The sequence below is a fragment of the Eublepharis macularius genome, chromosome 9 (genome assembly GCF_028583425.1).
Source record: "Eublepharis macularius isolate TG4126 chromosome 9, MPM_Emac_v1.0, whole genome shotgun sequence".
Lineage (NCBI taxonomy): Eukaryota > Metazoa > Chordata > Lepidosauria > Squamata > Eublepharidae > Eublepharis > Eublepharis macularius.
The window spans coordinates 93,257,576-93,401,754 of NC_072798.1; the positions used below are offsets into that span (position 1 = coordinate 93,257,576).

Below are 144,179 nucleotides of genomic sequence, written 5' to 3' on the forward strand. Positions count from 1 at the left end.
CATATGAATATGCTACATAACACTTAAAATCATAATGCTTTATCAGATCAACTAAGGGAAATCATCAGTTATTAAGTATGTTCAAGGAAGTGTGCCTTTTCATATTACAGGATACGTTAACATGTACTCAATGGGGTTGCATCCAGACTACATTTTATGTTGATGGGAAGGGATGGAGTAATTTTACCAGTTCCTTCTTCCTGCTGCAGACCCCCAATATGTCTCTCATGCTGTTTCTTGAGGGTCCCCCATTCCTCAAAAGCCGCGTTTGAGATTAGTGGGCTGTAGTGGGCTGAAGAAGAAGGAATGTTCTGCTCCATTGACAGAAGTGCCTCGTGTGGGCAGAAAATTTAGTCTGGATCCAATCCAACCCCCTACAATGAAGTATTTCAGTTGACACATTAGAAAACAGCCTTTTTAAATTCAATGGCAGTACAAATGAGAAATGAGAATACTTAAATGAGCATGACAGGTAATCTATGGTAACTCCTTTGGGAATCTGCTAGAGAACAAGCAATAAAGACCGGACATCTTGCTGAAGATTTCTAATTTCCTTAAACAACAGAGGAATGTTTTCCTTAGTGGTCCCCATCTCTATGGTCTCTTTTCTTAACATCTTTGCAATTGAGAGGTTTATTCTAAAAAGCTATCATACCCGAGACATTCCAATAAACGGAATACCTCTTACTTTGATTTGGTATTTGTAACATGCATGGGTAACCTGAAGACCAGTTAGCTATTCTGAATAAAAATGGATTTGCCTTCATTGAAATGGTTATGATAATATTCAGAAAATCAATTTCCAGCCTGAGGTAATTTTAAGTTCCTTTAATATGTTTAAAAATGGAAGATTCTGTATTACACAGGAGTATATACCATTGATGCCATTATATATGCTTTTCCAGGGGAAAAAAATCTTTTCATGCTTAAAAAAATGCACCTTAGTTTAATTCTGTACAGTATAACATATAAAGAACGTAGTAAACAGGTTATGTGCCAAAGAAGAGAGCTACACATTACAAGGCAATTACAATTTTGACACAAAATAAAATACGTCTTCCAGTATCTGAAGGCAGTTCACAATCATTTCCAAGATATTTGTGAGATTTAAGGCCATTTGTTCTAATTAAAAGTTTTGACACAAATACTCACAAAACTGTGAATTTCTTGTAAAAACTGTACATGCAGAAACATTTGATAATTAAGATAAGGAACAGGCATATCATAAAATACTTGAGTAGTTCCATACACAAAGTTGTGCACGAAGCAACACAGCTGTGCAATTGTAATCCATAATATTAACAGAATATTACCTGTGTGTCCTACATAACACTGTGCCAACAGCCAACTCAAAATGAGTCAGCATCCCTTTGAATGAACAATCTAGACAGCCTCATGGCAACTGGCAATTTGTTTAGGATCTTTGTATTACTCACAGTAAAATATTCACCTGCAGAAAGCAATAGAATGCCAAAGCTCTACTGTTGTTATGCAAGGTGCTCTGCAGATTTCATACATTACATGAACTGAACTATAAGACTGAAAATGTTATTGACTGCAGCCATTTCATAGAATCATGTTATGTATGTTGTTCAAATTCATTATGCCAGCATAATCATTCTTAAAAAATGTAAACACAAGTTATTTCAGAAACTGGAATATCTTGCAAAAATACATATTCTTACAGTATTCACATTTTGGAAGCTTATTTTCAATTATGCTATTTTGAAAAGTGTATCAGGTTAATTTACTACTAAGCACTTGAGTGAGGTGTTTCCATTATTGAGACCTGTAAATGTCTTTGTCCCTCCTAGCTTTCCCTTTAGTCTTGCATTTATATATGTCTGGACAATCATTCAAAGAGATATTGCTTCTCTTGAGGATTTTACTATTGCAACTTAGAAGACAATTCAATATTCCAAATTTGTAAGATTAAGAATAATTATAAAAAAGTAGTTAGTTTTAAAAAGTAGTAACATGTAAACATAGATACAGAAGAGTTGCATTCTTGCACATCTGTATGTACATATTAAGTCAGGCAGGACATTGACTTCTGAGTTGACTTGTGCTGTTTCTGAAAAACATGTGACACTAGTTTTTCTTTTCCTGTCATAAATATACATCAAATTTTGCTCCCTGTACATAAAAGCTTTTTCAGTTGCACATGCAACCAGATTGGCATTTTGGTATTATGAAGGTAACTTATTTTGCTCAAAAGCCCACCAGAAGCTTCTACTGCATACAAAGAGGGACACTCGGCCTCAGCTCATTGGCTCTTTCAAGCGCATCACAGTACTGGACTGAGCACTTTTTTTTTTAGCAGAGCTCTACGGTCTGTGAAAAGTGTTTGGAGTACTCATATCTGAGTCTGCAATACATGAATAGGAGGTGTATATGGAGGAGGTGCAGGAGATGGTTTGATTCCTCGGACTCTCATGTAGGAGAGGAACTGGTCTGGTATCTCGGCTAAGACATCTTTAGCAAGTCTGGCCATACTCAGTATGTGGTTTCCAGTTCTGTCAATGTAATCCCGAAATGGCACAAACTGAAAGAAAATTAAAAAAATATAAGAAATTGTTCATCATGGCTAATGTTTCATATTACTGAAAACAATGACATTGATTTGATATGGTGCCTTATCTTCTGTACTGTGGGAGCACTAAAAACGATGTCCACTTGTTGCATATATCCCACCACTTATAAATTAGGCTCCATGCACTGACATTCTGTCTCGGCCTTTTGGCTTGATACTGGGCACGGGGGATGTGACAGAATTTCAACAGATGCACCTTCCTCAAACAATTGGCGCACACATGCATGCACATGCACTCACTCTATCCATTTCTGTTTGATACACTCATAAAAGGTAACTGGTTCTCCAACAATACAACTGCTGTAGTGAATGCCTGGGCATAAATGTTACAGATGCAGCTTCCATAACATCTCAGTACATATACACACATGGAATATGTTTGCTTCTTTTCAATCACCGAAGATAAAGCATGACTTAACCTTTAACTTAAGATGAGAGTTAAGATTCTCATAAGTTTTACCTGTGCTCTAAAAAGCATGGTAACTAGAATGATGTCCATACCAGATTTATCCCATTTTTCCACCAAGGATGAATTTGTCCATTATAAATTTCTTTCCTTTTTCTCGTCTGCCTTGTATATAGCTAAGCAGTACTACTACATTTACATGATCCATTCCAGTTCTAGAAATCCATAGTGCCTCTACAATTTTGATGGCCTAATGAGATTTGCCCCATTGCGTCTTTCATTGCATCTTTCTTCTTTGCTTTATGCTCGACTTGCCTTCTCTTTCAGTGGTAAAATTGAAACTAACAGCTCCCATCTTGTTACCATTCCTTCTCACAATACTGTTCATCTTCAACATACTGCAGGTCATGGCTTTTTGGGGGGGGAAAAGAGGTGGCGGAACTCAGTGGGTTGCCCTCAGAGAAAATGGTCACATGGCTGGTGGCCCCGCCCTCTGATCTCCAGACAGAGGGGAGTTTAGATTGCCCTCCGCACCACTGAGCAGCGCGTAGGGCAATCTAAATTCCCCTCTGTTTGGAGATCAGGGGACGGGGCCACCAGCCATGTGACCATTTTCAAGAGGTTCCGGAACTCCGTTCCCCCGTGTTCCCCCTGAAAAAAAGCCCTGCTGCTGCAGGTGCATTATAGCAATAAAACAATTCAAAAATACTTTAAAACACAATCTTCATTATACCAAAGAATAAAGGAAATGGAGGGAGCTTTCAAATATCAACAAGCATTGGGACAGCTCTCTAGGAATGTATAGAATTTTTGAGGGAGAGATGGGGGAGGGGGATGGAGTGAAATTCCCAAATGTACACTGTCAATAATTACTCATAGGCCCAGCTTCTACTTTACTATGTGCAAAATACAGGGTTGGGACTGTAACTTGGTGGTAGAGTATCTGATGCACATACAGAAGGTCCCAGGTTCAATTCCCAGAAACTCTAATTGAAAGGATCAGCTAGGTCGTGATGTGAAAGACTTGTTTCTGAGATCCTGGAGAACTGCTGGCCAGAGAATCCAACACTGACTTGAATAGAGCACCTATAATCTGACACAGTATAAAGCAGATTCATGTGTTCAGAATCAAACCTCTGCAAGCACATATGGGAAGGAGTATGCCTCTAGATGTTTATTATTTACTTGTTGTTGCCCAAATCTCTTACACAAGGAAATGGCCACTCAGCTATGCTTGGAAAAGCCCTTAGTGCTTTCATTGAAGCAGAGAAGCCTTTTATAACAGATTAACATCCGATGCTGCCATTTTCTAATGTACTATGCAGTATAAGTAGTTGAATTACCAAAAGTCAGTCAGAAATGAAGATGTTAAATAATTTACAACATTTGGCAAGCTTGACTAAACAGCCAAATGTGCTTTTTCTTAATTTCAAATTAAAACCATGCCATTATCCACTATAGCAGAAGAAATCTGAAATTGACATTATTTTTTTATAGAACTTAATGAAACTAAATATATATGGTTGACAGAACAGGCTCCAGCTCCACCCCTCCTGAGAAACAACCAATGAGAAGGGGTGAAATGCTGGGCCAATGAAGGTTGGGGACCACTGGGGAGAGAGAGAGGAAGAAAAGTAGGGACACTGCTAAAGGAGGCAGCAGAAAGATAGATGAGTGCTAATCTGTTCTGTCACATAATCATGCCCTGTTTACCACAATTTATTTATGAGTTTTAAAATCTTTCACTCCAGTATTTTATTTTGTAAATAAAGGTTCTTTTTTGTTTTTGATTTAAGGCTGGCTGGCTTGAAATTGTTGGTTGTGGGAAAATATCACATATGAACCTCAAACACTCTGGTCATGATCAATAGGCCAATATATCTAAAGTAAACGGTGGCAGCATATATAAGGAAAAGTAAACACCAAATTCCCTTTCCCCAATAGCTCTGGGCTGTAACTGGGTGAGGGGGAGTAAATAAAGGGAACAGGCTGCCTGTCTAGTGGCGCCTCTGAGTGAGGATAGAGGGGGTCCTGTGAGGATTTGGGACAGAGCTCTCTGGTTAAAAACTTAGAGGTTAGACAGGTGGCATGTTGTGATTAGACATGGGCATGAACCAAAAAATAATCCCAATTTAGCTAATCGTGATTCTGCGGCGCCGCCGAACCCAGGTACCTGAACCTCACAGATCAAGTCCCGTTTCCGATACAGAATCGGGAATTGGGAAGGCCGACGCGGGAGGGCACCCTGCGGTTTCCAGCGCTAAAGGAATGGTGGGTGAGGAGGATGGTGGCCGCCGGGCCCGGCAGGCCCATGGAGGCGGTGGCGAGCCACCTCCCCTCAGGGGGCGGGGGGGTCTGTCCCCACGGGAGTGTGCCGAAACCAGAGGAGATAGCTCCCTATTCCCTAATTCCCTACCCGCTGAAGCCCAAAGCTAAAGCTCCCTCCCTCTCTCTCTTGCGCTTTCTCTCTCCAAAAGCGGCAAGCAAGAGCTCGCCTCTGTCCCACTCCACCCGTGAGCGGAAAGTGAAACTTTGTTGCGCAGCACATGGCTATTTATAAAGCCTGGGTCTGCTACGCAGGAGGGCTGTGTTTGGCCGTAAGAGCTGCCTCTCAGGCTTTGCAGGGATGAGATTCGAGTGCCCATGGCTACAGAAGAACACCCCCTTCCCCCGCCCTCCCCTCTTTTCTCCCAAATGGACGAGATGGGCGCGCGCTTTTCTGGCTGCTCTGTGGTTGGAAGGAAGCCCTGCTGATCAAGGAAAGCTGGGCTTCCATTCGTGTTTCCAGGGCGACAGAACGAGGGCAAACAGCTCCGGCATTCCCCAGGCTCCGTTTCCACGGGGCTCCGTTCCCTCGGGAAAACAGAGTTGCGCTTACCGTAACTACTGTTCATTGACGTCTTCTGTGCAGACACAAATGGGACTGCGCCTGCGCAGGTCTGCCGACCGGATTTTTCTTTTCTAGCTAACGTCCACTAGGGGGCGCATGTCCGATCCAATGCGCATGCGCGGCCGTTTCCCGCCCAAGCGACATTGGGCGACGTCGCCCCCTTCCCCTCAGTTTCTCCTTTGCCGCCGAATGCCTTCACATTATCTGGAAGAACACAGCGGGGTAGGAGGGAGGGTTGTGTGTCTGCACAGAAGACGTCAATGAACAGTAGTTACGGTAAGCGCAACTCTGTTTTCACTGTCCATCTTCTGTGCAGCCCCACATGGGAGACTCACAAGCCACTTACCCAGGAGGCGGGCATGTGTTCTCACTGAAAAAGAGACTGAAGCACTGCTTGACCAACAGCAGCCTCTTTCCTTTCCCGCACATCTAGTGCATAATGCTTAGCAAATGTGTCAGAAGACGACCACGTTGCAGCCCTGCAGATGTCTTGCAAGGGCACGCCCCTAAGGAAGGCCGCAGAGGCAGCTTGCGCTCTGGTGGAATGAGCTTTTACTTCCAAAGGGCAAGGTAACTTAGCATGCGAGTAGCAGGCCCTAACAGTCTGAGTAACCCAGCGAGAAATTGATTGAGCTGTAGCAGCTTTTCCCTTCTTGGGCCCATAATAGCACACAAACAGTTGTTTGGCACATCTAAACTGTGAAGTACGTTGAAGGTAAAATAAAATAGCCCTTCTCACATCCAAGGAATGTAATGCCCTTTCAGAGTTATCAGAAGGGTCAGGAAAAAAGATAGGCAGGACAATGTCTTGCAAGGTATGAAATTGAGTGGAGACTTTGGGTCTAAAACGAAGGTCAGGTCTCAGAACTACTTTATTTTGACGGACCTTCAAAAAGGGAGGATCCCACCTGAGGACCGCCAACTCGCTAACTCTGCGGGCAGATGTAATGGCGATCAAGAAAGCCACTTTCCAAAACAACCATTTTAATTCACAAGTAGCCAGCGGTTCGAAGGGTGATTTCATAAGCCCCGCCAATACTACTTGCAGTGACCATTGGGGAACAATTTCCTTGACTTGTGGAAACATGTTATACAACCCTTTAAAAAAAGATTTTGACAAACTGTGGGAGAAAACTGTTTTCCCATCTATCTTAGGGTGGAAGGCTGAAATATCCGCCAAATAAACTTTAATAGAGGAATTAGAGAGTCCCCCATCCTTTAGAGACAGAAGGTTCGGGCTGTTGGTAAGGCGAGACATGCCTGGGAGAGCCATAGTGGGAGAACTCACTCCGAGTGTCACCCCAATACTCTCTGCCAAACGATGGAGAGCTTGCATACAGGGAGCCCTCTCTGTCATATCCACCCCAAGGAACGTGATAAGGTAGGTCCTCTCTACCTGCGTAGTCACCAGCATGCCACTTCTGAGCCACCCGAGGTAGAGCATCGGGCAGGTCACTATCATCATCAGTGGAGTGGTATAATGGAGGTGACAGGTGCGGTGATGGAGTAGAGGGCTTCTCCCAGAGCACCTCATCCGTTTGGACCAAAGCCGACTGCCTGTGCTTCTATTTCTTTTTTGCCTTCTTCTCGCCCTTTGCGGCTGAAGTCTGATCGGCGCTTTGGTTCCGGTCCATCGGAACCGGTGATGTCAAGGTGGGCAACGGATCCGACGCCTTCGGATCCGACCGGGCACTCGTCTTCGGAACGAGGCTAGCACGCGCCGATTCTGTAAGCTTTGGAGCCGACAACATCGACTCCGATATCGGATCCGACGGCTTGGGAACCAATCCAGCCGGAATGTTCGGATCCAACGAAGTCCTCGGCAACTTCGGCTCTGGTGTGGCAGGCAGTTCCGACCTCATCGGAGACCTGGAACGGTGTTGCTTCCGAGTCGGATCCGACTTCGGGGCCAAATGTTTGCAACCCGACGTGGAGCTCGCAGCGTCCTTCAGATCCGAGGTCGGAGTTGGGGCTTGTCGGGGCCGATCAGGCGAGCGAGAACGCGAGGTGGAAGCGGTGCTCCGGACAGATCCCATCATCGAAGGGGTTTCGGCCGTACCACTAGCCGGTGGTGGCCCCCCCGGGGTATCAGGGGCTCCCGACACCCGCATAGCCCTTCTCCACAATAGGGCATTCAATCTGTTTGCCCTCTCAGCTCTGGCCTTCAGGGTGAACTGTTGGCAATGCTCACATCTTTCGACAATGTGTCCTTCACCCAAGCACTCGAGGCAAACGGAGTGACCATCCGTCCTTGTCATCTTCGTCGAACAAGTCGAACAGCGCTTAAACAACAACTTCTCCGACATCTTGGACAGAAGGTATAGAAGATAGAACGATCTCTCTCACAAAAAAGTTTCCTCTCACAGCGGACAGCTAGATCTTTACCGGTCGGCGGCAAAGAAGAAACTGAGGGGAAGGGGGCAACGTCGCCCAATGTCGCTCGGGTGGGAAACGGCCGCGCATGCGCATTGGATCGGACGTGCACCCCCTAGTGGACGTTAGCTAGAAAAGAAAAATCCGGTCGGCAGGCCTGCGCAGGCGCAGTCCCATGTGGGGCTGCACAGAAGACGGACAGTGAACAGATGGCTGACGCCAGACTGTCTGCAGACTGCAATCCCGAACGTAAACCGATTGATCCGATCGAGACCCGATAGAGCGCCCCACCTGAGCGCTGAACCGGGAGCCATGGACGGAACCGATCAGCCCGGTCCCGATGGTGCAAACGCCAAAATCGGGGCAATTTTCAGTCTGTAATTCCGATCATGCCTGTTCCCTTTACGGCCTGGAAAGGGAGGTTTAGGGTGGGAGGCGGTATGTAAAATTGGTCTCCATAATATGCATTACTAGAATTTCTACTACACCATATATATATTGTCTAAATTATAAACTATCTATTACATCTTCATCCCACCCTACCTCCAAAGAGTTTGGGCACCATAGGTTGTTATCCCCCCTTCCACATTACCTTCACAATAATCCTGTGAGGCAGGATAGGCTGACAATGAGCAAACCAGCTATGGAGGTTTGTAGCTGAATGAGGAATTAAACCCAGGCTTCCACAACCCTAATCTGAAATAACTGGCCCTCATAACTATACTATGAAATTGTTCAGTTTTCAAACTCAGAATTGTACAATATGGGGAAATATTTTGGCACTGGATAGTTTTCTTATTCTAATTTGTCCTTTTATACTTCATCATTTCACTCTGTCCTACATAAACTCCACTTCTCTGGAATTACACTTTATCTAAAATAATTGTTTAAATTCATTCCAGAAGCGAGGCATGCTCATTTGCCAGTTTTTGGTTCCTTCAGTTCATCCCTCCCCTCCGCAGCTGTTACTGATATGCAAGCGTGTATGATAAAAGACAACCTTCATGTGATTTTACACAGGAGTGCTTCAAGATTCTTTTGGAATAGTGTTCTACCAATGCCCACACCTGCAAAAAGAATCTTGATCCACCTGTACATATAACGTATCAAGATTGTTCAGTACTGTTACCAAAGCGCAACTAGTACATTAGGCATTCTCTCTTGCTCCACTGTTTCCTGATGCCCAGACAGAGTTTGCTACAGTTTAGTTTGCCTCTTCTTTACTCTGCAATTATGATAACACAGTTTGGAAGTTCAAACTCTAGGGAGACACTTGGATGAGGAGAATTTCTGAAGCATCCCTATTTGCCAAGAACATTGACAAGAACATTTTGTACTCTGTAAGATACTCAATTACTTCTGAAACCACTGAAAAGCTATACATATTGGTGATGACTATACCATCCAAACTGCCGAACATGTTTTATGACAGCACTACATCAGGGCCAGATCGATGGGTGGGGGGGCAGGGGGGGCAGTCTGCCCCGAGCCGTCAAAGAGGGGGAGCCGGGGGCAGCTGCCAGCCGCTGGGAGTACACGGGCGGCTGAGCAGAGGGCTGGGAGCCCGCCCACACCATTTGCCTGCCCTGAGGACAGGGGGCACGCGGCAAACCTGCTGCCCTGTCAGCGCACCGCCCACGTGGCAAACCGGCTGCCCCGGTGCTGTGGAGCTGGCAGGGGCAGCGCGGGTGGCTGGGAGGCTGCCCACGTCATTCGTCTGTCCTGCTGAGGGGTGGCCGGCTTGCCACACGCCCCCTGTCCTGCAGGGCAGGCGAATGGCACGGGCGGCCTCCTAGCCACCCACGCTGCCGCCGCCAGCTCCGCAGCACCGGGGCAGCCGGCTTGCCATGCGGGTAGCACGCTCCACCCGTGTGATGACGTCACAGAAATTACGTCATCACGCAGCACCGGAAGCACACGTGCGCGGCAACCCTAGATTCAGCCCTGTACTACATTACCAAGTTTGGAAAGATGTCAGAGCCATAAGATGACATGTTACATCAAAGTATAGCAAAAACATTACTCCAAGGCATACCCAGTAGCCTTTCTATCTAGATAAAGGATGGTTTGAACTGATAGGTAGTTCTACAGTTTTGTCCTCTGCTTTTATCAGAGTCCTGGCATCATGGTCTAATGCAGCCATTAGAGCTTCCTTCTCTCAGAATTGCCCTTAATTTGCTTTCATAAGCCTTTTTGCCACACTTCATGTGGCACTTAGAGATGTGTGCTTGATTTCCTCATCTGAGCAGGTAGGAACCAGTTGTGCTCATCTCTTTGCACTGACAACACCTTTAAAATCATCAACTTGTGCTAGGTTATGAAACTCTCCCAGAAGAAGTGGGAACTGAAGTCACTGAAATACCCCCACAGAAAAGGAAATGCAATTAAACTCTACCTGAAATATCCTCTTGTATCAAAACATAATAAAATAAACTACCATACAGCCTAAATGACAACGACTTGGTAATTCTAAAACTATAGACAGGACTTTGAACAACATTAATGCCAGACTTGGTCTTGAGGAAGTGTTCATAGCTCTCAATTCATCCATAGCTCTCCAGAATTTTCCAGACTTCTTTCCTACACAGGTGCCTTTTCAAACGTGTGACTGCATGAGAGCTATAAAAAGAACATATACATGGGCACTGAACATTTAAAAGATTTGCTGGCAGAAAGACTTTTCATCTTACCTGTACGATATCCCTTTCTGCATATTTTCCTCTTGAGGAAAGTCTGACTACGTCACCGTCCAGTTCTTCCATAGCTTAAAAAGAATGGAAAGAGGTATTTTTCACTCCAGTTGAATTTCAGCTGCTCAGCAAACCTCATATGGAAAGCAGTATTTCTGTTGTTGTTATTTGTTTTTATAGTACTTTTACCACCTGATCCTGGGATCAGATGAACTCACAGCAAACAAATTAAGATTGCTTGTTCCTGCAACACCAGACAGTTCACCTGTGTTCCTGGAAAAGATGACCCACTGTCTCAGTCATTCTAGCAAATATGTGGCTTTGATTCCCATTTTATATGCTGGCTACTGAAGCTTGCACAGCCAAGGACTAGGCATTTGATGTTCATTTTAGTCCATCACATTGCCATATGGTTATTGTTTAAATGTAACACAGCTATAACTACCAAAAACAATGATCCAGCTTGAGCATTGGAACTGACAAATACAGCAACCTGATCAGTCATAAAATGAATGTCCCAGGGATCAAGCATTCAAGGGTTTTTTGGTCAAAGGCAAATGATTAATTTTAGCAAATCATATCATAGCATAGATGCAATGCTGACACATTTTAAACACATGGAAGCCACAAGAACAGCCTTGCTTGAGGTGGCAGCAGTCTTTACCTCCTTATCAATACTGCCATGGGCATTGTTTTGAACTGAGCATCTATAGAGGCTGTTTTCAGCTTAGCTGATTGCAACATTAATGTTATTTGCATTTTGTTCTGACTGAGATGCAATACTTAGCTAAGCATCACAGTGTTGTATGAAATAGATCTTAAATTACTGAGGACATTGAAATGCATTTGTGAATAAGTCAGTCAAGTAATTATTTTAATTATGCTATCAAACATGTTTGCTTGAAAGTTCCTTTCCAAAAAAATTCTGAATTAAGAATTCTGGCACTTATTAGAAAGCACCATTGCTTCTTGCAAAATTCGAATGCTTTCACTGTTAAAATGATTCAAGAGATCACGCATTCTAAATGATTAAAATAAATATTGTGAAAAGAAACTGAAGTAGCACAACAATATTGAGGCTTTACCTCTAAAGACTGGAGTACGGTTATGATTGTCAACACTGTAAAAACAGTGTTTCTTACCTGTAACTGTTGTTCATCTAGGTCTTCCGTGCAGGCACACATGGGACTGCGCAAGCGCAGGCCTGCCGACTTCGGAGATTTTTAAAGCTCAAAACCACTAGGGGGCGCCCTCGCCTCTCAATGCACATGCGCAGCCGTCTTTCCCACCTAAAATGGCTCCTAAGAGGCGGCGGCGTGGAGAGGCCGAAGGGAAGCACCTTATAACTGAACACCCTTCGCTGGTAGACGAAGCTCAGGTATTTCCTGTGTTCCTCTCGTATCCCCACATGAAAATAAGCGTCCTTCAAATCGAGGACAGCAAACCAATCCCCTTTCCTTAGCAAGGTGATTACTGCTGACAGCGTGATCATTTTGAACTTAGTCACCCTTAGAAAGGCATTAAGGCTCCTTAAATCTAGAATGGGGTGTAAACCCCCATCCTTCTTGGGGATTAAGAAGAACCGAGAGAAGAAGCCTCTCTCAGACCCGTCATAGGCCACCTCTTCCACAGCACCCTTGGCCAAGAGCGACACTATTTCCGCATCCAGCTCTGCCATAGTATTGTTAACAGCTGTTAGAGGTGAGCTACACCTAGGCAGTTCTAAGAATTCCAGCCCGTATCCTTTATCAACGATTGTTAAGACCCATGAGTCAGATGTTATTGACTCCCAGTCAAACAGGAAAGGCTTCAGCCTGTCTGAAAAGTTCAAGGATGTGGCTGGATCGCCTCGTCAGTACTGCCTCCCAGGCCCCTGCTGATCTCTCTGCTGGGCCGGGGGTTGAGGCGTGCGGGGCTTGAAGGGCTTACGCCTCCTGGGCTGTTGTGCAGGGGTGTAGTGGCGCTGAGAGTAGGCAGGGTACTGCTGGTAATAGGGCCGCTGGTATCTGCCCTGATGGTGGTACGGAGTGTACCTTGCAGCGTATCGAGGCCTGGAAGCAGGCTTGTCTGCCGGGGCCAGTCCTAACAACCGGGCAGTCTGCCTGTCCTCTTTCTTTTTCTTCAGCGCCTCATCAGTGGTCGTGGAGAACAAAGAGTCCCCTTCAAAAGGAAGGCCCTCGATCCTTGATCTCACTTCCTGTGAGAGAGCCGTCGACCTGAGCCAAGAGTGGCGTCTGAGGACCACCGCTGAAGCCATTCCACGTGCAGCAGTGTCAGCAGCGTGGCTCCCAGCATTCATCTGCTGCTTGGACAAACGGATGGCCTCTGTCTGCAGCAAGGACACCACCGCCTTCTTGTCAGCAGGCAAATCCCCGACGTAGGCAGCCAGCTTCAACCAGAGATATAATTGATAGCCAGCCATGATGGTCTGGTAGTTGGCTATCTGAAGGCCCAAGGAGGAGATTGAATACTGGCGCCTGCCCATGGCATCGATCTTCCTGCCCTCTTTGTCTGGGGGTACGGAAGAGGGACCCGACCGATGAGGCTGGATCTCCTCAGCAACCAATGAGGAGGGTGGAGGGTGTTTCACCAACGACTGCCAGGTGCCCTGTTTGATTTTATACATCTGCTCAATCCTTTTAGACGTAGCAGGTTGGTCACAGGGCACCTCCCACACCTTCTCCACTATCTCCTCTACACCCTCCAGCATGGGGAAACCAACCGTAGCAGGGTTGTCTCCGTGGATCCGACGCAGAAGCTTGTCTTTGGTCTGTGGCGTGGCCGAGGAAATATCCATTTCAAGAGCCTTTGCCATGCGAGCCATCTGATCTGCGTAGATCCGAAGATCCTCATAGGGGGAGCTGGTACTTGGCGCCACGTTGTCATCTGGGGACGGTTCCGACCACGACTCCGACCTGTAGTCCCCGACACTCTCAGCCTCCTCCTCCTCGGAACCAAGTATTGACTCTTCTCCTTGGAAGGGTAGAGGCAGCCAACCTTGCCTCGAGGTGGATGGCCTCGGTTCCGAGTAGTCGAACCCAACAGGGGCCCCCTTCCACTGGCTGGAGGGGATGTATGAGGCTGGAGGGATGTATGAGGCCTGTCGGTGCCGAGACTCCAGGGAGTGCCTGGAACCGACGCTCCCCACTTCAGAACGGCGCCGACTCTGAACGGAATACGCCGGAGAAGGAAGAGTAGCTGGAACTGGCGACGGTCGGCTCCGACGGTGTGCAGCCGGGCTCGGATCCGTGACAGGGGAACGATCGCTATGGATCACAATGAAGGCCCCCGGATCCGGCACCTCTTCCGGAGCTGGCGAGCCCAGGTGAGGGGAAGGCGTGTGAGGAACCACCGGCACAGCTTCTTCAGTTGAAGCCCGACGTGGTGACCGAGAACGTTGACGCTTAGCCTTCTTCGGTTTCTTGGGAGGAGGCTCAGAAGAGGCCCTCGTAACCGAAGCCCTCTCGGTAGTTGGCCTTTTGCTCGACTTAGACCTCGGATCCGATACCTTCCTGGGGGTCGACTTCCCGGCGACGAGCTGATGTTTCGGTGCCTCAACAGTTGTCGGTTCCGCAGACGGCCTCGGTTCCGCGCTCTTCGGTTCCGACTCCGACGCCCTCGGATCCGTTCGAGCTGACGAAACGCTTTGGGGCGGTCTCACCGACTCCTGCGCTGGAGAGGCCGCTCTCGACGCCGCAGCACTCGTCGGCCGAGATTTCAACGCCAACTTCACAGATGCCGCTGAGCCTGCTCGGGAATGCCGTTCAGCAGAGGAGCTAGGGCCGGCCTTGGGGGAGGGCAACGGAGTACCCTCGGACATCACTTTCCGCCACAAGGAGGAATTCAAATGGGCTTGACGCTCCTGCCGGGCCTTGTGGGTAAATTTCTGGCAGATCTTACATGCCGAAACGTTGTGGGTCTCCCCCAGGCAAAACAAACACAGATCATGGCCATCGTTCTGGGCCATTTTTGTGTGGCACTGAATACAGTGCTTAAACAATGCCTTAGAAGCCATCATAGGGTCAGGCAAAAGGCGTCGTCAAACAGTCCGAGTTTATATTTACCGAGTCCAACAAGATCCAAATCAGTCCGAAGAAGAATAGTCAAGTCCGAAGTCCGAAGTCAAAGCCAAAGAACCAGATCAAGCACTCAATCAATCACCAGAAAACACGGAGCTGCGAAGCAGACGTTCTCTCCAAGCGGCGGCAAGAAGAGAACTGAGGGAAGGGGCCGTTGGTCGCTGGAAGGACATGTGACCGTTTGGGCGGGTAACGGTCGCTGAGGCACGCGACAAACGGCCCCTTCGGAGCTATAGAAGCGTTAAAGAATTTTCCGGCGGCTGGCCTGCGCCTGCGCAGTCCCCATGTGTGGAGGCACAGAAGAATGAAGATAAAAACAGGGTTAACATACCTGTAACTTATGTTAATCGAGGGAGGGTATGTGTGCCTGCACGGAAGACCTAGATGAACAACAGTTACAGGTAAGAAACACTGTTTTCAATCTACAGTCTTCCTGTGCAGTCCCACATGGGAGATTATAAAGCTTAAATACCTGGGTGGAGGTGATAGATAGCTGTCACAGGAAGATTGATTGTAGGACTGCAGTGCCCACTGTCATTTCCTTCCTGTCTAGGATGTCCAGGGCGTAGTGCCTGACAAACGTGTCAGCGGAGGCCCATGTTGCTGCTCTACAGATGTCCTGTAGTGGGACGCCTCTCAGGAGGGCTGCCGATGTTGCTTGAGACCTGGTGGAATGAGCATGCACCTCCAAAGGACAAATTAAGTTCATGACTTTGTAACATAACAAAACAGTTTGAACAACCCAACGAGCTAACGTCTGAGAACTAGCTTTATGGCCCTTTTTCAGGCCCGCAAAACATAAAAACAAATTGGAATCTATCCTAAATGCCTTAACATGGTCTAGATAGAAAAGCAGAGCCCTATGCACATCTAGAGTGTGAAGGGCCCTGTCTGCCTCAGAAGTGTGCTCCTTAAAAAACACCGGTAGTGAACTTTCCTGAGACATATGAAACTTCGACACTACTTTAGTTAAGAAGTCTACTTTAGTTCTGAGTACCACTTTTTCCGAGTGGATCTTCAAATGAGGGGGCTCAGAGGATAAAGCTGCCAGCTCCCCAACCCTCTTAGCTGAGGTGACTGCCACCAAAAAAAACACCTTGAAAGACAGGAAGCGTAGAGGACACGTGGCCAAGGGTTCGAAAGGCTTAGACATGAACCTGGTCAAGACCAGGGGCAGTGACCACTGAGGAACCACTGCCCTCACCAGAGGGAATAAATTGTTCAACCCTTTCAAAAATAACTTAGACGTGAAGTGAGAGAAAACAGTTTTCCTATCAACAGGAGGGTGAAAAGCAGATATAGCTGCCAAGTAAACCTTAAGGGAGGAATTAGACAGCCCCTTCTGCTTGAGTTCCCAAAGGAAGTCCAAAACTCCAGAAAGTGGAGAGTCAAACGGGTCCAAGTCCCGTTCTTGACACCACAAAGAAAACCTGTTCCACTTCAATGTATATGACTGCTGAGTGGACAAACGCCGAGCGTTTTCTAGGACATGCATCACTCCTTCAGAAAATCCCTGTTCGGGAGGATCAACCAAGCTGTCAGTCTGAGTTTGTCCACTCTGTGGTGGAACACACCCTTCCACGACAACAGATTTGGCTGAGGCAGGAACTGATACCTCCTCGTGTGCAGTCTCATGAGCGTATGAAACCAAGGCTGTCTCGGCCAAAATGGGGCTACCAGAATGGCTGCTGTTTTGTCCATCAGAATCTTGCAGATGACTCTGGCTAACAGAGGGAACAGATAGTAGAAATGGTCGGACCACTTAAGCTGGAAGGCATCCCCAAGAGACTCGAGGCCGACTCCTCCTCTTGAACAATAACGGGGAGTCTTGTGGTTCTCTTCTGACGCAAAAAGGTCTAAGTCGGGGAACCCCCAGTCTGAAAAGACAGGACTTAAATACACATCTTGAAGGGACCATTCATGATTATTACCCTGCAATCTGCTAAGGTGGTCAGCAACTGTGTTATCCACCCCTGGGATATAGACCGCCAAAAGCCATACAGAATGGTCAACTGCCCAGTCCCAGATCCTCATAGCTTCTGTACATAAACGAACAGAAGACGTACCCCCTTGTTTATTCACATAGAACATAGTGGTGGTGTTATCTGTCAGGATCTGGACTGTCTTATTTTGAACAATGTCTGAGAAAGAGACTAACGCATAGAAAACCGCCCTCAGTTCCAAGAGATTAATGTGTTCTGCACACTCTGAGTCATCCCACATCTCGTGGGCATAGGACCCATTACAATGGGCGCCCCACCTGAGAGTGGAGGCATCCATAGTAATCGACACCTCAGGCTGTCTGTATCCAAATTTAACACCCCCAAATAGGCTAGAGTCTACTAACCACCAGTCCAGTGACAGGAGAACCTTACGTGGGATACTAAACTTTCTGTTCTGGGAGTCCCTTTCTGGACAGAAAACAGAAACAAACCAAATTTGTAGAGGGGGCATTTTGAGTCTCGCCAATGGAATCACAGCGGTTGTTGATGCCATATACCCCAGTAACACCTGGACAAGTCTAGCAGGTTGAAACCTACATCTTTTAAACTTCCCAACCAAAAGTTTAATCTTAATGGCTCTATCCTGGGGCAGGAACCCAGAGTCCTTTATGCCATCAATAACAGCTCCTATGAATTGAGTGACCCTAGAAGAAGACAGTTTAGATTTCTTTTGATTGACAAACAACCCCAGACGTAGACGAGTGGAAAAGGTAATGGAAATCTGCCTTTCCACATCAGCAGCTGAGTGTCCAACTATGAGCCAATCATCAAGGTATGGGAAAATACTACAACCCTGCATTCTCAAGAAAGCAATGACTATGGCCACGCACTTGGTGAATACCCTAGGGGTCATAACCCAAAGGGAAGGACCCTGTACTGAAAAATGCGAGAACCATACATAAAACGAAGGAATTTCTTATGGTCTGGGAAGATAGATACATGAAAGTAAGCATCTTTCAAGTCTAAAACACCAAACCAAGATTGAGAAGGTATCAAAGCCAAGACCGTTTGTAAAGTGGTCATCTTAAATTTGCGGGTCCGAATAAATGCGTTTAAACCACGAAGGTCCAGAATAGGACGGAGGCCTCCATCCTTTTTCTCTACAACAAACAGGTTAGAATAAAAACCTAGGAGGGAGGAGTCATCTGACACCTCCTCAATTGCGCCCTTATCCAAAAGAGCTGCTAACTCAGACACCACCCTGGGTTGAGTACTCTGGGGGAGAAATTAGGCAGTCGGAGACCAGGCCACTGTAAAAATTCAACTTTATAACCATTTTTAACGATTTGCTAAAGAATCAGAACAAATGCGGCACCATTCAGAAAAAAAGGAAGCTAGCCTGACTCCAAACAAGGGGTCAGGTCCCTGTAATAGTCAGAACTGCTTCTGAGAATGAGCCGGTTCTTTAGCCTGCTGTTGATGGGCTCCCTGTTTGTTCTTTTGGCCCAATCTCCTCTGAGAAAAGGACGTTTGAGGGCTCTGATAACGCCATTGAGGCTAGTAGCCATACCCGTGGTAGGGGTGAAAAGGCTGAGAGCGGCCTCTATTAAAGGGCCTATATTGTGATCTGCTAGAAGCTTGGTGCTGAGGCAGTACTCCATACGAACATGCTGTGAGTCTATCCTTGCGTTTTTTGGATAGATACTCATCAGTCTTGTCCAAGAAGAGTGTATGTCCTTCAAAGGGAAGGTCCTCCACTCTGTTCCTGGTCTCTACCGGTAAGGCGGTCGATCTTAGCCAAGCAAATCTGTGGATGATAAGCGCTGACAGCAAGGATCTTGCTGAGGTATCGGCCATGTTTCTAGCCACGTTAATCTGATGGCGGGATAAACGAACCGCCTCCTCCTGGATTACCCGAAGGAAAATCCTCTGATCTTCTTGCAGGTGCGGGGCAAACGTGGCCACTTTGTTCCATAAAAGCACCTGATAGGTAGCCATCATCGCTGCATAATTTGCAATTTTAATGGCAAAGGCTGAGGATGTATAAACCTTTCTGCCCATAAAGTCAATCTTCCTGCTTTCCTTGTCTGATGGAACCGAAAGCGAGCCTTGTTTTGGCCTGGCCTGCATATCCTCTGTCACCAGAGATGATGGAGGAGGATGTAAAGACAGAAAAGGGCATAAATCATCTTTGACTCTATACAAGTTCTCCACCCTCTTATTAGTTGCAGACGTGGAAGCTGGTTTAAGATTCAGTCCTGTGAGGAGCTCAACAAAGCCCTCAATTATTGGGAAGGCAAGCGCTGGTGTCAAACCAGAGTAGATATGCCTCAGGATCTTGTCATTAGAGCGTGGTTCCGTATAAGCCACTTCCAGCTCGAGTGCCTTTGTCATCCTTAGAAGAAGTTCGTTGTAGGCACGAAAATCATCCGTCAGAGACGCTTCCTCCGATGGCCCGATAGCACCATCTGGAGATTCAGATGGAGGGGAATCATAGGGTCAGTCAAAATGGACACCGTCATCTAGTTCTGAGTCAGATTGCCTAGGGGTCCTCCTGGAACCGGGGTAGGAGTAAGCCCGTACGGAGGGGGACTTCGAACGGTCTCTAGCCGCACGTTGGGAATAATATGAGTCCTCCCTATAATGTCGACGTGGTGGAGATCTCAAGTAGGGCTCAAAAGAAGGGCTTCCTTGCTCCTCTTGGCGAGAGCCTCTCCTCTCCCTCGAACGGCCTCTCTCCCCTCGAGAGGAACGGGAGGACCATGACTCCTGGAAGGGTGATTTGGATCTCCCTGATGGCGTGGGGGGCTTTTCAATCACAGATACTTCCTCCTCAGTAGGAGCCTTAGAACGGGGAGTGCTTGCTCGAGAACGACGATCCCCGGAACCACAACGTTTCTTTCTCGGCGGTTCAGTGTCCCGTTCAGCCTGACTTTCTGCTGGCTGCTGCAGAGATATCATGCTCTCTAGGACCTGTTTGTCACGTTTAGAAGAGTGATGCTTTTTCTTTTTTTTACTCAGGTTGATTCCAGACGATGTGGATGGCCTTGCTGGATCTGAAGATTCCAGAACTACAGGCTCACTACATTGGCTCCGTTGGTCCGAGCTCTTTCCGCTCCGGGGGGTCCTCGGTTCCGAAGTCCTCGGAGTCAGGGATCCATCTCATCTAAGGTGAGAGTGTGAGACCGCAGACGGTTCTGAAGGGGCTCTGGGCCTTGATTCCGAAAGGGTCGTATCCGATGTCGATGCAGTCGGTTCTGACGCACTGTGAACCGATGTTGTCGGGTCCGAAGGTTGGGTTTGCTTCTCAGCTCCCGACGGGTCTGTCGGTTTGGACAGTTCCGACGCAGTCGAGGATTTAGGTGGGACCGGGTCGGTTGCTGCCATGGCACATTGCCCCAAAGAGGCTTGTAGTCTACCTGCATGCTCGGCTCTGGCCTTCGGAGTGAACATGCGACAATGTCTACAAGCCTGTGTATTGTGGGTTTCCCCCAAACAATACAGGCAGTTGGAATGCCCGTCAGATTTAGTCATTTTTCTGACGTATGATATACATTTCTTAAATAAAGCTTTATCCGACATTCTTACAGCCTAGAAGAAATCTCGCTGGAATAACGGACGAGCTTGAACCTCTCAAGTCGGCAGCAAAAGAGGAAGTGAGGGTACGTCGGGGACGCCCCGCCTCTTAGGAGCCGTTTTAAGGCAGGAAAGACGGCTGTGCATGCGCATTGAGAGGCGAGGGCGTCCCCTAGTGGTTTTGAGCTTTAAAAATCTCCGAAGTCGGCAGGCCTGCGCGTGCGCTGTCCCATGTGGGACTGCACAGGAAGACCGTAGATGAACACAGAGTTTCCATGGGCATGCTTGCTGCACATTTTATGTAAAAATAAGGTGTTTCATTTGAGAAAGCATGCATAGCTTCTGAACAGAGCTCAGCCTACAGAGTTCACCACAAGTCTGGCAGTGCGTTGCCATTTTAAAAAGTCACTAAAACATTGTGATGGTTCTATTAAGATCAAAGATTTCTTGTGAAACCATGTGAACACCTTTCAGTCTGCAATTTGGATTAGACCCCTGGACAGTGGGACTTTCTGTACAAGCAAGACAAGACCATAATGAAACCAGGAAGCTCACCATCAAATTCTGCTGGCCCAACTCCTACTATTATTATTGACATTGGAAGCCTTGAAGCCTTCAAAAGAGCGAGAAACACAGAGATTATAATTATCCAATTTGCAAACATTACATTTAAACAATTTTTTTTAAAAGGAACACTTTCATATGTTTGGAGATTCTAAAAGAGCTGCACAATATGTTTTTGAAATAAACTATTCACCCCTACTACATAACTTCTGCATAAATTGAATTAATTGGGTAAATATACACAAATGATTATTTCAGGCCTTTGCTAGTACATGATGTATTTAGCATCCCTTCTTTCACTTGCCTCTGGGCTAAACTTGATGGTCACTTTTAAGTGTTGGGTCCATTGCACAGAATGGGCACTTGAAAATAAAGCAGAGCAGGCTTGGGCTTGGAACTTTGGACACAGGAGGAAGAAGTGCTCCTGCCCCCACCCTGCCACAGTTGTCTGTACTGAAACAGTGCAGGGGCAGAGTAGTTCTCTGTTTTGCTGGGGCAGAGTAATTCCCTGTTTTGCTGTTTCACAGGCACAGCAAAAAAGCAGAAATAACTCCCCCCACCAGCACTGTTTTAGCATGGAAAAATGTATGAGGGGGATGGAGCTCTTCTTTACCCACGGAGAAATTCTGATCCCAAATAGGCTCTGCTTTATTTTTAAACAGTCATTCCCTGCAGCTGCTGTATGGCTGTGGGAAACCTGGACCCAAATCTTGAAAAAAGAAAATGTCTAGCTTGACCCTTGGAGGATGTTCTAAACGCTGTTTGGTGGATAGAGCTACTGTTGTAAAGCCACATTTTTGGTCCAGGATATAGTCTAAGGGCTAATGATGCAGCCACCTTATGAAGCTACGTCAATCTGAATCTGGGTCAGTATCTGGATAGGAAACCTTCATATATTGCATTAAATTCCATGATAAAAGAAAGACAATATAATAAATAAATATTTGAAAACTCAGCTGCACAAACACTTTTCTTGCACATTTCATCCTGATTTGGAGCAACATTTTGGATCTTTTATATTTGCTGTACTACTCATATAACTGCCTGTCATAATCCAGTCAATGTTATTTTAGATCCCTTTGATCTCAGTGAAAGAGAACTGAGCATGTGCTTAGCTGTTAGTTTACCTGTATTTGCAGCTGATACTCCCCTGCTCACTCTTATCCGGTAGCACTAATAGTAATCTGTGCTGCTACAATCCAAGGACTGTGAAAGTGCATAAGGATACATTTGCAAACATGTGGCTCTGTTCTGACCCATTTGTCTCAAACCAGAATTAAGGAGAAAGCAGTGGTGAATGTGAAGCTCCAATTAGTTTTCATGTATCTCAAAAACTGTATGTTCTGCTGGCTAGGTCTGCTCTGGATGCTGTTATAGCACAAAGCAACAAACAATCTGCAGGAAGCGTTCCTGATTCATTTCAAAGTCGTCCTGCTCGTTTGGCCTTTTGGAGGAAGTTCAAGTCTCTCTTGCTCCCTTTTGTTATCTGAATGTTGTTGAGGATTCTGTTTGCTGCTGTTATCTTTTTGCCTTTTTGCAATGTGTGTACACAGGCACGCAAGTACACATATGACAGGTTATTGGATTTTGGCTTTATTGTTTTTAATTTATGTTGTAAGCTGCTCAGAGCTTTGGCAAGGCAGTTATAAAAAGTACAGATGTATCTTTCATCACCTACAAAATTCCAATGCAAAATTTGCGCCATAAAGGCAGTGCTGAGCAGAAGTTGTATGGTGGACAAGCACGAACTGATAGAATATTCAGATATGAAGAGAGTGTGAAAATATGTATTAGCTAATTGATAGAGGATAGAGAGTTGAAAGTTACAGTTCTTTATGACTTGTGAATGATCTGTACAACCCAAACATTCAATCTCCAATGTTTTACAAAGCCAACCTAAATCATTAGTTATTTTGTTTTAAAATACATTGCTTTCATTCAAGGCCAAATTTAAATACTGCTTACATTCACTATAGATTCCTTTGTTTGAGCCATGTCAGAAATTACCCCATCTGTAATAATGAGAAGAACAAAATACTGGGAGCCGTCTTTTACTGAGGCAGCATATCTAGAAAACACACAGAAAACCAGTTTTAACATCATTGAATAAAATGTTACTGTCTTTAAATCTATACCTATGCACTCCTGAAATGAAATAATAAACCATATACAACATTTCAAAAAAGTAAGCATAAAACTTATCATGAACTGTAGCATGTTCATTAACTATGAAATTGAAGACTCTTATGGTCCCCACAGGATGCAGTAGAAATCTTGGATCGCTGCATGACAGCGGTGGTCAAATGGCTGAAAACTAACAAATTGCAATTGAACCCAGACAAGAAGGAAGTGATGCTTTTGGAAAAGGCAGAGATCTTGAAGGACATTGTACTCCCCACTTTTTGTTTGTCTAACCCCTGCAGACCCAGTTAAGAGCCTAGGGGTTATACTGGATCCAGCTCTACTACTAGAAAAGCAAGTTAAGGCAGCCACAAAAATGCTTTCTACAACCTCACTCTAGCCTGGAAAATGGTTTCCTACCTCGACTTGGCCACCTGGATGCATGCTACGGTAACATCAAGACTTGACTATTGTAATGCACTATACATAGGTCTCCCATCTAAGTTAACTAAGAGACTGTTATCAGGAGCAAGCAGGAGCATGAATATCACTCCCATTCTGCAGTCATTCCATTGGCTTCCTATCAGTTACCATGCTCAGTTCAAGGTATTGGCTGTCACATACAAAGCTCTTCATGGCCTTGATCCACCAGCATACCTACGGGACCACTTTCCCCCTACATTCCTCCATGGCTGCTTCACTCATCTGAATAGGGTCTCCTGCAGGTGCCAACCTACACATGGATGAAATCAACAGCTGCCCATACACATGCATTTTCTGTGGTGGCCTCTACCTTGCGGAACGGCCTGCCTGAGGAGGTTAGGAGAGCCCCAAATCTCCTGGCTTTCCACAAATAATGCAAAACCAAATTATTCAAAAAGACTTTTGTATTGAAGGGAGGGGACTTAGATGCTCCGCTAATTAGTTAGGGACCACAGACTTCACCCAATTTTTAAAGACATCTGCATGAATAATGTGAAACGCTACATTGTTATATTGTGCTATTGGCAGTTAAAATAATTCAGAAAGGTTTTCCCATTCTTGTAAACTTCTTTGTCAACCATGTAAACCTGTTTCCTATGTAAGGCATTTTCCCATAGAAACAAAACTACCAGTCACCCAAGAGGAGACAGCTACTAAGACGGAAAAACCTAGTAATAATTATGTAAACCAACCCATGTATAATTATGTTAATTTTTAATTGCTGGCCAGCTTCTAGCATTCTCAGCAGATCTATATATGGTTAACAAGAACATACAATTACATGTGATATTACAGTTCCTATCATAGGACCATCTTATGGCTGCACACCAGTGAGAAAATTTGGCTGTTATAAGCCTGGTCTCTAAGCTCTTCTAAAAGTTTGAACCTGAAATTGATGATCTAAATGATTGACAGTAGACTAACAAGGGTGTTACTCTGCTTAAGATTGCACTGTGAAATATATTTTATGATGCTCCACTGTTGTAAATTCTAAAGTCAAAATCATACCTAGACTGAGGAAACGTCAATTGCAGTTTTAACTCCCAAACTGTTAACCCACTGCAAAGGACAGGGCGAAGACAATCGTTTTTTCAGTATCTGCCAATCCCTTTGCACCCTTGTGTTCTGGAAAGAAAGCCAGCAATGGCCAATCAGGGCACACAGAAACTACAGTGGGAGAAGGGAGGGGGCACAGAAGGGGGGGAAAGCTGCTAAAGGGGCTGTTAGTGTCAGAGAGGGAAGTTTTGGAGGTTCCTTAGGCAGGGGAGGGTCTTCCTCAGTCTCCTGTCACTTCAGGTGAAAGGGAGCTGTTTAGTGTGGTGGTTTACTAGGGCACACTCTGGTTGATGGTTCTCACTCAGAGTCATTTAAGGTTATTAGGAAACTGCAGGGCAGACAGAGGTCTGTGGTTTAAAATGGCTCTCATTTAATTTAAAAGATTAGGAAACCGGGGGTAAAACTAGACAGCTTTTAAAGTCCAAGGTAGTCTGGTAGTTATTGGTGTTTTTTCCACTCTGACACCATATATGTTCTATCTTCATCTCTCTTTCTCAGTAAGCTACATTTGTATAAAGTTGGTCCTGAATGTCAGGATCTAACTTGTTCTTTAGTCAGAGTTACGCCATGTTTAATACTGTAGTTGTTAGCCTTTCCCTCCCTCCAGGTCCAGGTGTTATTTTGACCGCGCTTTCCATGGGAGAGAATATTCTTATCTGTTTCTACAGCCAGAGACCTTGACGAGACGAGCCTTCCCACAGCGAAGTTCTCATCGCCATGGAAGATGGGGGGAGGCTGGGAATGAAGGGTTTGATGTATCACATGTTGTGCTTTCTTTTCCCATTCTCGACAATGACTGTGTTCAGCCAAGATCCTTTCTAGGCCTTGGAATATGGATACTTGCGTCAGAGCCTAGTCTTTCAATAAACCTTTTGAAATCAAGAATTTGTGCTTCTTGCAGAAGGGGGGAGACGAACTCTAGATAACAGGGATTCCATAGTCTGACATTTTGTCGAGAATCTTACTTTTACTCCCCCGACCCCTCACCCAGGGAGGATGGATACCAGCGGGAACCTGACTGATCCGTCTGTGCCTGGACAGGAGGGTGCCGGGACTACTAAACTGCCTGCCGGTGGTACCGGGCAGGACCAAGCAACTCTTGAGGGAGCTCGACCTAGAACGAGCGGGATTCGTGAATGTGAACAGCTGCTGTCGTTGCCAACTCTTCGGCAGTGGGGCTCCAGTCCCCGGGATCCAGGGAGAGGCAAGCTGGCACCATGTTCTCCCACTCGATGATTGATCTAAGTCGGACCATCGGGTTGACGGAGCAGGGAGCAACGGGAGGACCCGTTTGGGAAACGGGTTGCCTATCCACACCCTCGGCAGGCACTACTCGGACCAGCCCCCAACAGTGGTTTAGATGGGATGCGCAGGCCGGGCGCCTGGTGGAGGATGTCCAACAGGGGGAGGCCAGTGGGCCTCAGAACTGGGAGACTGCGCGCAATGAACTCTTAAGTTGGGATTACACAGATGTGGGCTCAAGTGGAACTTGGGATGCTGGCGCAGGAGCCCCAGCTGCAGACCCACGTTGAAACCAATTACAAAATCAAGCTCATGTGGTACAGTATGGAATACTGGCCGTTATGGGAATGGCAAAGGGCTGGACGGCTAGTGCTGCAAAAGGGCAGAAACGCCCAAGGGAAACCTCGGAGGTGACCTCGACCGGTGAAGATTGGGTTCAGGGGGTTTCAGGTGATGCTGCGGAAGAAGCGGATAGACAGCAGCGCGACTGGGAAGAGACCCTGCTTGGGCCAGATCAGACCGGGCCTGGCGAGGGGGAGGAGGTGGATTACGGCACTCCTGCCCATTACCGGCGGCTAGAAGGCTGGCTGGATGCGATGGAAGGAGACCTGGCCCAAGCTGTCTATCTAATAGGCCTGCTGGTGCAGGGTGAGGGCTCCACCTTGCTGGTTTCTCAAGCCCGGGAGGCAGGAGGGGTGCACGCTCGAGCTCAGCTGCCCCCTGCGCTGCCTGCTCCAGGACCCCAGTCACCAGTTCAAGCCCAACCTGGGCCTCAACAACCGGTGCCGCCACCAGCTACTCAAGTTCTGCAACCACAACAACCGCCACCGCCACCTCTGGCCCCGGTCCTGCAACAGCTGCCGCCGCCGCCGGTGCAACCTGTGCCAGCCCCTCAACCTTTGCCGCCGCCGCCACCGCCGCAACCCGCGCCAGCCCTGCTACCTGTGCCGCCGCCGAGGCGCAACCCATACCAGTCCCGCAGCCGCTGCCACCGGTGCAACCCATGCCAGCCCCGCTACCTGTGCCGCCGCCGCTGGTGCAACCCATGCCAGCCCCGCAGCCTCTGCCGCTGCCACAGTTACCTGCCCCGAGACCGCTACCACAACCGCCAGCAGGGCAAGTGGGGCCTCCAAGGAGACCAGCTAGACCAGGTGGACAGGCACTGGGGGGACCAGCGGGACCAGCGCCTAGACCTCAGCAGATCCCGGGTCGAGTGCCGGCTCCCCTCCGACTACAGCCGCAACAGCCATCGCAATTTGGCCCTCTGCCGCTAGCCCAGGGACGGCAAGGTGGAGCGGAGTTACCTATGGGGTGGATTAAATTGGAGGCAACATTTGACGGAGATACCCACAAACTGGGATTTTTCGTAGTACAAGCCCTCCAGTTTTTCAATCGGTGGGGCTATTTGTTCCCGGACGAGGAGAGCCGGGTCACCCATTTAGTGTCCAGACTAGAAGGCAGAGCAGCAGAATGGTATGTGACTCTATATTACTCAGGGGCTCCGGAACTGGACACTTTACAGGACTTTATTGCTGCACTTAGAGCCCAATATGAAGATTCTTTAGAGGAAGAGAGAGCACATACTGAGCTACAGACCCTCAGATAAGGATCTCAACCTGTGACAGAGTATGCAGCCAAGTTTCGTCAACTTGCAGCCAAGTGCCCCCATCGTGAGGAAGGGACGAAAATAGTGATGTTCCGCAATGGAATGAATCCCAGATTGCTCGATCGAGCTTTAATGCAAGATGATCCCCCGACTCTGATGGGATGGATACAACTGGCATGTGAGGTGGAAAACCGTACCCAAGTAGTCTGCCTTGTGGAGCAGCAGCAGACAATGGGATATAGAAGACCATCGCCCGTAGTGAGAGGGGCTCGTGGAGCACCACTGGCTAGGGGAGCTCGAAAAACCCGATGGAGGCAGGGCCTTTGTTTGCAGTGTGGGAACAGCGGGCATTTCGCGGCCCAGTGCCCTCTTCGAGCGCGAGCCCAACCACCTCCCTCAACCACTCGCCCAGTTCCGGCCCCGAGAACAAGTCGAGGTAGAGGAATGCCAAGACGGGGCCACCTAGACAAAGGGCTAGAAACCGAAGAAGTGCAGATGGAACTTGATGTCCATTTGGCAGAGGCGGATACGCCCAGCCCGCAATCGGGAAATGAGATGGATCTGTCGTGAGGAGGCCCCAACAGCAGATCGCAAAGGAGTCCACCCCAGCAGAGGTGAGAGAGAGAGGGGCCATTTTATTCGTTCCAGTAATGTTAACTAATCCAAGGAGGGTAACTCATATCCAGGTGCAAGCTTTAATCGATTCGGGTTGCTCAAGAGACATTATTGCACCTGTCCTAATAAATGGCTTGGGACTAGAAACCCGGGAACTTAAAAGTCCAATTATATTTGAACAAATGGACGGTTCAAATATGAACCCAGCTGTCTGAGAAACGGAGCTGGTACCCACTTGAATGGGCAAACATTGAGAGAGCCGGTCCTATATCGTTAGCCAAGTGGCAAATATATCCCCTCATCCTAGGCAGTCGGTGGCTGTGGGACCATAACCCTTACATTAACTGGGCCAAAGGTATGATTGTGTTCGATCCGGAATATTGCAGAAGTCATCATTGGCAAAAGAACTGGGAGGAAGAGTCCTCGTTGAACTTAGAAGTAGCGTTGCTCTCAGCGGAAGAACTCAACCTGATTCCGGTGGAATACAGTGACTTGGCACAAGCTTTTAGTCAGGAAGAGGCGGACAGCTTACCACCGCACCAAAAAACGGATTGTGCAATTGAACTGATCCCAGGGGAATGTCTGCCAAAAGGGAAGCTTTATTCCATGAGCCCAGCTGAGAGAGAGGAGCTCCGAAAGTTCATAGATAAAAACCTGGAAAGAGGTTTCATCCGCCCGGCCAGCTCCCCCCATGCCGCACCGGTGCTATTCATAAAGAAAAAGGATGAGGGGTTGAGGCTTTGCACGGATTTCAGAGGCATCAATGCAGTCTCCATGACCAATGCCTACCCAATTCCCCTGATTTGGGACCTACTAAGTGTGGTGGCGCAGGGTAAGATCTTTTCAAAGTTGGACTTAAAAGATGCTTATTTCCATGTTAGAATCAGGGAAGGGGATGAATGGAAAACCGCGTTCAATATGCCATTAGGCCAATATGAATACCTTGTCATGCCTTTTGGCTTATCTGGAGCACCTGCTGTTTACATGTCCATGATCAATGAGGTGCTACATAAGTTTTTATATAAGGCAGTGGTCGTTTACTTGGATGATGTGTTAATTTTTACAGAAACCAGAGAGGAACATATTAAGTTGGTCAGAGAAGTTTTGACCACCCTGATACAGCATAAACTCCCTATCAAATTGTCCAAATGTGAATTTCATAAGACTGACTTGGACTACCTGGGCTATCGCATTTCAGGACAAGGTTTAAAAATGGATCCGGCTAAAATCAAAGCCGTGCAGGAATGGCAAGCCCCTACTACCCGAAAGCAACTACAATCTTTCTTGGGCTTTGCCAACTTTTACAGACAATTCATTAAAGGGTTTGCCCAGATTGCCCTCCCATTAAAAGATCTACTAAAGACAAAAGGGAGGGGAGAGCAAACGGCTAAACCCACAAGCAAGCTTAGCTGGGGGCCAGAATGCCAGGTGGAATTTGAGAAACTGAAGGACCAATTTACTTCCGAACCGGTCCTCCAGCACCCAGATGAAAACCAAACCTTTATAGTGCAAGTGGATGCAAGCGATGCGGCTGTAGGAGTTCTCTTGCAGAGAGGGGAGGACGGAAAAGTACGGCCCTGTGCATACTTGTCTAGAAAATTCACTGAGGCTGAGCGTAATTGGAATGTCTGGGAGAAGGAAGCTTTTGCAGTCAAGGTAGCCCTTTCTACGTGGCGGCACTGGCTGGAGGGGGCACATCATCAGTTCGAGGTGTGGACGGACCACAAAAACTTAGAAGCTTTGCGCACCCCCCTTCGGTGGGCCGAATTCTTCTCAAAGTTTGATTTCACCCTAAAGTTTCTTCCAGGCAAATCCAACTTCTTAGTGGATGCTCTCTCGCGCATGCCCCAATTGCAAAGCAGATGGGAGGAGACTATTGATACTGTCTTCTCTCCCCGTCAGTTGGGAGGTGTGGTCACCACTTGTAGCCAAGCAACCAAACAGCAGAGTGAGCCAAGTGGGTGGAGAGCTAAAGTGAAAAGCGAAGTGGAAAAAGAGGGGGAGCGAGCGCCCACAGGAAAAATGTCTCAAACGGCAGCGGGAGACTGGATTAAAGAAAACAAACTTTATATTCCCGCTAGCCTCAGGAAAGATGTGTTACAGCAATGTCATGATGCCCGCACCGCAGGCCATTTCGGTTATTTAAAGACTTTACATTTGGTTCAAAGGCAATTTTGGTGGCCAGGAATGAGAAGGGATGTGTCACAATATGTGTCTTCCTGTCCTACTTGCATTATGGCCAAGCCTAGAAGGGGGAAGCCTCCTGGACTGCTACAGCCCCTGGAAGCTCCCAACCGGCCTTGGGAGGTGATCTCTATGGACTTTATCACTGATCTACCCCCCTCAAAAGGTTGTACTTGTATTCTAGTAGTAGTGGATTTGTTTTCCAAACAAGCTCATTTTATTCCGTGCACCACCGTGCCTACAGCTAGAAAGCTGGCCAGTTTGTTCATGAAACATATTGTAAAACTGCACTCTTTTCCTGCCAAGGTGATTTCAGATTGCGGTGCACAATTCGTTGCCAACTTTTGGCGGGAGCTTTTACAATTGGCGGGCATTGAACAAGGGTTAAGCTCCGCTTACCATCCCGAGAGCGATGGGCAGTCTGAAAGGCTAAATCAAGTGTTAAAACAATTCCTCAGGTGTTACATTAATTTTCAGCAGGATAACTGGACCGACCTGATCCATTTAGCAGAATATTCGTATAACAGTTCGGTCCACAGTTCCACGGGAGAAACACCTTTTAAAATTGTGCATGGCTATGAAGGAGTTGTGTTTCCGTTTGACTTACAACCAGAAAGCAAGCAAGACGGGGACTTGGGAGATTGGTGGACCTCCATCTCCAAGCAATGGACATTAATTCAAAAGACTTTGGCCAAAGTGAAAGCGGATTATAAAAAGTATGCTGATTGCCATCGTGTGGAGCAGTGGGAATTGCAACCTGGGGAAAAAGTCTACATCTCCACCAAAAACTTTAAAACAGAGCAAACCAGCAAAAAATTAGGATTAAAATATTTGGAACCTTTTGAAATTAAAAAAGTCATAAACGGGGTGACTGCAGAACTTGAACTCCCAAAGAATCTACGCCATATACACCCCACGTTTCACATCAGCCTACTGAAAAAGGCACCACCCCCAGATGAATGGCATCCTGAACAACCGATACCCCATCCAACTCTTATTGATGGCCAAGTACACTATGAAATAAAAGAAATTTTGGACTCAAAATGCAAACATAATAAACTCTTTTACTTAGTTAGGTGGAAAGACTTTGAGGAGGGGTACAGAGAGTGGGTGGAAGCTTCACAGGTCAGAGCCCCAAGGCTCTTTGCTAAGTTCCATTCTAGGTACCCTGAAAAAGTGGGACCAGAAGGGTGAGAGGAGGGGTCTTAAGGGGGGCAGAATGTCAGGATCTATCATGTTCTTTAGTCAGAGCTACGCCATGTTTAATACTGTAGTTGTTAGCCTTTCCCTCCCTCCAGGTCCAGGTGTTATTTTGACCGCGCTTTCCATGGGAGAGAATATTCTTATCTATGTATTGTCTAAGGCTTTCACGGCCGGAGAACGATGGTTGTTGTGGGTTTTCCGGGCTGTATTGCCGTGGTCTTGGAACGTCAGAAACTACAATGCCAAGACCATGGCAATACAGCCAGGAAAACCCACAACAACCATCAATATTCTTATCTGTTTCTACAGCCAGAGACCTTGATGAGATGAGCCTTCCCACAGCGAAGTTCTCATCACCATGGAAAATGGGGGGAGGCTGGGAATGAAGGGTTTGATGTATCACATGTTGTGCTTTCTTTTCCCATTCTCGACAATGACTGTGTTCAGCCAAGATCCTTTCTAGGCCTTGGAATATGGATACTTGCGTCAGAGCCTAGTCTTTCAATAAACCTTTTGAAATCAAGAATTTGTGCTTCTTGCAGAAGGGGGAGACGAACTCTAGATAACAGGGATTCCATAGTCTGACACTGAACAGAACATCCAAAGTTTACTTTTCCTTCACTATAAAATAAAACTTTCATCTTGTTGTAGACAGAATTGTAGGATTGTCAGGTCCCCAGGTCATGAAAGCGGGGGATGATGTGTGTGTGGGCTAGGGGCCTGATCCAGAGACTTGCCTCACACGCACACACTGTGCACGCACGCTCCTGAGCACTTCTGCGTCACACTGGGAGTGACATAATTTGCTGTGTGACACGGAACTGGCGGGTTGCGCCAGGGGCCTACTGGGTAAAAATTGGCCCCCAATCTAGTGTTTGGGCTCAACTGGGGCAAATTTTTCCTCAGTTGGCCCCTGGTGTGACCTGTTGCTTCCATGTTGTGCTGGGAATGAAGTGGAAGTGTTCTGGAGCACACAGGAGCACACTTCAGGGGGGGGGGTTCTTGCCCCATTTCCATGCCTTTTCCCTTGCTGACCAGGTGAGACGTGGAGGAGGCGGAGGCTGGGACTGGGGGATCCCCACTGAGGGAACAGGTTCCATAAGACAGATATGCTGACAACTGCCCTCATCTCCTGGGGCAAGGGCTTTGACAGAATTATCATTGCTATCATTTAAATATTTTCCCAGAACATTCCAAAATCCAACTGTCTCTGGGGACAGACTACACTAACTGAACTTCCACTCTTGTGGAGAAGAATGGTCAAATTCAAACATTCCTTAAGTAGACAACAATTTGATTACGGCAATGGCTTAAACCATATTTTGCCAAGTACTAGTTCACCAATTTATTGCACAGAAATTGCAGGAAAGCAATATTTCATGCTCTATGATTACCATGAAATCCACAGCTAAACCAGAAAAGAGTAAGCTGTCATGGCTATTGTAGTGTCTATTAACTGCATAAATCTGGGGACCTCCAACACTAGGCTAGAGATAACATCCATCTATGCAGCCAGGGATTCTGCTAAACTGCTAGGTTAATGGTAAATAAACAAATGCCAACCTGTCCCTAGAAACAAACGCACAGAATATACAACCAATGCCAGTGACGACCTGCACTGAGTATTATGTGGGTTTTTTAACACGTGAAGCTTCAAATCATTAATACAATTCAAGTAGTTTGTATTGTGAATTTCAAAGAATGTCAAGGAAATACTGGCCGCAATGCTCATTAGCTATACAAATTCTTTTCTTTTACATAAATATAAAGGCAATAGAAGCCTTGTGTGGGAAAATGCTTAAGCTAGAACACAAACACATGAGTGAGAGAACAGATACAGCTTTGCCTTCCTGGTCATCAGTGAACATCTTTAAGACTTCAGTATAATTATATGGACAATAAAGGTCAATGTACTAAATTTTCTCTGAACAGCTGTCATAATCATTACCTTGCTACATGGTTAATAACAGGAGCAAAGTTCGTTGGTCCATAAAGCTGTACAGATTTTAGACTCCTGTAGTATGCCTCCATTACACCATCTATTCCATGGCAGTAAGGATTTTGAGGGTTTCCGTTCTGTAAGTGAAAGAAGAAGGGTAAGAAACTAATAGCTAACTGTTGTGATTGTTGCTAAAAAAATGCTGTACATGAGAGTCCAAGACTGACATTGAATTCTCAATGCAGGAAAGAACCCCAAACTACAGGTTAGTCATCTCCCTGCTTTTACATATTAGGAAGTAAGAAATATCCAAATTATTCTTTTTTCCCTTTTTGATAAAAAATGTATCATCAAAGAATGCTACAGATATTAGTATAAACTTTTGGCAAAATGAAAATCCAGTACTCAAAAATTTGGATAGTTCATGCTTCTACCACAGAAAGGTTGTGGTACTTACTTTTCTCCACTGACCTTCTCTCAAATAAAATTGACTTGTAATCATAATCAATATATCTAATTTTCTACTGTGGCCCCATCAGTAGATACTTAAATCCACAGACTGGGGCTATGTGGAATGAAAACATGCATTTCAACAGACTTGGCCAGACACTCAGGTTTGCAGAAAAATTCTAAAACTAAGAAGGGGATTTATAACCTCCCCACCAAAAACAGAAATAGTTGACTGTGCAAGTGCAGAGAACTGTTCTGCAGGCAGGAGGAGGGCAGGGGAAAGGAAAGGAAGCTGAAGCCCATGTCCCTGCTCTCATCAGCTGCTGAGGGCACACCAATGGAAGAGGAACAGGAGGCAGACAAGAGAAGGAGAGGAAGCAGCCGCTTCCCCCAAGCTGCAGAGGAAGTGGCACTGGAGGTGAGTGGGAAAGAGATGCAGGATCCAGAGCCCAACCCTGGCTGCCCCCTCAGACCCTAAGGCAGCATCTGTGCTGAAGGCAGGCAAGGGAACAGCTAGAGCTGTGCTGCCCTCTGGCCTCCAATGCTGCACTGTTCAAGATGGGCAGTGGAGGGGGCACAAGGCTCACCACCCATATCCAGCCACCAAGATGGCAGCGCTGGAGATAAGTGGAAGGATGAGGAACTGCCTCCTCCAGCAGTGACATGACAGAACTGCAGACAAGCGAGGTAGTAGGAGCTGCTGCTACCACCACTCCACACTGCCTGAGGCACACAGCTGGGGGAGCAACTATAGGAAGGAGACAAGGAGACAGATGGCAACACTTCAACTAGGTAGGCAACTAAGGATAGGATTTCTCTCTCTCTCTCTCTCTCTCTCTCTCTCTCTCTCTCTCACACACACACACACACACACACACACACACACACACAAGTATTGCAGATCCTCACTTGTTTTTACATAGTCTTTGGTGATGGTGAAAGAGACAAATAATTGTGAAGCATCACAAATAATAAGGCATAAGAACTATGTGAAAAGCACAAAGACAAGAAACCAGCAGTCTTGGTAAGAGCCATCTCTCACAACCATTTTTTGATACTTGTTTCCATCCTTGGTGATTTTAGAAACTCTAAATAAAAATTCAGCTCATGCCATAAGAACAAAAGAATGATCCTACTGGATCAGACCAGGAGTCATCATCAAGCTCAGCATCCAGCCAGAGTTTTCCAGGAAGTCCACAAGCAGGACGTAAAACCTCTTCCTCATTGCAGCTAAAGTGCAAAGGCATACTTGCCGCTGAAAACAGGCAACCTGCAACTGTTATTCATCAAGTTGTCTTCTGTGCAGGCACACATGGGAACTGCGCATGTGCAGGCCAGCCAGGGACATTCCAAAACTCCTAAAGGCACAAGAAGCTTGCTTAGCCTTTTCACGCGCTTTCCCCCCAGGCATGGATATAAAAGGCAGAGGTGAGTGGCTCCCTCCCTCAATTCTCTAAGCCACCGGTGCAGAAGGTAAGAAAAAGAACTCATGGCAGGTCAAAAGGGAGGGATGTGTGCCTGCACGGGAGACCACTCGATGAAAAATAGTTACAGGTAAGTGCAACCCTGTTTTCATCTTCATGAGATCTGTGCAGTCTCACATTCAGAGAGTAGCAAGCTCACTTACGCAGGAGGGGGGCATGAAGCTGTTTTAACAGAAAAGATTCTTCAGGACCAGTATGAAAGGATCTTGTTTAGAGTGAGGAATAGAAAAGGCAAGGGCTTGGGAGGAGTCTAGGACTGCCCCCCACAAATACTACCTCCTGCTGGGAAACCAAGGATTATTTTTCAAGATTGACCCTCAGGCCCAACAGGTCAAGGATGGCAAGAACCAGAGATACATGCTGGGACAGAGATTCTCTGGCCTGGACTACTAGCAGCCAATTGTCGAGATAGGGAAAAAAATGGTACACTCTTTTCATGAGATGCCTCACCAAAACTGCCATGACCTTCATAAAATGCAAGGGGTGAAGGAGAGGCCAAAAGGAACTTTCTGAACATGTATTGGAACATGGAAATATGCATCCTTTAAATCTACAGCAGCGAACTAAACTTGACCTCTTAACAGGGGTAAAACATCTTTTAACAATAACATTTGAAATTTTTTGGAATATAAACTTGTTTGGGGAACAAAGGTCTAAAATGGGGCAGAAGCCCCCTGACTTTTTGTTCACAATGAAATAACGGGGAAAGACTCCATTACAAATGGGTGGAACCGGTTCTATGCCCTGTTTTCCCAGCAATGACTGCAATTCCTCTATGAATAAGGTGTGAAGAGGTGGGATGTTTGGAAGGATTGTCTTGAACAACAGGCAGCAGTCTTAGTTGACTATGAACAACATCCAAGACTCCTGGGTGATCGACTCCCAAGCCTGCAGAGGAAGTGAGTGGCTGTCTGACATGGCACAAAAAGGACTGGTGTCAAAGATGTTATTTAATGGAGCCAGACAGATCCTTTGGGGATCAAGAACTGTCCTTTGATTTGGTTCAGAAGTATCTCCTCCTAGGCTGAACAGGGACTGAGGAGGAAGGCTGTTGAGAACAATGGTTTGTACCACAATGGGAACACTATTTGAAGAAGGCCTTCAACGCCATGGAACTGAAGGCCCTAACTTGCATATAGAGTGATGGAACCGAGGGGGAGAGAAAACACATGTCCTTCTTCAGCAGCAGCAAAAGAAGAACGGAGGGAGGGAGCTGCGTGCATTGGTTGAGAATGGAACAATTATTCATTACTAGCAACAAAGCCCGTTGTGGGAAAAAATACAATGGGCTCTAGAAAGGGGTGGACGGGCAGGCGGACATTCCCTCTGCCTCCATCACTGATCACGGGTGGATGAAGGTGGGGGGGGCGGCTGGCATAGCCACCTCCTCTGCACCTGATCCCTGCTGAGTGAATGCCTGCCACATGCTCTGTGCCTGATCCTGATTGGGTGAAGGGGGGGAGGATTGCCTCCTGCTCTGCACCTGATCCTGGCTGGGTGCAGGAGAGTGGACATTACCAACTACTCCGCTTTGGATCCCGGCTGGGTGAAGGGGTGTGGGCATTGCCACCTGCTCCTCTCCTGATACCAGCTGAGTGAAGTATTGCCACCTAATCCACAACTTATCCCAGCTGAGTGAGGGCAGCGGGTGGGAATTGCCACCTGCTCCACTCCTGTACGGATGTTGGAACGTCTTTCAAGGATCAGGAACAGGGTCTTAGAAGCACCTTTGGTGCAGCACTGCATAGAGTGTGATCATGAGAGCAACTCTCTTCGGGTTGCCGTTTTGGAAGTAGTACAAAGGGACCAGGTAGCTCTTTTACGCAGGGAGGCTTTTTGGATCACTCGCTTGCACACCGTGAAACCTCAAGGGTTAAACAATGAGCTGGTGTTGAATTGCTTTCTTTAGTTTCAGTTTAGCAGCAGGAAGCGGTGGTTACTTTAAAGTTTAGGGTGAGAGCTGAGTGGGTGGTCTTTAAGAGCATTGGCTTGGATTTACACGGGGCGCGCCTGAGAAGATACGGCCGCCGTACGTTACCAGTGGGAAGTGTAAGATTCACCGCGATTGGGAATACTAAGAGGTGCACGCATAAGTGAGTAAGTTAATTTTCATACTGAAGTCATGGAATGTGAGTAGAAGGTTTGGCTACATGAAGGTATTTGTGTTTACAGATGTTTAAAACGCATGCTGTAAGAATAGAACACCAAGGAGACTGACGCTCCTGATGAGGCATTGATGAAATCTGAGCTTCAGCTGGCCCCAGATTGGGCGTGTCTCTTTCTTTTTTCCGTTTAGGACAAGTAGCTTGCGTCGGAACAAGTTTGGAGGGACAATTTATCCCCGCAGTCATTTTATTGTGACATCACATTTCAACTGACTACAAAGAGGACATTGGTTCTTGTGCGACCTTTAAGAAGATACGTCACTGGGACACTGGTTAATTTACTTTGCAGGTTCATTCTGGATACTTTGAATGTTGTTTTGAATATTGTGAGAGTGAAAGTGTAAATATACATTGAACGTTGTAACTTTGGTCATTTGTAAATGCTAAACAGTGATTAAATTATTTTTTGAGAGTTTACATGGTGTACTGTATATAGTACTGACTATAACCCCCATGGAGTTTCCTTTATTTTGCAAGTTACGGTGGGGGCAGCCTTTTTTGTATTGTTAACTGCTTCTGATCCTGGCTGGGTGAAGTGGGGGGGCATTGTCACCTGCACCACGCCTGATTCTGGCAGGTTGAACAGGGGCATGTATTGCCTCCTGCTCCACTCCTGTTCCTGGCTGGGTGAAGGGGAAGGCATTGTCACCTTCTCCTCACCTGATCCCGGCTGGTTGAAGGGGTGGGGGCATTGCCACCTGCTCGGCTTCTAATCCTGGCTGGGTGAAGAGGGGGGCATTGCTACCTGCTCCGATGCTGAGGGTGGGTATCGCCACCAGCTCCACACCTGATCCTATATGGGTGAATGGGGGGGCATTGCCACCTGCTCTGCTACTCATCCCAGCTGGGTGAAAGCAGGGGGTGGGGATTGTCACCTTCTCCACTCCTGATCCCACCTGGATGATGGCAGGGTACGGACATTGCTACCTGCTCCACTACTGATCTTGGCTGGATGAAGGAGAGCATGGGCACTGCCACCTGCTTTGCTCCTGATCTCGGCTGGGTGAAGATGGGATGGGCATTTCCATCTGTTCCGCTCCTGATCCCAGCTAGGTGATGGCAGTGGGGTGGGCATTTCCACCTGCTCCACTCCTGATCACGGCTGGGTGAAGATGGGGGTGGGGTGGGCAGTGCCACCTGCTCCACTCCTGATCCCAGCTAGGTGCAGGCAGGGGGTGGTGGTATTGCCAACTGCTCTGATCCTGATCCAAGCTGGATGAATGGGGGGGCAGGTATTGCCAAGTGTTCCGCTCCTGACCCCAGCGGGCTGAAGGCAGGGGCAGGCACTGCCATCTGCTCTGCTCCTGATCCCAGTTGAGTGAAGGCAGGGATGGGCATTGCCACCTGTTCCGTTCCTGATCCCAGCTGGTTGAAGGCGGGGGCAGGCATTTTCATCTGCTCTGCTCCTGATCCCAACTGAACGAAGGCAGGGACAGGCATTGCTGCCTACTCCACACCTGATCCCGTCCTGGGTTTCACACCGTGGCACGCTCTCTGGAGTTCTGGCTGCCTCATCTGGACTTCCCTCCATAGCAGTGCCCTCTTGGGGTGCACCAGGGTAGAAGTGAGTTGTCTTGAATACACTTAGCCTTTTATATAGTAGGATTATATGGTGGATATGACCTTGGGAGATATCTCAGTCTGAATGGATTTGGGTAAAGAGGTGTGATACTCAATGATCTCACTGTCATCTTATCATTCTTAATCTTTTTTAGTACCTTGTCCATAATGAACAAAAATAGTCTGCAGCTTCAATGGGAAGGTCTCCCTCTCTCATTCTATGGTTGGGGGGGGAAGTGCTGTGGTTCTGAGCCAAGCATGCTTCCATATAACAATAGCGGAGGCCATAGCTCTCAAAGGGCAATATCCAATATGTCTGGCTGTTTTAATCTGCTGTTTGGAGAGCCTTAGAATTTCTCCTTGCAAAATTTTTATATAAGAATTTTTATTGGATGGGTCATTATATCAATTCACACATACAACACATTATTTTATCTACCCCATATAATAATATCCACCCTTCCCCCCCTTTTCCATTGACTTCCGAGTTTTCCATTCCCTTCATCTAATTAACTTTACTACCTCTTAATATATAATCCTTAACCATCCTAAATCCTATATAGCATAGTTATCCAATAACATATAATACATTCTAACAATTTCTCCTTGCAAAATTTTTGTAAGCCTTTGCTTGTCATCAGGAATTAGGTTCAAATATGGGCGTATCTTTTCCCATAAGAAAAACAGGCCATGATGGCCTCATAAATACTGATTCTAAAAGTTAAAGCAGCAGAAGCATAAACCTTTCAATCCAGTATGCCGAGTTTCTTGCCCTCTTTATCGATTGGAACCGAACGGCCCGTACTTTTTGAAGGTCTTTACCTTGGAGGGACTTAGTAACAATAGAATTAGCAGGGGGGTAAGTAAAGAGACAACCTGACCCTTCTTGTTTGGTCTTATACGTATTGTCCAGCTTTTTTTGATGTCGAAAATGGTCTGGTCCATACATCTTTGGTCATGTCAAGCATCCCTTGCATGACTGGAAATGCCACTGGTCCGGCTGCTTTCGAGTGCAAGACCCTGGAGACCAGATCCAAAGAGGTTGGAGCACAGCAAGTCACCTCAAAGTCCAAGGACCTCACCATCCTAACTTACTGCTTGGTGTATAATCAGAGATCCTCACTCAGGGACACAGCAGAATCCTCAGTAAGGAATTCTGGTGGAGGTTCTGATGCAAAATCCAAGCTGACATCGGAGTCATCATCAGACTGTGTACTGTGGTTAATGTTGGTTCTGGAGCAGCGTTATCTTCTGGAACCATGGCTGGAACCAATGTAGGTTTAGTTTTATTTCTTGGTTCCGAGTGAACCAAAACCTAAGGGTCTTTGTCATGGAAGAAGTAATGAGGGAGCATGTACATACCCAATGAGCCTTCAAATCTGTAAGCATAGCAATGGTAGGGGGAGCCATAAGGAGAGTAATGGAACTGATGGTGTCTATGATGAGGAGCTAGTTCCAAGTGATTGTCATTTTCAGATGGAATCAAGGAACTCCTTTGCCTTTTCACAGGCCATATTGGTGACAACGGCAGTGGAGAAATGGCTGTAGACGGCTCTATGACTTCAGGAATCTTACTCCGTGAGAGAGATGGAACTGAAGTGGAATGACGTCTGGGAGTTGCGGATAGAATTCTCAAAAACTTGGTTGGGCTCGGTGCAAGCAAAGTGGTTAGATCTGAAGAAGAGGATTTCTTCCTCTTGTGTGGCTTAGAGGTCAATGGCTTAGTGACATGTTTTGATTTGAGCTTAGCCTTTTTTAGAAGGTGGCTCTGACTGGCACTGAGGTGGAACTGACTTGTCTTTCTGAGCCATGAGAGGTGTCAAACATGTTGGTGGAACCAAGGAGGCCTGTTCCAGGCACTGTGGTTCTTTTTCTTCGGCATGAAGATCGGAGTCAGTGGAGCCCTTGACAGCTGACTCCCAAAGAGCCACTTTAAGTCGTGACACCTTTTCATGGTGCCCTTTCAGTATGAATTGCTTACAGACCGAATAGTGCAAGGCATCATGGCCTTTACCCAGACCAAGAAGGCATTTGTCGTGCCCACCTGATTGGGCCATCTTTGTACCACAATGGGAACACTATTTGAAGAAGGCCCTAACTTGCATATAGAGTGATGGAACCGAGGAGGAGAGAAAACATATGTCCTTCTTCAGCAGCAGCAGAAGAAGAATGGAGGGAGGGAGCTGCTTGCCCCATCTTTTATAGCCATGGCTGGGGGAAAAGCATGCAAAAAGGCTAGGCGAGCGCCTCACACCTCTAGGAGCTTTGGAATATCTGTGGCTGGCCTGCACATGCACAGTTCCCGTGAGTGTCTGCACAGAAGACAAGACGATGAACCGTCTCTCTTATAGTGGCTGATAGCCTTATAAACTATGAAAATGTCAAGAGAGCTTGGTTTCCTTGCTTGTCGTGATTTAATAAGTAAAACTTTCCACAATAAAAGGGCAGAATTTCATACTGTACTCAAAAAACACTACTGCATTACTCAAATGAACTTCAGCCCACATGGATCCATGAATACAAGAAGCATGGAGTATAAACATACAGATAAAAATAAAATGATATGTCTATTTCTTACCAAAGCAAACTCATGAGATACTCTTCCATCTGGAGGCAGTTTTGCACCAAAACCTAGAGCTGGAAACATTTTGTCACTATCATAGTCCTGAATGATTTCACCTACTGCCCTTAAGGCCATTCCATATGCATTCAGCTGGTATGGATTCATATAGTGGAGGGAGGTTGGCTGTGCAGGATTGCCTATTGAAACAAAAAGGCATATTTGCAATGGCTTTATCCAACAAGTTTTGCATAGAAGTATGAAAAACCAGATATTGAAGTGGCACAGTTTTAATTAGTTGTTTGGGTATGAAATAGCAAGCTTATAAAGATAAATTTGGTATTTTTCCTCCAAATAATTTTTCAAAATAATTTAACAAATAGTGCTAAGATTTATAGAATACACCCATGAAAGTCCTCACAGCAAAGTGCCACATCACATATGGATTCAAGGTTTGCTCTTATTGTAACCTGTTTGGCTAAGTAGGAATTTAACAAATAAAAGTGTTAAGTACACACAATAAAATAAATGGAAAATTGTGGTTTCTTAATTCTAGCCTAAAATACTCACCATTTGAAGCTGTGAAATCAATAGCCACAGTGAAATTGATTTGAGTCCTGTGAAATAAATATGAACAATGAATAATGCTTAAGAGGGAAAGAAACAATGAAATCAATTAATATACCACATAAATAAAATATGCAAGTTACAATGCATGGAATTCTGGTCACAGTTCATCCACCCCATATTGAAATTATACTCATGCTGACATTGTGTTGCCCCATTAAAAGAAGAAGCATCTGTTACTAAAATACTACTTGAAAGAGTAATTTCTCTAACACAACAGCTTGGATATTGCAGAATTTCTGCAGGTACAGAGGTGTGTGACTTTTGCCATTTCTCTCCCCCCTCCCCACACACAGAAGACCTCTAATCCCACCCAATCTATTCCAGAGTCTCCCATCCCCAAGAGCAGCTTTTCAAGCTACCATGGGGAAGATTGCTTAAACCGATCTATCCTCCTTGTGCCAGTGAAAATTCTAGAGGATCACAGCCAATGTGCTCACCTGGCTGAAAATCACATACCATAAAGCAGTCATATAAACTTCAGGAGCAGACCAATTAGTGTAATTAACTTAAAGAGCTATTGACCCTTATGCCAAAGAAACAGGACTTCAAATTTAATAATAAAGCTATCTAAATACTACTTATTGAATAAGGGTGTGCAGCAAAAAACCAAAAACAACCTAATTCAGATCTGGATAGAAGGAATGCTATAAATATTCAGTACTCCTGATATCCGGCTCAGATTCTCTAATCAGATTCTGTTTTCTTAGAGAACACCAAATATATTTGGCCATTATTCCCTATGAGGGAAACTATCCAGGGGGCTGCAGGGGCATTTTTCAAGAAAACCCCATCCAATTTGCAGAGACCCTAGTCCCTCCTGTCCACTATAGACCCTCCCCTCAAGTTCCCTGAAGATTGGACCCAGGATCCAATTCTATGGGCCCTTGAGCAAGCCGCCCCCAGCCACTCTCCATGGTTTCCTATAGGGGGGAACATTCCAAGGCTTTCCGGGGCAAAGAAACTTTAAGAAAGGGGGCAACCCTTGGCGAAAAGCCAGTCCCAATGCATGTTGAACCAACAAAGCCTCACAGAATCAAACTGAAGCAAGGGAATTTGATTGGAACCAAACTGGAGAAAAGGAACCAACATCAAACCAGAGGTAAGGAAGAACAGAACCAAGAGGCCTATGCCACTCATTTCTCACATCTATACTAATCTTAGTATATATAGTAGAGAACTAAACTAATGCAAGGGAATGTTAAAAGTCAAAATAGAGAATCCTACCAGAACCAAACTGAAGCAAGGGACACTGTAACAAGTAAATAAACTGCTTAAGCAACAAGAACAACTCTTAATCTATATAAGTAAAGAAACACTAGCAAGCAGTAAGGCAAGCAACTCTTGTCTTTAAGCTAACACAAGCAGGGGGGAAAAGCTCTCTTCCCACAATGCACGTCCAGTGGCCACTCACTCATTCCCCTGAAACAAAGTAACAAAAACAGCCTGGAGAAGCAGCCAGACAGCGTTCACATTTAAACTGGATGCGCTGAATTTGCTGGATAAAACTGAATATATATTTGGAATATATATTTGGTATCCTGATTTTATTTGGGATTCTCTAATTTGATTTGATATACTCAAATAATGCTGCTTTAGCCATTATCCAGGTATATATTCAGTATATCAGTAACGGACCACACACCCCTACTTACAATTATTTCCAACTAAACAGATCTGATTAGACTTTGTAATCTTAGCTACGATCCTGCTATCATCCTAGTTATCATCCTATAACAGGGATGGAAGTGAGGAGCAAAAGTGCCCTGTTGTGCACAGATCCCATGCCAGCAGCAGCCCACATGTGCACGTGAGGCAAAGCATAAGCAGGACTTCATTGCAGCAAGCAGAGGAAGGCATGTTCACAGGACCCACACGGGCCCTGACAACAGGTGCTGCCCAGGCACCCTTCCATCTCTGGGATGAGTGTCAGTGGCACATTCCATTAAAACCCACGCGATGCAGAGAAATATTACCTGAATATGCATCTGACTGCACATGGTACCAATTAATACTACATTGCTTTCAATTTGGACACACACGAGAACCCTTTAGTTTAGTGACATTCATCTGTCCAGCTGTTCCATACTTGGGTTTACTAACCAGCCTAGGCAAGGTCATCATGCCGACATTATGGAACCCACTCTCCCAAGACTTTTGGTCCCATCTCTTGCCTCCTTCCAGGGGAAGGTAAGGGCAGGTGCTCTGACACCAAGTATTTAATATCAGATAAGATCTGTAATGTGCAATTTCTGCTTATCTTTTATGCTGCTGTTCCTTAATTTTATCATGATTCTATCATTGTTTCAGTATGTTTTATTAATAATATAAATTGCTGTGAGTTGTCTTGAAAGCTTTGCTATACAGGGGTGTACAGATTCCACAATATAAATAAATAATTAGCATGCAAAGCAATTCAGTGTAAATAGACAGCATCCATACTTGGATGTGCTTTTGAGCTACACTGAGTCAGACCATGAACATTTGCAACAGATGTGTAGTTCTTATAATATATATTGATTAATGTTCCCACAAGTATGCAACAGTCCTTGCTGGGCAGAGGAGTGCGTTTTGTCATTACACCGAAGGAGCTCTCATTTATCAAACACGTGGTGAAAAGACACAATATACAGTCTGATTTATAGCATAAAATTCTGTAATTAAATAAGAAAGGAATAGGCATACATATAACTTGGCCACCAATCATTGGCAGCCTGTTTAAAGGACCACAGATGAAAGGGATGGTGAAGTCTGATGCTAACTGCTGTATAAAAATGTTCAAATGACTGCAAGTCAAGGCATGTTTTGAATCTATAGTTAATACTAGACATGGGCACGAACCGAAAAAATTTAATGAACCGGCGGTTCGTGGTTTGGTGCCAACAACAAGCCCAAACCAGCGAACCGCAATGAACTTTTCCCATTGCTGAATCTGTTCGAGGTTCATGGGCGTCAGAACAGCCCCCGTTGGAATTAGAGCGCTCATAATCCCAGGGAGTGTTTAACAAGCTCTCCTCCAGCCATTACCCAAGTTTGGTCTAGATTGCAATAGGGATCCAAGCTCCAATTAAACTCTGTCTCTCTCCCCAAAGGCTAGCAAGTAGCAAGCAACAGCTCTGTCACACTCCACTGCTCACTGAAAGTGAAACCCAGCCTGGGAGACCACTGCTTTTTATAAGCTGAGGTCCCACTGAGCAACACAGGAGGTCTGTGGTTGGCCGTCAGAGCTGCTTATCAGGATTTGAAGGGATGAGATTGGAGTGTCCATGGCTATAGAACACCCCCGCCCCCTCCCTTCCCCGGGTGTCTTCTCCCAGGTTGTAACCACTTTGCAGCTCCATGGTTGGAAGGAAGACCTGCCGATCAAGGTAAGCTGGGCTTCCATTCGGGTTTCCAGGGCGACAGAAGGAGTGCAGATAGAATTCAGGAATTCCCCCGGCTCCATTTCCAAGGGAATTGATTGATAGTGCCTGACTGTCTGGCTTCACGAACTGCGGAAGAACGCACCGAACTGCGCCTCTAATGAACGCTGGTTCGTTGGCCATGGACACTCACAAACTGCCAATCGTGAACGGAAGATTGGGCGGTTTGTGGGTTTTTTTGGTTCGTAATGCGGTTTGTGCCCATGTCTAGTTAATACTCTCTCATTTTCTTTTCCGGTCTCTCTTCCATGTTTCATCTTTCCTCCAACATTTTTATTTGTTCATTCATTCCTCTGAATTTTGTATGTTTTAGTTTACACACAAAAGATGCATACTTTCTATCCCATTAGTTAAGAGGCATCTTCCTGCTGCTAAATATTGCCTTTGGCTCTTCACTGCTTCATACATTTTGGCAAATGCAAAATTAAGGGGTCTAAATTCACAGCTAACCCAAGTAAAGACTCTCCAACTCAAGGAGGGGAATCTTTGCTTCCCTCTTTTGGTAAAAATTTAATTAACTGAGTCCTCACTGATACACATGGATGCCTGGAATTGAACCTGGGACCTTCTGCATGCCAAGCAGAAGGCTGGTTGAGTTGGGAGTGGGGGGGGCAGGCATCATGCTTTGGTGGTTCTACTATTACATGACTGGGCAATTCCAGAAGATGGTTCTGGGGGATTGTTGCTGAGCCCCGTGGTATTTATGCTATGGACTCCTGCAGGGTTCCGTCTTGTCCCCCATGTTGATTATTGACATGGGGCCAAGCTACAAGAGGTCCCACATGTGATCAAGTGGAGTGCAAGTGAACAGGGAGGAATACATGTGAGTCTATTCACTTGCCGTTCAAGTGTCATTCGTCACTTGCAGCTTGGCCCATGGAACTGCTGGGAGAAATCATAAGGGGACTTGAAGTAAGGAACCACCAACATGTCGATGACACCTAGTTCTACTGCTGGATTCTGGCATACAGTTGGAGGTCCAGTGTTTTTCTGTGGCACGTAGTGCTTTTTAACAACTTCAGCTGACATGCCACCCACAGCCATTCTTCAAAAACCAGGATTTGTCCACAGTGATCCATGCTCTGATTACATCCAGGTTAGATTATTGTAATGCACTTTACATGGGACTGCCTTTGAAAATGGTCTGGAAACTTCAACTCATCCAAAATGCAGCAGTCAGGCTATTGCCAAGGATGGGAATCTGAAAGATCTTCTCTGGGTGCCCATTTGTTTCCAGGCACAATTCAAAGTGCTGGTTCTTACATTTAAAATCCTAAATGGCTCAGGGCCAAGGTACTTGCCCTATTGACCAGCCCACCAGTTAAAATCTGCCTCATAAGCCCTGTTCTCTGTGGCCCCACCTTCAGAGGATAGGCAGGTGGCTACCAGAGACACAGCCTTTCCAGTAGTAGCACGTTGCTTGTGGAATGGCCTTCCCCTTGATACCTGCCTAGTACAGATATTCTTTTCTTTCAGATGCAAGGCCAAAACATTTCTATTCACCCAGGTTTTTAATTAAGGTCTTGATTTTTTAAACATTACTTTAGGCTGGAAATGGTTGCTTTAAGCTGTCTGGGGTCTGTTTTTATGATCTATTTTTATGCAGGCCTAGGGCTTTTTTTAATTAATGTGTTTTAATTAATGTATTATAATGTTTTGTTTTTGTTACTTTTATTTGGTAAGCCACCACAGGCAGGTTCTTACCATAAAAAACTTTCTAAATACAGTTTGGTGTAGTGGTTAAGAGCAGCAGGACTCTAATCTGGAGAGCCGGGTTTGATTTCCCACTCCTCTGATTGAAGTCAACCGCATGATCTTGGGTCAGGCACAGTTGTCTCAGAGCTCTCTCAACCCCACCCATTTCACAGGGTGATTGTCATGAGGATAATAATAACACACTTTGTAAACCGCTCTGAGTGGGCGTTAAGTTGTCCAGAAGAGTGGTATATAAATTGAATGTTGTTGTTATTAAATAAATGAATAAGCAGATGCTCTACCAGTGAGCCATGGCCCTCATTAGGATTTTTAACCTTCAGAACTAAATAAAAAATGGTGCATTTTGGAAAAACTAAAAAAGGGGGAAGAAAAACAAATTTCGCCCTCCCTAAAAAAAAAGCTAGAGTTGCTTGTTCATTCTTTGCTTGTTTTTGAATCCTAACAAGTCACTTACCATGCAATCCTAAACAGGTCTACTCATAAGTAAATCCCACCAAGTTCAACTCCCAGTTGTGCATACAGGATTGCAGCCTCTAAGTGCAATACTAAGTAGGTTATACCCATCTAAATCCACTGAAGTGTAACTCTACATTTTGATGAATAGGTGCACATTATGGCCTGTTGATGAGAACATGACATAGAAGTTGTGAGAAGATTATTCTTGTGAGAGGATTATACCAAGACAAGTAAAACCTTCTAGGTTCTGCTAAGTGCATAGTTTATCCATCCAATGTGCCTTTGTTGGAAAACTCTTGGTACTTGAAAAATAAACTTTCAAGATAAAATCTTATGCTGCACTTAGAATTGTCTATGCATCTACAAGTATATTGTTTGTAATGTTGTTATATGTATTGTAGAGAAAACTGAAAATGGTTTAGTATATATGTATTATTTCTTTTCTTTTCTTGTTTTCTCTCATTTCCTGTTTCTTTTGTCTCTCTTTTAATTCTCTCTCTTCTTATATATATTTTCTTTTTTCTTTCTTTCCCCCCCATTAATGGGATTTTAATCTTTTTATTAAAATAATTTTTTACACCAAACAATTGTCTATGCAGATAACATCAGCAATAATTCCTTTAGAAAACCCTTCTTATATCAGAATTATCACTTACCCGCCTTTAATATAGTCAAGGAACGAAACTTCTGTTTCCACTAGGAAGGAAAGTAATGTTACCTGAGAGCAAGTGACACAGAACAATTCGTGAATGTTAACTTTTGAAACAGGCACAAATATACAAATACAGGATTTTATCATTTTGGAGGCATTATTTAAATTTTCCCAGATGTTGGAAGGTAAGTGTTTCATAATTTGGAAATGACACAATTTTTTAAAAAATCCTCATTCACCCTCCCTCCTCCACATCTGGGGACAATTCAGTCCCCCCTTAACACACCTTCCCTTCAATGAATGCTGTTCTGCATGCAGGATTCCTTCTTTCCAGCCACCTCCTCTACCAGCTCTTTTGTAAATACAGAGCTATAACTATATTATCAAAGCACTGTATACACAGTTTTGCGTAAGTTAAAACAATAAAACAAGGCTGGCAAAAATTATTACCATTGGTGAATCAATACATTTTAGTGGTAGCTTCATTTGCAAGCACAACATGACGCAATCAAACTTGTAACAAGTGGAAAGTTATATAAAACTCATATTTTCTAATTTTATTGCATGATACTAATCTGTATACAAAGCCCCAGATACTATGGAGCAGTCTATTCTCTTCTGTTACTGGTGCTATAAATAGCAGTAGTAACAGTTACCAGAAGGATTTTCAGTTAACCTCTTTTCTTCTTTCAGCGAAGTAAGCAAACCATTTAAATTTTAGCTTCTAAAGTGCCTGATTTCAGTTAAATCAACATTACCCCAGTGTATGACCACAAAGCATTCAAATGTGAACCTGATTATCAGCAATTTAATTCACAGGGAATCAAAAAGTCATTTTGACAAAAAAAAATTAACTACCCCATGCCATTTGATAAAAATAAACTTATTTTACATCCGATTCTGAAGGTGGCCTTCATGGTGAGAATCAAAAAACCTACACCATGAGGACAGGTACAAACAAGACTTTTTCTGCATACTCAGGAGGAACCTCCAGGCTTATAGAAAAAACAAATACTAAAAAAAGGGCACTTCAGCTTCCCCCCTCCACACCAACAAACAAATTGTTACTATAAAGAATTCAAAATAAGATCTTGAGGGAAATGGTGGGTGAGGGCAGGGGACTTGGAATAGAAAACATGCCCTGAGCACTTTTGCTCTAAGTAGGAACGTGCACTTTAAATTTTTCTTAAAGATTTTGCATCTGGATTTCAGATAGGGTGCTGTTTTTGTCATCCTGATTTTTCTGGAGTGTTGTTACAGATTTGAAACTCTTTTCAATTATTTTGGGGGGGGGGGGGTTGGAAATTCAGAACCATTATTTTTGAAACATGGTCCCCAGGCAGCTGGAGTGGGGAGGGAAAGAGAGGAAGCCAACCCTGGGCCTACCATGCCGGCATTTTTTCACTGTGAGGAGGGCTTTGCTGCCTCTGATGCTGGCAGCAGAGAGAAGACTCCAGTGAGGACAATCCTGGCATGGTATGGGGGCAGTTCAGTCCTTTCCATTTTAAATTTAAAGTGTCACAGGTAGTGGCTGAGTCTATTTGACCATCAGTTATTAGTCAACATCACTTTTCAGGGAAAGAGACACACCAGCAACCAGCTGGCTGGCTTCTTCACTTTTCCTCTTCACTCCTGCACTTCCCTGACCCATAATTCTGGGAGATACATTTTTGTTACTCCTGGAATTGCTGGAGCATTTTGTGTAATTTGGGGAGTCCTTCTGATGATCTAAAATGGCTAATTTGGGTTATAATTTTGGCTTGGGTATATCTGAATGCATTCCTATAGCTCCAAGTCTCCCCTCCCCCAGATGATAGGGGCAGGGATGTCTGAGCCTGCTGTACTTTCCCCTACAATCCACAATCAACTGACTAGCAGTGGTGGAGGTTAGGAGCAGAAGGGTGCTTCATGCTCACAGCCTCGCCCCTCCAAGACTGATTGCTATCTGTGCTTGCAGCACTCCAAACACAGACCTCTGATATGCCAGGTGGGTAGCTGAGGCTGCTGGAAGCTTTCTACCCTCATTGCTTAGCTGACTGGTGTATGTGCTTGAGAAATCCCAACCAAATAAGTAAGGGGGTGTTGAAAAGCTGCAAGAGAGAGAGGAAGAAGATAGAGGGGACGGACGGACAGACAGGCAGGCAGGCAGACAGACAGACAAGGGGTGTGCATCCCAAAAAGATTCGGGTTTTCCCCTTCGGGTTTACCTGAAGCAGGAAAAAAAATTAGGAAAACCCAAATCCCGAAGTGGCAAGCCGCTTCAGGTTCAGGTATTTAAATCGCTTTGGGATTATTAGGGAAGATTCGGCTATTGTTTCCAATAGGAAATGCCACTCCCAGTTATCCAGGGGCCTGGGAGGGGGATTTTCTTCCCTAATAATCTGCCGAAGTCCAATCTTTCTGAAACTTGGATGGTCGTAAGAGGAGGGTTACGAGAGGGTCCTTTGAAGGTCTGGTGCATTTTGCTTGCCATCCTGGACCCCTTCTCCTCAACTTTCCCATAGGGAACAATGGAGATCAGTGTAGATAGGGGCACCTTCTTTGGGAGGCCATAATTTTCCCCATAGGGAACAATGGAGACTGACAGTGGATAGGGGCACCTTCTTTGGGAGAGCCATGAAATGGTCCCCCGAAGTCCAATCTTTCTGAAACTTGGGTGGTGGTTGTGAGAGGAGGGTTATGAGAGGGTCCCCTACAGGTTTGGTGCATTTTGCTTGCAAAATGTCACCCTCAGCCACCTAGGATCCCCCCCACCCAAATTTCCCCATAGGGAACAATGGAGATTGACAGCGGATAAGGGCACTTTATTTGAGGGGGTCATAACATGGCCCCCTGAGGTCCAATCTTCCTGAAACTTGGGGGGGGGTCTTGAGGGGACAGGTAGGAGTAGGTCCCCTGCAAAATGCCACCCCCAGTCCCTTAGAAAGCCCCACTAGCAGTGGAAGCAGTTTCCTCTTGATGTTCTTTAGGAATGGCAAGGGAAAGACTTCTTCCACTCTGAACTGAACAAAGTGTTCTGAAGTGCTTTGGTAAGCTTTGCTTCTGCATTCCCAAATTGCTTCAGCATTGCTGAGGCTGATTCGGGAATGCCAAAACATCCCGAATTGGGGCCGATCCGGTTAAAAACCCAGATCCGTAACCCGAAGTGTACATCCCTAAGACAGACAGACAGCAGCACGATGTGGGGGGAGGACCCATATCACCGGGCTGGTGGTAGCATAGGAGTCTTGGCCAGAAAGCATGCAAGGGGCTCCCCAGTCACAGCCAGCCAGATGACTGAGGATCTTGCTTTGTAACTTCTGAGAGCTCCAACTCCAGAACCACGATGACATGAGGGAGGAGGAAAGCCTGGACAAGAAACTGTACAGAATATGTTTTCTGCTCCAAGCTCTCCCTCCCCACTACTGCAACATTTAGTCATGGTTCCCCACTTGTTATTTCAGAATACCTTACTCAGATTCTTCAGAAAAGTTTCTGCATAGACAATGCTAAATTAAAGATTAAATATCTCACTCTAAGATAAATGAAAAAATATGGAAAAACATGTACTTAACTGTTCCTGAATTAATGTATTTTTTCTTTTTTCCCCTTTTCTTTGGATTTATTACCTAGAAAAATAAACAGAAATATATTAACTTGTATGCATGCAATGCCATAAAATCTTTAGATATTCTGAAGCAATAGTTTTAGGTGGGTAGCCCTATTAGTCTGTAATAGAAGAGCTAGATTCAGGTCCATTAGCACCTTAAAGACCAACTAGATTTCCAGGGTATCAGCTTTCAAAGCAAGTTCTGACTCTGCTCCTGGACCTCTCTGAAGCAATAGTTTTTTAAATTTTGCAACTCAACTCCTCCATTATAAACTTGCTCCACTTTCCAGACACAACCCAACTCCATGCTATTTGCTTGGTAGCCAAATTAGTATGACCTTCTATGTGATTTGCTAAAGCACATTACAATCTATAGATCAGTGCAATGATATAGCAAAGGTTTCAGCAGGAATTCATGGGAAGCTGATATGACATTGTAGGGAAGAACTGAACATCTTTGTCAAAATGGAAGTGCGCAACTCTATAAAAGTACCAGGAAAAGACTCAATTTATTTTCCCCATTGTTGGTTCTGAAAACAAATGAACCACGTTTATGGATCTGACCAGTATGGGGAGAAGGGGGTCTATGTAGCCCAGCATTCCATTTCCAACAAACAGCTAGTCAAATGTTTCAAGAAAGTCACAAACAAGTTGTCTAAATTAATGACACCAAACAAAAAAAAATTAAAACACATTCACTAGTTGGAGATTCATATGAAAAGACTCATTTCAACAAGTAATTCCACAGGTGACCAAAACAGACTGTTACTTTACTTTTAAAAAAATTAAGTGAACATTTCAAGACTATGTATACGACATGTAAAAATAGCCCTTCTGATTCAAAATACTGTCATCACATAAGTACATCAATGATACTTTAATACAATTATTCCTTTTTCTACACCTCTTGAACAGGGGAGTAATTTGCCTCAGCACTTTGTAAGGACAAGATGGCAGTCATGCAGACACACAAAAACCATGTAACTTTCTTGCAGTACCAACATAAATATGGAAACTGATTTGGACAAATATGCCTAGGAGATTTATTTCTAATGAACTTGAAAAAATTAATAATGGTAAATTGATCTACAAACAGATGCAAGGTATCTGCGGTGCAGTGCAAAACACTGGGCAGGTTTTATATATATTTAACTGGCAAAGGTTAAGAGCAAGGCTAAATTATCTTATAGTTGTCCCCCATCCCAAAGTGCTAATTTGTATGCTTATGTTAACAGGTAATAACTAAAGAAGACTTAAGCTCTTCCATGACACTTTTTACTGTGTTGTAACAGTTCATCTTCAGTACCTCTCCCTTCCTCTCTCTCTCTATATGTGTCTATATTTGTCTAGAGAGAGAGAGAGAGAGAGAGAGAGAGAGAAAGGGAGAGGTACTGAAGATGAATTGTCTTGAAGATGTACTGAATTGTACTGAAGATGAATTATATATATATATATATATATATATATATATATGTCTATATATATGTGTGTGTGTCTATATATATATAGACATATATAGACATATATAGACATAGAGAGAGAGAGAGAGAGAGAGAAAGAGAGAAAGAGAGAGAGAGAGACTTAGACATTGTATATTTGCATTAGGGAACCAAATCTCTTGTTTGATAGATGTACGCATGGAAGTATGTAATTCAAAAACAATCTGGACAGCAAAGTTAAAGCTATTTAATACATTCTTTTTTCTTACAGAATGAGCCCTCAAAAATATGCCTGCATTCACCAGAAATATGAATACATGCAAAGAGAATATGAAATCTGGAGCTTTAATCCAGATCTTCTACTTTATATACACAGAAAACAAACAGTTAATATGGAAGGAAATGACTGAATGCACAGATTACAAAACCTCATAAACAATGAAAAATGACAGCATTCGAATTCTAAGACACACAATATGAATCAATGCATTGGTTTACCTCATAAACATTAAACTGTGACTGTCCTCTGGACAACTCCCTATAACTTGTTGTGAATTCCCCAATAAAATCGTGACTACAAATGGAAAAAAAATTCAGATTAGGAGATGCACGTGGTATTTAAATTAAGGTGGAAGTAGCAAAAAAAGAACAGTTTTATTTATTTTAAGAACATATCCAAGTATAAGGTAAAGGTAGGCCCCTGTGCAAGGACCGAGGGGACGTCGCATCATGATGTTTTCTTGGCAGACTTTTTGTTACGGGGTGGTTTGCCATTGCCTTCCCCAGCCATCTACACTTTACCCCCAGGAAACTGGGTACTCCTTGGAAGGAAGGAAGGTTGAGTCAACCTTGAGCCGGCTACCTGAATCTGGCTTTCACCAGGATCGAACTCAGGTCGTGAGCAGAGCTTGGGCTGCAGTACTACAGCTTACCGTGCAAAGTCTTAATTACAATGGCCGCCAATGAAGTAAAAGTACTTTGAACATTTAGGAGGCAAATATTTTGCTATAGACTCTTGTACTTAAAAGGATTTAGTTGCGAATTTCCTTTGGAATATTGCTAAAGAGTGATGTTCAATAAGATAATTACCTTCCATCTCTATCCCAGTCATACACCTCTACCTTAATTGTTCTGTAAAGAAAAAAAAATACAGAAAAGCTATACACAAATAAATAAGAAAAATCTTGCCAACAGAAATAAGTCACTTTCAGATAGTCAAAAGTAACGTGTTTTATTGGGGATCTAGTTTGAATGTACACTGCTATATCTAACGGTTAAATAGGAAGCTAACAATAAGTTTTCTCTTTGCAGGGTAGAATACAATAACCACTATGTATCATCCTGATAAATACCTTTAAAAAGGAATACTTTTCACTTAGTGGCACAAACCATACAGGAATGTAGCCAGTTGGATCACGTGGGAGTGAGAGTTCCAAAATATGAGTGTCACAATGGAGAAATCTCTGTTCTTTATACTCTCAGATCTAACCACAGTTAGAAAATATGGAGGAAAAATTAGAACTTCACTAAAAGAAAATGTAAATATTTAGATGATACACTTCTTAATTTGGACAGGGCTCAAACCCAAATCATCAAGGCAAATTCAAAGACTGTTTATTTCTTAAGTATTCCTCCTGAGAGTAGGAGACTGGTGGCCAAAGCTAAAATGTATTTAATTACAATAAGCACTCTGTGTCCTGCAGAATCTTCTGAGGGAACTTTATGTTTAACTATAAACAGAATGGTAAGAGAACCATGCCATCATAAGCCAAGAAAAGTATGGAAACATAATGTAAAAGGTTCTGGATTAGAGAAGAGTGATTCTACAATGGCTTGCTGTATTTCTGACAGAGATTCATGCATGCTACTGTAAGGTAATGGCAATATATGTGTTAAGGAAGATGTACTCAGGAATGTAAAAGTATTGGAGCAAAATCCATTAATCAAATTGCTGTCACTAGCAGCTGCAACAGGTGCAGTATACTTTAATTCCTCCCTCCTCCCAGCAGCATAAAATACATTCCTGTGAGTGTAGGTCCATTTATCCAAGCTTATAACTTCTCACTCCACAGGTGACTGACAGGCAGATGTAGCTATAAGTCAAGACTACTGCTGCTAGCATACACAATAACTAGGAGAATGACCAGTAAAACACTAAAGAGAAGGATTTAAATAAAAACACTATGTGACTTGTTGGATCTACTCTCGGATAATTTTTTTTCTTTTTTTGCGGGCAGAAGCAAATTCTTTGCATTAGCAAAATCTCCAGTCAGTTCCTTGAGTAGGCAGTAGCTACCAAAGACGGAAAGAATGCCATTCAGAGCTAACGCATGCTTGATTGATTTGACTGAAAATGAGCAAATTTTAAAAATGCAAGTAACATTCTATATGGCCGTGAAAGCCTTCGACAATACATTCTATATTCTAGTGGACGATTTGCAGATCTCTTCAGAAGAATGTGCTGCCTACTCTAATTCTAATTCATTGTGATGTGATGAAAGGTACCTTTTCTGAAGGAACGCTTCACTGAATTAGTCATCACTACTAGCAAAAAATCAACACTTTTGACACTACTTTGATTTTCTGCCCAGCTCTAAATCAGATGAGAGCATCAGCTTGTCTGGAAAGATTTCATGACACATCATTTGGAGTTGCACTCATTGGGCATAAGATACTAAATAAGGCAGCTCAGGTGTCTCAGATACAAACGATGTCATATATTAATTTATTCCTGAGGCAGCAGAAGCTGATATTAGATGCATTCCATTCATAGGTAACCAAAGGAAACATACTGAGACTAGTAAGATCTTTGTATCAGTAAGATATAATTTTCTATGAAAGAACAACATTGAAAACAAAACTATCATGTTTGGCACTCAGAAGGTATGTTTTGGTCTCAGGCTTGGTCTTTAGGAAATGTATTAATCCTGTCTATGAGGTGTCTTTTATAACAATTATGAAGATATAGTCACTTTTTAATTTTCCAAAGCAAATGTAAGGTGAGCGTCTGCTGAGACCAAGTACTTATTTACATATAGAAGCGTCTAGCAGCACTACTTAAATAATTGCAAATGGTAATGACAGAACTCCAATTCTTGTCTGGATATTAATCATAGAAAAAAGTCTTGCTCCAAAAACCACAGAAGATGCGAAGTTGGATTCTGGCAGTATGCTTAAAATACTTTTCCTTTCAGAAGGAAGAGTTTGGGGATATTAATGAAGGGTGAAACAAAATCACCCTAGTTTCAATGAGATACAAATTTTCAGCAAATTTTCAGCTCCCTAGAATCTGTGCAGCTCGACTTCTTATTTGCCAGGCAAAATAATGAAATGTTGTAATTATCTTGAGGATTCTGGAATAATCAAACTTTTAAAATTTATTTAACATATAATTAAACATCTTGACATATAAAAGTGTATTATAATTAAACTCTTACTCTATTTTGCAAAAAATCTTTCCACTCACAATGAAAAGAGGAGAGAGAACAGCCATTAGGCTGGCTAGAATGCAAGAATTCAACTCATTTTGCCAATTCTTCCGCTTAGTTCTGAATGTTTTGATTTGGTTGGGTAAAATACAGCCTTGTCAGCATACTCTAAAAGTTTTGTCTTCCATTAACTGTCTTAGAATGTAGCCTGCAGCTTCCCATCCAAGGTGGCAACAAGGGAAGAGGTAGAAGATCTGCTGAAGAAGAGATGGTATCACCCGTGTCCACAAGCACCGAGGTGAGTTTATTTATATGTAGAAAAGCAGAACTGAGCATGAAGTAGCCAAGATGAGGAATACTCTTTCAGCTAGATGCTCACACAATAAACTGCTATGGGGGTGGGGGTGGGAGCATCAGTATATATTCTGCTAAATACTTCTTGGGCTGATATTTTCCCATGAATTCTATGCAAATGGACTTTTTTTGGTTAAAGATTCCAGGAAGTGCTTTCTTGAGGAAAGAATGGTCATCAATGTTTTTGCTTTGCAGTGACACAGAGCAGTAACTAGTTTCTTAGTGTGCTAGCAGCAGTGATTCCTTGTGTCCAGAAACTCTGCTTTTTATCTGCTTGTCAATCACCTGTGGAGAGAGTAGGACCTATTAGTATACTGAAAATACTACTGTACATTGTGTACCTCTTAGATATAAACATTCAACTAAATGAACTATAAAGACATTAACATTTATTTTAAATTTTGAGTTGTTACGCTTTCCAAAAGGACTACACTAAATCGAGGGATCTCAAATCTTACAAAAGCTTTGCTTATATTATTTCAGGGTAACAGAAAGTCATACTTGCATCAAAGTTTGGTCTTTACCTTACCTGTCATAATCTCCATTGCAAAGTGCTCTGACAGATATTTTGAATGCCTGCCAAACTGGATTCAAAGTATTCTTTACAACTTCTGTCTTGTGGCAGATTGTAAAACTACAAAAACATCAACAAATTTTGTAAAAATTATTTTAGTGGAGAAAAGTTTTACCTCAGACAAGACAACATTTTTGAGGTTCATCCATATACAAACGTTATATAAAGTAATGATACCCTGACTTTCTATAAACACTTGAAAGACATCTTACAACAACAATTATAAACAACAGAACAGCAAACACAAAACAAGATCAACAGCAAAATCAAAAGGGCCCTCATATGGAGAGGACTCATGGCAAAGGGTTAACTCTGTCCCACTGGAGAAACCATACAGGAAATGCATAGGGAGATTGTATCTTTTCTCCAACAGAGGTCACAAATAGAATCAGAACCCCTTACCATACATATCATCACCCCAGTCCAAAGTAGTGGCCCAAGTGTTCATTAATAAAGAAAAACATGTAATGGAGATCCACCCATGGATTTTCCAGCATCTTATCTAGGTTAAGCTCTATAAACACTGACTTTTTAAAAAGGGATGCAAGGAGGGATAGACAGTGGAGGCCCATTCACCTAAATTATGCCCTGCATAGATTGGTGAAGACTATCATTATAGCAGAAAAAAATAGAAATGCCAATGACTTCAAGCCTTATGAATCTTCTACAATTCTTTGAGACTATCAGCAAACATGGATAGCAAAGATTTTCCTTGAAATAATGAAACGCTTTTATTAAGCCCTTCACCAAAGGATCTAAGGTACATCTAGAAGTTCTGAGATGAGAAGATGGACCTGCTTATGGGTCAGTAATTAGTCACAGAGAACAGGTACAAAATACAATTTTTATTACAGAGGAAAACCACTGAGAGGTCAGTGCCACAAGGATCTACATCGGGGTTGGAGGTATTCAACTTATTCATAAATGATTTGAAGTCAGTCAGGAGCAGTGTTACGTACAAGTTTTCAGATGATACCAAATTGTTCACAATGATGAGAACGCATACACTGTGAAGAGTTCCAAAAGGGTCTGGATAACAAACCAGCCGAAGAGGATGAATGTAAATAAAAGTAAGGTGACACGCAATGGCGCAAAAAATCTAAGACATGTATTAACTGACAAGACCTGAATTAGCTTCAGCTATACAGAAAATAAAACTTGCTAGTCACGGAGGAACCAAAAGCTCAATTAAAAAATATCAACTCAATATGAGGCAGCAGTTGAAAAGATAATATTTATGTTATGGATGGTAAATAAGATGGCCAAAATTGTAATGGTCTTATATTAATATATGGAGCAGCTGCATTGGAAATTTTTAAAATATTATGGCTGCTGTCTCTAAAGTAATACCATGTATGACGCCCCCCTCCCTTTTTGATAACTTAAATGGCACTGGAGGTGTTTTTAAATTAAAAAATAAAATATTTTATTTAACATAGACAGGAAAGGTCAGGTGAAATCATGGTTGAAAATTTCTGAGGTAACTCAGTACAGATAACTCTGAGGTAAAATTAGTGCATACACAAGACTTAAGGTCTAATGTTTCAGATTAATGAGAGTTTCTTAAGCTCTTCACAGCTACCTAAATCTTTAAGTTGAGATCCTTTTGTTCCAGTGTTCCCCCAATCACTCTAATACACTTCCTTTGAATATTTTCTTACTCTTTTCCGTTTCCAGAAGGCTAGTACCCTCTTTCCAGTACCCAAACCCCTTCTCTCGAAACACTAGTACTCCTCTTGAGTTTTTAACAGACTCTTAAGATCTACAAAAGCAGTTTCAAACCACACCACACCAGGGGTCTCTTCACTCTTCAGAGCTATGTCACTGTTTGACTGGGTAGGGAAATTCTCCTCTCACCAGAAGATCTATCCCCTTCCTTTGGCCCGAATGGGAGTCTGCGTCTACTTCCCAAACTTCCTTATAAACTTTCCCCCCGTTTTCCTGTCTGTGTTAAACTCCTCTCAGCCAGTGCTGAATCTCCAAACTGTCGGTATTTGACTCCTCTCAGCTAGGGCTGAAATCAGACCCCCCTTTTTCCCAGCATCCAGTCCAGAAGTCTTTCTCTGTTCAGCTCCTGCTACCCAATCAGATTCCTTGGAGTAGCCTGTCACTCAAAGGTCTCTGTTTCTGTGAAGAATTAACCCTTCACAGTCCTTCAGTTGTTTGTACAGCACTTCTAAGCTTTTAAAAAGTGCAGTCTGTCACACCACGGAACTTGAAAAAGAACAGAACACGATATCAAAAACGAGTTGATGCACCCAGCCTATTAGGAAAAGCTAAACTACATTGGATCACCCAATCATATTGACTGGCAGAAGATATGGGACAGAGAAAAGGTGGTATCTTCACACAGGGCACGATTAACTTACAGAATTTGCTGCAACAGTATTTAGTGATGGTTATTGTTTAACCTGGATGGTCCAGGTAGCTTGATCTTGTCAGATCTTGAAAGCTAAGCAGGATTGACCCTGACCAGTGTTTGGATTGAGGAGCACCAAGGAAGACCAGGGTTGCTATGCAGAGGCAGGCAATGGCAAATCCCCTCTGAATGTCTCTTGCCTTGAAAACTCTATGGGGTCACCATAAGTCAGCTGTGACTTGATGGCATACTCACTGTTTAGATGGGTTCAAATGGGAATTAGACAAATTTATGAAGGACAAGTCTATTAACAACTGTTAGCTATGACAACTAAATAAAATATCCATGTTCAGAAGCAGTATGCAAATGGTATCTGAATACCATTTGCTGGGGTGAGGGATACAACAACAGAGGAGAGATCTTGTCTTCATGCTTTGCTTGTGGGGCTTCCCAGAAGCTCTTGGATGACCACTGTTAGATGGGGGCCACTCTCTGATCTTGCAGATCTTTTGTTATCTTATGAATGGCCTGGGAGTATCGACTAGTTTTCTTTAAAACTGGTGGGCTCTGAGGAGGAGCTGTGCATTCTCTTCAGCATTTTATCCACAACCAGCCCTCCTAGGCCAAAGAGATAATAAATAATTATGGTAGATCCTTATGTTAATTAATATAACAAAGGGTGACATGGAAGATAAGAAGGGGATGTATGGAATACATGAAAAGCAGTTCCAGAAGCTGCCACCATGCACACAGTTATCTTGATGGCTGGGGTTAATCTAGCTCACCTTCATTAAACAAACCTTCTATGCTATCCAAATTGCCTTTGTACTATAGTAAACTATTAACTTATATAATTCTACTAGAGGTCATTAGATGTTAGGAAAGAGTCAGTCATTTGTATCCATCTTTGTAACTTTTTATGTGTGAGATATTTAGGAAATATTCGAAAATACCATAAAGTACAATTCCATTCCCTTCGTTCATTCATATAGCCAAGTAATAATGAAGTTCTAAAAAGCAAAGTGACAGCACTTGGGAAGTGTAAAGTACATATTTTAACATTACTCACAAAATTATCTGATCACCAAAAACCGACATAGCTAAAATAAAGATATATCTACCTGCCATCTTCATTGCTTCGAAAAAATACCAGGAAGGGATCTGATTTTCCGAAGAAGTCTTTCTTGTCTAATTTATTTGCACAAAATTGCATCAGTACAGCATCCTAATAAGAGAAACATGCAATGCACAGATTACTATATAAAATACATAGCACATGACATTTATATGGTACCAAATTCTCAAGTTTAAGTTTTTTTAAAATTTACTAACTTCAAAAGAAAAAAAAACTACTACTAATAGTCAAGGGAATACTATCATGACTTGAGTAATTTGCCATTGTTTTCATTCTTCATTTCAATAATTTAATCTAACTTATTAATAACTGTAGACTTCTTAAGCCATATAATAAAAATTTGAAAGACAAAGATTACTTCTGCAGCTAGACGTCGTAGACCACATTAGAATTCATATTTGTTCAACTAAAGATAACATTAAATTTGAACATCCAAATTGTGATAAATAAAAAGGACAAAATAATGTAAAGGTAATGAAAGACAGAGTAGAAAAACATAATTTGATTTATTTGCTTTTAAGACCACCATTCCCCCTAACAGTGAAGTTGCTAGTCCCATGGTAGTCAGTACACCAGCCAAACACAGCCACCTAGAAAGAAAGGGGTAGTTTCTGTATACTGAGAGGATCCTCCCCTCGTATCTTTTTTTCATAAACAGGAACCTTTTTTGCGAATGGGGGCTGAGTGTGCATGCTGCCCTCAGGCCTGCATGGAATCCTAGCAGCATGAGAGAAGAATGTCAGTTCAAGCCCTCAGTATGTCAGGGGGCTGTTATGCTAAAGAAAACAACCAGCTTGTAATTTATATCCCTTAAGCATGCAGCTAAGGGCCAAACTACCCAACATGATTGGCCTTGAGCTGGGCCACTGAATCCTACATGTGCAGTTCCACAATGGCACAAAATGCACCTCTGGGATCATTTTGGCTCCAAAAAATAATGCTGGGGGGGGGGCTGGAGCCCCTACTCCCACAGCACCGTGATTCCAATCTGAATTGGGTCTGCAGCATTTGGGTAATGTCCTCACAGCAACCATGACCAAACATATCATGTAGTTTGGCCCCAAGGGTGGGGGAATGACAACACGCATCCCACAACTGTATTTATGATTTTATATTTAAATTACTGGGGACAATATATCCTCTTTGCTGCTTAAGAAATCATTTGGGGGGGGGGGGGTTGCTAACTGGAATTTGAAGGAAAAAAGCACTTTCTGAAAACCAAGCTAAACCCTCCTGAATGGAGAAAGAGCCAGATAGTTTAAATGATTGTGGAGGGGAGAAAGTTTGGAGGCTGCAACTCCCCAACTTCAATATTCGCTTGAACACTTTCAGACAACATGAGAAGGAAGTTAATTCTCCCTCCTCGTGCTGTATTGGAGGGTACAGAACACCATGTTATAGACCAAGATGTAATTTCCCCATTTTTTTCTTAGTGGGTCCCCAACTTGTACTCTTTTCCCCTTTTCACACAGATTGCCATTATGAAAGCTCATGCTGCCCACCATATATACTGAACAAAATAGGCATGAGCCATTAGCACAATAGATGCATAACATTTCTCATGCATGGAGGGTTTCGTCATGGAGGCCTGTTTTCACCTTTTGGCTGCAATGTGACTAGATCACATCCAAAGAGTTTGTAGCAATGTATCTAGCAGAACTGATTTCTGCTTTGTAATGAAAGTTCTAAGACACGGTTCAGTGTACATATTATGGATACAATCAGTTACCAGTTACACTGGCCTAAAGCTATTTACAGTTTTTTGTTCCAGTGGTGGCAAATGGTTGTTATAACAATTTTACAGATGGAAAGCTGAGGATGTGTATGCAAGATGACTGACTATCTATCAAATTCATAAATGAATAAAACATTTCAGACAAGATTAAAACCCTCCTCACAAAAAATGACTGCCATGTAATGACCTAATTTCCTTTGTTACTATCTGAAACTATGGAGAAAAATTATGTATTGGCTCTATATAGTGGCAATTCTTTTAAAAGAAAATACAGAACATTCATAGCTATTCCTTTCATGGCAAATGCCCTGCCATCAGCTTTTCAGATAGTAAATATACTCTGGTACGTCTTAAATTCTATTGATGTGCAAATGATCTCTATAGTAACTAAGAACCAAATAGTATACTTTTAACAAAATGTAGTTTACCCTGCAACAGTTCAGCTCCTCTGCAGTCAGTATTATCGTGCCACATTTCTTCCCAGGAATTCCTCTGGAACAAAACAGTGTTGAGGTGGGATTACACCACTGAGTGAAATATGACTAAGGATTTCTAAAAAATTATCAAACCAACCAATCAGCACAAATCAAACATCCCAATAGGTCAACAATTGCCATTTTGGAACATGGGCGATTGAGAAGCAATTTTTTTCTTGGCCTACATTTGTAGACCTTACCATATACTTCAGGACAAGTGCATATAAGATAATTAATTACACACCTTATACAAATCTATCGCAACTAAATTCAGAATAGGCATCACTGGATAAGAATATTATCATCCTCTAGTGAATGTCCAGAATTCTCACTTGTCAAACACCAACACATGCAAGGAGGTGTCTCCCTCCCAGGAAAGGCTGGCAGCCACTTGTTACTCTGAATTTAACTCGCTTAAATAGATATATATGTATATACTTACACAATTGGTTTTTCTAATCTGCTTCCCTGTGACCCAACAATCTCTCCAAGGGTACAGAACACTTGTCCTAAGAAATCCTGAAAACCAGTAACATGTAAAATTATAAAATTTCCATATGTTTTCTCTGGAGATAAATTAGGTATCTCCAATCTACCCATTTCTATAATTGATTTATGTTCATGGAAAATGGACTACAGGATTTAGGAAATATTTGACAGCATGCCTCAGTTAAAATATTTTTAGAATGTGTGTGTGTGTGTATATACACATGCGCGCACACCTGTATCACCATTTGCCATATCTGCTGTTTTATTTGAACATATTTATGGGAATGCCCTGAAGGGAATATAGATTTAAGTTCCAAATAGCATCTATTTGTATTAATTCCAAGACAAGTGTTCAATTGACTGGCTTCCATATTTTCTGAACAGGCATCTTAGGAGTGAAACCATAATGTAAAAAGGCAAAATTCAAAACTTTGGTATTGATTTCCAAATCCATGCCCTAAAGCTTGAAACAGCTGACTATCAATTGATATTTTTGAACAGCTGTATATGTTTAGTTACACTATAATCTACTTTAAGTCTCTTGGCAACATCTCCAATGCTTATTTAGATTTGTAAGCTTGACATTTACATATTCTTAAATAAACACACCAGAAGATGCTGAAAAAGATTAAAAACCAAAATACACCCAAGATACTACCAAGTTTTGTAATACCAACATTTTAATTGAAGCAAATAAGTTGCCAAAATGGACTTGATAATAAATTTATTTTACACAGTTGAGATACTAAGAAGTTTTTAAATTATTATCGGAAGAAAAAAACAATTTGATTTATTTGTACTAAGTAGCACCCAAATATTCTGATCCCTGATCCCGTTTCATCATATGAGTTTTCAACCATATAAAATATCCGTGTTCATTAATAGAGATAAACCCTGCCTTTGAAAAATATTTTCTGGTATTTTAACTGTATGTTCATTTAATGGAAGCACCGGCATTTGGTCATGGAAGCGCCAGAATACTGACACATGCACTACCAAGAGTAGTAAATTTTCTTGCTCAACCTTACCAGAAATACTTGTACGAAACTAAATTAAGGCTAGACTTAAGAGTCCAAAGGTATGTATTCACTTTGAGAGGTGCCAGAAATGACTGGTCCATTCATGGGGTGCTTCAGTCAGTTGCTGCTACTGCATCTTAGGGGAAGCACACGACAGGGAGTTTGTGGCCTAAAAATGAAATCCTGCCCTCAAGTCATAGTTGACTTATGGTGACCCCTGGTGAGGTTTTCATGGCAAGAGACTAACAGATGTGGTTTGCCGGTGCCTGCCTCTGCAACCTTGGTCTTCGTTGGAGGTCTCCCATCTAATTACTAACCAAGGCCAAGGCCAACCCTGCTTAGATTCTGAGTTCTGACAAGATCAGGCTGTCCTGGGCTATCCAGGTCAGAGCTCAGTTTGTGGTCTAATCACTAACATTTGTAGAGAGGACCAGCACCATGCCCTTTAATATCCCTTCCTCCACCCTTCTGTACCCTTTGAAGTTAATGAGCACATCCATATCAATGGAATGGGCTCTGGCAATGCTTGATCGGTTGATGTGTGCCGTAACATATCACTGTTTGAGATTTGAGCTATGGGATTTGATACTGGGCAGTCAAGTAGCATTGTCTGAACTGAGGCAATGTCTTGAGTATGCTGCTGCCATAACTTGCAAGATATGCATGACACAGCAGCCTTTAGTCCTGAACCTCTTGTGAGGAGCAAGGAGCATGATCAGGTTGAACAAACTTTCTTTACAAGTCTTAAAAAAAATGTCACTGTAAAAGCAACTAGCAATAACATGCTTCCATGTATCACCAAGGTACCAGCATATACTAATCATACTTCTACACATTTTTAAGACAATAAATTGGCACTTACGTGCTTTGACAGGTTGGGACTCTTCGAATCAACATCATACCTATAATGAAAAGGAATATGTATTTTAATGTATTTGGATGTACACAATAGAAATGCAAAGTGTTCCTCTCCCCCTTTTTTAAAGCTAATATAATCAATTTAAGAGTAGCCTGGGCTTAGGCCTTAGAGATATGCATTCAGAGTCCAAACAGCACCTGAAACCAACTGGCAGGCAGCTCAATCTTACCTGATGGTGGAGAGTGCCCTCAAGTCATAGCTAATTTATGGCGACCCCTGGTGGAGTTTTCATGGCGAGAGACTAACAGAGGTGGTTTACCATTGCCTGCCTCTGCAACCCTGGTCTTTGTTGGAGGTCTCCCATCCAATTACTAATCAAGGCCAACCCTGCTTAGCTTCTGAAATCTGATGAGATCAGGCTCACCTGGGAACTCTTAGCAACAGGCCCCCAATATTCTGAGTAGGAAAAAAAAACCTTGGCAAAGATGACAAAATAAACTAATAAAGAACAACACCCACCATCCCCCAAATGAAGCAGATATTACAGACTAGTTAACTCATGATTCTAATCAGGATTAAGGCTGACACGCTTAACAGAGCACCTGAATTCTTATTATGAAAAGATGAAATATGATTTTTGTGCTTAATGTTCTTAAAATTCTGAAGACAATATAGCTGTCTATATGTGTGTAGGTCTATATATTCATAACAAAAATGCATCCATAGTATCAAAAAGGTCTTCACATTTTTACATATATTTGATGCAGCGTAGAGGGACTATTCCAAGAAAAATTCTAAAGCTTCTCTTTAAGATGCAGTATTAAAATATGTCAACATGCCACACACATAACTAAGGCCAAGAAGGAAAGTAACAGGAAAACATTATGTAGAATACAGAAACTTCTAACAGAAACCAAAATAGTTCAACAAACAGGTTATTTGAGTTCCTATCTAAATAGTGGGGCTGAAGTACCCACCAGTATGACAACTTAATTGATTCTACAAAACTGAATGGCTCACATTAACATCTACAGAAGTAAATAAACAAGACTCTAGCAGGCAAAGCCACTGAGGCTGAGGTGGAAAATTGTATCTTCATTTCTGGCAAGATTAACTCTTGTTAATCTTGTCACACACACACACACACACATACACAAAAACCACTAGCTCTGCATTACTCTCTTGGGTGTTGTTTGGGTGTAGCTTCTGACAATGATGAATATGGAAAAAGCAGCAAAAATTGTCCCTAGTTCAAAAACTTTCCTAATAAATTTCTCCATTATAATAAATGGGTACTGTTTTATTGCCAGAGGAGAGAATGGACAAGAGCTCTGATGAGGAACGGGACAGGAGGACAGCACTGTGCTCTACTCTACCTATTGTCCTCCTGCCTACCTAATCATTGTCACTGAATTTCTGGAGAGTACCTTCTCCCTACAGGAAATAAGAGCATACTGCACTAGAGACTGTACATCACAAAAAGACATGCAAAACGGACCTTTGGACACTTACCGTGAAGGGTCCTTCTCCTCCGAGGAAAGGAGGACATCTTGGGTGATTCCCACCATCCAATCAGGGAGGCAGGAACTAACTTTCTTCCTCTTCCTGTCTAGCCTGTGGGACCACCCTCTCTTCAGTTCAGGTGACTCCACAAAGCAGTAACATTGAATTTATCATTCAGCAACTGTTAATACTGAGAGAAAAAACACCTGTTGCATTAACATGTACTGTAAATAAAGCATAACCCGGAGGAGGTATAAGAATGAGGCAGCAGGGTAGAGAAGGACGGAGACCCGGGGAGGGCAAGATGTCCTCCTTTCCTCAGAGGAGAAGGACCCTTCACGGTAAGTGTCCAAAGGTCCGTTCTCCCTCTGAGGCGGAGGACATCTTGGGTGCTCCCAAAGCAGTTTCCAGTTTCTGGGTGGGATGTGGTCTTTGTCCATGATCACGCACTGCAGTACTTTTCCACTACAGTCGGTGTCCGCTGAATCATATAGATTCGATTTGTAGCATCTTAATAAGGTCAAGACTGACAAACTTGCAGCCTTCTTCTACAAAAGTGTTCCCGTGTAACGCTGCACTGGTAGTAGCACTGCTCAAAGAGTGAGCTGGTATTCCACACGGAACCTCTGCGAAAAGAGTTTTTAGGAGTTTCGATAGTGTATGTTTTGCTATTGGCACCTACTGCTGCTGAAGACATTTGCTTCCCTAAACTGAGATGAGATATATTTAAGAACAGTAAGACTGACTTTCTAATTTGCACTATTCGGAGCAGAGGCCTTAATCCTCCTTCTGACATCTAGGTTGTGTCAGAGCCCCTCCCTAGTCTATTTAGGGTACAGGTATAAATATGGTAGCCTTATCTCTTGCAAACTATGCAGTTTGGAATACGGTTTTGGAAGACAGTACGAGGCATCACCTTACTATTGGGAAAGATACAGAGATCAGGTCTGACTAAATCTTCTGGCAGACGTGAACATAATAAGGAAGATAGTCTTCATTCTCAGCCTTCTCAGGGGAACATCCTTGACTGGTTCAAATGGATGCTTGGTCAGGGCTGTGTAAAATGTCTACTGAGTGAGGGCTTCCCAATAAGAGTTGTAAATTCTGAGCATAAACTGTTTTCTGAATGCTAGGAGAGTGTTGGTCACCTCTCAGAAATATCCCCATCTTAGGAAGGCGTTCCTTTCTATTTCCACACGGTTAAGCAGAGTAAGTCTAAATGAGGGAGCCAAATTGGTCCCTGCTGCAACTTGACTGAAGAGGTCAGTAGGGTGAAAGGTGGAAATATCACCATCTGTTGGAGGGTGGAAAGGCATGGTCTGTTACTGGTAAGGGTAGTAATACATAGAGGAGGCCTAATGGCCACTGCAATGTCAGGGCATCTGCTTGTGAGTAGAACAAATCTTGTCATGTACCCCAGTAGTTGATGGCTGTGTTGGGGCGCACACAGGTTCATTAGGTGTTGTGAAGTGCAATGTTATGAGATGTTTCTTAAGGGACTATACCTGTTGTCCCCTCAGCCAGTCTGCCTGGGCATTGGATATGCCTTTGATGTGTACAGTTCTGATTGAAGCTAGGTGACCATCCTCCCAGCTAAGTATCCTTGCTGCCACCTGTGTCACTTCAAGGTCTTGAATCCCCCCTGCTTGTTTATATATGTTTTGTCTGCAACCTTGTCCATACAGAGCTCTGAACTGGAAAAGGGCCAGACAAATTGCTCCCCTTTCTACGTCATTGATAGGAAGACATGCCTAACCTGATTCTTACACCTGTAAATATTTGTTGTTCTTGAAGGATCATGAATCTTTTGCTTTGTATTGGGTTGGTGACCTTAGCTCAGATGGGTTTTGATCTGAAGTGGTATCTGAATGGGAAGATCTGTCTTCTCCATGATCTGTTGTTAATCAGATCTAAGTAAGGTCTGAAGTGGTCTTGCCTATAGACGACCCCAAAGGTATTGCATTGTAGGTAGCAACTAGCAAACCCATCAGTTTCAGTAGTGTTGTGAGAAGTGATTTTGCACTCTGATGACAGTCTCAGTCAGCAGTTTGGTCTTCCTGACCTTTTCTTTGGTGAGGGATAGAAAAAACCCTTTTGGTGACTGTGATCTAACCCAGGTGTTCACGCTTGTAGGAACTGAATGGTGAATTGAGTGTTGTGGTGAGATTTTCTCTTGAACCGATCAGGAGATCCAAGTGAACATGAATACCCCGTCTCTGAAACGTATGATGGGGTTGAACATGAATTTTGTAAATACTCTTGGTGTGATGGACAGGCCAAAACAGGATGGCTCAGAACTGCCAATTTTTGTTTTATTATTATTGTTGTTGTTGTTGTTGTTGTTGTTGTTGATTTATTTATTTATTTATTTATTTATTTAAAAAACATAAAATCTTAATAATTTTGATGGGCTGTCAGAATTGGTACATGGAGGTATGTCTCTGTGAGATCTGTAGATGTCATGTGTTCTTCTGATTGATTAGTCACTGCGACTGAGCACAGAGTCTCCATTCAGAAGTGATATAATTTGATAAACTTGTTCAAAAAACTTGAGGTCTAATAACACCCTCCAGTCCCTATTCTTTTTAGGGACTGAGAAGAAGATTGAGTAGACCCGTTTCTGGAGGGCAGCTTTCAAATTGTATGGAATAGCCTTGTGAGACTATGTGTAAGGCCTGCCTGCTTGTCAACCTAAGCTTGATGGTAAAGAGTAGTTGGCCTCTCACGGGACAGCTAGCAAGTTCTGTCTTAGAGATCTGGGTATTAAGGTTGATCTCTTTCCCCGTGTGGAGAACTGGCTGTTTGATCTTCGGAAAAGGTAAGCATTATCCCCACAATACAGCTGGAGAGCTGGGACTGAGAGGACTGGTTTATCCAAGACCATGTGGCAAGTTCATGGCAGCAGTGAGAAGTAAACCTGCAGAGTACTGCATCACTGTTCAGTTATTTAACCGTTATACTACAAGTGTGGTCTTAAAAAGACACACACACCCTTATTAAAGGGTTGCCTAGATTAACCTCAGGATGGCCATTTGGAATCTTGTCTGGACCTTAGTAGTGTGTGTTATGAATAAAAGGCTGAGGTCCGATGGATCTCCTCTCAGACTGTTTGAGTGTTTTTGGCAACACATTCTTCTGTCCTAGGTCTCAATCTAGATCTTTCCCATGGCACCCCCAAATAGCTTCTCTCTCTGAAAGAGGTAAGCCAGGATGATAATTTTAGAGTGTGAATCTGCTGGCCATGCTCTTACTCAAGCGTGCCAGCTTGTCACTGCTGTCAAGACCATAATCCTAGAAGAAAAAGGTAAATGTATCCAGGATGATGTCTGTCTTGAAGGTATTGGCCCTTACATTTCTGTTTGCCCCTTCAATGGGGGCAGCTATTGTTGTACAGGAGGAGTTGGATCAGTTTCCAGATCCATACTCCTGACACTCTTGAGGCAATAGAGACAATAGCTGTAGCCTTAATAGCCATGGTCACGGACTCGTGAGCTCTTGTTAGCATGGCCTCTCTCTTCTTGTCTAAGTGGTCTCTGACTGATCCTTACCCATCTTCTGACCAGAGCCCAGATGACTGAAGAGTAGCCACTGGAGGTTCCATCGCAGGTACCTGCAACAACTCATAGCAAAAAAGGTAGTAAGTACAGGGGTTTTTTTTTGGGGGGGGGGGAGACCAAGTTTGGGGATTATTAATTGGCTTATGGTGTAGAACACTCAGCCTTGAACCTTCTCCACAAATATTCTGGAAATGGGAGGACCTTTCCTGAGGAACCTTCACGAGGAAGTGACTCGTTTCCCTGGGCTGGATTTAGTATTCCCAGTCTAAGGGTCCTACTCCCCCAAGGCTAATTTTTACAGCTCTAAGGCTGAGAATGTCTTAGGTGTAAATACTGGTAGACCTCAGATTCTGACAGCTGGACTGACTGTTCTGGTAGGGATATTTCTTCCTTTTCCACATCTGAAGGAATTCATCCTTCTCCCTGTCATTACAAACTCCATCTGAGGGTGATTCCCCTGCTCCGTGGGGATCCCTGAATTATAAACGTTACAAACTGCCTTATTCTGACTCAGACCATCGGTCAGTGTTCTCTCCTCAGACTGGCAGCAGGTCACCAGGGTCTCAGAAAGAGGTTTTTTTTTTTTCCCCTCCTCATCTACCTAATCTTTTAAACTGGAGTTAAGGGGAACAAACCTGGATCTTTTGCATACAAAGCAGAAGCTCTTCCACAGAGCTACAGCCTTACTCATGGAGGGAGGAGGAGGTAGACACCACACCACTATTTCCTCTCTCCTGGTTAGTCTTAAGAGTTAAAAGGTTCAAAGACACCGGCAAAATTGCGCCCTTTATACATTACCCATCTGACAGGGAAAGGCAGGGCTAGATCCTGTTGTAAAAGCAGGGCTAAATCCAAAGGGGAAAGGCCTGCTGTAAAATCTCCAGGCAGGAGATTGGCATGGGCACATTCACATGGAGCCAGGGCTGAGGAGATTCCTGGAATCTTTATAGGGCCAAGGTGCTTCTGACTGGTAAAGTAACAGGATTTTCTCCCTCACAGCCAGTCTAATTGCTGACAGGAATTCTGGAGGTATAACACGCTCGGGGGAACACTTACGTGGCCCTCCTGGGCTTGTCGGCTGGAGCTCTGGGTGTCTGGATTATGTTTCAGCCGTGTTTCTCCTGCCAGGAGATTGGCAAGTGCATTGCGTTGTTTCCCGCCAAAATTGAGCTCCAGCAGGTGGCGCTGTTCTCAGCTGGCTGGCTGAGGCACGCTGTTTTAACAAGCTCCCTCTGTGGAAGATGGAGCTGTTGAGAGGCCTGCGTCTCTTCCAAGGCCATTTCCTTGCCGGGGAACACATACAGCCTCAGAGGCATGTTGGTGCCGGCTGGGCCTGTTCCCGCCATCGGTAGGACGGCACTCCATGGGAACAGCCCATATTCTCCTTGCCAGGGAACCCATACAGCCTCAGAGGCATGCTGGTGCTGGCTGGGCCTGTTCCCGCCACCGGAAGGATGGCTCTCCGTGGGAACAGCCCAAATTCTTCTCCATGAAGCTTTCCTCAGAGTCCGATGACTCTCTAGAGACCATCTCTTCCTCTTCTTTTCTTTCTTTGGCAAGAGGAGCAAAAGAAGAGGAAATGGGAGTAGAGTAAGGTAATGAAGTAAGTAAGGAGTAAGGTAAAGAATGATTTGAGGAAGAAGAAAGATAAACAAGAGATAGAGAGAAAAAAGGCAGCAGAGCTAGTCTGCTGCAGAACTGCTCTCCCTGGAGGCAGGAACAGAACTGGAGAGAGGGTGGTCCCACAGGCTAGACAGGAAGAGGAAGAAAGTTAGTTCCTGCCTCCCTGATTGGATGGTGGGAATCACCCAAGATGTCCTCCGCCTCAGAGGGAGAAGGGACATTTCTGAATATTAGTTGGGCTTTTGTTACCTTGACATTTCAATCACTATTCATCAGGATGCTATCAGAAATCTCATTATGCCACTGTGTATGTACATCTGGTTCATTTGAGGTTCTGCCACATTGTCTCTTAGATTACTCATCATATTTACAAATCAGAAAATGGTTAACCTCAGGAATGGAAAAAAAAATTCTAGTATGTACATTATAACAAAAATTGTTAGTTTTGGTGAAACAAAGACCTAGATATTACCCAGATGTGTGGTGCACTGTGCCTCAGTTGTAACTAAAATTAGATTATAGGTGTTGAAAAGGTTATACACATTTGTCTATGCAAGGCTTTTTTTCTGGGGAAAGAGGTGGGGGAACTCTCACCCAGAGCAACTCCTGGGAGGAGGTGGTGCACCTCTCACTAGATGCGTGCATGCTCCCGGGACTGCATGATGATGTCACTTACAGGAAGTGATGTCATAACGCAGGCTGTGGCCGCTCCAGGAGCGCTCCCGTGCTCCATGGGGGGGGGGGGTCTGATATGGCCTGGATAAGGCTAAATTCAACCCTGATTGGGCCTGAATTGGCCCGCAACGGGCCACTCTGCTACAGAGGAGCACTCCCCCGCCCAGCAGTGGCCAGATCTGGGCCAAATTTGAGCCAGACAGACAGTAGGTTTAATTGTATATGGCCAAAGGCCGTCACAATACAAAGTTAAGAACAGAAATCTATCTTACAAGCATAAAATACAGTTATTAAAATAATAAAAATAAAATACAATTAAAATGGGACCTTAATAAATACCAGATAGTTATGAAAAAAGTTAGGTTTCTGAGGAAACAATCTTGGCCCTAATCTTTTTTGCAGCTAAGGCAAACAGGGATACTCTGCTAGTGACAAATGAATCAGTATCAGATAACAAAAAAAACAATTTGTCAATATCAGAGGTAAAGTTGCGCCTGCTAACAAGTTAGCAAGAAATTTAGCTCTAACCTCTGCATACATGGGACAAAATAAAGTGTAACGTAGAAGATCCTCAGGAACTGAGGCACCACATATACAGAGACGGAGAGCCACTGGGGTTTGATGGTATCTTCCTGTAAGTAAAGCTGTCGGCATTGTTTGAAAGCGCAGAGAGGTAAATGATTTTCTGAGATTTTGGGATGTGATATGCACTAAATAAGGAGATCTAACATGATCTCATTTGATCAGTTTAAACCAGGGGGAAGATCTGGACTGGGAAATTGTAAACTGCCGAAAGAGCATCACATCTGTAGACCCAATTTCGTGAGTTGGAGCCATTATTTAAGACCCCCAACAAATAATCTGGAATGGTATAATGAACAAGAATGTTATTGTAGCAGGCTGCCCAGGGTGAGTCACTGTGTGTCATCAGCTGAAAGCATTGCTTGCTGAAAGTGTTGGTGATAACAGTATTACCCTTGCTCCAGAATTTAAGTATGGCCAAATGAACCCTAGCTCTAACTGAAGGCAGACCAAGTTCTACCCTCATAAGGGCTGCAGGGGTCCCCCTGGGTAGTGCAAGCAATCGTCTAATGAAAAAATTTTGAATTGATTCCACTTGGGTTTCTCTTCAGATCGCACAAATATTTCACCAAATTTGAGCCAAAACTGCCTGGATCAGCCTGGAACAGGTTGCTGCCACACGGGAGAGCACTCCCCTGCCAGGCAGTGACCCAAAATGGTCCAGATTGGCCTGCTGCCACACGGGAGAACACTCCCCTGCTGGGCAGCAGCCCGATCCTGGCCATTTTGAGCCTGAATTGGGCCCAAAATGTCCAGGATCGGTCCGCTGCAAAGCAGGGGAGTATTCCCCCGCCCAGCAGAGGCCCAATCCCAGCTGTTTTGGGCCCGATCCTGGCATTTTGGGCCCAAATTGGGCACAAAATGGCCAAAAGGGGCCCCCAATGGCCAGAATCGAGCCACTGCCGGATGGGGGAGTGTTCCCTCACCTGGCAGAGGTCCAATCCTGGCTGTTTCGGGCCTGATCCTGGCCATTTCGGGCCTGAAATGGGCCCCAAATGGCCAAAGACCCAAAATGACCAGGATCAGGCCGGTGCTGGGTGAGGGAGGGTTTCCCCACCCAGCAGCAGCCCATTCCAGGCCGTTTCAGCCCCAATCCAGGCCTTTTCAGGCCCTAAATGCGCCCAAAATGGTCAATACAGCCCTAAAACTGCCCAGATCAAGGCCAAAACTGCGTGGAATGGGCCGCTGCCAGAATACAGATTACTAGAGTTTGAGGGTGCAATTCTCATACAAGATCCTTCCTACAATACTGGCTTTCATTTTTTTAAGTAGCCAATTTCAGCTTAAAATTATGAACACAATATATATAACCTTACAATATGGCATCTTGTCTTGGTGACAAAAAGCATGGCATTCTTAACTGAATATTGATAGTAAAATTTCATTATATTAATTAGCTACAAGAACATTTTACTGCTACACTGAAATATAATATTTACAGTGTAAATCATCACTTTAATTTAGTTAACAAAAATAAAAATTAACAAAAATAAAAAGTTAATAAACTTACAAGTCAAATCGCAGATTCTCTCTCTCTTCAAAAAAATAATCCATTATAAATTTTCTTACAAAGTCTGGGTTCAAAGTATTATCAATTACTTCTGTTCTACCAAACTGAAAGAGAAAAATATGTCATAAAAGGCATATAATCTGGCCCATGTTACAGGTTTATTAATAGAAATCATGTTATCAGGCATATGCTTGCATTGTGTGACTTTGAATTACAATGTATAACCTTTTAATTTTCAAGAAAAGAAGACAACAAACAGCAGCTCTTGGTAGAGAAACAGTCAAAATCCAGCAAAAGAAACGGTTACCAGAAGTTATTCATATATATGGTAACATGAGTACCGTTTTGGGAGAAATGGGACAAATGTAATCATTTGTGATGATTCAGGAATAACTCTACAGAAATGCACATTTTTATCAACAAGTGTTGTTAAAATATGCTGCTTTACATGGGTATTTGAACCTTATGGCCGCATCCTTCCTAAATCTCTCCGTGCCCTTTCCAAAACCTAAAGTGATGCCCTTGCCTCATAAGCAAACTAATAATAAGAGTGTGCTTATATACTGCCCATTTGGACAGCTTAGTGCCACACTCAGAGCTATGAACAAAGTTAGTGTTATCATCTCCACAATACAGCTGGGGAGCTGGGGCTGAAAGGAGTGGCTTACCCAAAGCCTCCTGCAGAGTTCATGGCAGTAGTGGAAGTCAAAACAGCAGAGTGCTGAGTTGGAGCTCAGCCACTTAATCACTATGTCACAGCAGGTCTGCCCTGATAAAACCATTCCTACACTAGCTCAGGCTTCTTTAGCCAGCTAAGGGCCACATTTGGTTTATCTCAATAATACATTGTCATTTGCCAATCCAATGAGGAAAGAAGAAGCACGGGAAGAGAAGTAGATGAGAAGTATCCCAAACCCCTCCTATACCTGCCAATTCTCCAATGCAAGTCACTGCTCCTCTCTCCGAAGCTCCCTCCCCACAGTAGGGCTTACTTCCAGTTTCACAGGCACCTGGTGGGGAGGGCAGAAGTGACCAGGGGGAGGGCAGGGAATTATCAGTGAGCAAGAGACGGGGTAAGCTTCCTCACCAGCCCAACAGTTCTCTCTTGTAAATCCCTCTCTCCAAGCCCTATATTAGCAAAGAGGGACGATGGGGTTGGTAAACTGGGTTTCCTTCATATTACCTAGTGCGCCCAAAACCACCCAATCATGTTTAGAGTTAGGCTCACTCAATCTCAGTGAAGTCACTTCAAGCAAGCTTAATTCTGTAGAGAGTCAAACTGTTGGTCTGCCTTCTAATAACTGCCATGTGTCCCCCACGTCAATCTTTACTTTGCAACTTAATTTAGTAAAGGAAGGAATATTATATTGCAGCTCTGTCATATGCCACATTTCATTGCATGGAAAATTACAAAAAAATTGTTAAATTTAGCTCTCCATCCTCAGCAGGTGAAATGGGGAACCCTCTGTTGTGCCTGGCGGAAGGGCTGGCAGTGGCATCTACTCCTAGAAGCCATGGCATTCACTCAGTCACTCAGCAGCAGAGGGTGAGGGACAGAGTAGCAATGGTGGCTTAAAGTAGTTGCCCCACTATCTAAACCATACTATTCACCAAGACAAAGATGCCTTTGTGATGGCATCTCTCCAAGGGCCCCTTAAAAACACAAAACCAGCCCTCATGATTAGACACAAATAACAACAACAACAACAACATTCAATTTATATACCACCCTTCTGGACAACTTAACACCCACTCAGAGTGATTTACAAAGTATGTTATCATTATCCCCACAACAATAATCACCCTGTAAGGCAAGTGGGGCTGAGAGAGCTCCTAGAAGCTGTGACTGACCCAAGGTCACCCAGCTGGCTTCAAGTGGAGGAGTGGAGAATCAAACCCGGTTCTCCAGATTAGAATCCCATGCTCTTAATCACTACACCAAACTGGCTCTCAGTGTCTTATAATGCAACTAGAGGTGCAAAATTAAACCAATAGGATTGAGAACAAGCACACATTTTTTAAAAAAAAATATTTTTAAAATATGATCCTAACTTTCACTGTTTCATTGGAACCAAGCCATGTGTTTTAATTTCTACTGATACCAATAAGCAACTGCTATAAATATGTATTAGTAACAACATATTTACCTCTCTCCATTCTTTACTTGCAATACCTTGGGTATACAAAACACAGACTGTGGGGAAAAAATAGGAAGCCAATTTAAAAGTTTCTTCTACAAAGCTGTTCTAAATTATCAGAATAGTAATTCTAAATAAACATTATTTGAAGGCAAAAGGTACTAGACAGAACATTCAAATATTATACAGACAAGCAACCCAGCTTTTAATGTTCTTATGAGTCCAACTAAACCGCAGATGTTAAGAGTCTGGTTGGGTATAGTCTTAATAGTCTAGGGGGGTATGAATACACAGACATACCATCTACATGATCATATGTATGAAGCCAAACAAAAGAATCTCAGTGCAATCCTAAGAACACTATTTTCAGTTCCTGCATGCCTCTTATGGAAATGTCTCGTTTGTTTATATTTGGCATGCTTGCAGCCAGTGGGTGACCCTAACGAGTTCTAAACAGAACCCAACTGACCCAAAGATTCATTCGGAATTGTTAAGTTAGGATTGTCAGATCCCCTTATCCTCCTGCCAGGAGGGGGGAGGGGTCTGGCACTTGCACGCACGTTCCTGGCGCAGTGCGATGATGGCACCTCTGGGAATGACATCATCATGCAGGGTACAGGAGTGCTCCTAGGCTTCGCTCTGGGCCAATTTGGGTCCCCAAACGGGCTGAATCGGCCTGACGCAAAGCCTGTGTGATGACTTCACTCCTGGGAGTGATGTCAGACAGCGCCAGGAATGCACTCTGGGAGGCCCATTCCTGTGAGCTGACTGGAACCCCCTCCTCCCAAATAATTGCATATAGGGTTGCCATTCCACCAGTGGGGGCTGGGGATCCCCTGCTCCCAGTCTCCCTGTAGCCACCACTCACCTGGCAGGCAGGGGGAAAGATGCAGGAATGGGCCTCCCAGAGTGTATTCCGATAAATAAAAAGTATATTATTTCAAAGTATAAAAGTTCTGCTCAACATCTATAATTTTCCCTCTGGACTTCTCAGTAAAAATAATTAAAACTGGTAATGTGTTAAAAGGAGTCGAAGCTCCCTTCTTCAGATACATTTAGAAGTAAATGCATCTGAAGCTTTGACTTTCAAAAGCTCATACCCTGGAATCTAGTTGGTCTTTAAGGTGCTATTGGGCTCTGAGTAATATACTATACACAAATGGAGTTCATAGCAAAATTTAGACAGAAGCATGGGCAAACATTTAACTGTGAGAAATAAGAGCCAATAAGCTGACAGCTTTATCTCATCATTACCAAATTCCAATAATCGAGGGGCAAAAGAAGATAATACTTACTTGGATCAGATTTTGAAAACGTGTCTCTGTCCAAAAGGTTTCTATAAATAAAAGAAATCTAAATCATATTTTTGTTAAAAATTATAATTATTAAAATGAAATAATTATGTAGAAAATATAACCATTTCAAGGTAACTTTAAATTGTAAAGAAATACATTATCTGCCTCAAAGCCACCAGTAGATTTGTATATGTACTTCAACATTTACAGTGCAATCCTAAGCAGAATTACTCCAGTCTAAACCCACTGACTTCAATTGGCTTAGTCTGGAGTAATGCTTTTTAGGATTGCGCTGTTAATAAATAATCATTGTATCAGGTATTATAATACATCTGTCACATGTCATGGACTACCTGAATTTACCAGCAAAAAAGTTCCAATTAACTCAGTAGGATCAATATCTGAGCCAGTTATTGAAAATCAGGACTGTGTTTAGACCATATTGTTCATTATTTTACATTATATTAGTATAACAAAACAGTAAAATCAACACAAACTGATAAGAGCAAGCATTCCCCCCCCCAAATGCAATGGACTAAACCTCATATATTACACATCAGAATCAGCATAAAACAGCAATAGTCTTTTAAAAAGAAGGGTCACAGTCAAAAACACAGGAGCCATAAAATTGCAAATTAAAAGCTTGGGAAATTTTTTAAAAGACTTGTCCTTGTGCCAAAAAAGTTAACAGGGTTATCACCAGACTCAGACAAGGTGCCACAACAGAAGAGGCCCTATCCTTCACAACCACCAATCTCGCTTTCATAGGCAGGGGGAACATGAAGGCAGGGTCTATGATGAGAATTTTGGAGTTCACGCCTGCTCATATTGGAGAAAGTGACTCTTTTTGTACTCTAGTCTCACCCACTGAAAGTGTTCACATTAAGATCAGCAGTTGCCACTGGGCCTGAAAATAACAGGCAGGTGGAGAAGTTCTTGAACATCCTTCTAAGATATGTTGCCAGTAGTCAACACTTGACAGCAAGTCAAAAGGCAGCCCCATGTACAGGGGGGTGGAGCCTGGAAAGGATTGGGTTTGGGGAGGAGCCTCAAATGAGTATAATGCCATGGAGTGCACCCTCCAAAGCAGCCATTTTCTCCAGGGGTACTGATCTCTGTCACCTGAAAATCAATTGTAATTCTGGGAGATCTCCAGCCACCACCTGGAGGCTGGCAACCCTAATTGTACAGTTGTCTTACAAAGCACAGATCAGCATAGTCAGATCACTCATCTCAAGGAAGGGCTACAACTTAGAGATCCCAGATTCCCCCGGTGGGAGTAGGGAATTCCCCCTCCGCCCCCTCCGGCACTATTCACATGGCCAGAAGCAGGGAGTACACGAATGGGCTTCTTATCTTTTCAATCTCTTCAAAAGATTATTCCTCCTATATTTATAACATATTAGAAGACTCGTCTGTGCATATCACTTTGATTCTTTTAAGACAGAGCAATCTTAGCTGAGCAATGAATTACAAGTGAATAAAGACTATTGCCATTTTATGTATTACAGGAGCCATAAAATGACACTTTAATAATATTTCCTGTAATATTGTATCCTTTATTTCTTCTACAATTGTCTGCTTTTTTCACTACTGCCACAAAGTATGCAGAGGCTTTCAATGAAGTGTCCATAATATAACTCCTTTCAATTGATAGGCAAAAAAATGTGCAAGTAGTCACCAGGATTCATTTCAAAACCTTTTAAAGCATTTTTTGGTAAATTAGCCATTTTTCTAAAACTACATTGGGTCCTTCTGACTTTATTCTTTATTCTTTCATTTACATATCAAAGATTTAGAATACAATTTATTTCCTAAACTAATTCCTTTAATTATTCCATACTTTTTGAGGGGGAAAAATGGACTCTTTTTGTTGCAACCACTTCTGTAGTGAAAGTGTTAAAGAATAACTTCAAAAGCAAGAAAGTTGTAATTTACATAATACATTTCTAGACAATGTGAATTCATTTGTACAAATTTATTAATTTTATGAAAAAACAGTTTCTACCACTATATCATTATGCATTCAAGGCAGTGACTGGGTAACAGTCAGTGGGTAACAGTCTGCAATGTCACACAGAACTCAATGTCTTTACTTATGCTATAGAACATTTTTGTGAAGTCTCTATAAAAATTGATCCAGAACTTTGGAGTTGCGTGTCATCAATATACTGATGACAAAGAACTCTACATTTCTTTAAACATGTCTCAAGGAGCTACAGTTTCTATGCTAAACCACTGCTTTCAGGATATGATCGGCTGTATTAGGGAGAACAGATTCAAAATAAATACAAAATGGAAGCCCGGGTGCTATGGTGGTTAGAGCATCAGATTAGGATCTGAGAGACCAAGATTCAAATCCCCCATGCCATGGAAGCTTGCTGGGTGACTTTGGGTGATAGACAGGATTGGTTCCAGCTCTGCCTCTTCTCAGAAACAGCCAATGAGAGCTGGCAAAATGCTGGGCCAGTGACAGTTGGAGTCTGTTGGAAGGCAGTTAGAGAAGGAGATTTCTGAGGCCAGACACACACTCAGCCTAACCTACCTCACACAGGGTTGTTGTGAGGAAATTGAAGATTTGTATTCACTTACCATGAAGCTTCCTTTCTCGGTGTCCAGGAGTAGGGCAGTCCATACTTTTCTGGCACTGCCATCTGAGCAGGACGTCTTCAGCAACACTCTGCAGAGCGCAGAGATCCTGGTGAAGAAACTGCCAGAGGCTACCGCAGCCCTAAGGTGGGGAACCTCAGTGGAGTTTTGCGCTTGTAACTGTGGAACCTAGGAGAACTTGGGGACCTCCAGCTCTAACACTTGCCATCAAGCTGAGCGAAATGGGGGTGGGGTAGGGCAGTAGGGCCTTTCCCTTCCTGTGCGAGCTTTGCACTGCCTGTGGCCTCAGCCACCCTGCGTACCAGGATTACAGGCACGCGCCACCACACCCGGCTCATTTCTGGCAGTTTCTTCTTCAACGGGATCACTCCGCTCTGCAGAGTATTGTTGAAGATGTCCTGTTCCAATGGCAGGGCAAGAAAAGTATGGACTGCCCCACTCTTAGGACCACCAGAGAAGGGAAGAGTGTAAATGAAACAAATAAGCCATGTTGATTTGGAATCGGAGAGCCTTTGAGCAGCTTAGAATACGTCCAAATGAAGGGTTGTAGGCAGTACTGTTTGAAAAAGTTCATAGTCAAAGCATATTCCAGGATATGGATCTGCTCAAAGATGTGCCAGTTATACACAGCCTGCTCTTCATGAGGCTGGTCTCGAACTTAACTCAAAAGTTTTATCAAACCCAGTTTTTTTTTGTTCTTGATGAATACTGTGATGCATGAACATATTCAAGCACTCCTGTGTTGACCACAGTGGCTCCTTATGTATTCTGGACCCAATTAAGGCACCAGTCTTACTTTTAAATCTCTTCTAAGGGATTCCTAGGGATGCTTCTCCCTATAAACTCCTACATCATCTGTTTGGTAGATCAGGCCCTACTTTGTGCACTTATGAGTTTAACACACTGGCTTTACTGTAGTTGCCCTGGGGCAGTGGAATAACCTATCTGCTGAAGTCAGAGAATGCTAGAAGACTTTTTCTGATCAGAGACTTGCTTTGTTTTGGAGTTTGGGTCTTTTTAGTTGATATATGTTGTTAGCAAAATTGTTGGAATGGCTTACTATTAACACATCCAGTCTGTGCCCCATATGCGAGAACAGACTCTAGAACAAGGGTATCAAACATACAGCTTGCAGGCCAGATCCATCTCCTCCAGGGCACTTACCCCAGTGAGCAACTGGGGAAAAGCTTGCCCCACCCAACTACACCTGGATGTGCTTGCCCTCAATCTCCACTGCCTTCTCCCTGACCATGCCAATGGTGGCTTCGGTGCTGGCTGGGAAGGCTCCCAAATAGTGGCACACCATCAGGCAGGTTTTGCTCCAATGAGGCCTCCAGCTCCATGCCAGCTGCAGGGGACCTGCACACATGGGGAGATTTGACTGGCAAAGACATATGCTGAGGAGAGAAAGGGGAAGCATTGCCTAGCAGAAGTGACTGAACGCGCCTGCACGTTGCCATGACTGCAGGCCCTACCTGAGGCTCAGCAGCAGTGGCAGCCCAGCACAATGGACGGGATGGGGCACTGCCCACTTGTCAGAACCACCAGCTGCCCAGCTAGCCACCTTTACACAGCCAACTGCAGCTGCCAGAAGTCTCTAACTTCACTGGTCAGGAGCCACCCTCTCTTGGCAGCCAACACCCAGCCCCATAGACGCAAAGTCTTAGCAGCTGCAAAGTAGTGCCTTCTGTGCCTAGCCGGCTGTTGGAGCAAGGAGAGAGTTGGGCTGGACGCCTCCCTGCATCCCCCTCCCACCAAAGCAAGTGGCCACTTCCTAGGTCTGTTCCTAGAAGGCGAGGGGTACATTTCTAGCTGAAGGGCAAGCAAGTGCTGCCAGCTCCCAAGGAGGTCCCAGACACATTTGGATGTGGTGTGTGCGGATAAACGTGGCTAGGAACAGGTATTGGGTTGCCAGCCTCCAGTCGGGACCTGGAAATCCCCAAGAATTGCAGCTGACCTCCAAGATGACAGAGCTTAGTACCCATGGAGAAAATGGCTGCTTTTGAGGGTGGACTCTATGGCATTATTCCCTGCTGCGGTCCCCTCCCCGCAAACCCTCCCATCCCCAAGCTCCAGCCCTCAATCTCCAGCAATTTCCTCACTTGGAGATGATAACCCTGGCAGCCAATTCTTTATGTGATAGAGGTGGTTAATGTTGGAGGATGGCAGGCTCAGAGGTGTTCTTTCATTGATAACTTTCTCTCAGGGTGGGCCTTTAGAGCAGGTACCTTCATCCATTAGACAAGATAGGTCACCCTCATCCACTGGAAAAGACAGATTTGGATACGAGCTTAATTTGGAGGATCTCAGCAGTGATGGGAAGAGTATACAGAGCACATGCCTGTATAATACCTTTTATTAAGAGCAACTAAAATTACACAAAACAGTCTGCAAGTTTGAATCTTGGAGGGTGGCGGGGAGGAAACAGAAATGTCTCTGGCCTCACATAGCTGAACAGCATACTTAAAATTTCTACAGCCAGACTTTGATGAAATAGTTCAGAGCAAGATGCATCAGTTATCAACAACTGTTAAATAAAGGAAATACTGTGTTAAAGTTTTAACCATCTTTCTATTTTGAATCAAAAATTTATATCATTAATTGGGTTTGCCTTTGTTCTTTATAATGTTTATATCTCCAGTACCTGGCATTACATTTTATAGTACACATGGCCTGGCCCAACAAAGTAACATTTATGTCAGATCCAGCCATTGTAATAAATGACTTCAACACCCCTGCTCTAGAATATAACTTAGAATCTTCTACAATTATAGTTGTTAAATTATGCTTAAGGCCTATCGTCATATAAGTAGAATAAATTGATGATGATACAACTATAGTTGTACGACATTCATATAGAAGTTTCTTGAAAAAGAAGGTGTTCTGGAAAGGGGTTCCTTGAGACTGAAAACCACTACTCTAAACATACTTTGTATCATGAGTGTAATAAACTGGATCAAACTATTAATCACAGCAGAACTGTAGTAATATGTATTTGATATGCAACTGACCTTTATTTGCAAAGCAAGAAATAATGGCCTAATAAGAGCTAGCCTGAGGGTCAAATTATACGTGTAGGTTTCTAAAGAATTGGGAGTCAAGTTCCCCGCAGCTACACAGCAGCTGTGGGGAATGGCTGCTAAAAAAAATAAAGAGCCCAAATGGCCTCAGAATGCCACCACAGGGGAAGAAAGAGCTCTGCCGCCCCCCCCCTCCGCCAACAATTTCCCTGTGTCAAAATAGCACAGGGGAAGGGTATTTCCTGCTCCACATACATAGAATACTCCACGTGGAGCAACAAAAACAGAGACCCGCTGCTTGCTGTTTTGGAAAACAGCTTGGGAGGGAGGCAGGAGCCCTCCCCCCACAAGTGGCAATCTCCTTTAGTTTTTAACAGCCATTTCCTACAGCTGCTGTGTGGTTACAGGGAGCCAACTCTTCAAAAACCTAGTTTGATCCTGACTCAGGTATTCACACTGACAAGAGTTTCTCCATAGATTTTTATATTAGGGCAGTTCCACGAATACATCCCCCTTGAGCATGTTCAGCCATCACCACTGATATCACAGAGGACACCTCTTTGTACAGCAGCATCATATGCCTGCCGCAGTGGGAAAAACAAATCAACCAGAGTCACTTGTTTCAGTTTTCAAGAATTACTTTATTTTAACAAGTTCATGTGAAATGCGTGGAAGTAGTGGATAACTGCAGAAAAGCAAACACAGACGACAGCATTAGGGTAGTTGTACGGATACAATGCAAAAGGATAACTCCAGGGATGTGATTTTTATTTAAAATGTATATCACCTTACATGCCTTCACCAATAAAAAATGTTCAAAGTGGCTTACAATAAATTAGAACATATCTACCTATTACACTATAAATCTGTACAGCAGTAAAAAAGCAACAGGATAAACAAACTGGAATGGAAACAATTAAGCAAAATTCAAGCAGAAGTGGAAGAAAATGTATGCCTTTTCTAATGCCTAAATGCTAACAGTGAAGATCCCAGGCAAACCTCTCAGGAGAGACATTTCAAAGATGTGGTACAAAAAGGCCTTCTCTCTGATCTATCTCATCTCCAAAATTTGGGATACCCAAAGAAACGCCACAGATGGAGGCCCCACAAGAGGGAAGATCAGAATGGGAAAGGGCAGTCTTTCATAGCCAGATTTGCTATCCTTCCGCCGGGCCTGTAAGACAGAGCTGTTCCGCCAGGCCTATGATTGACGCCCTTGGGCCTCCCAGAGATAGCTGTGCCCCTACAAAGGGCATCTATCACCCAGCCTTTGCCAAATATCTCTGGAGGTAGCTGGGTGGTGGTCACTGTAGAAATTTGCTGCTATATGTTTTTAAAATCTGCTACTGTATTGCTTTGTTGTGTGTTTTTAAATATTTAAGGAGTTTTGTTTTTAAAGGTACATGTATTTTATATTATTGTACAAATTGTAATCCACCATGAGCCTGCTGATGCGGGGAGAGCAGAATATAAATCGAATAAAAATAAATAAATACCCCTCCAAGTCAGAAACCAGCATTTCAAAATTTTCTGGGAAACAAAGCACATTTTCCAATATAGACGATAAGCATAATATATTGGTTGCAATGCTTTCCCATTAACAACTTTACAGCACTGTTTTGGAACAGCTGAAGCTGATGAGTGTTTTTCAGAGTTTCCAAATACAGCAGATTAATGTAACACTGATGAAACCAATGTAGCAAAGATACTATTTCCCTCAAAACAGTGCAGCTGGTACAGTAGAGAAAAGGTGATACAAGGTAAAGATTATGCCAGATCTAAAAGTTGTCCATATCTGCAGGTATGATTCTTTAGGGAGAAGTGAAACCCACCTGGCATAGGCTAAGTGCTATTTCCTCAGCAGAACATATCTCCAATCAAAATTACTCCCATCTTGACAAAACTGCATTTAAATTTATTAGCCCATCTAATATGCCAATACTAATTCCTAAATCCAATGAAAAAGAGAAATAGAACTGGGTGCTATCAACATACAGATAGGATCTCACTCTAGATCCCCAGAAAACCTCAGCTAGCAGTTTCATGTAGATTTTAAATAGCATAAGGAACAGCATATTCTACGTCAAGAATAAATGCCAAGAGGCAGAGCCTAAATCCCCCAGAAGAATCTTCTGGAGTCTTCTCTACAGGTAAGATTGGAACCACAGGAAGATAGTCACCTCCCTCCCCCAGACAGGTAATATAGAAAAATACCAAGATCAATGGCATCAACATTTAGAGAAAGTTACAGATTATACTCCTCCCACCTCCTCTCCCCCAGTACAGATCATAGGGAAAGTGACCAAACCTAGACTGCAATAAGGAATTAAATGGATCCAGATAATCCAAGTAGAGATGGGCACGGACCAGAAAACGGACCCAAATTTGACATGGTCTGGCCCAGTTCGTGGTTTGCGAACACACAGTTTGTGGGACTCATCTTTTTCACGAACTTAGGTTCATTTGGGCTGGTCTATCGGTCCGTGAGTCCAGACATCCTGGCTCCAATCTATCAATTCCCTAGGCAACAGCGGGGACATCCGCACATCTTCTATAGCCCGTAAAAACTTGATAGGCAGCTCTGCCAGAGAGCCCCCATTCTGCTCCATGCAAGCAAGGAGCAAGAATTAATTCCCTAGGCAACGGAGGGGTGGGCGTTCTGCAGCCATGGGAACACCAATCTTAGCCTTCAAAACCTTGATAGGCAGCTCTGCCTGCCAACCAGAGAGCTCCCATTCTGCACTATGTGAACAAGGAGCAAGAATGAATTCCCTAGGCAATGGAGGGGTGGACGTTCTGCAGCCACGGGAACACCAATCTTGGCTCTCAAAACCTTGATAGGCAGCTATGCCTGCCAACCAGAGAGCTCCCATTCTGCTCTATGCAAGCAAGGAGCAAGAATTAATTCCCCAGGTAATGGCTGGAAAGGTGTCTGTGTGATGAGTGAGGGGGCTCTCCCCCCACCCTTTTCTGTTTGATTTTGCTTCATTGCAACTTTTTGGTGCCACAAGCCAATGCAAGCCAATTGGCATTTGTGACTCCCAGTATCTACTGGAAGTTTCCTGGGGTGGCTGCTTTGGAGGTCTGTAACTGGACCTCCAAAATGCAATCATGGCCAAACTTGGAGGGTGGCTGGAGGAGAGCCTGTTGAAGCCTTGCTGCAAGTTTGGCATCTCTGAGTGTGAACAGACAGTCCTAGGGCCCCCTGGAACTGACGGACCACGAACTGACAAACCAGTCAATGAATGGGCTGGTCTGTGAAAGTTCGTGGTCCGTGAAAATTGACGGACCATGGGCCAGTGGTCCATTGCATTTTCCAGGTCCGTACCCACCTCTAAATCCAAGTCATTCAGAAGCTGGGCCACCACCCCCTACAAAGACACCCTGGAAACATCACAACCAAGTCAATAGTTTGAACACTTACTAGGATCTTGAAAGGATTTCTTTAGGAGTAGATTTACAACCACTTCTTCCACAACTGTCAGGGACCTCCCCCGCTACCCAAGACATTAATACCTTTTGGATAACTGGTCACTCCACTTCAACTAGATGCTATCAGCTGTGAAAGATCATAGCCAAGCAAGCAGATGCTTGAACCCAGGCAAAGGGGAAATAGCCTGCTAATGAGGCATGAGGTGCTTTTAAATTGGTTTTAAAACTATCAGCCACCTAGGAATTTTCCCCTATTTAGCCAGGGCTTCAACTTACCCCACCCCTGCACACACACCAACCATTTGGAAATTCTATACAGGTAAATTGACCATCTAGATCCCATCAGCTTTGGGAAGCAGAGCAACTTAACTGGCCCTCCACTCTTATGAAAGGCCAGACCTTGTGAATTTAACCACGCCAGGTAGTTTTATATTCTGAGCCAGCTTCATGGTTGTCCTAGCAGCCATGAAGTGCTCAGCTACTCTAGACCAGGAACCCTTGGAATGGATATTGAGGATCCTAAGGATCTCCAACACCAAAGCCAACATATGTCAGCTCAAAAGAGACTGTTAGGCACCCGGTACATTAACAGTCCTATTCCGTACTGTGTGCTGAATGCCAGTCTGATTTTGAGGCAATTGAAACTGATATTCTGTCAGACAAAGTACTTGGAGAAAGAGATGATCTATTCCCATAGACCTTCGCAAATCCTCCTCTCTATTCAGCAAGTCTAGGCTGGCATCACACCAAGATCCCAAGAGGACGTAACTGTGGTTAGTTCACTTTGCATACCTTATGTAACCAAGTCTTGGTAACACAAGCCTGGAGACGCTTCTCATCCAGGCTTAGGATTGTGTACAGTAGCTGGTTTTCTACGAACTGACCTGGCATTTAGCATCAACATCTGCAGATTTAAAGGTACACCGATATGGTGATGGGAGTGTCCTAGGGCAAGAGAAGGTCTACACACATCTAACATCTTTCTCCTTGCAATCACTAGTAAAACAGGGGTGCCATTATATCCCTCTCTCAAACTATAACCAAAGTACAAAACAATAGCATACTACAACTACTACTAAGCCTACTGAAAGAAAAGAAATATTACTGGTTTGGGAATTAACAGTTTCACATTACATTTAAACCTCCATCACTTTCATTGTAAACATCTGTACTAATGTTTTAACTGCCTGGGGGGAATCCACTTAAGACCAAAAAGTATGAGTATACTGAAATAAATACCGCTGGTGATCTGGATTTTAAAAAACTACTTTAGTTTCATAAACCTCATTAATGCAGTATTTTTATAGCCATTTTAAGTTTCTAAAGAGTGACCATTGTTCATCATTTGAAGGTTCAAAATTCAGGCTCTCAGACTATCTGAAGAAGATAGAAAAGAATGCACACTTTGAGCAACTTATTTTAACTATTTTATATCTAATTCCAAACCTTACCTCAACTTGTGGACCACAAAATCCACACAATGGGACCAGGCTCAGAGATGGTTCTGCAAATCTGGGGGAATCTGGGGGAATCCCCAAGTTTGCAGAATGATATTAAGCAGCCAAAAAGAGAGGTGAAAATAAGCAAAATAGTTTAAGTAACATCTTGCACGACATGAGATATCCTCTCCACAACCCCTTTAGCCTAAAAAAGCTACTAAGATCAGGGGCGGCGGGCCTATTGAGGCCAGGTAGGCGGTGGTCGCAGGCGCGGGGTGCCGGAGGGAGCGCCGGAGGAGGCTCGGCGGGCGGGAGCGCGTGCCACAAAGCACCAGCCTCCTATCCCTCCCACCCCGCGCCACTGCCACCGCCAGCACAAGCCCCTGGCCAGGCGCAGCCACCGCGGGCAGGCATCTGCGGCGGCGCAGGCAACCGAGCGGGAGAGCTCGGAGGCCGCCCGCCGCAGCAATCGGGCCAGCGGCGGCGCGTGCGCTCCCGTGATAACGTCACGCATGACATCATCACGCAGGCCGGTGCGCGCGCGCGCTCGTGCGCGCGTGGGGGCGCCCGTCCGGCCGGCCGCAAGCGAGGTAAACCCTTGCTCCGCCCCTGACCAAGATCATGTCAGGTAGTCTTATGAGATCTTGGCACTTATTGTTCCCTTCCTCTTTTTTGTTAAGGAAACCTAAAATGGCTGCCAAGATCTCATGAGCTAGTCTCATGATATTTTGGTGGCCATCTATTCCACTATGAAATGAAAAGATGGGAGAGACAAGGAGTGGGCGTAGAGGACAAAGAGTGGAGAAAAGCAGAGCAGGAGGGAAAGGAAAGGGGTGGGAAATGGAGAGAAGAGGGAGAAATTCCTGTCTCCTACAAATCTTAGAGGTCCTCCTTGTTAATTTAAATTTTCATGTACTGATGACTTTTAGAGGGTTTGCTTATTTTATGAACTGCCAGGAGACTGATAAAAAGTTGCCTCTATCATAAGCATGTTGTTGCAAATATGCAACAATTTTTAAGATCTACTAAAATGTATCTTTTATCAAATTTTATTTAAAATGTATCTATTTTCTATGGCCACATATTTTCTATTGTCTGTATGAATACTAAAGTTTTCTGATATGTACAAAAATGCTATAAACAATACCAGCTGCTTGAAAATTAAGCATTTGTTTCTGGCTTCTAGAAATGCCATGATTTTCTAGATCTTCCTGTACATATAATGGCAAAAAGTAGACCATTAAGTTTTCTCTTTTCTCAATTCCATGTTGTACATCGACTTTGTATAATACCAAATCTAACAACAGAACTGTGTCATTTCCAGAATCTGTACCTAAAAGATTCATCACTTTGTATTTGGAATACTATTTCAGAAAACTGGAGATCTGAACAGAGACTTTGCTCATGAAGCAAAAGGAGCAGTAATCTACAGACATGTGTGCATGCATCTATGTCTTCCTCTCATCACAATAAGGCTTACCGGATTTCTAGGCAGCATTTTAAAAGACACCTAATTTGAAAAGCAGTTTGGCATAGGAAACTAGAAGAGGGAATTCTCCCAAAACCCTAATGGATGTATGCTAATGCTTGCATGTAAATTAATAATTTTCCTAAACTGAAGTTACCTTCCATTAATGCAGATCAATGAAAGTAGTAAGGCAGTAATTCTTTTCCTGGTACTACGTAATATTGTGTTGCCTTGCAGACCATGAAATTAATAGGATGAAGTAAGCAAGAAGGCAAAGGGAGGCAAGCTAGTATGACAACGATTTTTATCATACCAAGTCAAGCACAGGTAAACATTACAGGGGAACACATTACAGGCTAAAACATCAAATTAAGACATACTTTTGGTACTCCAAAACAAACAAGCTTTGAAGCATCCAAAGAATCTATCCAGCAAAATCTCTTTATATAAGCTTTCTTTGGTAAAAAAATACCTTTAAAATGTGGACTAACGTTCACAAGAACCTAGAATTTGCAGTTTATGTTGCCTTTCATTTCCTTGGCTAATGTGAGGGCATCAGTCTCAACTTCAGGATGACCTTGGGGATGAGAGAAACCAGTGGAAAATCACATGGAAGCCCAGGAAGCCATGGGGTTACCACAGCAACAAGCTAATCTGCTTCAAACTGAGCAAAGAACCATCTTTAATTGTCAGTTCTAAAGGGAGGGGTGTGAAGAGGCCTATGTGGGGGCAGAACAATGTTGTCTCCTATAACATGGAAAGTTTCAGAGACCCCTCTCTCAGGTACATATATGGAAGACTCAGCCAACTGGGTTGGGCTACTGCTGTTGACATTCTCAACCCTTAATGATGCAAAAATGTTTCTTTGTCCAAACAACAGATTTGCTGCTTGTTGATTCGCTGGGGACCCTTTTCCTTGATACCAGTTCATTTGGGTGTCTACCATCACATTCATGAAAATGCAAGCATGGATTTTCTGTACTTCTGTACTATAAGCAGCTAAACTCTCCTACATGGCAGGCTGCTGTTAATTGTGACTTGCATTGTCTGTTTTGAGTAGATGAGCTTCTTTGAGTCACCACCACATGCTGTGTCTGAGGGTGGGGGAGACCCCACATCCTCAGATGACATCTTGCTGCAATGTCATATTGGAATCCTAGTCACCACCACTGTAGTGCTCTTGCTGTGAATGTTAAATACTGTCAGCCAATCCCCCAAAACACAAAGTCCCTTGGTTGAAAGTCTTCCAGAGTTCAGTATTGCCATTCAGATTCTGTGGTATCTTGTGCCTCTGCTTTCATTTTGAAGATTCAATATTGCTTGCCACTCTAAATTCATTTTGGGACTTTGAGCAATACTGAATACACTACTGAGAACCTTACTTGCAACAGAAGGTGCTTGTCAACAGAAGGTGACTGACAGCATCTAGTACCTGCTGCCTGAAGTAACGTGAGAGAAGCTAGATACCTGTCACAGGGCAAATGAAGGGCCATTCAAAATAATCCATGGATAACAGTCTCAACATTTCTGCAGGGCCTTTCAGAAAAATGTCTGGAGGTTTGGGACTACATGATACTGGGCTTAAATTGTAGACATGGGTTTGGATCAGAGATCTTCAGAAATCATGCCCAAATTTGGGAAGCGCTTTTTGTGAATAAAAGATGTAAATGGAAAGATTTTGTGCAGCATTCCTCCCCACTGGACGAGGTGGGGTGTGAAGAGGCCTTACTGGAGGAGGTAGGCATGGCTAGTGATGTGGGGTAGAAAATTTTCCACCCTGCATATGTAAATGTAGTCTATCTATAGTTGTCAGGGTTGTTTTGCTACAAATCAATTGTGCTAGATGGGCTAAATGTGGGATATGAAGGATGGACGAACCCCAGTGCTTGTACATGGTCATTTGCCTTCTTTTGTTAATATTATTTAAATATTTCTTCTTTAAATTTGAATGAGAAAAATTTACAATTCAAATGTTCCCATGTTACTGGGTATGGCCAAACTTTAACCTCTTGTTTCAGCATAGATATAATTTAGATTATCCTGAAAAGGTCATTTCCTATGGAGGAGGATGTGGTAAGGATGCTTTTGGACAAACTATCCACCAGCATCCAGCTCTTCAGCCACAGATTTAATATAACAAGATTGCAGCAGCCATAGCTTTAGAGGTGAACTTTATAGAATCCTGACTGGCATTTGCATAAAAGATAGCTGCTCTCTCACTTTAATGGGTATATTTCCCTTGCTTTCTGCTCATGGCTATCATGTTGAACAGCCGTACTTCACATGCCCAAAAGCTTGATGTGGCTCTTAAAAACTCTTCCCCATCTTTCAGGAGCTCTGCACTGGTGACGAATGTGTTCACAGAGATATGTACCAATGGAACCAGAATCATAAACACTCTACTACATAAAGAATATATCCTATGAGCATTCCAATATTAAAATTTGAGGTGGGGGGCACTAGGAAAGAAAATCTTCAATTCCATCCTTTACCACTACAGAGTACCTTCCCTGGCCCCTTTAAGAATATTTGGGGTCCCAGAATAAGGATTCTCCTCCAGGGGATCAAAGAGCTGTAGCACTCTTATTACTTTGGCAATTAACTTAAAGGGGAAGATCCTCCCTGAGGAAGTAGACACTTCTTGGATTGACTCCTCTCCATCAAGTCTGCCAGTCTGAGAAACAATGTGTATCATCAAATTCAAGCAGCAAGCCACCTACATATGATCGAGATCACATACATCAACTAGAAAAGGCTCTGGACTGAGCAGCCTTTCTAGTTGCCTTGGCCAACAGGATGACATTTCTATCCCTGCTGGCTATGCAAGGGTTTTGAAGCTGTTCCTGAGGTGCATGAGCTCCTTGAAAAAGATCTGGAAGAGTGTTTTCAGTGGCATTTTCTCCCTCTATAGTATGAAGTCAGTCCATCTGACAGTCTAGAAGTTAACTCCTGGACAATGAAATGCTGTAGCCACTCTGTCACCTCTCAGGAAAGCTGAAAAGGGCTGAAAAGAGCTGAAAACCCCATAGGGGGTTGGGTAAAAGGCTTTTTCTTAGGCTTCTTCAGAGTATAGCACAACAGCCATCACCTTAGGTCAGGTGCAAATGTTGCAGCTTTTTAGAAGTTTTTGTAAGGAAAAGGAGGAAAGCAGAAAAAGGCAGAAAGTAGAAGTAAAGAAGCGGAAAGCAGAGGTAAAAAGGTGGCCCAGGGCACTGTGGAACAGAAAGTTGGCTTAGGCACACTATGAAACAGAGCCTCCCACCGGTGATCAAAGGAAGCTGTGCTTTGTCCCTTCTTCCTCTCCCAGTGGAAAGAATCACCCATCAGTCAAGCACACTTTCCTCCTACACTCGAGTGAGAATGCATAAATGTTACCACTTTCATTTTATTTAAGGCTCAAGGTAATACACGAGGCAAGACAAATGCTCAAGACAAAAACATGTATGTATTTAAAGCTTTAAATGAATTTACAATCTTGTAGCTTTTATACAAGTAGAGCAGTTCCTAGACCTCTGAAAGTCAAATCACACACTCCATGCAATTGTGTGCAACTTTCACTTGACGCTTTTTCGTTTCACACACAGTTGTGTTTAATATCTATTTTGGCCCAGAGCCTGAAGCAATAAAGGATGAGGAACAACTTGACTACAACGTATCAAAAAATGCACACGGCATTTGACGTCAGTCTCAGCTGAGGCAATAAAGATACACAAAGAGAGTAGCCTTGACTGTTTGGCAGCAGTTAGAAAGGCAGCTAATTAATGGATATCCAGAGAAATAGACTGCTACAGGTTCCACCTGTAAAATATACTGCCTCACTGCATGAACTGAATTAGCACTTTTAATTCCTAAAACATTCAAGGGTGGGCAGCAGAAATTTAGCAAAAACATACAGCAAAAATGCAAACAGAAAATGTACATTGTTACAGGGCCAGTATACTTGGGTTGTGAAGAGGTGATTTGTACCATTGCAGAAGACATTTTCAACAATACTAATGTAATTTTCTGAAGTTCCTTAGAATCAAAATATATAAAATAAACAGAAATCACAGAGTCCATCCTTTTAACCTGGCCGAAGAATATTTGAATAATGCCTTACAATTTCTGATCTCGAACTTTCAATTTCGTACTCTTTCATCTCGTCAATGACTGATTTTAATACAGCCTAGCAAACCAACAAAATTTATTAGCTCACATCCACAAGACATCTGTTATGTTGCCCAATCCTATGCATATTTGTTCAGAAGTAGAGATGTTGGATTTAAAAAATAAAGAATAAATAAAAAATAAATAACGAATACAGAGCATCACTGCCCTAGACTGAGAGTTCCATCTATACCTTGTGGCTAATAGCCACTGATGGACCTCTGCTCCATATGTTTATCTAATCCCCTCTTGAAACTGTCGATGCTTGAAGCTGCCACCACTTCCTGAGGCAGTAAATTCCATGTGTTAATCACCCTTTGGGTGAAGAAGTACTTCCTTTTATCATTCTAATCCAACTGCTCAGCAATTTCATTGAGTGCCCACAAGTTCTTGTATTGTGAGAAAGGGAGAAAAATACTTCTCTCTCTACCTTCTCTATCCCATGCATAATCTTGGAAACCTCTATCATGTCACCCCTCAGTCATTGTTTCTCCAAGCTAAAGAGTCCCAAGCGCTTTAACTTTTCTTCACAGGGGAAGTGTTCCATCCCCTTTAATCATTCTAGTTGCCCTTTTCTGCACTTTTTCCAGTGCTATATCATCTTTTTTGAGGTGTGGTGACCAGAATTGTACACAGTATTCCAAATGATGCCGTACCATTGATTTATGAAGGGGCATTATGATACTAGCTGATTTGTTTTCATTCCCTTCCTAATAATCCCCAGCACAGCGTTGGCCTTTTTTATTGCCATCGACCACTGTATCGACATTTTCAGTGAGTTATCTACCACGACTCCAAGATCTCTCTCTTGGTCAGTCTCTGCCAGTTTGGACCCCATCATTGTGTATTTATATTTGGGATTTTTGGCCCCAATGTGCATTACTTTGCACTTGGCCACGTTGAACCTCATTTGCCACGCTGACGCCCACTCGCCCAGCCTCGACAGATCCCTTTGGAGTGCCTCACAATCCTCCCTGGTTCTCACCACCCTGAACAATTTAGTGTCATCAGCAAACTTAGCCACTTCACAGCTTACTCCCAACTCCAAATCATTAATGAACAAGTTAAAAAGCACTGGACCCAATACTGAGCCCTGCGGTAACAAATAATGCAAGCAATGCTACAGAAAGTGACGTTAAGCGCCCAAAGGACCTTCATGGAAGCGATAATGATTTTGAGTGTGGGTGTGTTTCTTTAAATGCTTGGTGTGTTACAGAAGAAGAATAGGGTGGTGAAAGAGAGGGATGAGTGAGGGGATTGGTTGATGACTGAGAGTATAGGCGGAGTTGAGAAGTGTGAGTGGAGTGAAATCTGATTGGACGATGGCAGTATTCTAGGAGCAGAGTGAACTGTAGGGGTTTTTTTAGTTACTGAGTAGTAGAGATGGGCACGAACCAGAAAAAAAAACTAACCATGTGGTTCGTGGTTCGTCATGTGTCACGAACCATGAACTTTCATGAACCTGCCCCTGTTCGCAAACTGGTTTGTGAAAATATCATTTCCGGGCCAGCAAACACCACTTCTGCTGACCCAGAAGGTCACTTCCAGGTCAGCAGAAGGTCTGCAGAAATCCCATCCCTCGTTGTCTAGGAAACTGATTGATCGGCATCAAGTTGTCTGTATTGACGAAATGAAAAATGAACCAAACGAACCGCCCTAAAGTTCATGGCAGTTCATCAGAAATGGGCTCTGACGAACCACCAGTTCGCAAACCACAAACCGGCCTGGTTTATGTCAAACTTTGATTCGTATTTCGGTTCATGCCCATCTCTACTGAGCAGAGAAAAGTATTCATTCTGGGCAAACTGTGTGGAAGGATTCTAGTTCAATCAGGCAATCTGTGTGAAGCCTGAATTGTGTGTTTCTGAGAGAAAATATTCATTCTGCCTAAGCCTAAGAGAGAATGTCTGTGTATAGCTAAGTGAGAGATTAATCTATCTAAATCAAGCAAGCTGTGTGGAAAGGCCTGAATGAATCTAAGTCTGTATGGAGTTTATTCTCTTAAAGAATTCCTGTGTGGAAAATTACTTTGTGTGATTGAGCCTATGGAAAACACCCTTTAAGAACAGATAACTATCTTTGAAACCACTAAGTTTAAGAAACAGTGTGAAACCAATGTACTTCATGAACTAATAAAGATTTATTTGGTTTTTTGTTCACTCCTGAGGATATGTGATTTCTGTATCTTCCAGTAATCCTCAGGGCCACACAGTCCCAACGAAGGAGTCTAATGCTTGGGCACATTATTCGGGGAAAAATTAAATTACCTAGTTTGGAAATGAATTCCTGGTGGCAGCATTACCTACCCAGAGGATGAAATAACAAGAGGGTTTAAGGCACCAAATCAAACTACACGATAAAAGGGAAGTCGTGACAAAAGCGAAATATTTTTTTTTAGATATTTAAGTAGACAACCACCGAACACATGCTATGCACAGTTCTTTGGGTGTGCTAAAATTTGTGTGCCAGCAGCAGCCTTTTGTTCTTTTCTTCTTAAATTTAATAATGAAAAGGAAATATGATACTATCTTTACATTTATACAAGTACTATTCCAGTAAAAATTATCCCCACAAAAAATCTGACTTTGTTAAACTACTTTGTTAAACTTGTCTGCGAAGAAAATTAGTTATTTTTCTGAAAAACCAACATCACTGCTTAGATGCAAGCACTACTAAATTAAAAGAAAGTTCTTCCCAAGAAACTTAGAATTGCAGCCACATTCATTTGTGGCCTAGAAGAAAGCAAAACCTAGTTTTATGCCCACCAGAAACTATTTAATGATTCCTTAGAGAACACTATTACTCACTACCGGTAACCAGAGGAATGGCTATTTACATGCCTGCTTCAACAATAAAAATTATTTCTAAAATCATAACGTACCAAAAACGCACACCTGGCCAGCTCCCATACTATAAAAGTACACCAAGGACCATTCTCATTTTTGATTTTCTGTTCCTGTTTTGTCCATGTGGAAATATGGGAAGCCTTGTAAATATTCATTAGTATTCCTTAATGCCTACATCTAGAAGTAAATGTTGCTAAATGTGTTTGAGCTGCAGCTGTTCTAGCAGTACAACCAAAACTATTATGAGATTAAACACTGTTGCATTTTGGAGATTAAACATTTTTTTAAGAAAATTGTATGATGAGTTTACTAACATCTGCAACCAGTGCAGGACAAGATACTGGTGAATAAATTAATGCAATACATGAAAGGCAGAGAAAATTGTTCAGCAATGTGCAACGGTGATGCAGGGAGGGAAAAGACTTAGAATAAGGAAGCAAAGCTAATATTAAAAATCTGGTACAAGTATGGCTGATCCTGTCTTCTTCAATGAAACACTGGAGGAAAGGTATGTATATGTGGATGAAGAAAACAAGTACATGTAACTATGCCACAAGTTAATTGCTCTTAAGCTTCTACCATCATATAAATGAAGCTTAGTCATAACTATTTCCTAAAAGATTTATTTTCACTTATTAAGCTTTCATTCTTATCACTCAAAGCACAAAACTGAGACTGCCACCTGAGATTAAAATCAAACCTTTTAGAGTTTGATTTATAAAGCAGTTGCAACTAAGACAATAAAAAAATGACTAACATTTCAAACGTTTAAGGGTATTTATATATGAACAATGCATAAACGGATAAAACGCTGTCCTAGATTATGTTTATTTGTATCTTTAAAAAATTATACCCTGCCTTTCTGTTTCAAGTAGGGTGGCTAGCAATATTTATTTTAAGAGCCACAGCCACTAAGGCAGTAACAAAAAATAAAACCAGTGTACAAAGAATATTTGGACTCCGGCAGCAATAGAATAATAAGGATTAATTACTGCTAAAATCTCAAACAGGACTTAGCCTGCTGCTTAAATTGTGATAACACTGGCGCCAGATAAATCCCTGTGGAGAAAAAACCATAGGCCAGAGACCACACCCCAGACAAGACCAGAAGCTGCCGATCTCACTTCTCAAAGGAACATCCAGAGAAGCACCTTACAGCTGGAGAAAATCTTGCAGTATCAGAGTGATATGATCACTATTGCATTACCAAGTTAAGTGTTCCACCATATTTTGAACCTGCTGAGTTCCGACTTTTTCAAGACATTCTTCCATGTACAATTAATTACAGGCTGTCAAGCACCAGTCCTGCTTCTTGGCTAAACTTATGCTAAGCCTTCCTGATCAGGAGAATTCTAGGTAACTTGGTGAAACTCAGTGGAAAGCAATTCCCAAGAGATGAGCCTGGACATGTTTTGCAGAACACAATTGCAAGTGAGATCATGAAGCAACAAAGCTCAGTGGCCGGAGAGTTCCGTCCCCTGCATTCCATCTAATTAAGTTATCAGAACCCAGGCTGAAAATAATTGCTATAATGTGAGATGCAACTCAGTTGCAGACAGCCCACGATCACATCCTAGCAAGGTCCTAACCAGTTCCTAATAGGGTTACCAACTTCTTGTGGGAGTAGGTAATCCCCGCTTCCAGTCTCTGCCCTCGCCACCTCTCACCTGGCCACTGTGGGAAAAAGGCACAGAAACAGGCCAAGGAACCCCACAGTACACTCCCACACACCCCCAGAATATCTCCACGTAGCTAGATTGGGAGCCAGTTTTGACTAAATCAGCCCCGCATGCAACCCACTGCTGTCACGCCAGGAATGACATCCTTCCTGGTGGGATGGGGAAGTGTTCAGGAGTGTGCTGCAGGTTTCTAGGCCCGTTCTGGTCACACCACCCACCACAATCCCCCCATCCCCCTGCTTTCACATCCAAGGGGGACCTACTGTCTGCCCATGTTGTTGGTCACTAGAAACCTGACCCAGGGGACCTAGTGGTGACAAACATTTATTTGATCGTTCAAGTATTTGAAATTTTTTTTAAGAAAAGCCCTTGCGGCAGTAGACATGTAAGTTATCTGTAAGATGAAGGGACAGTTATGAACCCATTCATGTTAAAATAATTTTTCAGAATCTAAGTTTTAGCTATTTATAATAAAACAGACCATGCTTCCAGCAAAAAAAGGTCACTAAAGCAGATTCCTCTTCTTTCCAGGTTACATCATTATTTGTAAGAAGCAAAGCATTATCGGTGGTTGCCTCAGTCTTGTGAAATAACCACCTCCAGGATGGTCAATTAGGCACTAATGCAAAGCATATCTGTTTATGAATTCCTTTGAATAAAGGGAAGAACTTGATGACTTGCCCAACAGATAAGTATGCTTTCAAGTGACTTTGGTGGTGGAAAGTGCCTTCAAGTCATAGCTGACTTATGACGCCCCCTTGTGGGGTTTTCATGTCAAGAGACTAACAGTGGTGGTTTGACATTGCCTGCCTCTGCTACCCTGGTCTTTGTTGGAGGTCTCCCATCCAATTACTAACCAAGGCCAACCCTGCTTAGCTTCTGAGATCTGATGAGACTAGGCTCACCTAAGCTATTCATGTTAGGGCTTCAAGTGACTTTACCGCAGTATTATTAACAGCACCAGTATCTTTGTAGCATTCGTCTTACCTGGAGTGTTTTAAGATACAGCTTTAAGACATCCTGATTAAGAGTCCCATCTCAACTGAGACAGAAACAAATATGAAAATTCATTCTATGTTGAAAATAAGGGCATCCTGATCTACCCAGCATCTGGTTCTTATCAAGGCATCTGGCACAGATATATCTGCAACAAATGTATGGTAATGTCCTCTGATGGAGCCTTTTCCAGTAATGAATAAATCACAGTGTATATTCCCTGAACCAAACATAAATGGGGGAAGAGGCGGAATTTCATGTATTAATTTGAACTAACCAACAAATGAATTGGATCTGTAGAAAAGTTTCATTATTTTATTTATTTCACTTTATTTATATTCCATCTTTCTCCCCAAGGGGGACACAAAGTGGCTAATATAGTTCTCCTCTCCTCCAATTAATCTTCACAACACCATGCAAGGTAGAATGTGAGACTGGCCCAAAGTTACCCAACAAGCAGAGTGGTGGTTCAAACCTGGGTCTTCCAGATCCAATCTAACAATCTAGCCACTACACTATGCTCGCTCTTGATTAGCAGTGTGAAGTAAACTCTTCAGAGTAGCCCTACTCATTCAGATATTACTGCAAGGATTCTAAATAGCAAGAGAATTTGGGCAGGAGGGCATTTTACCCACTGATGACGCACAACTGGAGTTCAAGAAACTAGACTGTTACCATACTGATTTTATTTGCTTGTCCCTTGTATTCTGGTTGTTCTGCACATGGATGATTTCCCATTCTGGTCGGTTATATCATGTGGCAACAAGTCGCCTCCGACCTATGGCGACCCTATGAAGGAAAGACCTCCAAATTGACCTATCATTAACACACCTGCTCAGATCTTGCAAACTGGAGGATGTGGCTTCCATTAATGAGTCCAGTCATCTCATCTTGGGTCTTCCTCTTTTCCTACTGCCTTCCACTTTTCCTAGCATTATTGACTTTTCCAGAAAACCTTGTCTTCTCATGGTGTAACCAAAGTACGATAGGCTCAGTTTTGTCATTTTAGCTTCTAGGGAGAATTCAGGCATGATTTGATCTAGAACCCACTTATTTCTTTTTGGCTGTTCATAGTACCTACAAAACTCTCCTCCAGAACCACATTTCAACTGAATCAATTTTCTTCCTGTCAGCTTTCTTCATTGTCCAGCTTTCACACCCATACATAGTAATGGGGAATACTATAGTTTGGATTATCTTGATCTTGGTCTCCAGAGAGACATGGTTATCTTTAAGGATCTTTTCTAGTTCCCTCACAGCTGATCTTTCAAATCTCAATCTTGATTTCTTGGTTGCAGTCTCCCTTTTGGTTGATGACTGAGACAAGGAATAGAAAATCTTGAACTATTTCAATTTCCTCCTTGTCAACTTTAAACTATGTAATTCCTCAGTAGTCATAACTTTTGTCTTTTTGATGTTCCACTGTAATCCTGCTTTGGCGATTTCTCCTTTAACCTTCATTAATAGTCATTTCAAATCTTCACTGTTTTCCTCCAGTAACATGGCGTCATCTGCATATCTCAAATTGTTAATGTTCCTTGCACCAAGTTTCACTCTATCTTCTTCTAGATCTAATCCAGCTTTCCTTATGATATGCTCTGCATAGAAGTTGAACAAGTAGGGAGATAATATGCATCCTGAAAATGCAAAAAGCATTTGAAGTGGCAAAAGTATTTTTGCATGGAAATTTATTTTCTGCTTTCTCCCTACTGCCTGCCATCTTCAGTTCATCACTGGTGGCCATTTGTCAGCAGTCAGTATATTAGAAACTCTATTATTAAAAGACTACAGTAAACTAACTACTACCATTTGTTTTTGTTTTTTAAAAAATGGCAGAGCACCCACCGGCAGTGTGGAAGAATAAACACTTGTGGGGTGGGGGGATATCTCATGAAATATTTTCTCCTCTGAAATAAAGTTTTAAGAAAAGGTTTTACTCACTCAAAATATGTAGCGTGAAAATTTTTATACACAACAATCTACAGCACTACAGTGTGATAGCTCCTATGTAAACAACACTCCAATTCAATATGAATTTCTGCACCCTGTATACTCAGCTCACAAAGCACCTAGAGGGCGCTACCATCTTTGTGAGCTGAGTATACAGGGGTAATTTTGCTTGTGGATTGCTACTTGCTGGCTTCTAAAACCAAGATGTATGTGCTTAAGTAGCATAGGATGCACTAGTTTATAATTCTCCATCAAGCTAGCACTGGTCATATTTACAATTTTGCTTATGAAAAACTGATTAAGTATTCCCTTAAATTGCATGATCATAGTACAATTTTATATGTTAAAGTATACATAAAGCAATAAAATTTATAAGAAATAAAGTACTGCATATATTTTATTCCCTCCCCCCCAAATTCTGACTATATCCTACCAAAACCCAGAAAAACAACAGTTTTTATCCATAACTTCCAAATTTCTATAAATGTAACATTTCTAGCCAGGAAAAACAGTTTTGCCTTCATGCCTTGAATATGGTCTTCCTAGAAACATGACTAGCCACTATTAAACTGGATGTTTAATCCAACAAACTCTTGTTTATGTTTAAGGGATCAACTTTACTAATTTCAGTGGAGTGCATAACAGACCTAGAATATTGACATCACTAGGCTTACTAGTTGTCTGCCACTGGCGGGCAATCTCCCCAAGGTTTGCTGTATTGTACACCAATCGCTGGTGATTGGCGGGAGGTGCTAACCCCCTGCTCCAGTGATCACCCACCAGCAGCAGGCAACCTGGAAAAGCACGCACCAGCTGTCAATTCCTGAAGGGAATGTACCTGGTACTGGTGTGATGACATCACTTCCTGGAAGTGACATCATCACACCTTTCTAGGAGTGCGTGCACTTCACATGCACACATCTTCAGACAGCCAATAGAGAAATCAAACAGATTACATGATCAGAAAGGGAAGATAGAGAAGCTCTAGACTCTCTGCTAAAACAAAACAGGAGCTGATTGTGGTACAGACAATGAGTTGCTAATATCAAAAAGTAGAATAAAGCTAAAGAAAAGCAATAAAACAATTACAGTACCACAATATAATCTACATAACATTAAGTATTTTAAAGAACAGATTTGCTATACTAAGTTCAACTGAATGTGAACCAGAAGAACTGTGGTTGAACCCTGAAATATTATCAAGGAAGAATATACAAAGCCTATTCTCCTGTAGCCAAAAGAAAAGAAAAGCCTCAACAGATGACTGGTGAAACTCCTATAACTGCTAAAGACAGATGAGAAAAAAATAAAAGGTGACAAATATAATCAGAACTCTAAATGTAGCTTTTCAGAGACTTGCACATAGAGACAAAGCAACCTATTATAATAGCTACTGCAAATAAAGAGAAGAAAAAAAGTAATAATAAGAGATCTGTTCCACCACATTCAGGAAATCAAAGGGAAATTCTGGAAATACATTATCTGATCAGGCAACGTAAAGATAAAATGGAAACAATACACAGAAGAACTTTACAGAAGAAATGAAAGGACGATAGATTTCTTAAAAAAGGAATCTTTTGATGAAGATTCTGCCATGTTAGAAAGTGAAGTGAAAGCTGCACTCAAAGTAACTGTGAGGGATAAATTGTCAAGAGTAGGTGGGATATCAATAGAACTATTTCAAGCTACAGAAACCAAGTCCATCAAAATCTTAACAACAATATGCCAATAAATATGGAAAACTTAACATTGGCCCACAGACTGGAAACCTACATTCAAATTTTGAAAAAAAGAGACAGCCAAGATTTCAGCACAGCATTAATTTCCCACACAAGGAAATTAATGCTTTAAAAACTTAAAACATACGGAACAAGAAATGCCAAATGTAAAACACAGGTGTATAAAAGCTGGGTGAAGAAAAGGAAGAGGCACTAGAGAACATATTGCAAATTTATGATGATTATTGGAGCATAGTGGTTAATTGGCTGGGCTTTGAATCAGCAGTCTGCTGGTTTGACTCTCATGACTGCCATGAGCTGAGCAGGTAGCCTTGGGTAAGCCACTCCCCCCCAGTTGTATTGTGTGACTTTGTTCACCACTCAGAGTTGGGCACTAATCTGTCTCAGGGTTGCCAGCTCCAAGCAAGGAATTTCCGGAAGATTTGAAGGGGGGAGGGCAGGATTTGGAGAGGGGAGGGACCTCGGCAGGGTTTAATGCCGTAGAGTACACCTTCCAAAGCAGGTGGTGAGCTCCCCCTTCCCTTCACTGGCAGTTTTCAAGAAGAGGCTGGATGAATACTTGTCAGGGATGCTTTAGGCTCATCTTGCATTGGGCATGGAGTTGGACTAGATCTGTATGGCCCCTTCCGACTCTGTGATTTTCTCCAGGAGAAAAATCACCTGGAGGATCAGCTGTAATTCCAGGAGATCTCCAGCCACCACCTGGGGGATGGGAACCCAAGGGTATTATGTTATTATTGTTGTTGTTATAAATATGATGCCAGAGAATTTTAAAATAAAACCAGTTTATATTTTATAGATTACAATAAAGCTTTCAACTGTGAGGATCATGAAAAGCTATGGATAATTTTTTTTTAAAATGGGTGTGCCACAACATCTACAGTTTTGATGCACAATCTCTACTCTGGACAAGAGGCTACTGTTAGGACAGAATATGAAGAAACAAAATGGTTTCCAACTGGCAAAGGTATCAGACAGTGATGTATTTTATCTCCCTATATGTTAAATTTATATGCAAAACATAAGGGAAGCTGGATTAAATTTAACAGAAGGTAGAGTGAAAATTGGTGGAAGGACCATTAGCAATTTGAAATATGCAGATGAGTCCACATTACTGGCAAAAAGGAGAAACTACCAAAGCAGGTTTACAGCTGAACATCAAGAACACAAAAGTAATGACAATGAAGAAATTGAAATTGTTAAAGAGTTTATTTCTTAGCTCAATCATCAAACAAATGGGAGACTGTAACCAAGAAATAAGAATAAGATTGAGACTTGGAAAGTCAACCAGAAGAAACTAGAAAAGATCCTTGACTGGAAGTGTTGATGGAGACTAAAATCAAAATATTCATACTATGGCATTTCCCATTATTATATATAGATGTGAAAGTTGGACAATGAAGAAAGCTGTCAGGAAGAAAACTGATTCATTTGAAATATGGTGTTGGAGAAGATATCATGGACCACCAGAAAGACAAACTAACTGTGTTCTAGACCAAACCAAGCCTGGATTCTCACTTGAAGCTAAAATTATGAAACTGAAGCTATTGTACTTAAGTCACATAAAGAGAAGGCAAGACACTGGAAAAGAAGGAAGGTTGAAGGCAGCAGGAAAAGAGGAAGACTCGGCCAACATAAAATGGCTTGACTTTGCAAGATCTAGCTGCTATGGAAGTAATTTAACTATTTTATTTTTGCCATTATAAGAATGCCCCATTGCAAAAAAAAGTCTCATTTTTTGACTTCTCAAATAATCTTAAGTTTTTATGCAGACTAAAATTCAGCTGTGCAGAAAGCGATGAAATATCCTTACGATCCTGTTAAAAAGGGAATAAATTACAAAGTTCCTACAGTATTATTTTTAAAAAGTTTTAAGAACTGAATACATACAAGTACTACCATAGTTACAAATAATAATAAAGTTTCATATTCATATGTTCGTTATTAAGAAAAACAAAGAATAACTACCACTACTTGCACCATAGAAGCATTCATCAACTCAGATTAGGAGTTCCTTTCCACTCATATACCTGAATTTTAATGTTGAAAACTACATTCTTTAGTTGTCTTATTTGTGAGTGTCTTGACCTAGATGCCCAGGCTAGACCTAACCTTGTCAGATCTTGGAAGCTAAGTAGGGTGGCTGCTGGTTAGTACCTGGATAGGAGACAACTAAGGAAGACCAGGGTAGCTATGCAAAGGCAGGCAATAGTAAATAACTTCTGTTAATCTCTTGCCTTGATAAGCCCAGCAGGGGTCACCATAAGTCACCTCTGACTTGATGGCACTTCTCTCTCTCTCTCTCTCTCTCTCACACACACACATACACGCGCGCGCACACACACACACACACACACACTTGTGAGAAGTTGTTTATGCAGTGTTAAGAGATGACTAAAGGTAAGAGTATCAAATTAGGATCTGGGAGACTCAGGTTCAAATCCCCACTCTGCAATGGAAACTTGCTGGTGACCGTGGGCCAGTCACACACTCTTAGTCTAACCCACTTCTCAGGGCTATTCTGAGAATAAAATGGAAGAGAGTAGAATGGTGTAAACCACTTCGGATCCCCACTGGAAAGGAGGGGTATACATGAAGTAAATAAATAAACATAGACTCCATCTATTCTCACCCTCATTTGAGGGGCCGTTAGAATGCTCCTACAAACTTCTAGCAGTGCCACAGCACACTTAATGCAGCATATTCCACATAATCTGACAATTCCCCATCCCCAAAACAAAAGCAAAAATGAGTAATGCATTACTAAATATAATATTACAATAAGATTCTAAGTATGTTTACTCAGAAGTAAGTCCTATTGTTCAACTGAACTCTTAAAAAGGTGTTTAAAACTGCAGCTGAACTTTTACTTTTTAAAAGTAATTTTGCTACTGTGCATTAATGACAATAAAAAGTTATTACCACAATTCTGTTAAACTCTAGCTATTTATAAGCGATAAGAAAGGAAAGGGTGCAATGTGTCAAGAATGTCCAGACCACTACCGAGATCATACCAATGGGTACTATAACGATTTTAAGTAAAGGTGTGTATGTGTCTTTAAATGCTTGGTGTGGTATAAATGAAGAGAGGGATGAGTGAGTGAGATGATTGGTTGATGACAGAGGGTGGGCGGAGTAAAGGCAGTTTTAGACTGAGTGTGGGGGGGGGGGAGATTCAGTCAGGGCAAGAGAGGCAAGCTGGGTGCAGCCTTAGTATTTTTAAGCAGTTCTGAGAGAAATATGACCTATGTGGAAACCTGAACTGTGTGTTTGTGAAAGAACATTCAGTCAGGGAAAAGCAGGCAAACTCTGCGTGTGTGTCTGAGAAAAGGTCTTACTTGTAATTGAGAAATTAGTATCAAAAGCAGGCAAGCTGTGTGTGAAGCCTGAGAGAAGATCTGTGTGACTGGGTTTAAGTAACTTTAAGAACTGAGAACTACTCTTTTGAAACCATCAAGTTTTAGAAATAATATGAAACTTATACACTTCTTATAAAAATAAAAGTTTGGTTTTTTAAATCCCAGAGTTATTCCTATATCCTATTCCTTTCCCCAGGGCCACATAGGTAAAGGTAGTCCCCTGTGCAAGCACCGAGTCATTACTGACCCATGGGGGGACATCGCATCAGAACATTTTCTTGGCAGACTTTTTACAGGGTGATTTGCCATTGCCTTCCCCAGTCATCTACACTTTACCCCCAGGAAACTGGGTATTCATTTTACTGACCTCAGAAGGATGGAAGACTGAGTCAACCTTGAGCTGGCTACCTGAACCTGGCTTCTGCTGGGATCGAACTCAGGTCGTGAGCAGAGCTTGGACTGCAGTACTGCAGCTTACCACTCTGTGCTACAGGGCTCCTATCAGGGCCACATAGTACCACGAAAAAGCCTGACCCTTGGGCACGTTACCAAAAGGGAAATTTAAATAAAATATCTTGGAATATAATATTTCTGGTGGCAGCAATCTACCCAGAGGGTGTAAGAGAAAGAGTAAAGGCAAAATCTACCCAAGAGAAAGGGGTCATAACTGGTACCCTGTGCAAATGGCTGATGGTGGCTGCTAGAAATGCTTGCAATAGGGACCCCACGTGCCGGCCACTGGGGCGCAATCTCCTGGAGGTTTTCCTGCTTGCCCGCCAGTCACTGGCAACCAGTGGATGCTGCCTGGAAATTGCCCACCACTGGCAGGCACCCTGGGAACACATGTGGCGGCACCCCCAGCGGACACAAAGTCACTTCTGGAAGTGAAGTAGTTGTGCCAGCCACGGGAGTATTCCTGCACTTCTTTTGGGACCAAAATTGGCCCCAAATGGACTGATTCTCAAAGAATCAGTCCCACGTGGAGCACAGAAGCACTCACACAGCTGGCGTGACACTGTCACTTCTAGAAGTCACGACATCACACAAGCACCAGAAGCCAGCGTATGCAAAAAAAAACAAACCAAAAAAACTACAGAAGGCATGAGGTAAGTGCCAGGTCCCCCCCCCACTCCTGCCAGGAGGGTATACGGACCTGGTAACACTAGCTTGCAACCATACCAGTTTGGCTCACATTCTGCTTCCAGTCACAAGTAGGGAGCCTATCATTTGGGTTTTTATGCTGGGATTACACTGGAAAGTATTTTGCCAGTTGTCTCTATCTGCAGTGCTTCAGGTGATCAGTATTTTAAAAAAATCAAATTGATGCTATTATACCATTACATTGTTTCTACCATTAAGAAAAATTTCTGGTGTCGTGGTGTAAAAACACTAAGCAGCTTAAACAGAAAAATATTGAGAGGATACACTTCCCCAACATAAGCAAAAAAAAGAAGAAGTTGTGGTGACCCCAGGAACTGAGCAGCAATGTGCATAATGTGCTGAAAATGTGCTGCTAGTGCTCGTTAGCATCAACCCAGTCCCATCTTCTTGGAAGGGCAAATGCTGAGGATGGAAGGAAAAAGCAGAGCTCACCACCACACAAATGCTCAGAGCACAGGCCAGGAAAAAGTCAAAAGCGTGGGTGGCCCTCAGTGACCCAAAGGAGAGGTCAATTCATGAGACAGCCACACAAACCCTTCACCTCCCCCACCCCCGTTTCACACATACACACCACCACTCCACAATCAAGACTAGAGTGGAAGGTACAAATACTGTTAAACGAATGGGAAACGGAAATTTGTTGGCAGTGCAACCAGGCACCACCAACCTCTCAGATCAGTCCTCCCAGAGCTGCCTCAGAGGACAGGCTAAGAACAAGAAGTGCACACAGTACATGATAGCATTGTAGTTCCAAAGCAAATACTGAAATGCAACCACTTGACAATGATGTAATCTGGTTATTATAAAGAATCCAAACAGTATCAGCTATAGAAAGAGCTAGTGAGGAAGCAACTTAAGTTACATTTACTGTTATGTCCATATTGCAACTCAATCAACTAAGACAGATTTCAAAATGTTCAACACATTTTATTTCAGGCACAACAAGCAGAAAACAGGAAGAATCACAAGATTTTTAAAAGGGTGATTCTATCTTGGTAGAAAATGCCTTCATGAACACTTATCAAACTCCAAAATAAGTTGCTTCCATTCACTGCTATTTGTTACACCCAAAAACATTTTGGGGCACCTGTGCTGAACCACTGTTCACAACACTCTACACAAGCTTAGTAGTTGGTATGCCTCATCCTAAAATTCGCAGCAAGAACAACTTAATTTACAATAGTCGTAAGTCAGACTTTCATCTTTTTAAAAAAGAAATTGCATCAGTTGTATGTATTTATGTCTTATTTATTTAACAAAATTTATATTCCATCTTTATGCCCTCATAAGGGCCATCCAGGCCGATAACAAATTAAAACATACAGTACCAGCTAAAAATATAAGTACTAGTTTTGCAAAGAGCTGAATAAAAGCGAAAATTCCTAGCCAAGTGCCTATATTTCTGATCTTGTACCATCAGTTCTTCCGGACCCACAACAGTATCAGTCTGCACTGCCCAGTCAGTAGCCCTTCTTCAGAAGTAGCCGTCTTTGAGAAAGGCACAAGATTCTCCACAGCGTTACACACTACAGCACAGTAAACAACAACAAAAGGAACTATGTTGTACAAGAGACAGCTTGTTATCTTTCATCAGGAGACAGACTTGACTTCCCTAACAAGCCTGGCTCCAAAAATATAGTACAGCCTGGATAGTACTGTTTTGCCAACAACAGCATAGGTTCCTAAGTTTGTATGGTGACATGAAGAAGATACCTATCCATTGATACTGCAAGCATCTACAGTGGATAGGCAGATGTTTCACAAACTATGGCATAAATAATGAATGCTATGAGACAGAGAAAATGCTCCAGAAAAAGGAGTACAGTTTCCCTCTGATTTTCTTGCTAGCAAAAGCCTCTGATCATTTACTAAAGATTTTATAACTGTTTCCCAACCAATCATCCCAGAATCAAGAATCAAGGCAAAAGAATAATGAGGCAGTAAGTTAAACGGAGAGGGTTCCCCATGTTTCTGAGCATAAAGAATATGCATATTCATTGGATTTCTCTTCTCTCCAAGTGTGAGCTATGCAACAAAGCTACGATTATTTCGGTCAACACTCTGAGATTCTATACAGCTTCATATAACAAAGAAGTTGGCAACATTAAGCAACAGATAATGCTAACGTCAGTTTCTAATATTCACTAGACATCCCGCCACCTCCCCCCTTATTTACTTTTTCTCTTCCTTTAAACATCAACACCTACTCACAAAAATAACCCTTTCAACTAGCAACATTTCTGTGGTGCAGGAAAAAAGGGTGGCAGTGGAAAGATACCAGACTGAATGAAATGCTCTCCAACAAGCTAATTTCAAACCAATTTCTTCAGGATGAAATGTGATTAAGAAATCTTAATCTCCGTAAGTAAACAACAGTAATACACACTGGTCTTCTTGTGTTTGCACTGAGCTAATTAAGTCAACATTTATTTCTTCTGGTAAAGTTGACAAGAAAATACATCGACTATTAAAGCCTCTTTCTAACAAAATTTACAGATTCTCAACTGACCCATTCCTAAAACAAAAGCAAATTGCGGATATTGGGCAAAGACAGTAGAAGAAATTGTTGCAGTACTGCTCAATACCCAGTGGGTGGGGAAATTCCTAAAATAAAAACCCTAGGAGAAAAAGGATTTTGACTACCCCTTTGCATTACACAGCGGGGACATCAGAGGCAAAAAGGCTATTTCAGACTCAGATCCCATTCCCTTAACTCATAAAGGGCTGAGGATTTCCCATCCTAACCTGCTACAGCCAGAAAGAGATTCTTGTCCCATCTAAAAACTGAGGTGGTAACCAAAAGAAATTGTGTACTCTTCACTCATATGTAGAAATGTCTTTGTGGAGAGGCACAGAGTGATTTCATATTCAAATCTTCACCCACGTTCAATAAGAACACTGGAAAAAGAAATGAGGCAGAGGGGAGCAAAATTATTTTTCCCAACGTGCATACAGGAAACAATTGTCAATAGAAGGAATGTCTGATGCTATACCGAGGGGGGGAAATCACATTCACAGACAAACCTAGGGCAGCGTGAGAAGGTAAACCAGAGGAGTAACACAGGTTGAACAATTCCAGTGGGATTCACAGCTTACTACACCCAGTGAAGAGGAATGCCAAAAAGCATGGAGACAGCATGTGATTTTCTATCCCTGTGTCACACAGAGGAAAAAAATTTCGCAACTTTTCAACATGGAGGAAGAGAAATCGAACACTTGGGGGGGGGGGCAGGTAGCAAGACTGTTATCCCTGTCAATATTTATATATTCCCTTTTTTCCCCTCTTTCCCTCCCCCTCCAACCACTCTCTATTCATAAGTGCTGTTAAACGGTCCATTTTTATTGCAGTTCACTTCAGAGAAATGAACACAATTCGAAAAGGCTCTTCAACACCCTGAGCCCTTCAGAGAGACAAAGCAAGAGAACATCTCCTGATGTTCCAGGGAAGAAAGGGATTCACACCCGCACCGACGTCCAGTAAAGAAAGCCAAGCCGACAATCGCAGCAATCTCGTGTGCCACCAGCAGGTCACTTTTGGGCACCCTGAATAATAATTGGGGGGGGGGGGGGGTTGAAGCCTTGTTAGTTGCGGCAAAAAAGCAAAACGGGAGTCTTGCAGCGCCTTAAAAGAGGAGCCAGGATTGTATCCCGGAACAAGCTTTCGTGGACTATTTAAGGAGCCACAAAACCCGTAGTTGATTTTTGCTGGGTGGTAACGATTTTCTACTCCGCATTCTTTCAGGAAAAGGAATTTCCTGTACCTGGAGCCAAGCGGTGGGAGAGAGGGATTCCGTAAGGGCATCGAAGCAGGGAGGACTCCCACCAACCCACCACGCCTCCGTCCCGACCCCACACCCGCCGCCACGGGGTGAGCCCCACGGGGTTCGTCCACGCATCCCTCCGCCCCGAGCAGCGCCCCCAGCAGCAGCCGCGCTCCGACTCGGCTGCCACTTCTTGGCCGTCCCCTCTCTCTCTCTCCCGCCCGCCCGCCCTCCCCCCAGCCCCCGTCCCCCTCTCACCTGCACGACACAGACACCTCCACCTTGGTCGCGGGGACGCTGGCGTTGAGCGGGTTAAAATCCCCCACGGTCGCCATGTTCCCGTATCTGTCCAGTTTGGGCAGCTGCCCCAACAGTTTGTCCGGCCCGAACATGGGGGCAAAAGGCGGGGCGGGGAAGGGGAGGGGAGAGGCGGCGCCGCCGGAATCTCCCGCGGCAGAGCGCACGAGCGCGGGGCAGAGCGAAGGCGAGGGAGCCGCGCGGGCGGTCAGGCGGGGAGGGTCTGAGGCGGCGAGAAAACAACCAACAACCGCTTGGCGGGGACGGGGGAGGGGCGGGATACGGCGAAGGAGCGAGCCGGCTGGGAGGGGTGTGTGTGAGAGTGTGTATTGTGACGTCACCGCCAGAGCGGGGCTCGTGCGCGTGCCCCCCCCCCCCAACGGCCCGCTAGCGGCGCGGGGCAAACGCTCCTAACGGTCACTCAGCCCGGGAGGCGCGAGGCCGCTCCCCCTCCCCTCAGGCCGCGTGGGCGCCGTGTCGAAGTTCTTCGACACGCGCTTGAGGGGAGGCGCCGCCCCTTTGCCCCGAACTTTAACGGCTCCCCCCCCCCCCGGGCTGAGGGAGCGCGCCGGGCGTCACGCGAGAGCCGCTCTTCCTCAGAGGCCCTTTCGTCGCCTCGGCTGCTCGCCGCTCCCGTCGGTTTCCTTGAAATTCTTTGGATTGGCTCCCTTTTTCAGGAAGAAGGCTTTGGGGGCGCAGCAGGGGAGAAAGGGCAGTGGTTAGACCCTCGGACGCGGGTCCCTCCATGCCTGACTCAGCCTAGTCCTACCTCACAGGGCGGTATCTGAAGCAGTGCCTCGCAAGGTCCTTCCCTACCGCAAATTTTGCTAGCCTTATAGGTGCTGCTGGACCCTTCCTCTTTTCTACTGTCATAGGGCCGGGGTGAGGAAGGGAGAAGAACCACATAGGCACTCAGGTTCTGGTTAGGGTTGCCAACTCTGGGTTGGGAAATTCCTGGAGATTTGGGGGAGGAACCTCAGTGGGGACATAATGGCATAGAGTCCACTTTCCAAAGCAGCCGTTTTCTCCAGAGGAACTGCTGTCTGTCGCCTGCAGATCAGTTGTAATTTCGGGAGATCTCCAGGCCCCACCGGGAGGCCTGGGCACTCTAAAGGGCGGGGTACAGAAACGCGACGGATAAGGAACTAGAGCTCTAGACCAAGGTGCGTGGCAAAACTCGAACCAGGCTGCGGATATTGGGCAAGGCGAGGGCCGGGCGCTGCTTCAGTCAAGACTTGGCCGGATGCCCGAGTGCGTGACTGCCACACCCAAACGGGGAACGGCGTGTTTCCCGGGCCGGGCCTCCCCAGCCACTCCTACATGAGAAGGACGACCTGTGAATGTCTCTTCAGGCCAGCATTACTACAGCAGATTCCTCAAATATACAAGGAACACACGTGTACGCGCGTCCAGAAGACCCCGCGCTTCACGCGTTTGCTGCAGAACGCGTCAAAGATCTGAAGCGGAACGGCGCCAAAGCGGCCAGTCGTTTTCCCCGGCGATGCCCGCCCGAAAAAGCAATCGGGATTCCCACCGAGAAGGGATGCAATCTCTCTACGTGTCCTTGGGGGAGAAAAAATTCCACTCCTGCGTCTTCACGAGAGGGGAAGTCTTTCCTGATGGCAATAAAACACGTAAGAATAGGTTGGAAAGTCCTCCGTTGCCTATCCCAGTGGGTGAATCATTTCACGTGCTCTCAGTTAAAGTTGAGTGCATAAATGAATCAAATATTGCCGCAATCGATATATGCATTAGCGTGACTTGGCTCAGCAACGCAGGTTAATGTTTACGTGGCAGGTAGTAAAGGGGACGAAAAGTTTCGCGAGCCGCAAGAATTCCCGAGCGCCGAAGCGAAGCAAACGCGCAGCGGGGAGAAGCGAGCCTGCGGGAATCGCCGGCGCTCCGTCGGGCGGCAGAAGCGAGGAAAGGAAATTCCTCCACTGCTTGCCAGGCGCGGAAAGTGTTGCATGATTTCCCGAAAGCGCTGGGAGGAAGCCAGAGGGATGGCGAGGAAGTTGCCAGCTTTTGTGCAACTGAAGGCTTAATTTCAGCTTGGGGAACGGGAAGCTCCGTCAAATCCTTCTGGCTGCTCCAAAATCCTGCTGCTTTTCATAATGACAGTCTCGCTTCAATCAGCTGCTGTTTCTTACATTTCTAGCCAGTTACAGTCCAAACCCATTACAATCTCTCAGGAGAAGGGACCACTCAGTTCAATTTAGCTTATTCCCAGCTAGAGTTGCCAACAAGACTGGAAAAAAACATTCTGCCCCTTTAATAAAGGCTTAATGGATCGTTTGTTTCTTCCTTACCATGCTACCGGTTTCCACACATTATACCTTTATTAAAGGGACAGGACATTCTTCTCCAGGCTGTTAGCAATACTTTCCAGCATGGCTATCCGTTTATTAAGTAACATCAGTACAAGAACATTTACAACTTTCTTCCTTCCTGTGCGTTAAGTATCAAGTGCAATCCTATGCAACTCTGCTCCAGTCCATTGAGACTCACTGGCTCTGGAGCCACATGTGGCTCTTCTAAGCACCATTCTGCAATTAGTTGCCCCAAGCTTTGGGAGAGTGGGCAAGACCCTTACCCAGTGGGCCTTGTGGTTGACAGGTGGTTCCCACATTGAAACAGCTGCTGGCAGAAGAACGGGTCAGCAGAGAGTCTCCCTGAGGCACAGGCTTCATGCCATGGATGAAATTAAATATGGCTTTTTTAGTTGATGGTAACAGTGAATGTGATTCTCTGAAAGCCGCAGAATGAGTACCATTCCTCCAATCTAACCCCATTGGGCTAAGTGGAGTCACTGAGCTGAGGTATCCATATATCTCATTCTCATCATGGCCAAATCTATGGATACTTAAATCCAGAGACTGGAGCCATGAAGAAACAAGACAGATTTTTCTATACCCCAAACACCTCAAGTTTGCAGAAAATCTGAAATATAAAATGGGGCGGGTGTTAATAACCCCAAAATAATAGAAGCAGCCTGTAATGACTTTAAGAGTATATGTTTCTTTAAATGCTTGGTGTGTTACAGAAGAAGGAGGAGGGTGAAAGAGAGGGATGAGTAAGTGAGATGACTGGTTGATGACAGAGTATGGGCGGAATTGAGAAGTATCAGTGGAGTGAAATATAATTGGACAGTAGCAGTACTCTAGGGGAGGAGTGAACTGTGTGGAAGCCTGAACTGTGTATGTCTGAGAGAGAATATTAATTCTGTCTGAAGCAGGCAAATTGTGTATGTGCCTGAGAGTGAAATTCTGTGTATATTTGACTGAGAGATTAATGTAAAACAGGCAAACTGTGTGTGCGCCTGAGAGAGAAAGTCTATGTGTATCTGAGTGCGAGATTAGTCTATCTAAATCAGGCAAGCTGTGTGGAAAGGCCTGAATGAATCTAAGTCTCTGTGGAGTTAATTCTCTTAAAGAAGACCTGTGTGGAAAATTACTTCGTGTGACTGGGCCTCTGTAAAGAAACTTTAAGAACAGATAACTATCTTTGAAATCACCAAAGTTAAGTAATAGTGTGAAACCGATATGCTTCATGTAATAATAAAAGGGTTTTTTGTGTTTTTGTTCACCTCAGAGTATATGTGATTATTATATATCCCATTCCTATCCTCAGGGCCACATAGTCCCACAAAGGAGCCTAATGCTTGGGCACATTATTCAGAGAAAATTTAAATTAAGTAGTTTGGAATTTAATTCCTGGTGGCAGTAGGGCTGCCAATCTGAGTGACCCCACTCAGTGACCTCCCCCTGACCCCACTTACCTGGCCAGTGGGGGGTCGTACCCCCCAGGGTGCCCCCCGGCAGCGCCCCACGCCCTGCCATAGTGCGCTCCCGTGCCCTGCAACAGGCCCATTTCGGGCTGAATTGGGCCCATGGGGGGGGAATTCAGCTCTTTGGTGAACGTGGGAGCGCACACTGGGCCACCCTTTGACCCGCGTGATGACATCACTTCCAATGAGAGTGGAGGGTGAGTACTAGGTTTCCAGTCCCCCGCCAGGGGACTCAAGGGACCTGGCAACCCTAGGTGGCAGTATTATATACCCAGATGGTGTAAGAACATGAGGGTTTAAGATACAAAAATCTAACTACACAATAAGAAAGGGAATCGTGACACAGCCCCTGTAGCTTTAAAAAGAATGCCTTCAGTGGCTGTTGCTAGGCAACCATAAAGTATTACAAGGTTTTAAGCCTGGGTTTCTGTAAGCAAAAGGCAGAGGGGATGTGGCTCTTTCCAGGACTGTTTTGGCTTTGAGAGAGAACTTACCAGGGCCAGGTGTCAGATCTAGCAACAGCCACTGGGCAACTTGATACCACATGAATTGCCTGACTCATCCAGGCCTGGCTGCTTGATACTGTTCATCGCAAAGGAAAATGGCTGTATCTGTATAAAGTAGTCAATGAATGAGGGACAACACCCACAGAATACCAAAAATCAATTTCATATATTGATACACAATTTCAAATATTCCACAAAATATACAAAGTGCAAAGTGCTCATAGATACTTAAACATATTTATACAAAATTAGTCTCATTATACAATTTCATACTGAATCTTTCATAAATGAACCAGAAGATGTCAACTCCCTCCAAAACTGCTTAAAGTCCAAAAGCTTCTGTTATGTTTTCCTTTAAATTCCCAAGCAATAATCTATTGAGTTTTTTTCAATGTTTCTCACGATGGAACGGTGTACTTCCCATGGAGTATGTAACGCCAGACTGGTCTGTTTCTTAAGGCAAGGATATAGCCATAAGGCGTACCCCGATGGAATGCTCTCAATCTGAGGCCGGCTACGAACAGACGAGCAACACCGCCTTTACCGGGACGCAGGAATGATTTGTTTCCCTTAAAGTCTATTATTGATGGTGCTAAGCTTCTGAAGAAGCAGGCGCGAAGTGGGGAGAGGAGATACAGAGGAAAATGAGGTGCTTTTCTTAAGCTCTTCCAGGTTTCCCACTGTGTAACTTGGCCAGACTTTTCCTGGGGAGAGGTTGCCAGAGGGAGGGGAATAGGGAAAGCTGGAGGAGTAGATAAAGACAGGTTGGCTGGTGGATGGGAAGGAAAGAAGGAAGCAGGAAAAGGAAAGAGTTATGGGGAATTTGTGGAAAGGGGAAGTGGAAATAGCGGAGGATATGCCCCCTGCAACTTCTTGAGGGTTCCCCACTTGTCATCCCTAAAACTCATGTCCTGTGCATACACAAGCTTAAGGAACCATGTTTGCTCCCAGTGCCTCTCTCTAGTGCCTGCACCTTCAACTCAAGAAACTACGTTCTCCATTTTATTCCCCTCTCCCCATAAGAGGTCTTAGTGGCATTAATCCCCCTCCTCCATTTTGTGGAATTTTCTGCCTCTGCAAGTCACATATAAGGGTGTTCTCACATGTGAGATTCAAACATTTTAAAATTTGCTTTTAAAATGACTGTCTTCCATCTTAAATCCCCCATTAAGAGCACTCACATATGACTCATCAAGAGAGGCTCAGAGATACTTTTGAGCGCTTTATGTGAAGATACCTTAATAACTGGCTCTGGATAGAGCAGACATTTCATTCCAGAAATGGCCTTTGCTTCTGCTTTGTGTGCTGAATGAACAACCATCACATGCCATACAGATAGAGGAGAGAGTGAAAGACACTTTTAAGGAATTGCACACAGGACGTTCATGCCTATCTTGCAAAATGGAAAGTATATTCCATTTTAAATTAGATGGGAAACAGACTTCCCTGCCACAAGTACAATATAAACTAGATGGTTCTCTTCAGCTCTCTAAACTGCATTGGCAACCACCACAAGTTGTACAATCCAGACTGAGGCTTTTAAGTCTGGTGATGTTATTGTTGCACAGCTGAACCCCAGAGGAGTGCAAAACACTTTAAAATGGGGCTTGAAAAACCTTCTTGGCAAGTGTGGTGGAATAAATGAACCATTGTCGGTTCTGACCTCAATTGATGGGAGCGCTAAAGGACTCAAATAGTGAAATGTAGAGAAAGAAGTGATCGAGCAGTTGTTTGCATGTCAACAGAATGAGAGATGAACTGTAGGTGGGAGAGGGGGGCTAAAGGGAGCACTCTTAAGCAGTGTGTTCCTGGAGGAACCATTTCACTGTGGTGGTGATATCAAGAATGTTCAATGCAGATCAGCTACCTGCTTAATTCCCTTTGATTATCTGCGAATTGCATAATTGTGATTAAAAAGTACTTCCAGTCAACCAAATCCATCTTTTGGTTTCAGTGGCCAGGTCTGAACACAGAAATTAGAAGTGACTACAAGCTGACAAGTAGGATTTAGGCTGTGTTCACAGCCAAAGCTCCCAAGTGTTACAAAGCTCCTGTATCTACTATTTATGCTCACAGTGGGAGCGCCGTTTGGTAGGGCAACCAAACATAGAGTCATACAGGGTTTGTAGAATACATGTTCTTCAGGAGAGTATCAACCTATGTCCAGTTGACCAACACATAAAGCAACTGTTATAAACAATTAAATGGGCCAATCCAGATGTCGCGTTGACAAAATCAGTACGTAGAGGGTTTTCATCAGACCTACAGTAAAATGTCCTGTGCTTTTAATAAAAGCTTAATGGGGTGATATTTAACTCCATGCCATGAAAAGCTTGAGCCACAGATTTTACACATTAACAGTGCAATCCTAAACAGAGTTACTCCAGTCTAAGCCCACTGAAATAAATGGACTTAGACTGGAGTAACTCTGCTTAGGATTGCACTGTAAGCCTCTATTAAAGGGACATTTTTCTCCTGGTCTGGTGGCAACCCTACAGTACATTCAATATCTCACAAACTCAAGGTGCCTCAGGATGTTGTGGCAACTCTTCTCAAGAGAGGCAATGCAAGATTACAAGTTTTCTCGCAAAACCTTGCATATCCTAAACATGACTTGGATACATTTCAGAAATTAATAATAAGATTTCACGATTTTTTTTATATGGCTATGCCTGCTTTCTTTTATTGACAACTGTGAGTTTGTTTCATTTATTGGGCTTTGGATCAAAATGTGGCTTTGTTTATCTGTCTAAATAATATATTAAAAATCAAGCATAGTTTGAAACTATTGGTCAAAATACATTCCATAATTATTTGAATAATCAAAACTATAGAAGATAAAGGTTCCTTCCACCTTATTTGGAATAGCACTCAGGATTCTCTGTTACAGTTGGTACTCTGAATATGTGCTTTCTTAGTCATTTCGGCATATGAAAGCATGATTCTAGTAATAAAAATGAAAATCCATCCAATTTATGAGGAAGAGATACCATTTCAGTTTAAAGTAAAAATAGATTAAAGGTATGCAGGAATGGAAATCAATATGCCACAGCTGAACACAGACCATTCATTCATATGATTTTCAATGAAGTCTTAAGTAATGTACATTATGTACATTTTTTTCCTACTAAAGATACAAAAATACAGAATTACTTTATTTCACAAGCTGAAGCTACCAGGCCACAATCCTATGCAAATGGAGAAATAAGCCCCACTGAATAGATTGGGACTTACTTCTGAGTAAATTTGCATAAGATTGGGTTGTTAGTTTCCTATTTCATGTAACCTTTAATATCTAGCTAGGACTCAGCTGCCAAATACTAAACATTAAAACAACAAGGTTTAATGAAATTTCAGCAAAAGGGAAAAACTGTGGAAGATCCATTTTCATTTGTGAACCATGCTTACCAAGAAACTGATGGATCTGAGTCCAGTGGCACCTTAGAGACCAAAAGATTTTCAGAGCGTAAGCTTCTGAGAGTCAGAGCTCTTTGTTTCTATATGGCCTCATGAAAACTGTTCTGGTTAGTTTTCCTTCATATGCCAGTCTTGCATCTCCCATCTCCCTTTGCTGTTCACAACATGACTTGGAGAAAAAGATGGCATACATTGAAAAAACATTTTCTGATATTTCTTTTAAATTCAGTCAGACTTACCTTTCAATTAAAAGTGTACAGAAAGATATTGTTTTACGGTTGCCTACAAGTGGGAAAGTTCCCCTGCTCTCAGTTTTACTTAAGCCTATGACTAGTCCTACCATTGATGGGTGAACTAAATATGATATAGTGCTGGGGGGTCACCAAGCTTGTTGAACCTGTGGGCATGTTTGGAAATTTAAGGATATGTAGTAGGTACCACAAGAGCCCAGTGGCGCAGTGGTAAGTTGCAGTACTGCAGCCCGAGATCTGCTCACAACCTGAGTTTGATCCTGGAGGAAGCTGGGTTCAAGTAGCCAGCTCAAGGTTGACTCAGCCTTCTATTAGGGATACCAGACACCTGACAGGGGCATGGGATCCCCTGCCTCCCAAACTCCACCCCTGCTTACGTGGCCAGCGGGGGGAGTACACATTCTGTGCGCGCTTCCCTGTGGCGCTGCACACTCCCGTGCACTGCAGCCGCCTGGACTGGGCCCGTTGGGCCCAGATCAGGCTCGGATTGGGGCAGCTGCAAAGTGCAGGAGCACTGCTGCCCTACACAATGGCCCAAATGTGCCCATTTCAGCCCAGATCAGGCTCGTTCCAGGCCCGTTTTGGCATGGATCGGGCCTGTTTTGAGTCACTGCAGAGCATGGGAGCGCTCTGCTCTGCAGCGGCCCAAAACAGGCCTGTTTTTGCCTGGATAGGGCCCATTTTTGGCTGCTGCGGAGCACAGTAGCACTCCTGCATTCTGCAGCAGCTCAAAATGGGCCCGATCCATGCCAAAATGGGCCCGAAACAAGCCCGATCTGGGCCAAAATGGGCGCATTTGGGGCTGCTGTGGAGGGCAGGAGCGCTTCCGTGCTCTGCAGCATCCCCAATCCCAGCCCCTGCGGAGCATGGGAGCACTCCCAGGAACCGCATGATGATGTCACTTCCTGCGTGCACCCCCCCACCTCCGCAGGTAAGTGCCGGGCCCCAATCCCCCACTGGGAGGTTGAGGGGGCTTGGCAACCCTACCATCCTTCCAAGGTCGGTAAAATGAGTACCCAGTTTCCTGGGGGTAAAGTGTAGATGACTGGGGAAGGCAATGATAAAACCACCCCGTAAAAAGTCTGCCAAGAAAACGTCGTGATGTGACATCCCCCCATGGGTCAGTAATGACCTCAGTGCTTGCACTTTACCATTACCTTTAGTAGGTACCACAGCAAATGGCTACTATTGGGGTTGGGACTAATCACAATACATTGGGAGGTTCCAAGCATCTTCCTTTGATGAAGGTAACCATTTCCAAATGAATGCAGACACCAAGATGATGCCTTGTGAACTCTTCAGAAACATCTTGTATTCCCGTAAAGTGCAGAAAAGCCAGGATTAGCCCTTTGCTTTGGGAATTAGATGCTTTGTGGAAATAGATGAGTGCCATAATTTTCATGGGCACCACACTAGGGATTGCTGATGCAGTACATGGATTTTTTGCACTTGTTACTGCTTCTCTGATATATACACATATTTTGTCTTTGTTATGAACATTTGTAAGTCACCTTGAGGAACAATAGGGTCTTAGGGTACAAAAATAAGATTAAAAAATATTTCACAGCCCGAAATTCTCTTCCTGGCTCCCTCCATGGTCATTCAACAGAGGCTAAGCCCAAATGATACATGGCTTGGAAGGTTCTTTCAGGCTGAACTGGTGGTTCTGAAAGAAACAAAAAAATTCTTCCATGTGGAAATAACCCTGGGCTCTTTCATCTAATATTCCCGCTCCCCGCACTGAGATAATGTATGCATAGAGAAAAAAGGTCTGCTCACTTTTCTCCTTTGTTATATTCCCTTCACTGGTTTCCATTTCCTAAATGGATTCCACTGAAATTTTTTGTTTTTATGTTTCAGTTCTTTCCTTGCTTCCCCCTGCCCTTTACACCTGTTTTTGCTTCTTTATCTTTATTTACATCTTCATAATCTCTGATACTTCTCCCTTAGAGGGACCCCAGCAATAGGGACCCCCCACATCATCTCCTGTACTATTTTCCCCATGTCTCGCCAGAGCTCATCCATTTTGGCCCGTACAGCCTTCCATTCCTGGGATTCAGTTACTGAGTAGTCTCCGACACCCACCTCTGGCACGATTTCTAAATCCCCACTGGGCAGCTCCCTGCACTCCAGAGGTTCGCTTGACTTGCTAGAGGTTTCTTCCTCTGTGGATGCCTCAAGCCTGCAGAAGTCTTCCAGTTCAATAGTACAGTGGCAAAAAATCATGCCACCCCGCTGTAGCCTGCAAGGCAACATATAAGAAGAAAACTGTAGCTGTTCCTCCCTCATCCTTTGGGTCACCAACCAGCGTAGTGCCCATTCTCGGGGCGTAGCTAATGTCCCGACTAAATGAGTAACACCCCTCCTGGGGATTGCTCCAAGCTCCTCGTTTATTGGAGCAGCGCCCGCTGCCCCGAGCCAATGCATCCATGCGGGGTCTTTGTCCATGGTTATATCCATTAGGTACTCTGCCCCAGGTTGGAGTTTGGGTACCAGTTCATTTGAAGGTCCCCCAGCCGTTCCATCGCCTGGGCTTGGCTCCAGCTGGGGTTCTAGAATGTTTTGAGGCTCCTCTGGCTCCATCATCCCTGGGCCCAACTCGTACGGCTTGGTACCGGTAGTCAAACGTCAGAGGTCTTGGGTTCAGAGGAATAAAGGAGACTTCTGCCATAATGTCAGTCCCTGGCAGTTAGGTCCCTCAAGCTCTCCACAGTTAACGCACACGTGTTCCAGTTGAAGCAACTTTATTGAGATACATACAGTTCAGGATGTTCACACAAAGGTGGCGATTGGCAGAAGTGACAATTCAAACAAAGGTATTACTAATTATAGGGAAGCTTCCCACCCTTCGGGTCCATTGACATTCTGGCGCGAAAACCTAAAGAAGTTACATGGGAACTGATTAGTTTAGACTAGACAAAGTACAAAGTGAAATTTTCCCAGTATCTGGGAAAAGATACACCGTTCGCTGCTTGCAGCTCTCCTCCAAGGACACTTGCTAGAAAAGTGAAAGTAAATATTTTCAACAGATAACGGAGAGGCCCCACTGGCTCTCCTACATTTTATGTTAGCAGTTAAGACACTCTTAGATGACATATACAGTATACAGAATATAACTTTGGCAAACAGTTATGATCAGCACAAAATGCATAACACAATAATGGCAGGTATGCTGGCATACATGACAATCAGAGATACTTCATAATCTGATACTTCTCCCTTAGCTGACTCTTAAATTACTTTTCTCAAGCCTTTGGTTCCTATCCTCCTGCTTATAGAGGTAGTGTCAGTAATGTATAGCAGTGCCCATGTGCTTCCAGTTTCCCAGCATGCACCACCAATAATGGCCACTTCACCTACTTCATTGTGCTTCATAACAACAACTGCGCTTATACACTATTCTTCTGGAGAGATTAGTGCCTCACCCAAAGTGGAGAACAAGCTAGTGTTATTATTACCCCCACAATACAGCTAGGGAGCTGAGAGGAGTGGCTTACCCAAGGCCACCTACTGAGTTCATGGCAGTAGTGGGATTCAAACCAGCAGAGTGCTGGTTCGCAGCTGAACTACTTAACCACTGGGCTACAGCAGCTACACACTCTACATCCAGACTCTTTCCCAGACTTCCAAGCTGTTTTTCACTGGTGATAACAGTCCATAGACTTGGACTCCAACACCATATCCTAAGGAACTACGCCATTTTTGTTAGGGTTCCCCCCCCCCCCCACAATGCAGCAAAATGCTTAGAAATGGTGTATCTGTTGAAGATGACAGTAATAAGCAGTTGCACTGCCGCTGTACTCTTTTCCCTTGTGTGTTCCTTCCACTTTTCCTTCTTGTGTTTTCTTTTTATATAATTAAGCCTGTACTTTTTGTCGAGTGACTAATTTTTTCATCATCATAACAATAATTAAAAAACCAACAATATTACCAGCATTAACAACTGTGTATAAAATATATTTTGGAAGTTTATTTCTCAAAGACAAGATACAATGGATTTAGAGTCTGGGTACTTGCATCAAAATCCACTCTTCCTTCCTTCATACATGTAAATGTGCTATTCTTACATTGCAGTTCTCCCAATAAAAAGGGAAAATGTCATGTATAAAATAGCCTTTAGTATATAAGTGTGTAACTAACAGCATTGCAAAGTTTAATATCAGAGAAAGCATTATAAATGGTTACACTGCATGCTAATTCTCAATACTGAAATAGACTCCAGTATAATAATATAATGTAATAATACAGTATAACAATACTCCATAGATTAGCATTTAATATATATTAAATATAAAATGTACAGTCCAACGAACTTACATCCCATACTGTTTATAAAATACTGGCTTCTGCAAGAGGATACAGTGGCTGACTTCTTACGTTATCTATTAATTTAATTATTTACTCCTTTTATACCCCACCTTTCTCCCCAATGGGAAGCTTACATAATTCTCCTCTCTTCCATTTTATCATCACAACAATCCTGTGAGGTAAGTTATGCTGAGAGTGTGTGGCTGGCCCAAGGGGACCCAGTAAACTTCCTTGCCAGAGCGTGGATTCGAACTGGGTCTCACAGATTCAAGCCAGACACACTAACCACTACACCACGTTGGCTCCTGTTAATTCTGAGGTTGCAGGAACTGCTGTTGTGCAGCTCTTTCCTGAGCAGCTGGGATAATGTGAGAAACTATGTGGGAGGAGCCCACAATGTGAGCTCCTCTCAGGTGATGTTGTATGGGACGAGCTCACAGCCTGAGTTCCTCACACAGGACCTGGGACTTCTCATCCCAACAGTGTAGGCTGAAGTGAAGCCGTGGCAGCTGCTATCCAACACTAACATATCATAAGAAGAGGGCCTCTGTATGGCCAGGTGTAGACTGGAAAGGTAACACAGGAATTTCATCACCTTCAGGCATTTGTTATGATCTGTTATGACATATTATTAACTAGTACTCCTCTTGCTAGCTTACACAAAACAGGGAAAGAGTTAAAAGAAATATGATTTTCAAGCCATCTGTCCAGTCAAGAATAAATGAAATGTGTGGCACTGAGTAATTACTTTCTAACGTTGCTCCTTCCAAGTTTTAGGGTATAATTGAACTCGACTGCCACAGGATGCAAACATCGATCACTCCCCCCTCCCCACCTCCTCCGTTTTCTTCCTTGTAGGTCATTAATTAGCACATCTCAAGAAAAGACAACTTTCATGACTCAGAGTCTTTGCACTCCTTAAAAAAATAAGACTTCTTTAGTGAGAATAAACATGGAATTGCAAGGAGAATTGTATTACTATTTATGGAAGAACTTTCTTTTCTTGTGCATTAACTTTAATTTTAAAGCCTTCTGGATTTGAATTTTCTTTCCGTACTTTTTAAAAATTCCATTTTTAAAAATTCAATGCTACCTGGTAATGTATTTTAACACAATAATTGAACAGGGAGCTGCAAAACTTGGAGGAAATGGTAAGGAAAAGTCCTCCACCCAAGCCTGTTACAGAATCATGTGGATGCTTTGCGCAATAGAGGCTTCAAGAATAGCGTACTGTTGGCCAAAGATTTGACCCTTCAACTGGTACCATGGTTGCGACTTATATTTAGAGCAGATAGACTGTTTCCATGTGTGGAGAAATGCTATTCTGTTTGTGGAGTTAACTTTCTATGGGCTGCAGAGGGGAGGGGCCAGTTCTGGAGTAGAACGTGATTGGAGGGAGGGCGAGTCAGTGGGAGTTGGAAGGTGACAGTTGGTGGCTGGAGAGCAGAAGAAGAGATGGCTCTGAGGGGAGATGTAGATCTAACGTAATCCCAGGTATCAAAGGATTGGGCCTGCCCTACACAACATCTAATCAGGGCATGAGGGAGATAGAGTAGGGGTTTCTGTTTCTGTTGTATAATTCCTTCCCTTCACTGTATATTTGCCTGTGTATAGTTAGAAGTTAAATAAATGGTTTTTGGAATTTATGAAGGCCTGTGTATAGTTAGAAGTTAAATAAATGATTTTTGGAATTTATGAAGGCCTGTGTATAGTTAGAAGTTAAATAAATGATTTTTGGAATTTATGAAGGAAGAAAGCTCTTCTGTTCCACATAGTCCCCCAACTGCTTGGGCCCACTAGGAGAGGAGTGAGGTTAGGGGGCTGTCCCGCCTAACCAAGACCCCATACAGGGACAGTGGTGGCAGCAACTACCCGGAGACTGGAAAGGGAGACAGCCCCTTCAGGTGCTGGGCTAGGCAAGGGAGGGGTAGGCAGAGCGGGGTCTATCAGTTAAGACAAAAAAGGAGGGAAAGGCCCCGTTTTGCCACAGTGCCCATTCCCCTTTCCCAAATTTCCCAGAGGGTTCAGAAATTCAAAGTTGGAGACCCCTCTCCTACAGGAAAAGGAAAGCCATGAAGTAATATTAGTGGGTGGTTTATTGTTTTCAGTGGTGTTGCGTCGCCTCAGTGGTGTTGCGTTGCACATGACAGTGGGAGAAGGTGGCAGTTTGTTTGTAGGTTACACCACAAATAATCAGCCCTGCTGCATATTCTCTATCACCCCCTAATACAAAAGCTGTGCTAAGCTAAAAGCATCTTGGATCAAGTCCATCCATACCACAATCCCTTTAGGGAGAACAACATTAGTTATGGCTTGTCGAGGTATGTCACTCATCTGCCATTGCTCAATTTTCTCAGAACGTATTTAGTAATAACACAGCCTGCTTTCGCTTCTCTGTTGTGCTTTTTTATCCCCAGTGCTTTAATTTTGCTTATTCATTCCACAAGAAACTCACATTATTAAAAAGTAATACCATTCTTTTCAAAGTGCAATTACATAGCAATAAAGGAGAGGGAAGAATTCAATTAAAGAAATGTAACCAGGTAGCAATTCCCTCCCCCTACAAGTCAATTTTCTTTTTAAATTAAAAAACACATTCCAAAAGAATATTTAAGCACTGTCAGTAATTGGTTCCCCAAATACTGATAAATAAATATGAATTTTACTGCTTTCAACCCTCTCTTTCAGTTTCCTTCCAACCAATTCTCTCCATTTTGAAAAATTTTGTGTTCTGAAATCAATGGTGACATTGCCGGATTTTTCTAGGCAGTTTTCCACTTACATATATGTTGAATATGATAGTTATTGTCCCCAGAAGATTCAAAATTGCTTACACTATATATTAGGTCCTGGTTGGGTAACACTCGAGTCCCCTTTAGTTTGCTTTGTGGACAGGGAAGTCATTTATGGAACCTGGAAAATGTGTCAGTCATAGACCTGAATGTGCGTTGACTCAGTTAATAGGAGCTGAAATCCCCAGCTATTGTAACACTTTCTCTTTGGATGGGATGCCTTCCACATTTCTTTCTCCATCCCAGACCAAACTAGGAGGAGTCACATGCATTTATTCACTTGCCTGGCCTTCATTGTGAAGTGGAGGTGGGATCTATTTTTACAGAAAATTGAAAATATGTGGAGAAGAGCTAAACCCTGTCTGTTCACTCTTCTTGCTTCTCTCCTTTAAGCATTTTTCTTCTAACTTTTAATGGAGAAATTGCACTGGAAAGGGGAATGCAGCTAAGTAAGGAGGAAGTGGGGATGGGTTTCTCTTACCCTCATGCTTTTAGTTTTCAAAAGGCTAACTCACACCTTACACATGAGGAGGTAATAATAATAATAATAATAACTGATTTATATACTGCCCTTTAGGACAATTTAACACCCGCTCAGAGCAGTTTACAAAGTATGTTATTATTATGTTATTATTATCCCCACAACAATAATCACTCTGTAAGGTGGGTGGGGCTGAGAGAGCTCCTAGAAGCTGTGACTGACCCAAGGTCACCCAGCTGGCATCTAGCAGAGGAGTGAGGAATCAAACCCAGCTCTCCAGATAAGGGTCCTACCCAGGGCTTTTTTTCTGGGAAAAGAGGTGGTGGAACTCAGTGGTGGAACTCAAAACCGCACAATGACGTCACTTTGGGTGGAACAAGGGGGGAGTTTTTTAAAGTTTAAATCGCCCTCGGCAAAAATAGTCACATGGCCGGTGGCCCCGCTCCCTGATGTCCAGACAGAGGGGAGTTTAGATTGCCCTCCGTGCAGCAGCGTGGAGGGCAATCTACACTCCCCTCTGTCTGAAGATCAGGGGGCGGGGCCACCGGCCATGTGACCATTTTCAAGAGGTGCCGGAACTCTGTTCCACTGCGTTCCAGCTGAAAAAAAGCCCTGGTCCTACCACTCTTAACCACTACACCAAACCACTACACCAAACTGCCTCAAAGTAAACACTTTGAGCCTTCCACCACATCTAGTCTGTCTCTTAAGAGCTTTGGTCAGGGAGTAATAGCCTGTTCCCAGTACTGTTACTTTTCAAGCTTGACATTTCTACCCACAGTGATTCTCTAGAGGAGTTTATCCCTCTTCATGGCCCCGGACATGCAAGGCAACGTCACCCTCATGTGTTCTTCCCTGTTCTTCTTGTAAAATTTATATTCTGATTTAATTGTCTTATTGATTCTCTGTGAGAAATCCCAGGAGGTTTTAGAATCTACATTCTTGTTTGTCATTAAGCGCTCCAGCTGTCTCTCCTGCTTCACCCTTCCCCGCTGTGGATTGGAGCCTTCTAGCATTGCAGAAGTAAATGGAGAGATGAGGCTGAGAGAATGCAGCCTTGCTTAAGGCTATCAGATGAGTCCGTAGCTAAAGTGACATTTAAAGTGAGTTGTTCCTAATGTATTGTGCACATTCTTGGATTGTACCCATACCACAGACTCAAACTGGTTGAACAGTCATTCCCTCTTTCCTGAAAGCTGGGGGACGTAGTCCTGAGTGAGCCCTGAGGACTGACAGTTGAAGAGTGACAGCTGAGGAGCAACCAGGGCGCATTTTGAGGGGGAACGCACAGGAACGCAGTTCTGGCAGTTCCCCATAGAGGTCACATGTCAGGTGGCCCCGCCCACCTGACTCAGCCATTTTGGGCCCGTTTCAGCCTGGATTGGGGCCGAAACAGCCCAGATTGGGCCTCTGACAGGTGGTGGATCATTCTCCTGCTCAGCAACGGCCCACGCCTGACCATTTTGGGCCCCTTTTTGGCCATTTTCAGCCCCTTTTTGCCATTTTGGGCTCAATTTTGGCCCTGAATGACCAGGATTGGGTCCAAAACAGCCAGGATAGGTGATGTCAGGGGGTGTGGCATATGCTAATCAGTTATGTTAATGACACACTTCCAGTGATGTCAAGGGGCATGGCATATGCTAAATGAGTTATGCTAATGAGTTCCTCTAGCTCTTTTTCTACAAAATGACCCCTGGGAACGACAATTGGACAGTGACAGTTGGACAATAATCATCAGGCATTTACAGTGACAATTGGACAGTACAGTTGAGGAGCGATCATTGAGGAGTGCTACTTAGGAAGTAACAGTTGAACGGTGAGTGCGGTAGATGTTAACTTCCGAATCAATCCAATTACTCATGTTATTAAAGCATATTTTAATGATATATAAATTTGGATATTATTCATTTTTTCTTCATAATAAATTGTTTCTTTTGAAAGAAATGTTGTTTTGTAGTATTGTGCTAACATCTTGTGTCAGTTTCCCTTTTACCAAGAATAAGGCAAGAAATAATCGCTCCCAACATTGGAACTTTGTCATGAGTTTTGGTAAACCTGACACTACATCTTCAAAGGTACAATTTAAGGAAAAGATCTGAGTGATAGCAGCAGAAAGGCGGTAAAGGCAGCTGTTAGATTGTTGTTCGCCTAATGCTCCTTGGAGAGCCAAATAGGAGCCAAATAGGAGCCAAATTATATAAATAGGAAACATGCTACCATCAAATGTGGATTATTATTGAGCTGATGTTCATGAAGCACTTTGGAAATTCTAAAACTGTGTATTGGTGGCTACTAGCAAAATGTTCATCATTGCACCATAAAGTGAGTGGAGGGATGATCTATATGCTGCAGGAAGCCTGGAAGAGGGAACACTGTGTCTCTGCATGCTCTACAGGTTCCCTGTCAGTAGGGGCTGGGGCACCAGATGTCTGGGAAGGGAGATAGGGTTTGTCTTCACTGCAACAGTATCCCCAAGCACAAAGCTTGAACACAGCACTGGGGAGGGGTGTCTAGAAATATTCTCCAAAACCTTTACCTCATCTCTGCTGCTGCTGATTCCTTCATGATACTGTAGCACGGTGGCTAAGTGGTTCAGCTGTGAATCAGCACTTTACTGGTTCGAATCCCACTACTGCCATGAGCTCAATAGGCGGCCTTGGGGAAGCCACTCTTGGCAGCCCCATCTATATTGTTGGGACAATAATGACACTAACTTGTTCACCGCTCTGAGGCACTAATCTGTCTAGAAGAGTGGTATATAAGCTCAGTTATGATGATGATGATGATGATCAGTAGCGCTTTTCATCTCTGCTGCGGTTGTTAGCTACCTGATTGGTAGCTCCTTCTGTGTTTTTTGTTTTAACACAGGAACTTCCCAGCCAAGAGGGAATTATGCAGCTACAGGTTGACATGATTCCCTGATATCAGCATGTTCTATCGCTAAGCAGTTTTGCTTCCTGCCCTCACTTAAATAGATGAACATGTCCATTCATGTTCACAGCCTCTTCCTAGAGAGGTGAAAGCCCAGAAAAAAACCAAAACGAAATAAATGAAAAGAACAGCCTTTTCTCCATTTTTGAGCAATTCCCTCCCAAATTTTCCTACAGAAAAAGTGGAAAGTTCAGGGGAGCACTGAAAAAACCTCTTACATTACTGAAATGCTTTCAAAGGCAAGATTTTTCACGCATGAAAACCTCTGAGGTCTTTCCCCGTTTTTCCAATGGAAAATGGGGAAATTTGAGAGAACACTAGAAAAAAACAGTATTTTTTTCATTTTGAAATAATTGAAATGAAAAACAAGGTTTTACTCGTGATGTGTAGAATGAATTTTTTAATTTAAGAAAATCTACAGTGTTAATAATTTCTATGTATATGGTATACATACATACATACAGGGCTTTTTTTCTGGGAAAAGAGGTGGTGGAACTCAGTGGTGGAACTCAAGACTGTACAATGACGTCACTTTGGGTCAGCTGGAACAAGGAGGAGCTTTTTAAAGTTTAAATTGCCCTCAGTGAAAATGGTCACATGGCCGGTGGCCCTGCCCCCTGATCTCCAGACAGAGGGGAGTTTAGATTGCCCTCCATGCCACTTGGCGGTGCATAGGGCAATCTAAACTCCCCTCTGCCTGGAGATCAGGGGGCAGGGCCACTGGCCATGTGATCATTTTTAAGAGGTGCCGGAACTCTGTTCCACCATGTTCCCACTGAAAAAAAGCCCTGCATACATACATACATATATGTATGTGTGTGTGTGTGTGTATTTGTTTAAAAGTAAATAATTTTGGAAACAATCAGTATGCTATAATGTTTAGTTACAGTTTATTAAAGAAGTCAGTGTTTTCAATGTTATAAAGTTTAGCTTAACATCCAGATGTACTGACTGCCCTACTTACTTTCCTTTTCTTTCAAGCTCCTTTGATCCAATGATCTTGAGCAGTGGAAAAAGACTCTTTATTTCTTTAAGGAAAGTATGGTGGAGAGATACTTGGCCACGGCCAACGTAGTCCTTGGATCTCTATCCACCAACAGATGGGGGACTATATTATCTTTTGATACAGTGGAAGATAATTTAGTTAAAATAGGGGCAATCCATAATTTGTGATAAAAATTATAATGAGGGCATTCAAATATCATATGGGATAGGGAGTCAACCTTTTTCAAAACACCTCCTTCGAGTCACTGACAACAGAATTTTTCTACCCTCAAATTTTATTTTTTCAAACCTCTCAGAGGGCAAAAATTAAAGATACAAGTGTAATGTACGGGACGGAGCTAGGGTTGCCAGCTTCCCCTTGCCAACTGGTGGGAGGTGGGGCTGGGAGACAGGGGTGCAGCATTTACGGATCCCCTTGTCATGTACACCAAATAGCACGCATTAGTGCATGCGTGCATGCTCCTACAGTGCGCCCTGATGATGTCACTTTTGCTGTGAACAGATGTTACCACCCAATACATGTTTTCATTATGTCTGGAGCCAATTCTGGCTTCATTTCCAGTCAGACTGCAAGTGACGCCATTAGTCTGCATGCAGGAGCACGCACATGACATTTCCCCAGCCTTCCTGTTAATGCTGGACAACTTGCCTTCTCCTGCCAATCACCATCAATTGGCTGGCAGAGACAGGAATCTTTGGGAGGTTGCCTGACACCTGTAGGCACCTGGGTAGCTTAGGTGCAGCAGTCTGCAACTCTTTTTCGGCTGTTGGGTATACTTGCAATTTTTCTTATAGAAAATGAAGATACCAATAAATTCCATAAATATGCCAAATAGTACACTTTCATATGCTAAGTTATAAATAATGCATTTTATCTTGTTAAATCAGTAAAAGAAGTTTAGGTTTGTTAGGAAAGTAAGAATTGCACGTATTTCAGTTTCCCCCCAAATAAACCATTTCCTCCCATACGTTCAGAATTACTGGAAATTTTATATCTCTACCCCCTCCCCAAGTCACTGAAAGGGGAGAGACTTTTTTTAGCTGGCAGAATCCTGTATGAAAAGTACTCCTCACTTTTGTTCAGCCTTATTTTATTGCAAAGAAGAAAATGTCAACAATTCAACCAGGGCCTTTTCGGTCCTGGCCCCCACCTGGTGGAACTCTTTTTCTGTGGAGACCAGGGCCCAGCAGGAATGTTAGCCTTCCACCGGCCCTGTAAGACAGAGATGTTCTGCCTGGCATATGGTCGTTGAGGCGGGTGGGCCATGGAACCAGCCTTCTGCCATGGGGGGGAGGCTCACCCCCTCTATTCTGCTAACATCTAACAGTTGACCACCCAGTCCTATGGATTACTGTTATTGTTCGGCCATGCAATACGTGTGCCACTGCCTTTCAGAAATTGTAATCTTGGTTTTAAATGATTTTTATATGGTTTTAAATTAATATATTTGTGTTACATTACATATATTGTGCTCCGCTCTGAGCCCACTTGTGGGGAGAGCGGATTAGAAATGCAATAAATAAATAAATAAATAAATAAATAAATAAATAAATAAAGAAAGAAAGAAAGAAAGAAAGAAAGAAAGAAAGAAAGAAAGAAAGAAAGAAAGAAAGAAAGAAAGAAAGAACAGGGGAAGTACAGAGCTGCGCTTAGAGAACCTGTTTGGGTGGGAACTAAACATGACCTATGCAGGTCTTTTATTAGTATCCAAAGTAGCCTATATATAATGGCGCCAGAGTATTTTAATATAAGTTTTTGAATCTGTTTTAAAAGTTGACTATTAATTTATTGTGTTTTAATTATGATGTGAGCCGACTTGAGCCCATTCGTGGGGAGGGTGGGATATAAGTCAAACAAACAAATAATAAACCTCTTCCTGGTGACCCCAACCCATAAGCATCAAACTTTCTCTTATCTGCATGACCCCATCCCTTCATCAGCTTCATTCACTGTCTTTCCGCACAGCAGACTTACTTCAGTGTTTTTTGTGCCTTCAATTCGCTGGGGGCCAATTCGCCTCGGCTTCCCATATTTTCCAGACCATCGCTGTTGCCCGGGTTTTGCGTCTGTCCCCTATTACCCCGAAGCCGCTCTCGCTTCGAGTTTAGTGGGCCTTCCTGTTAGATAGCTCCCTCCCACAGGAAAAGTCCTTACTTCAATGCAGCCATGTTGATACGTTCTGACGTAATCCGAACTGTGCTCCCCTCCCCAAAGTTTGAGTGTTTGTAGCATCTGATTGGTCACACAGTTTCAGGCTTGGGGGTGTGGGAAAGGCGGGCTTTTGAAAAATTGGAGGGAAAGATAGAGTTCTTGCTAACTTCCCACCAGTTTTTCCTGACCATTGCTTGAGATTTTATTGCCCTTGCAAGCGCATCTCAGAGTAAGATATGAGGGCGAGGTACATTGTCTTGTTGACTCTCATTAGGGTCATCCTTCTTGCCATGAAATCAACACTGGATGCATGCCTTTTGTACATGCGGAGGCTGTCCCGCAGAAGACAGTTGCTTTTTAATGACAACTGCGTCCTTCCCCGGCGGTCTCAGACATGGTTACTGCTTCGTCATCGGCATCGGATGAAGCGTCAGGCACGGAGAAACTGGTTCATACTTGCAGGCATCCAGGTGCCACGTCGTTACTGGGTGTACCTGAGAAGTGTACACTGGTGGGATCATTTTGTGATGAATTTCTAGGATGATGAACATTGGCTCTCGAACTTCCGTATGACTCGTGGAACTTTCATGGACATTGTCTCTGTCCTTCAAGGACATTTAACCAGAAAAACAACTGTGATGAGGGAACCTGTGTCTGTAGAACAGTGAGTGGCCGCCACTATCTGGTACCTTGCTAACTCAAACACCTATAGACAGGTGACAGAGCAGTTTGGTCTTGGTATCTCCACCGTGGGAGAGATTGTTTTGTGTCAGCTTGTGGCTAGATAAGGCTCTTCCTACAGGTTCCCTTTCAAAAGCAAACAGGAGTCCATTGATTGAACAAGGAAACTTTACTGCAGAAAAGGTCCATTATAGTCCACTGTCCTGAATAGGAGACTCAGGATGGTACACAGTCATTGTTACCAATGAAGGGCAAAGCATGAGGTACAAAGTAACAATACCCATCTGGATTTGCCTCCCCCCACAGTTCTCAAAACAACATCTCTCAGTCCTGGGAAGCTGCTCTCCTTCAAGGCCAATGCTTGGTGGAACGGTGTTAGACAAAACAGTCGCCTCCGGTGGGAATGCTGCCTGGGAACTGGTGCACCTGGGAAGAAAGCACTTAAACACTAGAAGCATTAGAAAATGGAGTCAGTACAGTTTAGATATACACTGGACCTGACATTCTGCCCCCCTTAAAACAGATCCCCCCCTGGTTTATATGGGTAGCGAGTATGAAAAGCTTTGGTTAATCTAGGAGCATGAACATGTACAGAGTTCACCCACTCATCGTACCCAGAATCAAAGTCCTTCCATCTAATGAGGTAAAAAAGCTGATTTCGTTTGAGTTTAGAGTCCAAAATTTGTTGTACCTCATAGTGTATTTGGTCGTCAATCAAAGTTGGAATGGGTGGAGCTTTGATGTGCCACTTGTCATCGGTAGGAGCCCTTTTTAAAAGACTGACATGGAACGTATCGTGTACGTGGCGTAAGTTCTTGGGCAAAGTTACAGCAACAGTCACTTTATTTATTATTTTGCGCACAGGGAAAGGTCCCAGGAATTTCAGAGCGAGTTTGCGGCTTGTCTGAGCTAGTTTCAGGTTCTTTGTGGAAATATACACATGATCTCCAGGTTGTAAATCCCATTCGGCCACACGATGGCGATCTGCGTATTTTTTGTAATCCAGTTTGGCTTTTTCAAGATGTTTCTTAATAAGAGTCCATTGTTGCGCCGCCTCCCCCCACCACGAAGATACATCTGGCAAATTAGAGGAATGGAGAGGGGGAGCGTCCAACGGGAAGGGATTGAAGTGAGCTCCATAGACAATTTTGAAAGGGGCCTCTCCAGTTGAAGCGTGTACACTGTTATTATATGAGAATTCGGCCAGAGGGAGAAGGTCTACCCAATTATCTTGTTGGAAATTAATGTAGCAACGAAGAAACTGTTCTAGTATCTGGTTTGTTTTTTCGGATTGTCCGTCGGTTTGTGGGTGGTGGCTTGAGCTGATGCCTTGCTCAATATTCAACATTCTCAAAAGCTCCCGCCAGAAGTTGGCAACGAACTGTCCGCCGCGATCCGAAATCACCTTGGACGGAAAAGAATGTAATTTTACGATGTGTTTTAAAAATAAATCTGCTAGTTTTCGAGCGGTGGGTATAGCACCGAATTTATTCAGACACAGAGGGAGAACATATTCAAATGGTACAGCGCTGCAAAACCTCCAGCCGGAGGCTGTCTGGGACATAAAACTTGCTCCCAGCTAGCCAATCCCCCTGTGGGGATTGGACCAGTTTGTTTCGCGGAGCCTTATCCCCCTCCTTTTCCACCTCAGTTTTAAGTTTCGATTTCCACTCCTGGTTGGCCGGGAGGGGCTGTTTGGCTCGACTGCGAGTAGTCACCACGCCCCCAAGTTGCGTAGGCGAGAAGACCGTGTCGACGGTCTCCTCCCGTTTGCTCCTGTGTTGGGGCATGCGCGATAGGGCGTCCGCCAAAAAGTTAGTCTTGCCCGGGAGATAATTTAGAGTGAAGTTGAATTTGGAAAAGAATTCCGCCCATCGCAATTGCTTGGCATTCAGTCTGCGTGGGCTTCGGAGGGCCTCTAGATTTTTATGATCTGTCCAAACCTCGAAGGGGTATCGCGCCCCCTCCAGCCAATGTCTCCAATTAGTAAGGGCTGCTTTTACTGCAAAAGCCTCCTTCTCCCACACATTCCAATTCCTTTCCGCCTCCGAAAATTTTCTAGACAAGAACGCACAAGGCCGCAACTTTCCATCCTCCCCCTTCTGCAGTAAAACTCCCCCTATTGCCGTATCGCTGGCGTCGACTTGCACGACGAAAGGGGACTGTTCGTTGGGGTGGGAGAGGATGGGTTCCGTTACAAATTGCTTTTTCAGGCATTCGAAAGCAGTTTGGCAATCGGAGGTCCATTGTAGTTTGGAGGAGGGTTTTTTAGCTTGGTCCCCTTTATCTTTTGTTTTCAACAATTCTGTTAAGGGGAGCGTGATTTGGGCGAAATTTGCTATAAAGTCTCTATAGAAGTTGGCAAAACCCAGGAAGGATTGTAGTTCTTTACGGGTGGTGGGTGTTTGCCATTCTTGAATCGCTTGTATTTTGGTTGGATCCATTTTTAAACCCTCTTGGGAGATGCAATACCCAAGGTAAGTGAGTTCGGTTTTATGGAATTCACATTTGGACAACTTGATGGGCAGTTTATTATTCATCAAGGTGGCCAGGACCTTTTGTACCATTTGAATATGTTCTTCCTCTGTGTCTGAATAAATTAAGACATCATCAAGGTACACCACCACCCCTTTGTACAGAAATTCGTGCAGAACTTCGTTTATCATGGACATAAATACAGACGGGGCTCCCGTCAATCCAAAAGGCATAACTAGGTATTCATATTGTCCGAGGGGCGTATTAAATGCGGTTTTCCACTCATCCCCTGCCTTGATACGGACGTGGAAGTAAGCATCTTTTAAGTCTAATTTTGTAAAGATCTTACCTTGGGCCACGACGTTGAGAAGGTCTCGGATGAGTGGTATAGGATAGGCGTTGTTGGTGGACACTGCATTAAGTCCTCGAAAGTCCGTGCACAGTCGTAGTCCCCCATCCTTCTTTTTCACGAAGAGAACCGGAGCGGCGTGGGGGCTGTTGGCTGGGCGGATGAACCCTCGTTGGAGGTTGGTGTCGATGAATTTCCGGAGCTCTTCTCGTTCATGGAGACTCATGGGATAGAGTCGTCCTTTGGGCAGTGAGGCTCCGGGTAAAATTTCCACCGCACAGTCCGTTCGTCGGTGCGGGGGTAGAGTATCAGCTTCCTCCTCGGAAAAAGCGTTTAGAAAAGGCCAATACGGTTCGGGTATTTGGTTGATTTCTTCTTGAGTAAGAAGGGCCTTTTCAGTATGAGTTGGATCATTGCCCCAGTTTTGGTTCCAACGGTGATTTTTGCAGTTGGCATGACTGAAGGTGATACATCCTTGTGCCCAGTCTATGTAGGGATTGTGATCACATAGCCACTTGCTGCCTAGAATTAACGGGTATTTGGCAGTGGAGCTGATGACAAAAGACCTCTTTTCCCAATGTTGTCCCATGCCTGTGATCACTGGGATGGTCTCAGTGGTAACAGGGTTCATATTGGTGCCATCCATTTGTTCAAAGATTACTGGATTTTGTAATTCCCGAGTTGGTAAGACTAGTCCATTGACTAGAGCTGGGGCGATGATGTCTCTCGAACAGCCCGAGTCGATAAGGGCTTGCACTCGGATGTGCATTTTTCTCTCTGGGTTGATTAGAGTTACTGGCATGAATAAGATGGACCCAGGCGGCCGGTTCCGTGCAGGGACGGGCTTGGGGCGGATCTGTCGTTTGGGCCCTTTTACGACAGATCCATCTCGTTTCCCGACTGGGGGCTTTCTGGATTGACTTCTGCGTTTGGGGAAGCGGGGTCGTATTCCATAACTTCTTCCGCTTCCAGTCCTCTCTCTGAGGCGGGCCTTTGGGAAGCGCCGCGGCCTCTGTTCGTGCGTGGCGCGGGAATCGGGCGTTGGAGAGTAGGAAATGGAGCAAGGGTTGGGCGCCGTAGTTGAAGCGGAGGTCTTTGCACAGGCCGGTAGGGGCATTGTGCTGCAAAGTGACCGGCTTGTCCGCATTGCAAACACAGCCCTTGTTGCCATCTAGCCTCTCTCGCTCCACGGGTGGCGTACCCAGCTCCCCGTCCTCCCTTCTGTAAAGTCAAGGGTCTTCTTTGTCCCGTTTGTTGTTGTTGTTCAACCAAACGGACTTCCAAAATGCGATTCTCAACTTCGCATGCAAGTTGGATCCAACCTAACAACGTAGGGGGATTGTCCTGCATGAGGGCTCTGTCCAAAAGTCTCGGGTTTAGTCCTTGCTTGAACAGAATGATTTTGGTGGACTCCTCACACCTAGGGCATTTGGCGGCCAATTGTCGGAATTTCGTGATATAGTCTCTCGCTGACATGCTGCCCTGTTTAATGGCTTGCAATTCTGTTCGGGCCCTGGTTTCCTCTAAGGGGTCTTCATATTGCGCTCGAATAGCATCCACCAACCCCTGGAGAGTATTAAGTTCCGGGGCCCCGATATTGTATAGTCCTACATACCAGTCCGCTGCTTTGCCTTGTAAGCGGGAGCCGAGATGTTCAATTTGACTGGCCTCGCTGCCGAAGAGGTGTCCCCACCGGTTGAAGAATTGCACGACTTGCACTAGGAAAAATCCCAGTTTGGAGGGATCCCCATCAAAAGTAGCTTCCAGTTTCACCCAACCCATCGGGAGGTCTTGCCTCGGAGCCGGTGCTGGGTAGAAGTCCGTCGGAAGCATCAATGGCACTTGAGGTATGGGGGGACCCGGTTGTGGTAGCGGTGCTGGTTCCGCTGGCGGCGGCATCACCGGTTGAGCCGGGGGTGGCGGCCTCGGCTGGGCTGGCGGTGGTGCTCTCGGCTGGGCTGGCGGTGGTGCTCTCGGCTGGGCCGGTGGCTGCAGTCGTGGTCGGACAGGCGGCTGCAATCTCGGTCGGGCTGGTGGTGGCAATACAGGAGGTGCTGGCAGTAGCGGTTGAGGTGGAGGTGGCCGGTGCGGCTGAGTAATGACCGGCCGCTGAGGGACGGGTTGGTGGGGTCGTAGTGGTGTAGGCCCCACCGGTTGGTTCGGAGGTGGTATTACGGGCTGCTCAAGTGGCAAACGTATCGGTTGCTGCGAAGGAGTTAGTTGCGGTCGAAGCGGAAGGGGCCGCAGCGGCGAAGGCCTGATGGGTGGTGGGCCGCGCGGGCTTGCCCCTCTCGGCGTCGTGTCTCTGGGACGCAAAGGCTGGTCTTGTGGCGTCGGGGCGCTCGGGGTTTGTTGAATGGGAACCACTTCTAGCGGTCGTTGCGGTAATTCCTCCTCAGAAGGGGCCGGAGGCTCTTCCGTCTGATCCGACCGAACTGTCGTTGGAGAAGCGGGAGGGGGTATCACCGTCGTTTCGGTTGGACGGGTTGGCCCTTCTTCCTCCTCTCTAGGCTCCTCCGCTGGAGTCTCCTTGGGAGATGGATCCCCGTCCGATTTAGGGGTTTCCGTCGGAGTCTCTCCAGGTACCTCAGCTGGAGTATCCCCGCGCGGCGGGGTTTCGTCTTTTCTAGGGAGTTCCGCGGGCGACTCTCCCGGTTCTCCAGGATAGTATTCCTCCTCTCCCGAAGGCAGCGGCTGCTGCGGGGCGTCCTCCACTGGATAGGACATGACACTTTGGAGGGTGGCGATTTGTACCGCCATTTCTTCAGGTGAGATTCTCTCCCCTGCCCCCATCGCTGAGATTAGGTGAATGGCATGAGCCAAACTTTCCTCCATATCAATCAGCCTAGCTTCCAACTGTTGCATTCGGCTAGGACCCGGTTGCCCCATCACGGAACCTCCTTCGGTTGTACTCACCGGGGAAAACGGACCCCAAGGCGGAGGATCTCCTTGATCGACTCGTGATCTCGCTGCTAGAATTCCTTTGGCTAGGCCCGTCACTGCCGAGATGCCGGAATCTACAGCATGGGTGCGACTTTGCATTTGCACCCAACTATGTTCAGGAACTTCCGTTGGCTCTTTCCATGGGGCAAGTTCCGAATAATCCCAACTCAGGGCGCCGCGGCGAGATGTGTTCCCGTCCGTCTGTTCGGCCGTCCTGTTCCAAAACAGCCACGGTTGGCTGCTATCCGGCTCAGGGACAGTCTCTAGGCTTCGGCGTCCGTCCATCGAAACTCTTGGATGAAGCCCTCCGGCCCTGCGCTCTCGCGTTTCTCGGGGTCTGGCTCCCCACTCCGACGGGGTGGGTAGCGAGATCAAGGGGAGAGCGGTAGCCGTCGGCCTTGTCCCTTCACTGCTGAGGTCGGTGAGAGGCGGTGTAGACGTCGAAGCTCCAGCCCCGGCTGGCACATGAGATTCTTGGGGTTGCACTGTTTGACTGTCGGGGGACGCATACGGATCAAACAAAGGATCCCTGTCCGGGACTACCTTGGATTCCGCTGGGCCCGACTCAGGCATGATTGGTAACAAAATGTCAGCTTGTGGCTAGATAAGGCTCTTCCTACAGGTTCCCTTTCAAAAGCAAACAGGAGTCCATTGATTGAACAAGGAAACTTTACTGCAGAAAAGGTCCATTATAGTCCACTGTCCTGAATAGGAGACTCAGGATGGTACACAGTCATTGTTACCAATGAAGGGCAAAGCATGAGGTACAAAGTAACAATACCCATCTGGATTTGCCTCCCCCCACAGTTCTCAAAACAACATCTCTCAGTCCTGGGAAGCTGCTCTCCTTCAAGGCCAATGCTTGGTGGAACGGTGTTAGACAAAACAGTCGCCTCCGGTGGGAATGCTGCCTGGGAACTGGTGCACCTGGGAAGAAAGCACTTAAACACTAGAAGCATTAGAAAATGGAGTCAGTACAGTTTAGATATACACTGGACCTGACAGTTTTGGAGGTTTGCTTCGCCATGGAAAAAGAACTCCTTCGAAAGACCACCTGCCTGGGCTCGGAGGTCGGCTTGGTAAGTGGTCTGCATGATCCCAGCTTATGCCAGAACACCCTCTGTCTTATCTTGCTCCCCTTTTTTTTCAACAGGCGACATTGCTCTAGACTGTCTTAGCATCGTTTGAAGAAATGACTGATCTCACAGCCCATCACTTGCTTCCTGTCATACAAATCAGCACGGCGCTCACTGTCTTTCTCTGTTCTTCTTATCACTTAGATAACGGATGGCTTCCTGCACCTTGGATTCCCCCACTGTGTGGGAGCGGTTGACGGAACCCATATCCCAATCAGACCGCCGCATGGAAGAGCGGAGGAGTACAGGAATCGAAAAAAATTCTGCTCTATGCTTCTGCAAGGAACAGTAGACCACTCTGGCCGCTTCATAGATGTTGAAGTCGGCTGGAGTGGTCGTAATCACGCCGCGTTTGTTTTTGTGAATTCAGGGCTGTGTCTTGCGATGGATGCGGGTGTTTTGGTTCTTGGAAACCCAACTATTACCTTGAATGGTGTTTCTGTTCCCCCTCTTGTTATTTCCGATGCGGCATATCCATTGCGTAAATAGTTGAAGCTGTATGGAAAAACTGCAAACTCAGCTGAACATTTGTTTGACAGAAATTTGTGCCGGTCCACAATTGTGGTTGAACAATGTTTTGGACGACTGAAGGCGAGATGGCGTTGCTTACATTCAAAAATAAACGTTAGGGAGGAAAATGCTGTTGCAATAATAACAGCTTGCACCATACTTTACAATATTTGTGAAAAAAAAGGGACATGAGGTTCCCCTTGATTGTCAACAAGCTGTTGAGGTTGAAGAGGAGGATCGGGTGTATGACAGGCATGACACGCACCACCAGGAGGAGGGGAAAATTGTGAGGGATGCGTTAGCACAATATATATTTTCACACAGGGATGTTTTCTAAATGATTGCTGTACTGGCCATGCAACATTTTCCTCCTCTAGTGTAAGCATTCCAAGTTACAGGTTTTGGTTCTCAATGACCAAGTGGGGGAATTGCCCCCGCTCAAAAATAGGTGGTTAATACAAAGAACCATGTTTGAAAATGTTGGTTACTGACAAATGTGTGCGGTTTATAAATAAAAAAATTGTTCATGTTGAGCCATCCAAAAATTAAAAGCATTAGTTAACCATCCAAACATGCTATTGATTTGTGTGGATTTTCTGTTTTCATTGAAAAAGGAGTGGGGGCCACTCTGCGGGTTTCATGACATTTGAGGATTCTCCCTAGAGGGCTTTTGCGACACCTTTTCTGAGCGCTTATCTAAATCTCTGCTGTCAATTCAGTAGACGATTCCAAAAATTCTTTGAATCATAGGGCTGCCTGAGGAAACCTTGGGCAACAGTTGCGGAGGTTGTTTGGGTCACGTGCGAGCGATGTAATCCCGCCCTAAGGCTGCTGGGAAAGCATGGCCTGGGGAGTGCGTTGCTACGTGGCAACATGGCGGCAGAAATGTCTGCGCAGCGCAGAGGAACTTTTTGGCAATCGGAAGAAATATCTCTTCTTCTAGACACCATCCTGGAAGGTGGGCATGCTGTTAAGCTCATGTCGAGCACTCATTTCAAGAACAGGATGATCTACCGTCCTCTGTCGACTGTCCTTCATCGCCATGGCTTCCTGAGGTCCCCTGAACAATGCCGCACCAAGTTCAAAAAATTGAAGAGTGACTTCCTGGGGTCTCTGGAGGCCTGGCAGGGAATCCCTAGAGCGAGCGGACGTGTTCGGCACCATTCTGCGATGATGCGTCTATGGGAGGCTGCAGGCCGACCAAGATGGGAGGACAGACGCTTCGAAGGTGCGTATCTTAGAGCCAAGCTAAAAGTGAGGCCTGATAGTGGTTGGACACTTGTCAGCGTCCCTCAAGTTTCGACGGGAAATGTAGGCATCCTGGCTTTACAGCTTGTCTCTCAATTAAAGCTGCAAGACCAGGATGCCCACATTTCCAATCAAAACTTGAGGGAGGATAACAATTGTCCAACCTGTGTCAGCCGTCACTTGTAGCTTAGCTCTTAGTGTTTCCTAAAACCACTTTCCCCGACTGTGCAGACTCTTCATGGCACCCATGTATGATCAAGCATGCTTGTTCCCAGCAGCTCCTGTCTCACCGAACTCACAGAACATTCCT

At 43.9% G+C, this 144,179-nt stretch overlaps 2 protein-coding genes across 3 annotated transcripts in view; one reads left to right on the top strand and one right to left on the bottom strand.

Annotated features, from left to right (window-relative positions):
- Nucleotides 1-813: 813 nt before the first annotated feature.
- CPNE8 (copine 8) lies at nt 814-113,421 on the bottom strand. 2 transcript variants are annotated; one of them, XM_054988129.1, is made up of 20 exons: nt 112,859-113,421; nt 78,995-79,035; nt 77,709-77,755; nt 75,562-75,665; nt 66,115-66,154; nt 64,187-64,263; nt 63,697-63,760; nt 61,520-61,623; nt 57,995-58,099; nt 54,773-54,814; nt 54,182-54,257; nt 52,210-52,263; nt 48,660-48,721; nt 42,353-42,399; nt 41,801-41,982; nt 33,573-33,700; nt 23,080-23,182; nt 21,106-21,163; nt 10,953-11,026; nt 814-2,545 (listed from the first exon to the last, which is right to left on the bottom strand). In XM_054988129.1, the coding sequence occupies exons 1-20, from the start codon at nt 112,990-112,992 to the stop codon at nt 2,357-2,359; spliced, it is 1,731 nt and encodes a 576-aa protein (XP_054844104.1). In that variant the 5' UTR covers nt 112,993-113,421; the 3' UTR covers nt 814-2,356. The 2 variants fall into 2 exon arrangements, with proteins under 2 accessions (XP_054844104.1, XP_054844105.1); XM_054988130.1 differs by lacking the exons at nt 78,995-79,035; nt 112,859-113,421 and adding an exon at nt 76,488-76,571 and having other exon boundaries at nt 77,709-77,744.
- Nucleotides 113,422-143,785: 30,364 nt separating this feature from the next.
- The window catches only part of LOC129335387 (uncharacterized), a 2,332-nt gene continuing 1,938 nt past the window's right edge, over nt 143,786-144,179 (top strand). Inside the window, exon 1 of the mRNA XM_054987830.1 lies at nt 143,786-143,849. Within this exon, the coding sequence (XP_054843805.1) occupies nt 143,792-143,849 (58 nt within the window). The 5' untranslated portion in view covers nt 143,786-143,791. The remainder of the gene's footprint in view (nt 143,850-144,179) is intronic.

Excerpts from the sequence above, each read along its gene's own strand:
- CPNE8 (XM_054988129.1), bottom strand. The coding sequence starts at position 112,992 with ATGTTCGGGCCGGACAAACTGTTGGGGCAGCTGCCCAAACTGGACAGA. Across the intron at positions 54,815-57,994 it reads TGCAATGGAGATTATGACAG|AACAATTAAGGTAGAGGTGT; the intron begins GTAAGGTAAAGA and ends TTTTCTTTACAG. Across the intron at positions 21,164-23,079 it reads CAAAGGAATCTATAGTGAAT|GCTTCAAGGCTTCCAATGTC; the intron begins GTAAGCAGTATT and ends GCTCTTTTGAAG.